The sequence below is a fragment of the Camelus ferus genome, chromosome 8, assembly GCF_009834535.1.
Source record: "Camelus ferus isolate YT-003-E chromosome 8, BCGSAC_Cfer_1.0, whole genome shotgun sequence".
Lineage (NCBI taxonomy): Eukaryota > Metazoa > Chordata > Mammalia > Artiodactyla > Camelidae > Camelus > Camelus ferus.
The window spans coordinates 16738009-16882187 of NC_045703.1; positions in this window are offsets into that span (position 1 = coordinate 16738009).

A 144179-nucleotide genomic window follows, 5' to 3' on the forward strand; every position below is an offset into this window, starting at 1 on the left:
GAATATTTTTGAGGCACTAAAATATACTACATGCTCATAGCACTGAGCTATTTAGGACCAAGAGAGAGAGGAGGGTGAGGGTATCCTTTAGGACCCTCCCTAGCACAGTCCACTCCGTTCTTCACTGATCTCATATTTCATCCCAAGTTACAAAAATTAAAGACAAATGTTTGTTTCTCTGCAGGTGTATGTATTCTCTGCTACACTAAGCTTCTAGAAAACAAGAATATTTTCTTCATTGCTGAGTCTCCTTGCTAGCCTAAATTATACTTTTAATAAAATATTGTGGAACTCAACAAAGAATGAGTTTATGATTACACAGCAGAATCTCAAATCCATTTTAGATGATCGTGGTCATTCTAATCCAACAGAGAAAAGTCAATAATCATATGGTAAACATTGCCTAAACAGAAACTGGTGCAATTTAAGTTATGAGAAAAGATCACAGAGCAATGAAGGCAATGAAGTCTTTGGGGATAATCATAACAAATGTAGCTTCTAGAGCAGGCAGAGATCCTTCATATTCTAACCCATCATAAATCAACTGTGCGACCTTGGGAAAAGTGTCTCTCTTCTCACTTGAAAAATGTGAACAATAAAGTGCACTGTGTAGGGTTTTAAGGGTTAAATGAGATGATATATAAAAAGCGCAGAGTATATAGTTGCAACAAATAGTAAGTAGTGAAAACTGAGTGTTGTCAGATGGGTGAGATTCTATGGGAGAAATTGAGCCAGCATAGTGAATTTTAAGAATAGCTGTAGTGGGAGTAGAAATACAATCATAAAAATACTATCATAGAACAAATGGGTTAGATTATAAATAATCTTGATACAGTAATTTTTTATTTTATTCTATTAAGAGCTAAGATTGCATACCAAGTAGTAACAGATATTAAGATATAAGTTTTGTAAAAGATTAATTAGACAATGTGCAACTTGATACACTTAAGAAAAAGAGTGATTGAAGGCAAGATGTAGGATGTGCTAGGAAATTCCTGCAGTAAGCATGGAGCAAATGATGAAAGTCTCATGAAGTTTGGAGACTGCATGATTGAAAATGAAGTTATACCTATTTGTATTCAAAAGCATTGCTGAGGAAGATACAGGATGGCTTAATGAACTTTGGCAAAGCTAGTCTCTGCTCAGACACCACGGAGCTCCCTGTCTGAATGTGGTCATCACACATTGTGCTAACATATACTAACCATTACCACAGCTCCATGCTGTCTCCTGAAACCGAAAGGCTGTTTAAGGAAAGTGCCGTTTCCTCTGCGTGATGTTCCTGTATGTGGAGTCATGATGTCCATATCTGACAGTGGAAATCTGACCAACCACTCACATATTCTCTTAATAAGACAGAACTTGCTGGAGAAAGGAAAAGTCACAACATATTTTGCAGAGTTTGTAGAACAAATATGGAAAGTCAATAACTACATGGAGGCATTTGTGGTGGAATGAAAGAGAAGTGTACCAACAAACAGAAAAAGGATCCATAAATGGAAAACACAAAGACAAACTCACCTAAATACCAGTCATGCTAAACCAACATTATTCCCTTTTCTTAAAATCATTATATCAAGGAAATGCTATTGGCCTAACGCATCTGTGTTTTGGCAAGAATTGTATCAATGTGTATAACATTTCTAGTACATGAAAGTATCAGTATAGCTAGATAAAGGTACAAGAATAGAAGGAAATATAGATTGTAGATATAGATACATACATAGGTCTATTGAACCTTAAGGGTGTAGCCTTCATTTTTTTCAATGGAGGTACAGGAAATTGAACCCAAGACCTTGTGCATGCTAAGCACGTGCTCTACCACTGAGCTATACCCACCATCCTGGGATGTCGTCTTCATGATTGAAGATGAAGGTATAGCTATCAAGGTTGGGACCTCCAATTTCTGTAGCTTGAATTCCAACTTCTAGAAAGGGAGGGAGAGACATTCTCACCCTACCCTACCTCCTGCCACAGTTCCCAATCATCACCTAGTCCACCTAACCCAGGCATCAAAACAGACCCATGGAAAACTGACGCTTTGTATTCTTATGCACATTCAGAAAGTAGAGTTGAGAGGGATACCCCTGTGTGTGTGCGTGCACTCACATGCAAGTGTCTGGTGTTAGAAGGTGGGAGGTCTAAAAAAAGACAGAAAAATGTTGAAAAACTGTGAATGATGCTGACTCTATGAAATGTTACTTTTCATCACATGCTACAATTCCCTATCTCTGCCACCACAAATGTCCTTCCATAAAGACCAAATTACTTATTGATTGGTGTTTCTCTTTGAGCTATAGGATAAATTGACTTCGTATCAGTCTATTTTTATTTGACAGACACTCAATGTTTCTTTTCACTCTTCTCTGTCCATTATTTTTCAAGGTCCACCTCTTCGAAGATATCTTCAATACACAGACAAAGCAATCACTCTTTCTTTCCTCATCAAAACTCTGCACTAAATTTTAGAACCTGTATTGTTTTAAATTATGTGCATGCCAAGCAAGTGTAAAGTTTCTTAAAATACAAACCATACTTATTTCCTTCTATTTCTTTAGCACGTGTCTGACACATAGTTGGCAACACCATATTACTTACATACATAATGACATTACTACAAATCTAGCAGTTTAAAACAATGCACATATAAAAATCTCATGGTTTCTGTGGGTCAGGAGCCCAGACACAACTAGGTCCTCACAAATTTGCAATCATGACCTCAGCAAGGGCTGGGTTTGGTTTTAACTGGGGAAAGATTTACTTCCAAGCTCACATGAGTGGTGGTGATATTCAGTTCCCTGTAGGCTGTTGGACTGAAAGCTTCAGGTTTCTTTCTGGCTATAAACGAGAGGCCACTCTCAGTTTCTTGACATGTGAATCTTCGCAACATGGCCACTTGCTTCCTCAAAGCCAACAAGGGGCAGAGTTCTTTGAAAGGCAGTTGTTATGATCTTAAGTAGGTAATCACAGGGGACATTTCATAACTTCTGTCATATTCCATTGGTTAGAAACAAGTTATAGGTCCCACCCCCATCAAACAAGGGGCATGAGTGCCAAGAGGTGGGGCTAACTTAAGGCGATTTTAGAATGTGTTCACCATAACCACAGAAGTTTTTATTATTCATTTTATTTTTTGATGGAGTGTGGATGAGTGATGTAGGTGGGTGCTGACAAGAATAGAGCGAAGCATCTCCAGGAGTTGGAAACTTCAGTTTTACTGTCTTTTTGTTACTCTCTTCTTTTGATTCTTCTTTAATGAGACCGTCTTTGGCTTTCTATGCATCTGTTGCTCTGCCTCGCTCTCTTTTCCAGATATAAGGCAAAAATCTAAAAGATAATGTTCAGGGGAGGGTATAGCTCAGTGGTGGAGAACATGCTTAGCATGCATGAGGTCCTGGGTTCCATCTCCAGCAATTCCATTAAATAAATAAACCTAATTACTCTCCCACCAAAAAAATAAATAAATAAATAAATAACATAAAATAAAAGAGAGAGAGAGAGAAAGAAAAAAACAACTAAAGATAATGTTCAAGAGTCTATAGATAATTATAAGGATAAAATAGTAATTTAATAAGAATGCAACATCTTAAATATCGTGTGATTACAGCTATAAACCTAAGTAATCAGTCATAGGGAAAGATAGAAGAATATAAAAAAAAAATCTATAGTAGATGTTTCTGCAGTATGGGGTCATGGGTGATTTTTGACATTTGCTAGTTTTTTTTCCCTTTTCTATTATATGTATGTATAATTCTTATAACAGGAAAATAAAAGATAAAATTTATTTATGAATAAAAATTTTTTGATTTTTAACTTTGTTGTTTTTGTTTTTTAATATTCCATGCTAGCTGTTAGTATTAGTCTCATGAGAGTAAGGTAAAAATAAACCAGGATGTCTTGTCTTTCCTAGTAGCACCTTTTATTTGATGTGATCATATACAACACTTATAAAATAAAAGAATTTCTAATGCATTCATGATGGATATTGCTTTTGAACATAAGGCTGTACTTCTGAGAATTATTATTCTAGGGTCGCTGGCTTTCTGAGGATACAAATAATTCTTTCAGACTTCAAGCAAAATGAAATGCAACACATAACTTGGGGCCAATGAACTAATTGATAACTCTATTTGAGAGTTAAATTAAAAAAATAAAGTTACTCAAAAACATCTTGTTATCCGAAAGGTGGAAAATCTTAAGAGTGTTTCAGATCTTGAGAAGTTTTCTAAATTCTCTGTGGAAACACACTGAATGCTACAATTACTTCTCTGAAGTGGGAGAATTCTATCTGGTAATAGAAATGTCAATTACAGGCACACTGTCAGTCATTCTATAGAAGCCTTCAAACTCTGGAACATGCCTATAGAATTTACTATGATTTCAGGCAACAAGAAATAAAGCTGTGAGAGTCATGCTACCCTCAGAATGGGTGTAGGAAACCAATGCCATGACAAGAAATATACATTCCTCTTTGAAGCCCTTGGAAAAGATCAAAAGTGACAAATGAAATGAATTCCACGTGGACAATTGCTCACCAATTTATTAAATTTAAATAAGATGTGCTTTGTTATAATAGCGAATATAACTGCCACTGTATTCCTGCTCTGAATTTAGTAGGTGACAAAGGAAACTAAGTTCTAGTGTAGATCTTCCCTATTTTTAAAATTAGTGAAAGATACACTCATATCCTGATATCCCAATTTCGTTGACATCAAAATGTCCTTAAAGCTTGAGAGTTTGGATCTTTAATAGAAATCTTGATGTGAATTTTCTTGGTGTATTCTGTACCATTTTGACATTGAAGATTCATAACATCACAGTGTGAAATAATACAAAATATATGTAAATATATTTATAATTATTATTTAATATATTTATTATCATTTGAATATTTTATATATAAATATAAATTAATATATATAATAAATGTAAAATGTATATATCTGTCTCTGGTTCCTAATACAGAGCTCCTACAATCCTTGTAAATTTGGGTGCTGGGTTAATCCTTTGTTCTAACATTTAGTCTTCAACCCAATTCCCGTCACAGAGCTTCTAAGACACAATTTGTAACATCCTGATTGACAGGAACATCTGACACCAAACTCCTAAATTCCATAGAATTTCCTGGATGACTAGGATGTCTTTTGTTCTAATGAGGTGACTCTTGGTGGATGGGAGCCGGTCACCAGAAAGACCAAGCCAACGTTAGAAACTTGGGGCTTTCTGTCTCACCCTCTGTCCTCCAGGAAGGGGAGAGGGGCTGGAGGCTGAGCTAATGCCTATGTGATGAAGCCTCCATAAAAATCCAAACAGTGCAGGACTTGGAGAGCTTCCAGGTTGGTGAATACATCCACGTGCTGGGGGAGTGGTACAACTCAAAAAAAGCTCCTGCATTCAAGACCCTTCTAGACCTTGGCCCATGTACTGCTTTACCTGACTGTCCACCTATATTCTTTATCATACACTTTATTATATAATAAACGTGTAAACGTGCTTCCCTGAGTTCTGTGAACTCTTCTAGCAAATAATCAAATCTAAGGAGCTGGGTTATAAGAATGTCTGATTTGTGGCCAAGTTGTATAGAAGCTTTGGGTAACTTGGAGACGTACTATTTTCAATTGGCATCTAAAGTGGGGGAAAGTCTCATGGGACTGAGCTTTTAAATTGTGGGGTCTGAACTGTAAGAATTGAATTGTAGGGCATCTTGCTGGGGTTGCTGACAATTACTTAATTTGGGGAAAAACCCCACATTTGATGATCAGAAGTGTCAAGAAGTGAAATGTTTTGTGTGGGTAACAGAAAAGAGATACAAAGGAGTGTTTTTCCTATTTACTGCAGTCATTATTCTAGTTTAGAATTTGTTCTTCAATATGTGTTGTGAACTATATTCAGCACTGAGTCAACCAGTATTTCACTGATTCAGGACATTAAACAAAAATCAGAACCATTTTACCATTTTTAAGAACCAGGAAGAATACCTAGGAACTTTGAGATCTCTAGGGGCCCAAGAAAGGAAAAAAAATATATATGCCTATGATATATAATACATATAATACATAAATTATGCATAATATGTATAATTTATACAATTGTACATATAAATGTATAATGAGCACATGTGTATATACATATACATATATGCATATGCTTTAAAATGCAAAAACTGCAAAACTAAAATTAATAAAAAATTAGCTAACCATCTGCTAAATGATTAGTTAACATTTTGTCAGTTACAATAATTGGTTAGTATTTATCAAAATTTAATTAAACTTGGAAAGAATTCCACTGACTACATTAAAAAAAATTCAGTGATGACAGTGATGTCTGTTTTCCCTTCTGATGTATCCCAGTCTTCCTGAAATAACGTGTGGCACAGAGTAGAAAGTCAATACAAATTCTGAGTGAATGAACGAATGAATTTGTAGCAATAGCTTTTCTTGCTTACACGATCCCTATTCACAGTGATTTCTGAGCAGTCATAGGCAGCGATATACTAAAGGGATAATTTGGAGCCTAACAATTTCCAAAGCAACGTATGAAAAAAAGATCTCAAAATTTTCTAGGGAGAAAATCTTGAATATGATAAAGCTACCTCGAATACTGATATACTTAGAGCTGACGTTCCCTTTCCAGGGTCCCGAGCAGGCAGTGAGGTACTATGATAGCAGGGCCCATTAGTTGTGAAGGGATCAGGTCTCCAGCCCTTCTCAGGATGCAAAGGAAACCAGATTTATAATTATATTACCCCACTGAAAGATGATGCTTCATAATTTTTTTTGTATAATGCTAAATGCAGAATTTAAAGTGATCTAATCAATAATTACTGGGTACCTATGATGTGTCCAACACGGCATAAGCACTGGGCATTACACAAAAATGGATTAAGGCATATCTCCCATCTTCAGAGCATTTGCTTTCAATTTAAGAAGACAAGAAATGTATATACAAAAGCTGTTCTGCCACTGCTTTGCTTTCTTTAAGGGGGCTACACAGACAAACCTTTAAAGGACATCATGATAAAGATGTAACTAATTATCACCACCTCAAGCTATATTTAAAGACATGAAATTGCATAAATCTAGCTAATAAGTAGTAATATCTCACCACACTTTAGTTATTGTGTGAATTTCCATTGTGCCTGATTGATCCTGGATTGTGAGCAACTTGCCTTCAGTGGACATAGAAAAGTCAAAAAATACGCCAACGAAACTTCTTCCCCACCTTATCCAGATCTCCACTGAGACAGACAGGAACTAAAAATGGGCCCTGGCCAAGAAATTAATGGAGTTCTTAACAAAGGCAATTGCAAATTTTGGGTGGCTCTTTAAGTAGTAGCCATTAAGAGATATTTGGCTTGGCAATGGGCCTCTGTATTTACTCCCCCACAGGACTGAGGAAGCACAATGTACAGGTGCAAGGAGATGTGCATTAAAAAAAGTAAAGGGACTAAAATGTCTGTGCTTAATCACATGGCATACAAACTCCATTCTGGGAAGAGAGATGGTTTTTCAAGAATGAATCAGTTCGAAAACCAGGTCATGAGTTAAAGGTCATGAATATTGCCAAAGACTCAACTTTGTTTGACCAGTCTAGTGAAGAATTCATGGCAACAAACTATGTCATGGAGAAAATTGAGCCCTGAGAAGTTGCACTTGAAGCCAGGAAATTTCCATAAAAGGATATTTCAAGAGCACTCTATTTAAGGAAGCCTTTTCCTTGAGCACTAGGAGAAATCACAAATATGGGTTTTTATTTGTCCTCCTGTGTTGTAATTCCCTTTAGTCACCCCAACCCTAAGTTCTGGTGTGCCCCTACAGATTTGTGTGTTGGGTTCACAGCCCTCCAGCGTGCTCTGCTCTCATAGCCGCTGGCTCCCCTGTGGAGGATGTAGGCTTCCATAAACAGAAGTTTTCCAAAAGCTCTAGAGAGTAAATAACCTCTCGCAGGGTGGAGGGCAGCCCATAGAGGAGGTGGGATGGCTGCAGGTTCGTATCGTCAATTCTGAGAAGGCATCCAGTGGAAAATTTAGGAGTGATACTGTTTTAGCTTCCTGGTTCCCAATATATAATAAACAAATGCTATTTTTCCTGATGGCACAAATATTTGATACTTATTAAAGTCAGCATGTCTTGGGCAAAATTGTTTCAGAACAATCACCATCTAGAATGAGAAGGAAGCCTGTCCCCTGCAATCCCATTGCCTAATATGTCCCCCTCGGCATCTTACTAGCAACTCAAATTTAACATAACCAGGAATGAATTAACTTGCTTTTTCCATGTCTTCTGTCTCAAGCCTCAGCTGCTGGAGATCCATTTCCTCATGTGCAAAATGAGAGGTCTGAAAGAAGAGGCTCCCCATGGGCCCTCCCAGCTCCGAAGCTCTAACCTGCAGGGCATTTCTCCTCCGTTCACTGCTGATGGCTTTACAGTTCTCCAGAACTTAATGCCTCTGAATGATTTAAGATCATTAATTTCTTACTGTGTTAATAGCATCATTTTCACTTTTTAAAATCTAACCAAATACAGCAAACTGAGCACTGTTGGAAATGACTGTGAGGCCAGAACCCGAAGTTAAGAGAAGATCAAAAAGAGATTTGCCACCGCAGGCCATGTTCAGACCTCCAGGCATCACCGCCCTGCCTACATCCGCAGAGAATGGCAAAGGCTCCCCAGGCATCTATACGGCAAAAAAGAAGCATCCTTTCCAAACTTTCCACTCCACCTCACGCTTCGTAGGCTATGTCTAATTTCACTAGACAGAGCAGTTTCTCTGATGAAAACTGTTTTCAGAGCCCTGAGTTCAGAAGACTAGGACAATGGTCTCACAGGTGTAGAGCCCCGGGTTTTGTATCAGATGCACAGCAGGCTGGGCCACCTAAGGACAGGCTCAGGACAGGCTGAATGAAGAAACCACGTGGCTCTCAACCTGCTTGACGGTAGGGAAGGTCTTGCCACGATCCCCACTCCGGCTGGCTCTGTGATCACAGGGGACCCACGGGTTTTATCTGAACATCAGAGTTTGAAATAAACCCTGAATACAGGTCTAATGGGATACTGACAAGAGCTCCAGAATTCTAACATGTTTCCTTTTCAAACACTTACTTCGGGGATAGGCAGCGAAGTAAATATCAGCAGTTTTTTATGTCCAATGTTTACTCTTTCCAAGCTGGAGTGTCTCTTTACCACAAGAACATTTCCTCCTTGTCTCTCTAGTTAACACACAGGATATCAAAATGGGTTGCAGGTTCTTTGAGGTAGCTGTCAATTTGCCATTTTGGAGGCTGTTTGCCCAAATGCTAAAGAAATGTTACTTTTTTTTTTAAAGAAGCATCACTTACAATTCTTCCTGCATGTTTATCATTGAAATCTAACTTCCCCGAAGTTAGCATTGCATGGAATACAAACTATCCCTGACATATTGTCTTGCAATAAGTGTTAACTGTCAAGAAAAGGAACTACATAAGGAAGCTTTTGAAGATATACTAACACTGACAGTTTTTAGACTTGCGAAAAAAAGAAAGGAATAGAACTACCTCATAGTGACTTGACTGAGACTTTGTTTTCACGGGCAGCTCATTTGGAGTCAAATGAAAAGAAGTGCTCTTGGTACATACGGAACAAGAATAAAAGGGATGACTTGCACATTTTGAATTTGTGTGTATTTTGAATGCTAATCCATGGGTCTTTTCTTGTCTTGCTCTCCACAGTGGTGCCAGATCTGCACAGCACAGTGTGTGAACACTGTGGTTCCTCCCTGGACCATCCTTGCTTAGCTGCTATCTCCCTGTCTCACCCTTCAGGTGTGTATATTCATGTACCGCTCAACCATTCAAAGACCCTCAAGGATCAAAAAACATCTTCTCTTTTGCTAATGTTCCTTATTTCATCTGTTATCCTTACTTTATCCTTTAAAGAAAATTTTGATTTTCCTCATTTCCTAACTCTTAGGCTGCAACATATTGTTCTCATCTTCTTCTCATATTTTGTTAATGATTTTTATTTAATATTTGAAATACATCATTCAAATTATTGTGATAGATGCACAGCTTATTTCTTTAAAACATTTCATGGAATGTTTTAAATGGAAACATTTTGTGTTTCCTTGAGTAAAACAAATTCCAGCCCATTTTTTTCTCCAAATAGCCTTGAGTTTCCTATTTCATATTTTATTTATGTTTCTTCTTATAGAAAACTATGCTATGTGAAGTAATTTTCTCCAGAAGAAATCTTTTATTCCAAAAAAGAGAGACTTATAAGAGCCCTGAAATTTTATGATCCTGTTTTTATGTTAGACATATCTAAGATCACATTGTCATTGATAGAAAGAATATGTTTTATTACTGTTTTGAGTTCACAATGTTCAGATGATTGATTTTAGTTATTAGTACAGTCAGAATCTAAGAGCAGTGCATTAATTTGCTGGGCAATGAACTGATAACACAAAGCCTTGTTTTATCTGTTTCATCTGTTTCTCCTCATCCCACCTTGTAACCACACATGTTTGCCTCCACATCTCTGTATTTATAGTACTGAACACTTACCTCCATTATAGCACATATTACACTGTGGTCTTTCTGCCTAATTTTGAGCTCCTCCAAGATAACGCCCATGTGCCATCCATTTTTGAACACTCAGTATTCAAATGTTTGTTTTTGAACTGAATTAGATTTACTGCTTTATTTTTGTATCCTCATAACTTTAGCTGATCATATCCTGCCACTCCTTCTGATGTTCAGAAGCATTCCGTAGCTTATTTATTTTGGAAGATTCTGAAGCAGTCTAGATGGATTGCATTAGAATAAACCCCATTCTGTGGTTCTGTGGTACCAGAGTCAGTTCTCGTGGTGTTAGATATTCTGCAGGAGCTTGCAGATTCCAGCCATAGACTCGCAGTGGATTCATATATTAATTCAGTTTTTCAGTGTCAAACACATCCCTGAACGGAAATGTGAAATTACTTTGAGCAAAACATTTAAGTTGCCATTGAGACTTTATCAAACACCCTGGGAAGTAATTTGAAGCAATTACATTTTCCCCAGAGCTATCGACAGGTGAATTCTTCAAAGCCACTCTTGCTATGATGTAACTTAGATATAAAGTTTCCTAGGTATTTACATAATATGAGTGTGTGTGTGTGCGTGTGCACGTGTGTATAAAATCTCTTCTTCCTTTGCCTAAATGTATCCATTTCAAAATCCTTGTTACCAGTTGATGTGCTCTGGCTTAGCCATTCCCGTTTTCAAGTGCATCTAAAACTCTTTCATCAGAATTGAATTACTCCTGTGGAACTCTCCTGAATTTACAAACAGACTCCACTTCCCCAGAGCGCTAAATCTAGACTCTTTAACAAAAAATATTCCTTCAGGAGATGACCGCTTTCTTCTCCTGACAGATGTTTTCTCTCTTAATACCATTCTCTTTTCATGACCGAGTGTGGCATTCATCTCTAGAATCACTTAAAATCTCCAGAACATAACCGCTCAGCTATAAATACCATTCAATTTAATAATGATAATGATAATAATAATTGTTATTATTATTATTATTACAAAGTGTTAAGCTTTATACTGGGCACTACAGAAGTAGTAGGAAGGAAAAGATACAATTTCTATTTTCTGAGAGACTACGATCTTCTTGGGAAGGAAAAAAAACAATGAAAGTTAAACTGGGTGGTTTTATCTGAAAAATGGTCTACTGTATCTAAATATATCTGGGGACATTTTGTGCAAGATAGTCTAGGTTTTGCTGCGGTAACAAACAACTCCAAAATATGAGTGCCTTTTATCAGTTAATGTTTATTTCTTGCCTACCCAGCATGTCTAATGCGTTGGAGGCAGGCTCTGCTACTTACTCTTACTGGGTCCCAGACTGATGGAGGCTCCACCTGGACATACGCTTCCAAAATCACCAAGGCAGGAAAAGAGATACGGAAATCAATCACATGGTGGTTCTGAAAGCCCAAAAATGATACACAGTGTTTCTCTGACTAAATTAAGAGGTAATGCTATGCCTGATGATTATATGATGAGCAAAAATAGAGGAAATGTGAGAGAAAAAAAATGAGGGAAGCAGCCAAGGAAAAAGGGAAACTTCATAATGAGTTAAACAAGGACATCTGCTCAGATGCCAAAGTCGCCGGGATGCCAGACATTGCCAAAGGCTTCAGGTGAGTATGGGCTCAGCTAAACGTGTTCAGGCTTTCATGTTTAGTCAGTTTGTGTAATCTAAGCTGCCTTTATATAATCACAATTCATTTTTATAAGGCATGATGGTTGCTGTCCATCAGGTACTTTCTTGATACCAAGGACACATTAAGGTAAGTGAGCACAGTACCACTTACATTAAAAATGTGACAATTTGTGTAGAGTGATAATTTTCTGGAAATGTGCCAGAGCTAAACTTTAAATCATGCTTTTCAAAGTGACTGAAACCTAACAGGAAGTTTCATTTATAAATTGTTTACTACACAAGCAAAAGCACAGTGAAAATTCCAAGCACGCTACCTTCTCTTAGGGGCAGAGAGAACTGGAAGGTCACTCGAGAGATTTCGTCCCTGCTTCAGCCCAGAGGGGAAGGACTTACTGCCGCTTGCTTCCTGACTGCAGAGGTGCTGGGACTTGTAGACTTTCCTGAGCCTCAGAAGAAGTGGAGGATTGGATATCAGACAGCATGATTCTATGATGCACAAATATTATGAGCTTAGCATGGAGAGAGCTTGCTGATAAGAGGCGGTATCCAAAGTGAGAGCAGGATAAATTCTGCTTATTCTTAGAGAAAGCTCTGCATTCGGGTGGTTTTAAAATATAGCTAAAGTGGAATTCCATAATCTTTTTTTCTTTTTTTAATTTTAGTATAGTCATTTACAATGTGTCAGTTTCTGGTGTACAGCACAATGTCTCAGTCGTATATATACATACATATATTCATTTTCATATTATTTTTCTTTAAAGGTTATTACAAGGTATTTAATATAGTTCCCTGTGTTATATAGAAGAATTTGATTTTACCTATTTTTATATGTAGTGGTTAACCTTCTTTTGATTTCAGAATATACTCTATGCCTTAGTTTCTTATTTATTAAATGAGAGATTTAAAATAAATGCTCACAAAATTCGCTACCAAAAACACTATAATTGGGCTGTGAAAAACAGTTTCATAGACATGATTATACAGCTCTACAATTATTTTTATAACAGCTCAGTCTCTCAAGCAGAGCTCCCAAATGCAAGGAGAATGGACTGATGGAGTGCCTTGCCATAACGAGAGCCCTGAATATATGTATCGATCAATGCATAACCAACTAACATGAGGATGCTGGTGAGTTTTTGTTGCTTGGTGGAGGTTTGCAATATAAACAGACTGCATTTACAGAATTTTAGGGCACAGTGAATTTTAAGTATAATCCAGTCCAATTCTGTCACTCTAAAATAAGGAACCTAAGGAGTTGGGAAATTGGGGGATTCTCCTAAGGTTATACAAGATACTTACCCAGGGTGCAGCCTGAGGACAAGGGTCTTCCTTGATGTCCTGAAGATGAGACCACAGATGACCTTTCTCCCTTCTGTCACTGCCATCAGTGTCACCACTAGTAGTTCTCTCTGGGCACCCAGTAGCTCTCACACTTTCTCTTTTTAATCTTTAGATCCAATCAAAAGGTACTTTAGAAAGTATTCATCTTCCACAACATCAATAAAGATGGTTATTTTCCATCTCATCCACATACTGAGAGATGAGTATTAAAACAGCACACTCCTTTGTTAAACAGCCCTATTATACATGATCATAGCTGAAAGTGGATTTGTTTCCATTTACATTTATATATTGTTCTTGGTCCTGCCCTATGTAGTTACTGAAAACAATGTTCATTTCTTTTCCAGTTGTTAGACCTTTCAGTATATAAAGATAGTGAGTATATTTTCCCTTCCCTGTCAAATGTTTTGTTCTAGGCTAAACATCCTAAATTCTTTTCAAAATGCCTTATATGGCATATTTTTAGAGGTCTCCATTATTCAAATCAAATTGTTCTAATCATGCTTCTTTTTGTCAAAATCTCTTTGATCACGTTGTGCTCAGAACCAAGCATCATGCTCCCCTGTCTTCTGACCTGTGGGGCATGCAATGACATGACCTTTCCTCTTCTGAAAACAGGGCTGCATTTGTGTCAATTAATACACTCCAGGTTTGTGTTCATTTTTTGGATAGTTTTGTTCCATTGTCAGCTCAGGAAAAATGTTATTATTATAGATCTCCTCCACTCTCTTCTTACAAAATTGCTTTGTAAGTTTTTTTAAAGTTATTGTTTTTGCTTTTTTTTTTTTTCACCCTTTTTGAGAAAAAGAATTCTGAACAAAAGAATTGGATTGGCATATCTGATTAACATCCATCTCGATTAGAAGGATTGCAGCCCTTGAGTCAGGAACTCAAATATAATCTAACCAGCAGTGGTTGGGAAGATAAGGTCATTTTCTCAGAACGTGTATGGAGGGAGAGGAGTCAGGGAGGAGAAGCTTTTTCTTTTAAGGCAACTATGCGCATAACAAACACGTTTGCCCAGCCATTGTGTAGTCTCTCCAGATCACAGCTTCCTGTTCTCTGATGCCTACTCCACCTCTGACTCACCATGATGGGAAATAAGCTCACACTAGGATTCACAACCACCATGCTTTTCTTCATTGTAACCATACCCATTTGACCACAGTTGACTGGTCAAGCTGCACGTGTCCAACACCAGTGGTCCAATCAGTATCCTTTCCCTAAGAATCTTGAATTTCATCTCCTCCTAGGTGGCTGGACCTATAAAATATAAAATTGAGACCTAATGATGGCTGTAGTTTTTATTTCAGTATGAGGACTGAGAAACAGAGAAAGCTGGTGGATCAAAGGACAGAATGAAGGAGATGCAAAGAAAAAAGTAAGGATAGAGGGCAGAGAGAAAATCCTGAAGTCATTTCAGTTCCTGGTGCAGTCCCTGTCTGTGAAACTGGCCACATTCTCGGCCCCGGATGAGATAATCATATAGTCTTATAACACACTTTCCCCCTTTTTTTTCTAGAACTGAGTCAAGTTGACTTCTGTTATTGCAACCAAAGCAGAGGTAAACAAAATAGAGATTTCCCTGTTTTTGTTCAGTTTCATATGCCTTTCTGAAGCTTATTACACGTATCATTCCACTGTTTTGCATTTACTTTTAGTTATTTCCTTTTTTCCATTTCTTATACATATCTTTTAAAAAGTTTCATCTCAGAAGAAGGGCTTTTGTACCAGCATTCTTCTTCCTATTTTATTATTCTTTAGAATTATTTGTTAATAAATAGTCAGTTCAATTCTATTTTTTTTTAACATCCCAATTCTAATTAATCAGTACCACTTTATTTTTCTCTAGTTATGAAGTCAATCTCATTTTTGGAACTTTGGGAAGACTGATTTCTTATCGTCTACAATGCAAATGATTCCATGTAACATTTCTAGGGTCCTGTAAGCTCTAAGATGATGATATAGGTCCAATATATCACTGTCAATAAACAGTTTCTTTCTTTTCTATGAAGAGAACCTATTTCCTTCACTGCTTCCTGTCTGTAGGTGAATACGTTCCTGTATCATATTTAAATAACACAGATTTAGGTAAATGAAATTATCAACTTAGAGCTAAATTATACAAAGGAACAGGACATCTCTAATGTCATGATGTCAATTGAAAAATAAGATTCAATATTCATTTATTTGACAAAAGATACAAAATTAGTATATATGCCTCTGACAAATGTTTGTAACTGTACATTGAACTATTGAACAGAAATGTCTAAAAAAGTGAAAGATATAAAGAAAGGAAGAAAGGAAGAAAAAAATAAAGAGAAAAGAAAGGACTCACACATTTATTTTTTAAACCTCTTTTGTCACTCGCTACCCTGTAAAAGTCATTCTTATGGAGTAATCTTCTCCTATAATTGAATGAACACTTAACAAGCTCATGACTTTGCTGTTGTCTTTTAGGTAATGAATGTGCATATTGTCATTTGGTTGCAAACGCAATCCCAGTCCAGAAATTAAAATGTTCAAGCCAATCTGTTAATCAACCCTTCAATCTTCTTTCAAAGGCTGATCACAGTGCAATCATCTCTCTACTGTGGCCCTAAACAAGATCAATTTTCTTTCTTTCCAGCCCTCTCAGTACCCCAACTATGAGAATCATATTTCATGCTTGCTAATGTGTCACCTAGGAACTCCTATCACAAGGTTTAAAATGAAGGGGACACACACACACACTCTCAGAGTCACCTTTACCTGCTCTTGGAGTAAAGACTCACAACTCAGCAATAACTCCCTCCAGGGAAATCTTCTAACCATCTCCCTATCCAGGATAACTGGATACATTCCACATCCTATTTTTGCCTGTAAAACCCAAGAGCCATAGAAATGTTACATGTGAAAGTAACAATTACAGTGTTACAGTCAATTTGGTCTCTGCTATCAATTTTATTGCTACAGATGTCAAAATAGAAGAGGAACAATGCTTCTTGTCATTTGATTGTGCCAATAGCTTTAACTAATTTTAAAAATAAAAAGAATCAAAATATTATTTTCGAAAACATTTTCTTAATAAAACTCTTGGTTCAAAGCACAGGTAAAATATGTTGAGCTAATTCTCTGATTGCTAAATAGGTGTATTCCTAAAGCCTGGTACTGACCCCCGCTCTTCACAGGCCACCTGTCTCTTTGGTAAACTAACCCTACTTTTAACCTACCATTGTCTAACGGCAGAGAGCATCTTAGTCTACACATCAGACTTAATTTTCTTTCTGTGTATAAGCTCAGCTATAGTCTTCATTTGATCAAATCCTGAAAAAAATCACCTTAACAATAATCTTTTTTTAAGATAAAAATAATGATGACACCTATGATTTATATGATACTTCACATTGGCTTTTTTTATTGAAGTATAGTCAGTTTACAATGTGGTGTTAATTTCTGGTGTACAGCATAATAGTTCAGTCATACAAGATACATATATACAGTATAAATTCATACTGTATAATGCAGGGAACTATATTCAATATCTCATAGTAACTTATGGTAAAAAGAATATGAAAATGAATATATGTATGATCATGTATGACTGAAGCTTTGTGCTGTATGCCAGAAATCTTCACAACATTGTAAACTGATCATACTGCAATAAAAATATACAAAAAAAAGATAGCCTAGAAACTGACTTACACAAATATACTCAATTTATTTTGACAAAGATACAATTCAATAGAGAAAGCATAGCCTTTTTCAACAAATAGTGCTAAAATTATTAGATGTCTATATGCAAAATAATTTAGACATAGAACTTATCCTTTTTACAAAAATTAACTCAAAATGTATCATAGACTTAATTCTAAAATGCAAAAAATACTTCTTGATGGAAATCTAAGAGAAAGTCTATGCAATCGTGGGTAAATTGATAAATACATTAGAACATCCATACAATAAAATATTCAATTATAGCAATAAATAAACAATAAATGAGCTATGAAGTCTTGCAAGTACCTGGATTAATATGAAATGAATAATTATTAGTGAAGGAAGCCATTCTGAAGATGCTATATATTGTATGATTCCATTTATATGGGATTCCAGGAAAGGATAAACTATAGACACAGTAAATGGATTAAGTGGTTGCCAGGGATTTGAAGAGACGGGAGAGTGGAACTGACAGAGCACAGGAGATATTTTTAGGATTATCGGACTACTGCATATGACACCATAATGCTGGCTATGTCACTGTGCATTTATCAAAACCCATGGAGTGTTACAGCACACAGAGTGAAACTTGATGTATTCAAGTTAAAAAAAAAAAATCATTGGGATCAGGATCCCAGGATGAAATACAGACTATAACACAGTAATCTAACTATATTACCAATGTGCACAATAAACTTGCTGGAGGCGGTAGGGAAAGAGTTGCTGATTTAGCTTTGAAATGAGTCGAGACTAAATGACCAAAGGCAAAAGAAACTACAGGTAAGATTTATACCCTGGTTAATAAACTTGTTTCTCTCAAGAGTGTGGATTAAAATTTTTCTACTGCTATGCATCTATACTGAAACTGAAAAATTAAGTAAATGGATGAAGATCATGGGAGTCAGATTTCTCTCTGTTAGAGTGGGAGGTTACAGATACACAAGGGGAGAAAGCTTGAATGGTTCCTGAGGTAATGGACTCGATATGAAGACATTAATATGAACTCCTTTTAAGCTTAATATAAATACAGATAGATACATATAGAAATATTTATAGATGTGTGTATGTAGCACAAGTGCCTGATACTAAGCTTTTGATTGCTGAGGTATCAATTTCAAAGACATCCATCTCGAATACACTGCCAACTACACAACTAAATAAAGAACCAGGTGTCCCCACCCAAAGTTCCCCTTTTAGAAAGCCCTGGGTGACCCAAACAACTGACCACCTGAGTGACCCTTCTTTTCCCTTCCTGCATTTTAATTCTGACTTTTACATTTGAAATTTCCCAATAGAGAGTGAACTCATGAAACCCTAGGCACCTCACTCTTAACCTCAGTGAAGGAAGAACCCCACATCCATTCTCTCTCTCTCTTAGCTACCTCACTGTCCCTGCTGTGCGGTCGCAGGCATGCCACGTGCCCACCAGGATCTGCGATCTTTGTGTTTTCCAGGTTCCCTGATGCTTGCTGTTCAGCTGCCTGCACTTGCAATCATAATAACCACAAGGGCCGTCCAACCACAGCATTGGCTCTGGTCGGGAATAAGTCTGCATCTTTCTGTCACAAGTAGCATGAGCCCGGGGGGGTGCCCTCAGGCATTCCTAAGCCATACCATCACTGTCAATATGCTCTCACCAGCACAAAGAATCAAGTATTAATAAAACGTATTCCAAATCATTTGGGATATTAAAACCACATTGTGAAAAACATAGGCATAATTATGGTTCTGTTCATTGGTGAGTAACTTATTTCACTGTTAAATAGGAAATATGCTGCTTTTAGATGTATCAGTAAAGACAAAGTTCTTATTTACCAAATGCCAGTATGTAAAATGGAGCTGTTTCAAAGGGCACTTACATACTATTTATCTGCAACTAGCATAGATATTCTGTACTGTCAGACTTAACCTATATTAACTGACTAAAAAGTGTGCGTATTTAACAGAAGGCTTTAGAAAATTCTAACTGCTAACTCTCTGACAGGTTGAAAAAATTTAACTTTAGCTGTTTACAGAAAAAAATAATTTCTATTATTTAGTATTCCATCTACATATAAATGTATAATATATTTATTTCAATTTATACATTTACTTTGATGTCTTCTCTCTACATTTATCTTTGCAAAGCACTGTATCATTCTATACTCATAAATATCAAAAAGTAAAGTCACAAATTACATTAAAATATATGTTATATGTTTAAGAAATAAAGCATGCTGTATTTGAAGTTTTCATCAATATTTTAATGACCAACCCCAGAGATTGATAGTTAATGCCAGAAATACAGAGCCTTATATCTTAACTATACCCTGCTGCCAAAGAAATTCTCTGGAAGATTGTGGGAAAGGAAATTTAAGATACATGAAGAGTTTTAAAGATTTTTTTAGTCAACTTCTAGAGTTCTTGGTGAGCTTGGAAATTCTTTGGGAGACAGAATGCTATGTCTCTCCAGTTGTCTGCACCCTCCATGAAAACATAGGTGCTTGAAAGCAGAAACTGATTTTGCATATCACTAGATTCCTAGAAACTAACTCAGTCTGGCAATAATATTTGTGAATAATTAAGTGACTATGAGCCTTCAGGTTCTGGCCATAGGAGACTTCCCCTTCATTCCTAAGAAGCCAAACATAAGCTGAACTAAGCAGAAGCATATACAAAGTTATAAAAGAACTTTCTGCAGGCACTATACAACAGTTGACACTGGGCTGATTCCTGAAAGAAGGAAAACCTACTAGGTGAGCCCCATGTTTATACCAGTGATCTGCAGAGGGAGCCAGGAAGAAACAAGTTGGAAGAAGCAATCTTCTTCAGGCTGGAAGAAACAGGTTAACTTCAATACTGCTAAGGCAGAAAAGATGAGGGAGGAGATAAAATACCAGAGAGAAGGTATTTGCAGAATAAAACAACTGAAAAACTGTGGAATATTCCCATCAGGTCTTCGGCCAACTCCTAGGTTGTACATGCAAAGACTGAGACTATCGGAGATGAGAAAAGAGAAAGAGATGTTCAGGCTCAGCCAGAGTAGAGGGACCTCGATGCACCTTGGTCTTGGTCATTGAGTTGAGATCACAGGAAATATGTGCCTCAGATGTAAAGCATAGGAAGAAGGACCATGCCCTAGACAAAAGGGAGAAACTAAACAGACTTACCCTAATCAATCCTAAATCCATGCCTCAGTCAGGTTAGGAAGATCAGCAGGTAATATAACTGCAAGAAAGAACAAAACTCACCACTTTTTGGAGGACATAACATAAGGTAGAAATTCTACTCTATATTATCCTCATACACTTGATACATGAAAATCTACTAGATATGTTGAGAATCAGGGAAATTTGACTGATAAAGAATTAAAGCAGCCAATAGATGTTAAATCCCAAGGTGATTCTGATAATGGGGTTAGCAACAAGAACTTAACTGCATTTAGTATGTGAAAGGAAATAGAATTGAGTGGATAAATAGGGTGAAGCAGTTTTTAAATTTTTAGTTTTGATGCATGGTAACTTAGTTTCAACATGATCGAGAGCATGTACAGCAACAAGAAGCGTGTTTACTTTTTCATTTATTTATATTAAGATCGTAAAATGAAGCTTGAATGACTTTACAGACATTCCTGTACTTGTATGAATGTGCATATGGAAGTAAGATAGGGAATGCCTCATGTCCTTTTTATGGGCTTAAAAATGTAGATTCTTTGTCTTTATTTAAAAAAAAACATATTCTGTTTACTTCTTTGAGGTAAATTTGTATTGCTATGCCTAATTTATACATGCATCTTTACCTTAGCAGCACCTTATAAATTATAACAAACTGTGAGAAGAGACATTTACAGCATCGATGACAGGTCTCCAGCAGGAGACCTCTGACCTTTCGTGTAGGCTCCAAAGCCTGATTACACAACAGTGGAATGAATGGTAGTAGCTTTGGATGAAAAAAGAATCTCAAGTTAAAGTCCCCCAGGACAGATCTAACGACAAAAGCTTTTAAAGTTAGTAATCTAGACAATCGTATAATTTCTCATCTTTAATTTGTAGCCATGGCCTTGGCAAATTTACAAGAGAAACAGAAAAAAAAAATCAAATTTTGGCATAATTCAGCTTATTAGATCTCACTTTTCCTTAACAGTAATATGCTGGATTCAATTTTCATTTATTCTTTGTCTTCAAAATACTGGCACACAGAGACCTCATCCAGCGATAAGAACAAGGCAAAAAAGGTATGACTAATGGATAAGATTCTTAACACATCCAATTTCCTCTCCCTGTCTCCCTCTTCTCCTTGCTGCACCAGCCATCTGAGCACAAGAATTGTTATATTTAATAATTGCAGTTTAGGAAAAACGATGGTGGTGGTGCTGTCATGTTCTTAAAATCTTGAACTCATGAGTTATTTAGAAATTAAAAAAAAAATAACTTGAATACTTGAGGGAATTTAGGTTGTTGGGAAAGGAATAATATTAAGGAGACTGCCGAGGTGAAGTGTGTCATTTACATCATTTACTGAGATCCTTTTAACTTTCTAAACTGAAAGCCGTATAGATAAGCCCTTATTTATCCACTCAGAGAGATAATGCTGACATGAATGCATCTGCAACAATCCACAGGTGACAAAGCAGTGAGTAGACATGAGCCTCAGTCAGCAGGTCCTTTCTACAGCAGTATATTTAGTTCCAATTTAGTTGGAAAACAATTAACTTTCAAAAATAAGGAACTAAATTTCATTCTACCCTACTGGCCTCAATCAGTAAATTAATTGAGCTATCAACTGCTGGAATCTATTCTAAACTATATTTAAAAATTAAAATACAATATAAGAACATACAAGTCTTTCCCTTCCTTGGTCAGGTTTATTCCTAAGTACTTCTTACTTTGTGATTTTAAAAGGGATTGGTTTTTGCTTCCCTTTTCTGATAGTTCATTGTTAGGGTAAAGAAATGCAACAGATTTCTGTCACATCATCTTTGTTATACTGGACAGAAAGAAAATTTCTGCTCTGGAGAGAGACACTATCTTCCAAGGCAGTTTACTATACAAACTTCCTTGAAAATATTGTTCAGAACAAAAGTCAGTTAGTGCCTTTATTTTCAAAACATGCAGAAACATAAGAGACCTATGGACAACTGTTTCTTAACGTGGCCTGAAGAGTTCAGCTAGATGAATGCAATTAATGACATGGCCAAGGCTATGATGCCAATGGATGATTATTAGTTAGTACCAGGGACACCTATATCTTAACAAGGGATTCCCAGACCTCTAATGGAATAGAATAAATCTCTGGTGCTGGAAATCCTGAACTAAAGTGGTAAGGGGAAAGAGAGGAAGAGGCTTTGGTCAATGTACTTTGATCTGGAAGATGTAAATATTCACCTTCTCAGTCAAAAACTACTAAGAAGTTATGCCTTCGACTAGAAAGCTGATTGTACGAAAATATCCCATTGATATCCAGGAAGCAAAATAGTTTCCCGAGTGTTATTCATTTTAGATGAATGATTAATATGGCGATTAATTTGTAGATAGTCCGATAGCAGTTTTCTTCAAATCGTGAATACCTATACTGAACATTTTTATTTCATTGCCCAGTATATATTCATTTGCAAGTGCTCAGATATTGGCTCTGTGTCGCTTACCTGCTGTTGTGTTCTCCATTTTACTTAATATTTACAAATAGTTCTTTTACGATACAAACATTTTTCTAGTTTATTTGTAAATAGTGCATTTACATGTAATGATTGTTTTAATCAAAATCAAATCACAGTGGCAATGATTTCACACCATTAAAAACAATCACTGGAATAAAAGATACAATTTGCACGCTAGTTGAAGTAAATTCCTAGATATTCTCATTACAGTGTGATCTTAAACAAGTGGTGTTAAGTCAGTAACTAAATATCAAAGAGATTGAAAGGAATCAGGATTTTGTTTTTAGAGACTGAGTGATATTACCATATTCTATGAATAATGATCTGCCAAAAAAAAAGCAACATTTGAAATATTCCATTAAAGGGTCATGTTTCCAAAATTTATCATTAATACTTTTTTTTACCTCATTTTTCTGTCATATGCCATAAACTCTTAAAAGTGACTAATATGCACATTGAGACTATAAAAGGAAGAAAAAATAAAAATATACTACTCATTGGCCTGTACACACTTAATGCGTGTTATATTTGGCAAATCAATATTTTAACGCATTATCTCATTTGATCTTTCAAGTAAATCTTTAAAATTGATTTAGTTTATGATAAAGGAAACTCAGAATCAGAAAACTGCTGCTTCTTTCTCAAGGCAATGCAGCTAGTGTGTCAGAGAGCTTGGATCCAAATGTTTGCTTTTCTAGATGATCAAGCTTGAGCAGGTAACAGTTTTTCTAATTTATAAGGTCACAAAAAAGAAACCAGAACTTTTATTGCACTAAATTTCCTGGGCTCTGTTTGATAACCTCTTATTTTCAAATCCTTGTTTTGTTGTTGTTGTTGTTGTTGTTGTTGTTGTTGTTGTTGTTGTTGTTAACAGACAAAAAAAAGTGTAGGCATGTATTTGCGAGAAGATATAAAGTAGAAGAGAAAGTTTCTTTCCCTTGTTTTCTGCATTGAAATTCAGAGCAGAGCCTGGCACTTCAGGTTAAAGTCTGCTATCTCCTGCTGAGGTTAATTGGATACTCTGTATCTGGTTCTCAGAATACATCAATTAGAAACAATTAAGACAGCATTAACAGAGATTAGAAATAGCTACCTATTCTGGGACAGTTCCTATGTAAAAATGCCCTTACTTGTAATTCCACATCAGTGGATGATAGATGAATGTATAACTGAGTATGGTAGCACTTCCAAGTTCAAAAAGCCCACATGGATCTTGGATGGTTGGCCAAGTTAGAGGGCTTCTATTTTTAATATAAAGGAGTAAGAATAATGAGTTTTTATGCCAAAAAGAGCCTGGTCTATAATCAATGAAAACAAAACCACACAGACTTTGTCATCATGAGGTCGTATGAAGACAATAATACCCATAGATAAATGTCTGCTGAGCAGGGGCAGGATAATGGCTCACTCCTTCTTTACCATCAGAATGGAAATGAGCAAAAATTGTTCTATCCAGGGAGAGAAAAAGGCTCTTAGCCAGACCCCAGAGGTTCTTTAAACTGAGACCCTCATATCACTTCAGGTGGACTGCAAGAATCCAGCAAGAGATCGGAAATCCCATTTCTCACCTATCTCTTGGGACTAGACAATACACAGTGTTTGTAAGAAGTAGTCTAAATTTATTTTTCTCCATGATATGAGAGAGAGAGAGAGAGAGAAAGAAAAAGAGACAGAGAGAGAGGTAAACAGAGAGAGAGACTGCAGAGGGCAGGGGTCTCTCAATAACACATTAAACTCTTGACCTGACACAGTAAGTGTCAAAATGACCTGTGGTGGAGAGACTGCAGCATTCAGATTTTGAGGTGTATAATAATCACACTCCTCATTTCACAGGATATTCTCATCACAAGTCCATGCACCATTCCTCTATTTGTTGTGTTTTATTTTCTCCCCCTCACTACCAAGCCCTATCCCCTCTATACCTATAAGAACCCATCTAGTATCTTGAAGTTTCCTTAAAAATGCATATATCTTTATATATAAGTAGCATGGTTTTGTTTTGAATGGTATTATGCTATAAATCTCACTCCATTTCTTTTTTTGCTTACAACTAGAAATCTGGTCATGCTGCTGTGTGCACACTTAGTGTGTTGATGTGTTGATTCTAACTCTTGCAGAGCATACTGTAGGATGCAGTGGTCACATTTTACTTATCCCTTCCTCACATCAAAGACACCTAGTTTGCCTCTACACCAACCTGAACAAGGAGTATCTATTCTTGTTTCTGTCCCTTACAACATGATTGTGAATTAACTGTTTTATATATCCAGGAGTTCTACCGTAGATTACAAAAATTCTTAATTCTGTTAAATATTGCCAGGTTGACTTCCAAAAGGTCATTTTCAAAAAAAAAAAAAAAAAGTGATTTGTACCAGTTCACATTCCACAAGCTGGGCGTGTGAATTTTCTCCCCTAAAGTTCTTGTCAACAATTTTTATTGTCCACCTTCTAATTTTTATGATTCTGATGGATGTGCACATTATCTCATTTCAGTTTGAATTTCTCAAATTTACTAGTGAGTTTTAGCATCTTCATACACTTGTTATCTATAAGTTTCCCCATCCATGAATTGCTTACTGAAATATTCTTACCTTTTGACCATTTTTCTATTAGAAATCCTTCCTTATTTTTGGTTTTAGAAGAATTCCATCATAAAATGAATATTTACATTCCATTTTGGTTTTAAAAAATACAAATATCTTTTACAAAATAGTCATTTACCCAGTAATTTTGTCTATTCAGTCATTCACTGACCTGCAAGCTTTCATCTTAATATAACAAGTCAACTTTTTACTTTATGATTTGTGGTTTTTGGATTTTTTTTTAAATTTCTTCCCATTCTCAAGTTATAAAGATACTCTCAAAATTGTTCTTCCATTAGCCTTATACTTTTACTTTTTACACTTAAGCTTCTTATATATGGTACATGGTAAGGACTTCAGTTTGATTTTCTTCATATCTGAGCCAATTCCCCAAACTGTGTTCATTTTTAGTAGTATGGGTTTTACCATCAATCAGTTTCCTACATTTGTGTAGTTCTCCCTCTGAGCTCACTATTCTGCCAACTTAAAAAAAAAAAAATGTTTTCATTTTTGCCCCAATTCATTCTGTGCTATCACAGATTTTTAAGTAGATTGTTTTATCTGGTTGAGCAATTCCTCATTCTTTGCTTTCTTTTTTTTTTTTTAATTGACTTCTCTATTTGTTGTACAGTATTGTTCCTTATAACTTCAGAATATATTTCTCAAGTTTCTAAATTACCTAGTTGGGATTTCAATTGAGATTGTTTTATAGTTTTGAGTGAGTGTGGACATCCTTATATTAAGTGAGCCCATCAGTGATAATGGTACATTTCTCCAACTATTCTGATTGTATGTCTTTCAGTAAATGTTTTCATACAAGTATAAAGGTTTTCTTGCTTTTATTACATTAACTATTCATTTACCACTTGTATAGAGGAATACCACAGCCAAGCTTCACAAGATTCTGCCTTAGGATGCATTCTCTAAGATGCATTAACATCCATGTTGCCCTACAGTACGTAATTCTGAGAAAGCATTTGAATATATTTGAATTATGATATTTACTAACTTTACTTTTTTCCCTGTGAAGAAAGAATTAGAGAGAGAATTTCTTAGAAAAGCAAAGTAGTTTGCTTGTGAAGGAGTTTTGCCAGGGAATCCAGGCTTTAGAGGAAGCTGAACTCCAAATTAAACAAAAGAAAAAAAGAAAGAAAATTAAAGAAAAAAAAATCCCCACAAAATAACCAAAGATTAGAATTTAGTCAATTGATGGTGGAGAATTAGTAATGTTCTTCACATATATATAATATTTGTGACAGCTTTACTACATTTTGACATCAGCAATATGAAAGTCATAAAGTTGTTTATTAGGAAGTCAGTAATTTTCAGAAATGTCTCAAAGTTTACTTTATTCTGGGGACTACAACTACATAGGATTAACCAGGCTTCTTGGTTTATTTTGGTTTAAAAAGATCCTTTTTCAGCCTATGAATGTGGTATGTGATGTGCACCCTGACTGACTTATGATAGAGGCAAGGTGACGTGTCAGATTTGCCTCCATACAGAAAGCCACAAAATCAGTTAACTGACAATTTTAAACAAGTCATCCTTAATTACAGACTTTTCTTAAACCTGAGCATTCTTTTTTTTATTTCCAAAGTAGCAACAGTTTTATTTTTTTCTGATTATAAAATGATCTATTTTTCAGAACTCTTCTTAGTTACCCTGAAATAGATGATCTGGACCTCTTCACTGAATCACTCATAATATAAAGACTAATGATACTTAATTTCTTTGCTCATTTAGTATCTTCTAAGACTCCATACAAGATCATATTCACATGTGAGAATAGGGTGAGAAATTATTCTCAGAGAAAACGCATCTGTGTTTTGAAATAAACAACCAGTCTTTGTGTCATCCTGTATCATCAATCATATTGTCTGCATGGGTCATCCCAACTCCAAGGAGTTCTCCCACTGATGGTTTACTTCTCTGTTGAAATTTTTTCATTATTCATAAACCCAACCTCAGGCTGTCCCCTTCCATCTCTTCTGCATTGCTAGAGTAGAATCAATCATGAAACTATAAATTTTCCTCACATTAACCAATGGGATCCATATGCTTATCAAGATGATCAAGGTCCAACAGTTCAGGCACAATTATTGACACAGAATCTTCTTTGATCTTAAGTCCCAAAGGCAATTGGATGTCTCTATTTAGACTAATAACATTTTATTACATTTCTCAATGGCTAAATTCAGAGCAAATGCAAAGTTCTTAATTTTGTATCTGCATAGATTAGATATAGAAATCAATATGTACTTAAAACTGGAAATTCTCAGAAGTTTTCTGGTTTTCTTCATTTGTGGGAATGTAAATCTGTATGTTGTATATGTAAGTAATACTCAATTATACAGTTCACTAATTATTTTGTGGCTTTAAGAGATCTCCTCAACTGGGAACCAGTAACTCAACCTAGCTTTAAATATGGGGTAGTAATAATAACAACTTCTATTTATTGCCCTGTGGTACAAATTTTGAGTAATTTTTCCATCTTAATATCAAAACATTATCAGGTAGATGCCTTCACTGTCATTTTAAAGCTGACGCAGGTAAAATTAAGTAAGTTGAAGATTTTGCCTAAATTCATAAAGCTAGTATGTGGTTTAGTCAGAACTTGAAACAAAGTTCTTGATTTTAAACAGCATGATCTTGAACAAGACTTTGGAAATTTCATTGGCTCAAAAAGCGTTTAGAATTTAGATATTGCGTTAATTGTCAGGTCACAGTTCTGACAAAAGTTTGCCAAATTAAATTCACTAAACTTTTGAGATGGGGAAAACTATGGTTAAAAGGGAAATTTCACATCTTCCGAAATTACAGTTCAAGTTATTCTATAGTCCTGTAGAGTTCTATGGCAGCTGCATGTTCAAGAAATTTTGTGATTTAGTAATCCAAATAGATATTTCAGATGGGAAAATGTCTATCAGTTATGAGCAGGTCATAGATCTGTCTGCATATATGTATTTAGTCTTTTATTAAACTTCCATTTGATTCTAATGACAAAGGACAGAACAAGTACCCACCCTTTTAAGCAAGTGCTCTAATTCACTATCATTTCCCAAAATCCCTGGGCCAGAAGAGTAAGTGAGTGGGTATCTGATGGAGGGCATCTGTCAAACCCAGGCAATAGTATACACAGGAGGGCAGAGATTGTGGTAGCCCATCCCAGCAGCCTGTGCTTCCAATATGATGTTAAGTCAGCGACTTCCAGTCACCACTTCTGACCTAGCAGGGTTTGCATGGCTGCAAAATGGAGATTATTACATAGAGCTGAAAAGAAAAGGAGCCTCAAGATGTCCATTCTTTTGTGAGGCAGAGGGCAATTTTAGGATTCCTATTGGTCATTTGGTTCACATATCCAGCTCACCCCAACCAATCACTCAACTCTGCTAATGCAAAATTTAGACCAACATTTACATCTACTTAGTAAAGATCTTTATGGAGAGGGAGGAGACTCTAAATGCTTCTACCAATTTATCCAATGGTGTGATGATCAATTCTAGGAAGTCACAAAATAGGAAGGATCAAATCTGACAAAACCAGAAGAGGATTCTCCCAGGGTTTCCCTCCTCCTCATGGCTCTACCACTGACTCAACTGAAAACTACTTCAAGGCAGGTAATGAGTCCTTGTAATCTTTAGGTTCCAACTTGCATCAATCACTGTGTTACTCTTATTGCCTTTACCTTGAGATAAGCCAAAAAACCTATGATATTCATGTAAGTTACATACCAACAAATAAATTCAACACCTACAACCACCCAAAGTCAGAACATAAATTTACTGATACCACTAAAACAGTTACACTCTTTTCTAGCTCATAATGGAGGGAATGGAGATTGTGCCATTGATGTCATTGGAGCCAGCAGATGAGGTGAGCCACATCATCAATATGGATTCCTCTGTGGACCATTAACGTGTCTTTAGGCACATCAGAACTCAGCTTTCAAAAGAGTGCGTTCACATTTTGCATAGTCATTTAGTTCTTTCTCGAGTTTATATTCAAGGAAAACTGAATGCTGTTGATTTTATAATGACTGTTTAGAGCTACACCTGCCCCCAAAGGTAAAAAATATACAGTGATCATTTATTCGATAAATATTTACTGAGTGAGACACAGAAGTGCACAAGTTAGACACAGGCTTTCCTTTAATGAAGTATATGGTCTGTTTGTGTTGAGGGAGAGAGGGGCTTAGCTTATAGTATAACTAAATAAAAAAGCAATATCATTTAAGATATTACGATGAAGTGCTATGAGATGGTGTGCTAGGGAGTGCACAGGGCTACTTTAGGTATGGAAAGAAAACCCCTGTAAAAACTGATTGACCAGAGGAGATGTCCATGGGAGGACCTAGTGGCCGACCTAGAGCAGAGCATTCCGGGCAGAGAGCCAAGTCCTAGAAGATCCCGGTGCAGGAAGGGAGCTTGGTTGGTGTGACGAAGACAACAACAGAAGGCCAGGTGGCTGGAGCGATGAGCTGTGGTGATCAGCTGAAATCGAGTTGGTGGGAAGGTCAACAATGGCTGTGATGTGAGAGGAGATGAGAAATGATGACTCGCATTTCCCGAGCACACACACCCAGGAGCTGGTCACAGCGTCAGGCGCTTTGCATCCCGTGTGCAACAGCTGACTCTGAGGCGGGCTGCATCTCTCTGCTTCTGCTGCACTTCCCAGCTGTACAGCGTATTATTCTCAGCAAACATCCCCTTCATCATGACTGCACTGGGAGTGGGCGGCAGTGTTCGTAATGTCAGCCTTTATGAAAAAGAACTTATCACAAAAAGGCACAGAGTGCTGGGTCTGGGAAGTTCCTGCTTTAAGCAGTCGGGCAGGAGGGAATCAAGGAAACTGGGCTCTTTCTGCTTCCTGCTAAGGTTCAGATAAAACCGAAAGCCCAGGGCTCTAACCCCTTGCATTCTGATCCTGCCCCAAGAATGCAGGAGTCCTAGAGAATCTGGCTTCTTTTTGATGGCAGACCAGGACACGGGCAACACAAATCTCTGTTCAGAAATGAAGCATCACAGCATTCAAGTTCAAGGTGCAAACAATCTGCCAGATGAGCTGCATGAGCCAAAATGTTTCTTTGGTTAGTATTTGGGGTGGGAGATGGGAACCAAATTGTTAGTGCAAACACTGAAGTGTTACAGAAAACATCTTCCTGAATAAGATTTTCTTCCTCCTGCCCAAGTTTGTAAGACAGTGTCAGAGCTAGAGGCAGACTTTTATTGCATAAACATTTCCCCTAACCAATGCCTCATGTGTATAGCACAAAACACGCTTCAAACAGCACACATGGTGGAGTAAAACAAAAAGGAAAACAATATATTCTTTATTTCTACAGGTATATTTTACTCTCTGTTACCTGCTGTTTGCATAAAAACTAAACAATTTGAAGAGAATCTTTTCTTATTTTGAAAAGAATATCCCAGGACACATTTTATGTGTTTGCCACCTAAATGTCTGATTTCCTCTTTTTAGTTTTTTCTAATAAGGTAATCACGCTGCTGGAATCAAATGACTGTCATGCAAACCAGAACACAAGCACAATGCCGAGATTCAACAGAAGCAGGGGGAGAGCTTTTGCAGGTATCTCCTCCTCAGTACAAATGCTGGGAGCCTATAATTCAAGAAGCTGGAGAAGGGGCTGCCCAAAGCAAAAAATATAAATATGCTCAAGTACTGAAGGGACATGGCTGGAAACTTCATGAGCTCTATCCCTGCTGAACTCAGCTCACATCCTTTGTATACTGTCCTCATCGGGGACCCCTCGACCCGTCACACTGTTACTGAATTCATCACAGTGGAGCTACCCACTAGTTTCCAGGGTAGTTGTTTTTCATCCAACATAAAACTTTACGAATTATAAAATGCAGGCAGAATTCACAGTTATTAGTCAGTATAACTCTTCTAAGTTATAAAGTACTTTATAATTACTTTTTGTTCATTATGAGATTATTTTTTAAAATAAAAGAACAAAGGCAAAATAACCTGGATGACATTTGACGAATACCAAAAGTGTGAAACTGTCTGGAGTATTTTAACATTTAGGAGAAGGTAATTACCTAGGAATTTGTAATGTTAAGGATTAAATCTGTTAGACATTTATCTTCTGACCCTCAAGAATCTATAAGCTACTTACTTTTTATTCTGATTATAATATATTATAAATTAGTATTCTTTGAATTGGAAATGCTGCAAAGGGAAAAGTCAAATCATAGATTTGACTTCTTATCCTCCTACAGTAAATTCTCAATAATGTGCTACAATAAAGGTAGCAAAGCACATTACATATTAGTGTACTAGCTGGGGAAACAGAAGTGGAAACTGCAGTCTTTCATCTACAGGAACCCTTCAATAAAAACAGAGCAACTGAAAAAAAAAAAAAAAGCCAAAAACCAAAGGATCATGTCTACAGTGACACTACGCTCGGGGGAAAAAAAAGAAAAAAGAAGCTATAAGTTAATTTTAATTTTGATCATTAAAGTGAACCAGTAGATAATAACAAATAAAGAGGGAACTCTAGGTCTTTTAAGGGGACTAGACTACCCTAAAAATAACCATTGAAACAAAAAATGCAACCTTTCTTTTAAAAAAGCAGAAACAGCCAGAGAAAGCAAACAGAATAGAAAACTTAGGGAAAGAGGAAAGACTACTTATATAATATGTACCTTAAAAAGGCTAATACATACGTGCATTTATGTATGTACATGTATATACGTATGTGCCAATATTAAAAGTGAAAGGAGAAACCACAGCATGTTTGAGTGGTTACCTATAGAGGGACTCAGGGAATAGATTAGGAGGGGCACAAGTAACAGCTATGCTTCATGGATTATTAATTGTGGTTTTTTTTTGAATTGACTATAAAACCATTTATGGATACATATAAAACACAATTACATTTGAAAAGATATCCCTAAAAGTATAAAATGAAATGAATCAACCCCAATATAACTCTAGTGTGTAGCATAACCACTCAGAAATTACCTTTTCCAAGTGCCTTTAAAACAGAATAATCTGGTAAGTCATCTCTAGAGAGATATACCCTAAGGACAAAAAGAAGTATTAAAAATTACCTGTTTCAATTATCATGTTATTGCCTGTAACACTGGCATTGTTTTTCTAAGAAAATCACTTTATGTAGTATGGAATAAAGTACATGAGTTTGTGATATTTAAATTCACTCATTTCCAGAGTGGCTGTCAGGATTCTTGTGGGAGAAAGGAGAAACAGATGTAAAATAGAAAGAATTAAGTAAAAATTGTATGGTGTACATTTTAATTAAAATTATCAATAAAAAAATTCTAGTGTACATTTTAAAGTTATCAAAGAATAAATATTCTTTAACATTGTATCTTTAAAAATACATTCATTTGCAGCATATGGATCAACCTGAAGATTGTCATTCTAAGTGAAGTGGGCCAGAAAGAGAAAGAAAAATGCCATATGACATCATTTATATGAGGGATCTAAAAAATAATAACAATAATAATAAGGACACAAATGAAATAATTATTATTTTGATGTCTTGAATATATATAAGCACATTCGACTGTCCTTTATGACTGGATTACCTCATTCTGTTGATTCTTATTTTGTAGTTGGCTTTATTCCTTTGATAACTATGTAAGTTTAAAAAAGCTAGAGATCTAATCTGTTCTTAGAAACAATAATTGGTACGTATATGAAAACTAAAAAAAGTGCAGTATAGTGCATATATATATGTATTTACATGCAATATAATGTGTATGTACAGTCGAACTGTAATAATGCTACATAATAAACCTGAATACAAACATTCAGTTCCCTTCCTCTGTCCACTGAAGAGACCTGGAAATAGTAATGAGCTGATAACAATGAGCACCCCTAGTGTGCAGATTAATCAGATTTTTCAGCCCTTTCCCACTGAAAGAAACAAGGGCTCTTTGGAGTAAGGGCTAATTCCAGCACTGAGACATAAAATACGCTACGTGAGTTTGTTATACCGAACAACAAGGAGTCCATCAAAGTCTGCTCGGTCTCCGTCTGAAGGACGCAAAGACAATTTGAAATTTCCCATTGGCCAAAGTTGGGACACTTTGATTAATAGTAATAATTGCAGTGTATTGAAAATACCAAATATGTTTAAGCATATTAGTTTTTCACGATACCAGAAACAGAAAACAAAAAGATTCTTGTTGGTAGATGTTACTAAACTAATTTATTATTTTGAAAACTGATAAGTGAACAAATTAAGCATTTATGCTGGCTTACCTGTACTAATTACACCAATTGTAAACAAATATTAAAGAGATATTTCTCTTTATAGAAATATTTCAGTCAATAAATGCAAAGAGTTGATTTTAGAATGTCACCTTTTCAAAGCCACTAATAAATTAATTGATCCAGAAACTGAGCATCAAGAATTGCTGACATTACAAAAATGGAGATAGTCAGACATCATTTGTTTCGTATTGAAAGATCAAACCACCATTTTTTGAAAAATTTTTGCCAGCAGTGTTGAACCTAAACAATGTGGAACCTATCAGATCCAAGCACCAATTTACAAGAAATACAGAGGACAGAAAAACACAAAATATGAAACCATAGGAATGCAGTCAGCAAAATCTAGACCTTGCAAAGCTCTACGGAACAAATGAGAAAGTTTCTGTAATAACAGATTGCAAGGCAAAATGATTATAGGACAACTGACAGATGGGTGTGAAATGAGAAATACAGCCAACTCAGGTATCAGTTGCAGATGAAATTGGGCTTAAGTTGACAGATCATTTGGGCTTGAGAAGATCAGGGTAGGTTTGGGAAGCACTTATATCTTTGAAAACTGGATAGATGGAGAGAAAATGGAGAGGGAATTCCGGATAGGGCTGAACATTGTGCAAAAAAACAGGGATGTGAAAAAGTAAATGGCTTGTTTCAGATTTATTCGTTAAGGGATGGGGGATGGTAAGGATGTCAGCAAAACAGAAGTGGGATGGGTCCAAAGCATTAGATTTGGGTACGGATAACTACAGAAGTCTTAGTGATCTTAAAAACATGGAAAGGAAACATTCCACCCTCAAAATAGGTTTGCTTTTTTTTTTTTTTTTTTCTTTTTGCAACACAACCAAATCAAACTTGAGGGCAAGTATGAGACAGAATGTTCTCTGCCACAGTTTTGAGAAGCCAGTTCCCTTTCCTTTGTAACTTTAAATACAACCAGAGGGAAATGCCATTCTCTCAGATCTTGTTCTCAGGGCATTTCAGAAGCCTTCTAGACAGAATCCTGTCTTTCTTTCTGGAGCCTCAGAGCTGCAGAGCCTGTGAAGTATTCAAAGCCCCTTCTGTCCCCCAGCTCCCCCGAATGAGGGGCTCAGTGTGGCTCACCTGCTTACTTGTTTTCACCCTCCTGGGAGAGAGAGTAAGCCTTAAAGAACAATTAAACATGTAGAACTTAGTCATTCCTCCAGGAAAATGAGAAGCTGCAGGTAGTGCTCTGACTAACCAAGAAATGTTCTGAAGACTGCAAACATCTCTGAGGGTGGGGGAAGTTATCAACAGGAATGGGAGCCTTATTCACGTCTCCTTTGTTCAGGTTTTATGTAACAACTAGAAGCATCCCCACAAAATTGTAGATGCATCTCGGGCAAATTATATTTTCAGTGAACACCATGAAAGTCATATTTGGGGCTATTTGGAAATCAGAAAGCTTCAACTTGTTTTGGGAATTAAAAGACATGTTTATCAGAAATTGCAAGAATTGTGCCTGAGTAGGTGAGAACTTACTGAGCAGGCACTGGTTAAGCCGGTCTTTATAAAAGACAACAAAACAAGAAGAATATTAACATGAGCATTTCCTATGTACTAGGACTTTGCGTTTACTGTCTCGCTTAAAGGTCGTGACACCTACTCTTTAAGGAAGGGAAGGTGAGGTTTAAAGAGGCTTAACTAACTTGCCCCAGTACACCAACGCTCATCAGTGGCAGAAACACAATTCAAACGTAAGTGGTCTTACCCCAGACTTCACACTCTTCCCCACTAAACCCCACTACCTTCTTGCCTGTTGATAGTTCTGGAATGAGCTGGAAAGTTCCTCATTCCCTGAATTTCTTGTCGTTTTTGCTTTCAGCATTCTTTTATCAAGTGGTATTAATGACCACCTGCTTGGAATACCTGGATGGAGTCCAGAAACTGATCACCATACAAGGTCATGGAAGCAACCATCAGAGGTGACAAGGAGTTCTTTCTGGAGAAGCCAGAGGGTGGGGGTGGACAGCTCCTTCCTCGGGACCTGTTCGGCACATGGAGAGCACCCTCTGAAGGCCTCCATCGGGCATCTGGTGTAGACCTTTAAAGTACCAGGAAGGAACTTCTGAGGCTGCACCAGAGTTAGATAACTTGGGGACAGGGACCCTAGAGAAGGCTAGTATTACAGAGTCCATGGGCTTTAGCAGAGGATCCTGAATGTTGACTAATGCTTAAGAGAACAGCATTAGTCCCGAACAAACCATTTTATCTTCCCTCCCTCAAAACAGACATTTAGTGATAAAACAGACACAATGCTGTTCCCTGCTCTTGATGCAGAAATCTTTAGATATCATCTTACTTTAATTAGAAACAATGGAAATACAACAATAGTGAAAAAAATTTAAAGGGACTCATAGGAGGACATTTAATTATTTTTTTTAGCATATTTGTGGTGTTAATATTTAAATATAAAACTCGGGAAAAAAGGCAGTGGTGGGAAAGACTGTTGATTCTTTCCACATGTTCATATTTATTGAGTATCTCCTGGTTGCCTGCTTTTATAATTTGCATCATAGAAGATAGGAAAACAGTAGATTCACAGACAACTCTGACTTAAAAGAATTGAAACTGCATATATAACTATTTAGGAGAAATAGTTACATATTGTCCAGACTCTCCATTTTGGTGATTTGGACATTGCACAGAGTCTGACATCAGAGTCAAATAGCATAAAGTAAGCAAAACAAAACAACAACCTACGGAATGGGAGAAAACATTTGCAAATGATGCGACTGACAAAGGCTTAATTTCCAGAATATAGAAACAGCTCATGCAAATTTTATAGCAAAAGAATGGTCTCCCCCAAAATAGCATAAGGACCATATTGTAATTTCTACTATTTCTTCATAAACGTTTAGTTTCCTTCCTTCAGTGAGTGAATTCCAGGCTAACTACCCTGAAAGCCATGACTCACCTTTCCTTGGGTCATGCCCTAGTGTTTTTAAGTCACTGAAGGTGTTAGATCTGTGGGCACGTTGTTAAATCAGATACAGGATTGATTTCTGTTCCTGCTGCTCTGCGCCTGGAGCCCTTGTAGATTACCCCGACTATTCAGCGCGAGGAGTCTTTCTATCTTGTTAGACTTACTTTGCAGTGAAGAAACTTGACATCCTGATGACTCTTTTTGCACTTCTTCCTCCAAGTTCTCTCTTGAAACTTAATGAACCTGTAATTAAAGCAGCTGCATTTAATTAAGGCTAAAACACTTTAGCCTTTAAGGCTAAAACATTACCATTGAATTGAGCAGCTCTTATTGTTCAGAGAGACACCCTAAGTAGCACTGAATATTTAAAAGTAATGTTAATAAAGGTGTCTGAGTGATCACAAACTTAGTCCCAAGATTGGTCATAAATGCGAATTGAACAGGCAGCTGTTATACTGCAGTGACAGAGGGGCCAACACGTCCTTGGTGGCCCCATCGATGCTTGCTCTCATATAGAAATCAACCAAGGGTATTTCTTTTTCTTTTTTTTTTTCCCTCTTGTATTGAGTTTATATGTTTATTCCTACCAAAAATGTAAAAAATTATGACATGTCTACAACATTTAATACTAACTAGAGATTCTTTCTTCAAAGGCATATTTAAGATTCAGGAACTATAAAGTGAAAATGAAAGGAGAGAACTTAAGAGAAATGGACACCTAACGTGAGTAGAAAGAGGATTCTCCAAGGGTCTCAACTGGATTGGAGGCCAATGTAAATTTTGGCTAATTCAGGGATATGCTTGGGGCTAACTGTAGTAAAACAGAAAGTAACATAAATTCTGAATAATTTTATCTTATCGCAGGACTTGATTATTTATCTGCATACTCTAGTGAGCAACTTATGCCCCAATGTATGTAGTTTTTGACAGTAGTTTTCCAAAATTTTACTCATTTATTCAACAAACACTTAAACGTATCTAAAAATACCATATGGTATCATTTATATGTGGGACCTAAAAAACAAAACAAAATGAACTTCTTTACAAAACAGAAACAGACCCACAGACATAGAAAACAAACATATGGTTACCGGGGGGGGGGGGGGGGGGAAGAAATGAGAAGGGATAAATTGGGAATTTGAGATTTGCAGATTCTAACTACTATATATAAAATAGAGAAACAAAAATACTCTTCAGTATAGCACAGGGAACTATATTCAATATAGAAAAGAAATACATGTATGTATATGGATGACTGAAACATTATGCTGTACACCAGAAATTGATGCAACATTGTAAGCTGACTATACTGCAATTAAAAAAAGAATTAAAAAAAAAAGAGGATGAGACCAACAAGGGATGGGTAAAGATTACTGACTTTTTAATGGTTATTTTAATCTGAATTTTTTGTAAACTTACTCTGTATGTAAAAACAACTGACACATAAAACATGTTATATGCTAATTCTGTAACAGTGAACTGAGAACTAAACTTAGCATGAAGACAAGAACATAAAATAAAGTAAAATTAAAATGCATTATCCAATATTCTAAGTGCTGGGGTAACCACTCTGAACAAGATGGACAAAATTCACTCAGGAGATTTGCATCCAGCTTTAAAATATGTCCTCTAAATTGAATCTCACTGCACTGTTTCTTACAGTGTAGATCTATCATAGGTCTAGCCAAAATCCATGGGGCAGTTTTGCTTACAGATTACAAGTGGTCCCTTTCTATGGGCTATTTTCTCAAGTAGTGAAATAAATGAAACATTTTATCATGTACAAGTATATCTTTGCTCTGAATGAACAAATATATTCATTTCCCCATCCCCGGATATCTTCTTCTCTTATTGAGAAAGTAAATCCCATTCTCTCTGCATATGCCACTCCCTCAAAATAAAGGTTTAATGACTTTAAGTGAGGAATATTTTCTCATTCTGGACTCTAGAAATTAAATATAAACATCCATGTACTTCCTCTCACTTTTCATCTACTGTCCCATGATGTATCCAAAGCTCACTGGTTTGTTGAAATGTCCTGAACTGAGGCACAGCAGTCAGCGTGAATAACTGGGAGGTAAGGAAGAACCAGCAGAGTGGATCTTCAGAGTAGGATGAGGTAGGACCCTTGGTTCCATCCACAGAAGTTAAAATGAAATGCTAAGCAGGCAAGTGTTCCTATCCAGGGAAGTCTATCAACAAGGACTGGAGGCCAACTTCAAGTTCTGTATCTCCACTTCCTAGGCATACGCCCTTGTGCGATTTGCTTCAGATCTCTAAGTCTTAGTTTCCTGACCTGTGAAGTGGACATGGCATATATAATCACTTGTTATGGTTGTCAGGGGAAGCACTGTCCTATCCTTTCATTACCAATTTTGGTTGATCCCTAGTAGCCCTGTGAGAAGGCAGTCTTGAACATTTCAACACATTTTCCTTTGCTCATCAATATACAAAGAACAATAGCATGCCATTGAACGTAGGGAAAGCCTGATATATACTGTCATATTAACCCTGAGCAGAGCCACTGCATTAAAAAAAAAAAAAGGAAAGGAAGTGGCCAGGGCTTATCTCTCTTCTGCAATTCTGGTCACTAAGGAAGGCTTTTATCTTGCTGTCCCAGAGAGCAAACCAGGCCTTCGGAAGGTCTGCCTGGCTCTCTACCCTCTTTCCTTTCCCTCTAGAACTAGCCATCCTTTAGGACATTATAGATTTGATGAAGCCATGTGGATTCTTCATGTATAGAGTCATCTCTGTATGTTAACTCTCTGGACAAATGTCTCAAGCTTTGGCTTTGGGGAAAGAGAGAAGGCTCCTTTTTTATGAAACCATAGCCACAGTCTCCAATCCAACTTTACACAAAACAGGACTGATGCTGTACTTTGCTTTCATCTGGCACGATGCATCGATTCCTCAACTTGTTAAAGAACACAGAGGACTAACGGTTCCCAAATTTCCATCAGAGAAGAGAACAGAGAATGCATGTAGATGAGTTCAAAGACAAGAATCTAGTCCCTACCAGAACTGGTGAGAGGAGGTGGGACACCAATGCTGGAACTCTTGCAAAGGCAGAAGGCCAGGAAGGGAAAGGCTTGTTACTTGCATGGAGCTGCAAGCTGTGGTCTTGGCACCAGAAACAAGAGAAGATCCTAGCTCTTGGAACTTGGGATGAAAGGGAAGAGCAGAATTAGCTGTAAGATTGAGGTGTTGGATGAAAGCCTATTGGAGGAAAGGCAACACTAGGCCCAGATCCTGAAAAAGCACGAAACACTGAATGTTGTAGTGAGGGATTATTTGACACTCACTGTAGACATTTAGAGGACAGGAAATGACTGTAAATTTGACCGGAAATTAATTAATACTTCTCCAAATTGATTCCAATTTAAAATCCCTCTTACTCTTTTAAAATAATCTAGAGAGATTTTTAATTTAATTCAGTAACTTTATTTCAGTAGCCATTATATATCTTACACAAAATATTCCTTTGGCTGGGTCAGTGGTCTGATGTCACATATCTCTAGCGGCCAACCATGAGATGCCGAAGCAGTGGGATACAGATGCAGGGAATCTGACAAAGAGTGTTGCGTAGGGAGAAGGGGAGGGCTGCAGGTCACACAGGGCAGCTGCTAGGCAGCCAGCAGCCGAGGCCTCTTCAGGATGTGGTTTCTTAAGATCTAGAAATCCAGGTTTTGAGAGTTTTTTTTTTTAAAGTAGAGCATTAAATAATGTTTAATACTGGCAACTAAATCTCATTTAGAAAATTTATGTTAGTGGGAATATCTATGGTTTCAGAGTGAAGCCCTGAGTTTATTATAGGACTGAGGAAACATTATTTTTTCATTCGTGGTTCACTAGTCGATTAGGATAGAGATTAATATAACTTGGCTTGCCCTTTTCTCTCAGATAGAATTTTACCTAAATGGCTTCATCAGCTTTGTAATTAACACAAATGGATATACCACTTAATCAAGTAGTTTGAAATATACTGTGTACCTTAAATTATGATTTGATATTACAATTGTAACTAAAAAAGGGGGAGAAGTAGGAATGGGAGGGTGAACAGAGGAAGCAGATTTGATGATAAAAGAAAAGAATGAGAGGCAAGAAGAGAATAAAAAGGCAGAGCAGACAAGAGGTTCGGGAAAGAAACACATCATGGGAGGGTGAAGCCATTCACCCTGTGAGAAAGCACACAGAGAAGAGTTACAGGAGTCCTGAATTGACGTCAGTTAAAACTTTCACTTTGCTATGTACCTCATTTATTCACTCTCCAATAAATTCAAGTTAATAAAAATATGTTGACTGTCTTTGGATGCCCACCAGTGTCTCACTAAAACAGATGCAGCAGTGACGAGAAGCAGGCCCACGGACTCACGGAGCTTACATTTTCATGGGGAAACAGAAGATGTGCAGACCAAGAAATGAATGTCTAATACGTCAACTGGTAGCAAATGCTATAGAAGGAGAATACTAGGGCAGGACAGGGAGGGCTCATAGCTAGGAGATTGCCTCTTGGGTGGGTGGTCAAGGAAGACCTCTGATAGGTTCACATTTTAGCAGAAATCTTAACGAGGTAAAGGAGCTGTCCATGAAGTTAACATTATATACTTTAAACCACCTCCACGAGGGCAGAATTTGCATCCATGTGTTCACCTCTGACTCCTCATTGCTCAGCACGCAATGATGCAATCTGGGAAGAATAACCAAAATGGCCTTACATGGCAGGTATCAGCCCCTGGACAGCCAGAACAGGTGACACAGTGTACTCTCCCCAACCTGGAAGAGTCCAAGGCCGTTGTTTTAGTCTGCTAGGTGCCATAGCTAAATACCACAGCCTGGGTGGCTCAAAGGACATTTACTTTCTCAGTTCTGGGAGCTAAAAGTCCAAGATCAAGGTGTTGTCAGGGTTGGTTTCTAGTGAGATCTCTTTCTGGCTTGTAGACAGTGACCTTCTCACTGCCATCACTTGGCCTTTCCTCATGTGCATGCAGAGAGAGACGTCTCTGGTACCGCGTCTTATAAGGACATTTGCCCTACCAGATGAGGATCCCATCTTTATGACCTCATTCAACCTCAAATGAAGTTTTTACCTGCCTAAAAAAACCTGTCTCCAAATACAGTCACATTGCAGTTTAGGGCTTTGATATATTGACATTGCGGGACCACAGTTTAGTTCATAGCAGCCATTGTATCCTGGGACATTTATTCAGTTTTTTCAATCACAATCAGTAGCTACTGACATGACTCATTTAGACAGAAAGGAGTGTGTTGACTGGATGTCAAGGTCAAAGCTGCCTTTGCTTGAGCCTAGTACCTGCTATGGTTGGGCAGTGCATAACCTGTGTCATCATAATTCATGGCCTTATTCCAGAACCTCGGAGACTTGATGGAAATGTTGAAGAACCAGACTTTGGAAGGCCCAAAATCAGAGAAGTTCCAGAGACTTCAAAAGCTGGAACCAATAGAATTTCTTCAGGGTGCCATCTTGAATGAACTCCAGTCATTTCAGTCTTTGTAGTTCTCCAATCAAAATAAGTTTGGAGGAGAGTTTGATTGCTCTCAAGTCAAGCATATCTCTCTTTGTAAAGAGAGGTCAAGAAACTTGATAAACAGCTCTACTGAGTCTCTCTTCAATGGTTCTGGGATGATGCCCAAAGTTAAATCATAGTGCTATTCCCAGAAACAGGAGGAATGTCCCCTTGGCAGGCAGAGTTATAACAGCTAAGAATTCTGTTCCAGAAGAAGATGAGCCCTGGGGCCCGTGTTTGGGGATTGGAGTTCAAACTCTGCCCTGTGTTTGCTGGCTCTGTGACTTTGGCCAAGTTACTGAACTGATCTATACGTCAGATTCCTCACCTGTAAATAAAAAAGAATTCTAAGAATTATCTCATAAAAATGTTAATTTAACTCATAAAAAATACTTAGAGCAGTACCCGACCCTCTGTAAGTACTCAAAAAACATTAGTTAATAATATTATTTCATTGGGAACTTAAGGTCCTTATTCATGACCTAGTATATATTCTGCTTTTAGAAAGTAATTTCTAAACCATTTTATCACATGATTATTATTAAACATAAATCATTCAGTTTGATTCCAATTTAATTTGACTGAATTTCTCCCTCTCTCTTTCTCTCATTCTCTCTCACACACACACGCTCTCACACACACACACTCACACACGCACACTCACACACACACACAAACACACTCACACACACATTCACACACTCACACACACACTCACACAAACACACTCACACACAGTCACACAAACACACTCACACACACAAACACACTCACACACACACAAGTGTGCCCATGAAGTGATGTAGGTCTCCTAAGTTTCTTCTTAAGTCTAGCATTGCAAAATATGCTTATGAAACTGCTTTTGATAAAATCATAGTTGTGAAGATTCAAACTTGCTCAAAGGCCTGAGATCAAAGCAAATGATAAATGCAGTGTTTAAGAGGCTAGGAAGAGGCAGCCACAGAGTGAAGGTGAGTGTTAGTAACAGTTGTATAAAAATTATTCTTATTCAACATCAGGCAGAGGGAATAAATACATAGTTAATGAAATTTTTACATGATACACAATTAGGAGGCACTGCAAACGCTGGAAAAGGCTAAGAACCAGTAGAAATGAAGCTTTAAAAGGGAAACTAAAGCAAAGAAATTCAACTAAACAACAACAGAATGGCACGATGAAATGAAATGAAATTGAGACAGTAGACTCCTAAATTATAACACTTATTACAGTGCACTTTGCAAAATTGTTTACATAATCATCTCCACTTCTCAGCCAAAAGCATTATGAAACATTGACTCATTTAATTAAAAAAAAAATATTGAGCATCGACTGTTTACCAGATACAGTGTTACTCATTGAGATGTACCAGTGAACGGGTCGCTTCCTAGCAAGTGATGCACAGATTCAATTCATCCTAACGTGTAACATACAGGCCTGGAAAATAGAATAAGAAAGGAACCAGAGGCCATTTTTCAAGTGACAGCTAACTAAAAAAGGAATACTAATAGTCAAATGTATCTAAAAGGAAAACTAATAATAAGGCGTATTGATTAAAACCAGATCCTGCTTTCAGTCTTTGGCTACATTCACATTTCATCCTCAAAGGTACATTGATTACACTGCCCTGTGTTACAGCTGATGAAACTATAGGTGAGTAGCTCCCAGATTACTATAGGAAGTAGTGATACTGAGATTCAAACCAGATCTGTCTGATTTGGTACTTTTAAGTCCTTATAGATAATTTTTATTTCTAGGAGGTAGGAGGTAGAAGAGGAGCTTTATTTAAATCTGTGAATCTCATACATTTTTTACTGAGCACATAGATGATTCTCATACTTGGCTTCTTGATTCTTAGAGCTGAAAAAAATCTGTAAAAAAACCTTCAGCTGGGCATCAGCATTAGTGATTGTTTCCTTGTGAATACTTCTTATCAGAATTTGAGTTAGAATATATCAAACATGCTCACTACTTCTTTATTCTGAGCTAAACTCACTTTTGTGAAATATTTATATCCATTTTCTTAGTTGATCCTTTTAACTACTCTGTAATGTAGTTGCTGGATAAGGGAAAGGAAAAGTTTTTTTTTTTTCTTTTAATCTTTTCCTTCTTTATAATTTACAAATGGAGATTTAAGAATGATTTAAGTTTATCCCCCAATTTTTGTAATCACTATCCTCACTCATCCCAGCTTCCCTGATACATTTCCCTAACCTTGTCTGTGCCAAAAATTCACGCCTTCCAGAAAGGTTTGTTTTACCTTCTTGTGACTTGCTCATATTTATTTGTAAAAGGCAAAGAACTACTTCAAAGATGTTGTAAGACTTACCCTAAAGTGTGTATATGAGAATGTGAAGCTAAGTTCTGAAGTACTCCATAAACGCTGAGGAGAACAAATAAGAATAGAACTCAGGAAACCAGTCTGAAATCAATGAACAGAAATGCTCCGGAAATCAATATCAGCAAAGGAGACAAATGGCTGAAATCTGAGGACAAATTAGAATTGCACCCACAATGTAATACAATACCCAAAGTGGCAGTAATTTTTAAGGCTCTGTATAAAGAAACATTTGATCCTAGGTTAGGAAAGTAATAGCCTCTTCCTTCAAAGCTCTGGGGAGACCGCATCTGCTGACAGTGTCTGAGACAATACAACCCTATCAAGAGTGCAACAGACGGCAACAGACGTGATTGGGGAGAAGAAACATTAATTTCCAAGTTAAGCTAAGGAGCTTAATGTGTGTAGACTGAGGATGTGATGACAAAGAGAACAATGATTCTGAACAATAATGCTACCTCTCCACAGAAAAATAGACATTATTTAGTCTAATGTATACGGGGTCAGAGAAACAAACCAGCTGTCCACTGAAGGCTAAAAAGAAACTAAATAAGTTAGATCCATTTCCCTAAAAATAGTGGTCCAAATATTCTAGAAATGAAAAATGTACCTTAATTTTTAAATGAGTCTAGTGGCAAAGATTTTCATTGATTCACTCATTCAGTGAACTTTTATTGGATAAGTGCTATGTGTTAGGCATTATATTAGGGGCTGGGTTAGAAAAATGAGTAAGACTTTACACTAAAAAACTCATTTTTAATTCAAAATGCAGTTGTAAACAAATGCGTTAGAAAAAGGTGATATGTGTCTTCAAATGCACTTACCTGTATTGTGCTGAAGTAGGCACTTAGAGGTAGGGCACAGTTCTAGATGGAGTGGGGAAAAAAGAAAGAATATTGTAAAACAAATTTCATGTTTTCTTTCACTTGGCTTTATAACATGACGTTCTCTTGTTATTATATATTTTTTCACAAACATTTTAATGGCTGTAAAATATGTCCTAGGGTGAACGGGCCCCCACCCCACTGGCAGAACAGGTATGGAAGAGGCATAGTGCTAGACCGGGCACTGACAGCAAGCCACCACTCTGTGTGTGGGTGTCTCCAGAGTGTCAGCCCCACCAGGGAGGAGCATTGTTCCTGTCGCTGAGAAGTTTAGCTCCAGCTTTGAACTTTGCTCACCCAATCCATGTCTTGACTTCCATTGGGTTGGAAGAGAGTCAAGACTTGCCTCTGTATCATGCACTAGGGCACCTGACAGCTTCAATTGCCGAGCTTGGGGGCAGTGGCTCACCTGTGAGAAGGCTGTGCTCAGAGAAGCCGAGTAGGCATGGCAGGTGGGTGCCTTCTCCCGGGGCTTCATAGTGAGCCCACTGTTCTCTGCCCACACATCCCTGGCACGGGTGTCATCATCCCACCATTTCCTTCAGACCCGGAGGGGTCATGTACGTATGTTCATGTACAACTGAAGCACTGTGCTGTACACCAGAAATTGACACAACATTGTAAACTGACCATACTTCAATAAAAAAAAATGTAAACAGTAAAAAAATAAAAGAGGAGGAAAATTAAAAAATAAATTAATTAAAAAATAAACTTAAAAAATAAAGCCTATTGGTTGCCATGATCCTTTCCACACAAATTCTGAAAAGGAAGGGGTCATTAACAAGTTAACACTGTTAAATATATTAATTATCTCTTTAACAGTAATAGTAAGTAACACATGTGGCAGGCTGTGTGGTCTATCCTGCATGCACTAATTCATTTCATCTTTAGAATAACTTAAGAAGGAAACGTGATTATTATTTCCCATTTTACAGATGAGGAAATGTAAGGGCTGAGATTAGTTAAGATTTCTAAGGATCACTCAACAGGGCTGGGAAGGAACCAGTAAGGGAATCCAGGTAGTCTAGATACTACAGAGCCTGCCTGCTTTTCCGTGGTGGTTCCTACACATCAGGATTTCACCTGTTTAATCAATCCAGTGACTGGCCAGCTCTCCACGAATGGAGCATGTACACTACTGGAGCCAAAGTCCTCTTTCGATAAAAATTTGTTAAACCAACAACTTCCTGTATTGGAACCCTGTGCTCTCACTAAGAAAGCTCTGACAAGCCCCTCCATGGCCTCAAAGTAGAAATACTCTCTTGCCTTCACTTGCTCTCATTCTCTCCTGTTGGATCAGCCTAGACCAGGTGTCCCAGGCATTTAAAGTGAATGCATGACACGGTGAAAAAAAACTGAGAAGTGGGATGAATCCAGGGAAACTCCTGGATGAGAACTCAAAAGAAGAGTCACAGAAATCAGAGGCAATTCTGACACGAATGTCAGGGAACTGAGATAATAAGACAGGAGCGAACGGAGTTACAGACTAGGAACTGTATAGGAACTAAATCAAAGCATACAGTGGTTAAGTACCATTCCTGAGTTATCTTTTTTTTTTTCTCTTTTTTATTTCCCAGCCTTGACCCAAGGAAGAACTAGTAGCTATAGTTGCAGAACTGTGCACTGGATACAGACAGCCAAAACTTTAGGAGAAACTGCCTCTGTCTGGCCACAGGGCCAGAAAAATTGGAGAATTCAGACTACGGATAAAAAATGTCAACTGCCATTTCAATAACTAAAAGATGTGTCCATTAAGTCATCAGCCACTGCAGCCAACTCCAAGGGGGCACCCTGAGGGAAACTCAGGACAGAGAAAAGCAGGAGATTGGCTATAGATAGTTAAGATGCACATCAGAGGAGTGATTTCACAAGCTCAGACTCTTGTATCTTCTCAAAGAAAAGCACTAGAATCTTTAATTTGAGATGTCTGTCTTTTTGTGATTAGCAGTGATCTTTAGATGCTCAACTACATGCTCTATTTTTTGCAGTAACTCCTCTATATCCTCGCTCCTCCCTTACCTCTTTGGAGCAGTTCCTCAGAGCTCTCTGAGAGGCTGATTCCTGGGCTATAGCGCGCAGTAAGATCATTGAATAAAACATAACTTTCAACATTCAGGTTGTGCATTTTTTTTCCAGTGGACAAGCGTGAATTCCTTTTCTTTTCTTTCTTTCTTTCTTTTTTTTTTTCTTCTCTAGACCTGTTGCAATGTCAAACATTGCAGGAATGTATGGCTGCAGCAGTACTGGAGGTAGTCATGGGTTACAAAATCCCAAAGTCAAACCTGTATCGCTGGCCAGATGAACACAGGAAAGGGGTCATTGTGCCAAAGCGCATATGGTGTGAAATATCCATTATTTTTTCCTTATTTTTTCTCAGCTTTCCCTGAAGGTGATCCCCAGTCAATCAAATGTAACAACAGCCAAGGAGGCTAAAATTATGAAAGAAGCCTAACTTTCAAGCCAGAGGAAATGGGAAAGAGGACCGTTGGTAGCCAGAACTTGTAGGTGAAGTACTGGCGAGGATAGAACCAGGGTAGGGTTCCCACAAGTGAAGGTGGATCAGTTAGGGGGTCCCCAGAGGAAAAGAACCAGACAACTTCCTTGACATAAGAGACGTTATTTTGGGTCTAAGCCATTTTGTGATCTCAGCCTGGCCACAATGTTTGCCCTTGACTGGGCCAGGGACATAACTATATTGGAAATAATAAATCAGTTGTAAAGACTCCCACTTCTGCTTTGAAAGTAAAAATTAGCCTGAAGCACTTTCTTTGGCTATTTTGCAGGATCCAAAACCCCCTAAGCAACCTAAGGATTGATGACGCTGACCTTTGCTGGCCCTCCTGACTTCAATCATCCACTCTGTCAATCTTTGCCCCAATTCTATGCCGACTTCTCCTTTGCTCAAGGCCCTCCATGAATATGCATTCACCACCCAAGTCCCTTCATAAATATGGATGCACCCTTACCTTAAAACTTTCCAGTTTTGCTGCTTGAGGAGACACTGCTTTGGGAAAGACATCTCCCCTCTCCACCCTGTGTTCTCCTTACTTGTTACAAATAATAAATCTTTTCTTCTCTCACTCTTTTGCTTGATTGTGTCTTCTGGTTTAAAATCTGCCAAGAGGCAAACCCAATTTTCAGGTAAAACAAGTCCTGGACTCACCCTCAGTCTGGGCATGTGTGGAAAAGGCCCACAGAAGCACAGGAGAGACTTCGAGGACCACTGCCATGACTGGCTGTAGATGCATCAGACCCAAGCAGCATAGCAAATGCTTTAAAACCTTAAGGGACAGAGGAATCACTGCTGGCAGAAGGCAAGAAGGAACTTGCAGCTGAACCTAAGCAGGTCATTGCTTGGTGAGACCACAGCCCCAGCAGCGTCAGCAGTAAGTCAACGTCCTCCAGAGCGATCTCACAGGATCCCGAGTATCATGACAAGTGAGGCCACGTGTCCAGTCTAAGTAATCCAAAACTACTTGTCATAAAAAGACCAGGGGAATGTGACCTATGAACATGATCACCTCCCAAAGGAAAAGACAGTCAGTACGCAACAACCTTGAGAAGACACACGCGTAGGAATGATCACACAAAGAATTTAAACCTCATATAAGGAGGTTGCCAGTCCATCCTAGCAACCAGCAAAATGTTGAACAGACTGAAAATCAACAACTCTTTTTGGATCCCCAAAAGAGAGAGGAACAGAGGGCAAAGTACTGTCTCCAAGACTGGAGAGTCAGACAGGCAAATACAGGTGATCACAGCTTAAGGCAGCAGAGCCTCTCAAGGGAGAATCTCTGCAGGAATCAGTGCTGGGGTAGGAAAAACTAAACTGTAATTGCTGAATTGACGGAGGCTCAGTGTGGACAACTCTGGGAGTTAAAATGTGCCAGTACCATCTAGCCATAGATGGGCCCATGCCATCCCGTCAGATTCACGTCCAGGAACTCAACCAGATTCCCACAGTAAATACTGTAGAAAAATCCCTTGGGCTTCTGGAAAGCAGAGGGGGAAAGGAATTCTTTTGAAATATACTAGAACACTTTGTTCTTCTTAACAAAGCCTATGCTCAGGGGAAACTAGTTAACCAGAGCCTAACCTGCAGGTATCATCCGAGTCAAACTGACCTGGGAGAAAAGAAGGGAAATCACCAACTCCAGCTTACTCTAGGCTTCCTGTCCTATCTCCTGGGAGTGTAGAGGGAGCTGAGAGGCACTCTTGAAAAGGCACAGACTCTCTGAAAGGCTGGCACTAGTCATAGGACTGACTATAGAACACTTCCCCTCCCCCACACCTCATCACCACATTACTAAAAGCCTATTTACAGCAGTTTCTTTTACCCAGTGCATCTTGTCTAATTATCAAGAAAAAATTACAAAGCACGCCAAAAGGCAAAAATGCAACTTGAAGAGAGAGAGCAAGCATCAGAGCTAGACATGGCATGGCTGTCTGCATGCATGGATCAGATGAGGAATTTTAAACAACTACAATCAATATGCTAAGGTCTTTAATGGATAAAACAGACAACATGCAAGAATTGATAGGTAATGTTGGCAGAGAGATGGAAATCCTAAGAAAGAATCCCCGATTATGCTTGAGATAAAAAACACTGTAACAGAAATGAGGAATGTCTTTGTTGGGCATATTTGTAGATTGGACACAACTGAGGGAAAAAAATCTCTGAGCTACAGGATATATTAATAGGATTCTCAAAAATCAAACAGCAAAGAGAACAGAAACTGAAAACAACACCAACAAAGAACAGAACAAAATATCTAAGGACTGTGGAACAACTATAAAGGTGTAACTTACATGTGATGGGAATATCAGAAGGAGAAGAAAGAAACAAACAGAAGAAATAGAATTTTCTCAAATTAATGTCAGACACCAAACCAAAGTTCCAGAGAGCTCAGAGAACACCAAGACAAATGCCAAAAAACTACACCTAGACATGCCATCTTCAAACGACAGAAATTCAAAGATAAAGAAAAATTCCTGAAAGCAGCCAGAAAAAAAAAACTTGTTTATGGAGGAATAAACATAAGATTACAGTCAGCTTCTCATCAAAAACTATTCAAGCAAGAAGAAAGTGGAATAAAATATTTAAACTATTGAAACACTAGAAGCAGCTCTTACAACAAAGCTCCATGATCAAAGAAAAAACACCATATGTACTCAAGATGAATTGAAGAGACAGCAGTTCTCAGCAGACAAAACTCTAAAAAGAACTAATTGTAAGTTTTAGACATGAAAATACAGTAGCTGAAATAGGAAATTCAATAAATGAGCCCAGTAACAGAATAGTGATGACAGGGGAAAAGTTACTGATTTTGTTGCCTTTGCTTGTCAATGTGTGATTCAATTTTGAAAGAAAATTTTGATCCTAGGTCACTTTGTGTAAATAATACCCTGAGATTGTAAGGTATCCTATTTTATTTTTTTCCATTAAAAAAACTGGGCAAATCAGTATTTTCCTAATGTTATTTATGCTCCCTTTGAAAATGTAGAATGTAACTACATTCTGGGACTAAAATCCTGAAACTATAACCCATAATCATGGGTTTTTTAAATGCCTGGATTCATTAAATCATTCTTAGTGACCCACAGTTTACCTAAAAGAAATAACTCTCCTGAAATTGAACTTAGAAAATAAGTGAATACAAATAAAATTTCACTTACAACTTTTCATTAATTACATTTTACAGGAGATTTTATTTGACAAATGGTACGATGATAAAATGTTTGAAAACACACATGACTAACAAAATATCTTAAACTATTTTGGACTCATGACAGATCTCTTTTAAAACTTTGTGTCTGTTTTCCCTGTGAGAAGACAGAACATATAATGTTATCATTATGGAATACTTAGCAGGTTAGATGTACTGAATGTGACTGTGATCTAAATGCTTTTCTTAATTCTTATGTGAAACTTGAAATACATCATTTGTATTTTTTTTCCTGTCATCTACTGGTCTTGTCACTCAATTTGATTAAAAACTGAAGAGAAGTCCCCAATCTCTACATTCTGATTGTCACAGAAGAAAACCAATTTCTTAACATATTCTCACTTAACCAAATAAAAAGGCACATCTCCCTATTAACATCTCTGGATAGCCACGTTAGCCTTTTAGTAGTCTACACTAGCAGGCTCAAGGAATGAAAGAATATGAATCCTTGGAAACACTTCTTTCCACGAAGATATTCAGCATTTGGATCCTCAGTTTACCAGCATCCCTGAAGTGCAAAGGGCAGCGCAAAAAGGACTCAAGATTTTAAAAACAAACAGAAATTTCAGACTACTCCTATTTCATAGTCCCTGGGGAAACCTAGAATGGAGAAAAAACCAGATCAAAAGTCAGAGCAAGGAGACGTTGGACATGGTCAATTACAGACACTGACACCATCACCAAAATTTCCCCCTCCAAAGGAAACGTATTTTCTTGGTTCTTCATCTTGCTTCCAACATACTCTTCTTTCCCTAAAAACGAACAAAAAACACCAGTTTCTGTTGTCCCTGATATCTATCTTTCTCTTCTTCCTGTCTCTAAGAAATAAAGGAAAAATGGGAAGGACATCTGATTTTCCAGCAAAAGTAGACAATTCTTCAGACCACTGCTGTGAAACAGAAAGTTACTTAGATGTTGCTGTCTCCTTTCTAAGCGGCATTAGGAAAATGAAACAGAGAGTATGAAGTGAGGTATTTTCAGAATTTCTCCTTAATTGTGTTCAGATTCCCAAAGGATTCTGATTTGCCTGAATCCAGTGAGCATGCTTTCTTTGATTCAGGAGATCTGTAGCCACACTTAAAGAAACTCCCCACCATCCTTGCCAAGTATTTTCCCTCCTCTGCCATCAGTTTAGGGACTGGGAGTGTCTTGTCCCCAAAGACTATGTTTTAGGGACATCAAATGTTTCCCTTTGTTTCTTACAGTTACTCCTTTAAAGAATTGCCTTTAGTATAGCATAGTCGGTCTTCTGATTATGGTACTAAGGAATGTTTACCTTTGATATGTGAAGATGTGTGATTACAAACAATGTCTAATAAGACAATTAAATACAGAATTCCCTAATGGAATGGCTATCACATGTATTTACTTCCTACCAATTATATGCAGAGCGATCTAGGCAGCTGTCACAGACCTCTGTTTCTCACTCCTAACTGCAAAGCCATTTCAGATTGTTCATACTCTCCAGAATTTTCTTCTCCCTTTTCCCTATTCTTTTTCCTCTTCCCCTTTATTTTATCCTGTTTCAGAAGAAGCAAGATCATTTCTAATCTGGTTCCCAGGTGTCACCCTGCTGATACTAAGTAAAATTTCCCTTTTGTCTTGTTCAGGAGGATGTGAAATGTATAAAATGAGTTAATGTTTTACCAAAAAGTATATATTATGTAAAATACCATATCTGTTACCAGAAGATTCTCAGATTATATTTTCAAATGTAAATTTAGATTATAAGTAATGCAACTAAAATTAAAAGCTATCGAGCTGATAAAAAAAGGAGTGGAATTAATTATATTGCCCAAATACTAACCAAAAGTTACTTGCAAAATATAATTCAAAGGCAAAGCTATCAACAGAAATTAAAACATATATTGATAAAAAAAGAAAGAAATATGCTATGAAATATGCACTATACATTTCTTAGATCACAAAGAAAACTTTACTTTTTTTTGAAAATCAATATTATAGACTCCCTGTTCACTGACTATAATTCAGTGAAGTAAGAACTCAAAACAAAATGTTGACTAAAATATAATATTTGGAAGCTAACAATTTCAATTTTAAATAATTTATGACCTAAAGTGGATATAAGAAAGAAATTTTAAAATATGAAGGCCTGAAGTGAAACAAAAGTAAAATATATCAAAACTCTTGAGTGTAACAAAGTTATGTATGGAAAAACTTAAATACTAAATGCACTTAATGAACAAGGTTTTCAAATCTAGGAATTAGATTGATAATCAGCAATAAATTATATCCATACAATCACAGTAAGGAAGTAATTATGATTTAAAATTAGGAATTAAAATGTAAATAAATAAAAGCAAGATAGTTCACCGACCCCCCAATAATTTTTAGTGGGTTGAAAAATCTATAATGATAAAACTCCTGGCAAGTCTGATTAAGAAAAATCAATGCATTTTACTTTGTAGGACCTACAGTCTAAGGGAAGTGAATAAAGTGTCTATCTAGTTAGCAAGCCCTTGGTTGACCTGTACTCCTCCTCACTCTGACCACAGACATTGTCCTTGGAGGAACTCAGGAAGTGGTAGAAGAGCAAAGTAATTGCCTTTGTTTCTAATCAGTTTTGTCTGAAGTTTACTGGACATGATTTTACAGCAAGTAATTGTGTTGAAAGATGATTGCTTCTTTAATTCTTTATATGTGTACTTCAGAAGGCGGTCTTGGCATTCGGAGCTGTGACGCATTAAATCACTTCTGGCTCTGAAGTCTTCTACTGGAAAAGCTCATCTCTAAAAAGTGCCCAAATCATTCCACTCTCACTCTTCAAATAATGGATACTGAGACCGAGTGTTAGGGCAGCACAACTCAATGTGTGGTGTGCAACTGTGTCTCCTAGAAAGCTTCTGTCACCCAGCTGCAACACAGGAAGTATGGAACTGGAGGAGATGCTTAGAGCCACTTTTACAGTCATCTTACAGAGTAGTTTTAGGCTGTGGAAACTCATAATGTAACAGAGAAGAACAAACCTGACTCCACATGGGGGCTGTAACCTTTGTGTTGCGTTGCCTGTGCTTAGTCAAGCTGGCTCTGCGCTTTTCTAAAGCAATGTTGCCCACAGCCTGAAATATACATAATAGCCCTTTATCAAAGCTCTGCCTCCCAAACTTGACCTTTAAAGGTGTAACGCTTTTCACTCATATAGACATAAAAGGTTGTAGAGCAGAAAATAACATTTGTCTCATTGGAGCTTTACAAGAACATTGTGACCAGACCTACCTGGGCAGCGGCAGGAACAAAGGGGGGTTCTGGCTGACACCAAGAAGCTGGCAACAATTGGCACACCCCCTCCCTCTTTAGTATAAAAGAAGCTTGACTTCTAAATAGGGAAAGATGGCTCTTTGGACATAGTTCTCTGTCCTCTCTGTCTGCTGGCTTTCTGAATAAAGTTACTATTCCTTACCCCAACACTTTGTCTCTCAGTTTACTGGCCTGTTGTGTGGACAGCAGTATTTGCTTGGACTTGGTAATAATAATTCTTCAAATTGTTGTGGGTGATTAGGTTCTTGTATCCTCACAGAAAGAATTCAGAGATGAGATGCAGAGGTTAAGAAAGTAAAGTGAGGATTTATTAAGGTATAGATTGTACAATCTCAAAGGGAAAGCAGGCAGGCTCGGGAGAGTAGCTGCCCTGTGTTTCTTTGACAAGTTGGTTATGTAGGGTGTAAAATGAATGGGCAGAATATTCACTGGGGAGGGAAAGGTTTGGGGACTATTCCCTGATTTTCATCCTAGCTCCACCTTCCAAAAGAGAGGAGGGATTTTTGTTCTTATTTAGTCTGGATCAGAAGTGTCATGACAAGACTAATCAGCAAGACTAATTTTATTATAATAAAATTAGCTGATTTATTGTAATAAATTTAGCAAAAGGGTACTTTTGGACTCTAGAGATTACTGTCTTTTCCCATCTCTCTTCGTTGGCCTCCAGGGTGCTTGTCATCCTAAAATGAGTGATTTCCTATCAGTCCAGAGGTTCCTGCTTTTCTTTCTCAGCCCAAGGACCCCGTATAGTTTCCTGCGTTTGGTATGTGCCCCTCCTTTTTTGTCCAATTCCTGCCATTTGACCTGCATTCCCCTTTCTCTGCTCATATCTAGCTATCTGCCTGCTATACCAAATGGCTTTGCATTTTATATGTCCTCTTTTTCCATTTTACTTATTCTATTAATTCATTTGCATTACATTTCGCTAAAGCATTGGCCTGCTACTAAATACAAAAAACCAAAACAAAACAAAACAAAACTGGTCCTTCACCACAGATAGTTTGAGAATCCCAGCTTCAGTGCATCTGATGGCTTTTCTAGCAATATTTCTATAGTACTTTTAAGAACCCAGTAGGGGAGCAAATGCCTGGCAGCTACAAAGTTAAACAGCAGTTCCAATTCCAAGTACTTGTAATATAAAGTTTGTTTGGAGTACCTGAAGCTGCCTTTCAAACTCAGCGACACTTCTCAGCCTTCATCCTCCACACATGCCTTCATTCAAACAACAAGCGAGCTGCTGCAGGCATCGTGCTGGACCCACGGAGCTCAGCGGTGAGCAGGCAGGTGTGGCCTTGACCTCAGAGCCTTTCCTTTAGTGGAGATGTTCTTTCTCTACCAGCACTGCCCTTGGTCTGAGTCTCCACTTAGTTTCCAAAATCTGCTCTCAGGGAAGAAGTTGATATTGATCTAAATGTTAAAAATAAGCAAAGTGATACTCTCCTCAACGGTAGCTCATGTTGAATTATTACTTCTAACTATGGGATGAAAGGTTCAGGCATTAGGTTAGTGAGGTTCAGGACGAGGTGGGGAGAGTGCCTTGCTCAGGGGAAATTACAGCACACACGCAGCCCTGATTTATCTGGACTAAGCCCAGAGTCACTCCCTCCTCCCCTGACATGTGTCTCTCGGCAGTCACCTTGAACTCAAGGACCATGGCCCCTGAACCCCTCAGTGGCCTTTCTCCATCAATTAATAGTTAAGTCAGTATTTGGCCTTTCTGAGATCTATTAGGTCATACCCTTAGAACACTTTAAATCAAAACTGCAGCTACAGTATCAAAAACAGCAATCACAAAATTTCTTATTCACTCCTTTTAATTGCAGAGAGAGTCATGTTTGTTTCCAATCATTGTCAGCTTTTTTTTTTTTTCCTCCTTAACTCCCTAGGAAGGACTTTTGCTAATAATATTCCAGGAAATATACCCCTCAGGAGAGCCTTGTTCTTTTGTGGATACTGAAGGACCTCTTAGCAAAGAAAGTAAAGTGGATGACTAAGTACAAAAAATTCATTAAAGTGTTCTCCAAACATGTTTTATGTGGAAAAAAAAAATGATTTGGCTACAGAGAATGATTGGTATGTCAAGAATTTCATTTTGGGCAACAATTTTGTTATTAGAACAAGCCTCAGTTGTCTACACCTTGGTTTTGTTCAGAAGATGTAATGCAAGATAAATTAAAAAAAGAAAAAAAAACCTTGAATGCTGCTGTCTGCCATGTGGCACTTCTATTGTAAGTAAGATAATAACTGTTCTGATATTTTTTTTTTCATTTCCTTGGGTACCTAGTCTCCCTCTCACCGCACAAGATTCCCTTCAGGCTCAGCTGCCTGTTATGGCCGCTGCTCCTCCAGCTGCTCAGGAGAACTGAACAAACAATCAAGCAGTTTGTCTCTTGGGAGGAGAAAATATACTCTTATCTTTAAACTCAAGCTCTTGCATGTCTTACAAGGAGCAACTGAAGTGTTTCTCATAGTCCAGGGTACCTCAAGAATGAAAGTCACTGAACATAGAGGCATCTGACACTGTGACCAATTCCCTGAACAGGTGATTACTTTAAAAGGGGGAAGGCACTTATGGTAGCTATATTCATTCATGCACCCAGCACACTGCTGTCCTTAGCTGGAGAGCCCAGACCTTGATTTCATATGAGGTTCCTACAGCCCGACAAGTGTCACTTCCGTGGTCAGAGTACTCTTGTCTTATAAGAAGTTTTGTAATAGGGAAGAACAAATCTGACTCTGTTGCCGGTGATTAGGTTCTTATCTCATTGCAGAAAGAAATCAGAGAAAAGACTGCTAAGGTTAAGAAAGTAAAGTGGGGATTTATTAAGGGATGGATGGTGCACTCTCAAGGGGAGAGCGGGCAGGCTCAGGTGAGCGGCTGCCCTGAGATTCTTTGGCAAGTTGGTTACACAGAGTGTAAAAGTGAATGAGCAGAATATTCATCGGGGAGGGAAGGATTTGGGGTCATGTTCCTGATTATCATCCTGCTCCACCTTCCCAAAGGGCGGAGGGATTTTTATCCTAATTTAGTCTGGATGGGAAGTGTCATGTCAGTGCCTGAGGGGTACTTCTAATCTGCAAGGCTGATTTTATTGTAATGAGGGCATAATGAGCCAAAAGATACATTTAGACACTGGAGATTCTTGCTTTTCCCCACCTTTTTTGGCCTCCAGGCTACTTGTCACCCCAAAGTGTGTGATTTCCTATTAGCCCAGAGGTTCCAGCTTTTCCTTCTCTGCCCAGGGACCCCTGTTGTTTACATGATGTGTGGTTTCCTGTATTTGGCCTCATGCCCCGCCTTTTTTGTCCAATTCCTGCCACTTGGCCTGTCTCCCCTTTTCTCTGCTCACATTTAGCTATCTGCCTGCTCTAACACCTCCATTATTAGATCTGTTCCTTTAGCTCTAACCCTGTGCTGTTTCCTGTGTGTAGTCACACTGGTTCCGCATCTTTTGTAAAAGAATGTTGCCTAGAGCCTGAAATATACAGGAGAGCCCATTCTCAAGGCTCTGACTTTAAAGATATAACACTTTTCCATTCATATAGAGATAAAAAGTTGCAGAACAGAGAATAACGTTTCTCTTGTTGGAAGATTTACAGGAACATCATGACCTGACCCACTTGGACAGCTACAAGGACAAAGGATTCTGACACCAAGAAGTCTGCACCAACCAACCTCACCCTCTCCCCTTTTTAACATAGAAGGACCTTGAATTCTTACTTGAGTAACATGGTTCTCTAGGACATTAGTCTGCTGTCTTTTTGGTCTGCTGGCTTTCTGAGTAAAGTCATTATTCCTTGCCCTAACACCTATCTCCAGATTTATTGGCTTATCGTGCAGTGAGCAGAGTTTGGACTCGGTAACAGTTTCACAGGAGAAGGAGTTCCTGTTCTCATTGCATTAATTGCCAAGCACCACTTTAAACTATGTCCCAGCATTTGAAATACAAAATTTCCATGACAGAGGAGACTTATCATATGGCCACATGGTATGGTAGTGTGGCCCATTCAAAGGTGAGAAGACCAGGATGTTGGTTATAACTTTGCTTGGGTCTCTCAGGTTTCTCAACTAGAAAGCAGGTTTAGAAAAGACCTCCAGGGGTATTATAGAGATATGAAGAGTAGATATAGAAAAGAGCCCTTCTAAAAGTATGGAGTGTTATTGTTACCAAAGGCAAGTTTGTGTGCCCGACACACTGAGGCCAAACAAACTAAAACATCAGACTTTGGAGAACAGAAAAGTTCATTGCAGGGCCCACCAGAAGCTCTGGGGGCCACATACTCTTGATTATCAAGTAGCTAATTTCTTCCCTTTGGTGGTGGTTTTTAGCATCTGAAAAATTGAGGAAATGTGCATGAGATACTATTATCTGGGTGCTTCAGAGAGGAGCTACAGCAGAAGATATGGGGGAAGGTTCTGACCCTGGAATCCCCATAGGGTCTGCTTGGTTACATCATACATTAGTAGTTCTCAAACTTCAGCACGCATTAGGATTTGTTAAAACACAGACTGTGGGCGCCAATGCTTGGCTTCTAGCTCAGCAGGTACAGAGTAGTGGAGAGTGTGAGGCCCACGCTGCAGGTCTGCACAGCACACTTTGAGAAAAACTGATAAAAATTAATTCATTTGAAACTACATCTAGAGGTCACTTTCAGCATCTCCCCCCGCCCACCTCTGCTTTACACAGGGCAGTTGGGCATGTTTTATGTTTCTATCTTAGTAATATGGGGATTATGAGCAATATTTCATTTGAAAGAGGTTGAAAATGGTCAGTTTTTAAAAAGTATTTATCAAAATGGTAAATCACTGAAATGTACATCTTCCCTAACCTAGCAAAAGTAAGATGGAATTTATAAGTTACCTGAATACTTTGATCAGATGGAAAATCTAAACCAAATATTCAGGGTTCAAAATGTGGAAATTTCCAGATCCCATTTTTCTTCTTTTTTATCCTAGATACTTAGAAATTTCAAATAATCCTTATAGGACTGTTGAAACACTTACAGATTTAAATCTGAAAGAATATATGAGGAGAGAAAGTTCTTAGCCTGGCCATATCATTAATATTGTAATGTAAATCTAAGTGTCAACTTTTCAATATAATTTGTCCTTTCTGGGTTTTTTAGGTAGATATTAAATGATAAAATGAGTTTGTGTTAGACAACTAAAACGCATTATGTAAATCAAACTTATAATCAATTTTTAATTACAATTCATGGAGGAAAAGTGAATATTGAACAATTAAATACCTTCTTTCAAATCCCACCAGTGACCAAAATATGTGAGGAATATTTATTTAGGCTGGGAAATGTATGGTTGGATTTTCTTAGCATTAATTATTAATTTTACTAATTAGTAATTAGCACTGCTTACTAATTTTAAAATTAATTACTAATTTTATTTGTTTAGATTAATATGAGAAATTAAAAGTGAAATGGGATTTCACCAAGATTACAGTGTTTAATATTATTTTCTATTGAAAGAACCTGGATCTCCTGGCAGAAATGATTATTTCCCTATTTGGGGCAAGAAATATACAAGATAAGACTGCGACATCTTTTTTTCTTATTGAAGCATAGTCGGCTTACAATGTTGTGTTAATTTTTGGTGTACAGCATACTGATACAGTTATACATATTATATATATTCCTTTTCATATTCTTTTTCATTTTAGTACATATTGAGCCCAAATACTATTCCAGTATAAATCCACATTCTCTTTTCTCTACCTTATTTCACTCACTGATTCACTTTGAATAGATTTTCTACACAAAGCCTTATGATTATGATTTCCTTGGTAATAATATAATTAACCTAGTAAACATAATGCAGTTGTATTACAGACTAAAACATATTTCCTTGCATGCTAATTAAGGATTCATTTATTATTTCCAGTCAAAACAGAAAGAAGAAAGATTTGGGCTGTCAGACCCCACACCATCTGCATTCCTAATGACAACAGAAATCAAATTGGAACGTTTACATGGACAAATTCCTATTAATGTGTTTTAGCAAGCAACAAGGTTAGTAAATATAACATTAAGATGTATATGTACCTTTGCAGAAGCATTTTATTCCAACATTTATAGAAGGGATTTCACTTGGTTGGAATCATTTGATCAGGGCTCATTACTTACCCTCATTAGATGCTTAGCAAAGCTTACGTGGAGATAATACTTTCTCTAGCATTTTTCAGATGGTCACTGACCCTTAGTGGTCACTCTAATTTTTCTTTTCTTCTCTTGGATCTTCGTAAACAAAGTGAAACTATTCAAACGCACCAGCTAGTATCACCTACCACCTTTTCCTTGACCTTTAGAAATCATACGATCCCTAAAGGAATCCTTTAATCTTTTTCTAGAATTATTACTTTGAATGGTGCATTTAGCTTTTTAGTCAAACTACATGCCTTTTATGGTCAATGATTACTACACACAAGGCAATGTATTCTGTAAGAGCAGGAAATGGATTTATCTTGCTAAAGACTTTATCTACATTCTTTAACCCAATGCCAAACCCACAGAAGGTGCTTGATAAATGATTCTTGAATGATACAGCATAAGCTTTTGTGTAACAGTTAGACTATTAGCCTTTCAGTAAGAGAAACTTCAGTCTAATGAGAATATTTAAAAACTGTTTCTAAAACATATTCCAAGCTTTATGATTTGCATAACAGCTTGTGAATTGCACAAAAGACATCCATTTGTAAACTATTCGATGGTTAAATTGAACTTGAAACAGAAGTTACCAGTTGTTCCACCTGTGTAGCAACTCCATAGTTAACGTAAATTAAAGATAAGGCAGGATTCAGTCACTCATTAAATCTTTCAGAAAATCATCCCACCAATATTTTTGTGAATTTTGATCCAATCTGTTTCTGCCATTTTTGGGTGCTTTTATGTAGCATGAAATTGAAAGTTTTACAAATGACTTAAAGAACCATCAAGAGGCTGCCTTGGAAATTTCAGCATCCATCACTGAGAGTGTATTTAAATGGACAATATGTTTTCTCATATGTAGAGTTAGTTTTTTAAAAAATTGTATTCTTCCTGATTCTGAAAATAGGATCACATATCTATCTTTGTTATACCCATCACTGTAAAACAAATAACTGACACCTATGTTGCAAGTTAATTGGCAAGAATATTCCCTTTACTCTTAAAGTATGCTTTTAATATGGATTTCAATCTTGATCATCAAGGTCTTCTTTGCATGTTGGAAAGTCATAGATTTCGTTATTTAAAAAACAATGTGATGAGGTGCCCAAGTTCTCTAGAAATCCCTTTATATGTATACTATGTTAAAATAGTGAACAAACTCAGAAATATATCTACGATGAGCATGGATATTACTCTTAAAATGTAGCATGGAAAGAGCTCTAGTTTCCAGTTTTGCACGTCAGCTTGAACGTTGCCACTCTGTCCTAGCAAAAAGTGAGAAGCTGAACAAACCAATAAACAAATCATTCTTCTTGGATCCACAGAGGAGGGAAGACACAGGGCAAACCGTTGCCCCAAGATTAGAGAGCTAGACAGATGAATACAGGGAGTAGAGTCTTACTGGAGCAGAGAGTCAAAACAGAAACTGCCTCAGGAACCAGTGCCGCGGTAGGAAAACCTCAACTGTAATCAACAAACTGATGGAGGCTTGCTGAGGACAACTCTGTGATTTAAAAACTGTAGAAGAGGCCTGTCATAGGGGAATTCCACAACATTGTGAGTTTTACCACCAAGAGCTGGACTAGAATACTGCAATAAAAATCATATTAAAAATTTCTAAATATACTTTACGATTTGGATATTGATGGAGGTTTGGTTATATTCACTTTTTCCCCTACACATGAGGCAGTGGAATGAAGATATTTTAACATATGTTTCTGCAGATGTGTGGACATTTATTGTGGGATTAACTCTATGTGTTGTATATTTTTTTCATATAGACTGCAAATTACCTTTCAAAATAACATGATTAATTTTCACTCTTGCTAGTAGTATGCTTTTCTGTCCCTGTTTCTGTTTTCTTAACAAAACTTGACATTTTCAAAATTTAAAATGTTCACCAAGCTTATAGACTGGTAAAATCTAAAATATGATCTCACTTTTTTTCTCTAATACTATTAAGATAAGCTCACTTGATAAGCTCGTTTTCCATCATGTAACTTTTGTGAATGGTGAATGATAGCTTTTCCAGATTTTTCAGTTGGTCTGCTTTTCTTTTCATAGTTCTTGTGTACTCTGCACAGAAATCTTTTTCGGTTAAATGCATTATACATATGTTCTTCTAGTCTGTTATTTGTCTTTTCACTTTGCATGTGGTGTCCTGTTGCATTCAAGTGTTTGATTTGCATGCCATCTGATCTAGCAGTCAACTCCTTTCTGGCTTCAAGTTTATGTGTCTTACTCAAAAAGGCATTTCTCATTTAGATGATTTTTAAAGTCTGTTATATTTTCTTTAATTTTGTTTTCTTTTGTTTTGCATGAGTTTTATATTTTGGGTCCTTAATTTATCTAGAAATATGTTTTGGAAGGGTGGGAGGTAGAGATTTAATCTGTTTTTTTCCCCCGATGAGAACCAATTTTCACAATATTATTTATTAAATTATTTATTTTCTTTGACCCATCTTACAAGCATAATTTACAATGCCACTTAGTTCATAAATTAAATGTTAGATATAAATATCTCTTTCTGAACATTATTTAAAGTTACGGTTTTAACTTGTCTGCATGTGCTAATACAATCTTCTAAAAATTACTATGGCTTAATTTTAAGTATGTTTACATATATGGTAATAAAGATCTCTACAGATTATTCTTTTTAAAATTTTTTTAATGAAGTGTAGTTTATTTACAATGTTAGTTTCAAGTGTACAGCAAAGTGATTCAGTTATACGTATACATACATATATATTTTTTCTTTTCAGATTCTTTTCCATTTATGTTATTATAAGAAATTGAATATAGTTCCCTGTGCTATATAGTAGGTAGATTTTTCCTGTTTTTGTTTTTTAAAATACTGAAATTATTTTAGAATTTTTCCTCCAAATTGATTTGAAAGTTAGTCAAATTTTATAAAAATCTTTCTTGGATCCTAATAAAAATTAAATTCATAATTTTGACATTTAATATTAAATCTATTCATTAAGGATTGATTGATTGATTTGGATACATCACTTAGAAAAGTTTTATGCTTATTATCCGAAGGAACATTTCTTAGGATCATTCCCATGAGTTTAACTGATTTTCTTGCAATAGTAAATGAGATTATTTTCTTTCATTTATGTATAAATTCTGGCATATATTTAAGCATAAGAGTTCTACTTATATATGTGTTGATCTTTATTTGGTCACCTTAACAGATTTTCTTACGAGCTAAAATTTTTAATTGATTTGCTTAGATTATGTAAGTAGAGAATAATAGTTACTTCAAATTTTTATAGGCTTTTTAAAAAAAAATTCTCTTTGCATAGTCATTGCTCCAGTAACTAACAGCAAAGACAGTAGGCACCCTTGTCTTATTCTTGAAGACTTTGGTGAGAATACTTCTATTTTGACCATCACATATGTGGCTTCATGTAGTTTTTTTTGGTTTTACTTTTTAGCAGAGTGAGATATTTACTTTGTGTTCCTAGCTTACTGAAGTTTTTTTGCATATGTAAACTTAACTTTTAGCTGAAACTTTTAATATTAGACCTTCTTGAAATTCTGGAATAAACTCTATAATACCATGATATTGTCTATTATTGTCTCTTTAAAAGCAGACTAGTGGGCATTATCTCCAGAATAAACTTGTCTCGGTTTATAATAAATTGGCATTGCAAGGACCCAGAACCTTAACCCAATCTGTGTGAAGGGTCATAAAGAGATTATGTTCACATCTCTTACTCTCCAGATTTTAATTCTATTAAAACATGATGTTTGTGGCAGAATACTCTCATTGGGCTGGGGAGGTACAGAAGCAAAGGCAGTGAGCCAGTTACTTGAAATAACCAGTTACTTCTATCTAATAGGTCAACTATAATTATACTAATTTTGGAAAGCTAATTTGTAGCTAACTCAGATGTCAATGAGGCTTTTGCCAAAAGATTTTTACCTTTTCATAAGGGACATAAGTAAAACGACGTACTGATTTTTTTCTTCTTTCTGCTCCTGTGCTCCTTGAAGATTCATTTAATCCTTTCATGCAGGTTCAAGCCCTCACCACACTCTAACAGTTCCAAAAGGAAGAATTAGAGACATTCTATACAATTCATGGCAACTCATCAAAAGTCAGCCTCATTGCAAGTTCTTTATACAACAATTACTCTTAAATCCTTTCAGTGGATGAAGGGCTACCCTAAAATAAAGATCCCCAATGCTTTTATTTACTCATTGTCATTCATGCATTCATCCACTGGACACTCAGTTACTGACAGTATTGTACCTCACTGCTGGTGACAGAGCAGGGAATTAGGCAAGATCTTTACCCTCACAACATTTGCATCACAATGGGAGGGGCAAGTGAGGGTGGGCAGAAAGATGATCAATAAGAAAACAAATAAATGATCAAGATTGAGAAATACTGTAAAGAAAACAAATGGGGTAACTCAAAAAAGATGGGGGAAGTCCTATCTGAAAAGTGACATTTGAACTCAGATGTGAATGGCAGGAGGAATTGGCCATGATAAAATCCTCATGCAAGATGATTCCAAGTAGAGGCAAGAGTATCAGCTAGAGACCTAAAGGAGGAACGAACTTGATAGGCTTGAGGAACAGAAATAAGGCAAAGCCTTGTGAACAGAATTTCCTTCCTCCTAGAGTGCTGCCTGTTGCCTTCTGATGGACACCTTGGATGCTATCATTTATTACAAGCTCAGACTGACCCTTGGGTTTGGGGATTGGAATACTAACCACAATTAAATGCAGCCCATCATGTCCTTCGACCACCATCTTAGCATATTCCTCATCATGCTAATTCTGATCAATTGTTTGTCTCTGTCTCCACCACTGTACTGTGAAATCCTCAATCCTTAGTGGAAATGTCTATAATATTCATGTTGTGCTTTGGGCCTCAGTTGGCTGCTGCAGCATTTGGAACACATTATATACTAAAGAAAATCTGACATAATCTATCATTTGATATTACAATCTACTGATATGAATAGCTAATAATACTGGAAAGATGTGAAGGGAGAGTGGGTAGTACCAGAAAATATAACTGAGCCAAATGAAAAGATTATAAACTAAGTAAAGTATCTGCAAAAATTCTTATATTACAAAATCTGTATCCCTTAACTAAGTATACCTGGATTGCAGTAACTATGAGATGTTGACCAAGAGTAATCGAAAATACTGCATTTGCGAAAATGATCATGTGAACACAGTAAGCATTTTGTGAGGCGTTGCTAACTTTATAAGGTACATCTTGGTATACGACATAGTTTGGGGACTCCTTGCAGGGAAATTCTTACAATGTCTAGGGGAAAAAAAGTTTAAAAGATAATAAAATATCTAGAAACATGTCTGGAAAAGAAATGTGATTTACAAAAATAAAATGATTATCTGGAAAAGGGACACCCTCTTTTACCGAGGAAGGGGTAGTGGAGTCGGCCCTTGGCGGACTTCTGTTGGCTAAGTCCTGGTAATTGACTTCAGCTAAAATTTCTCAAAATTGGTCATTCATTTTGTTTATGTATGTGCACATTGACTTGTAGCATTTATTTGAATAAAAGACAAGTGATGTTCTTTAGCCAAAAATCGTTCATTAAAGTTGTATCCTTTCCCAATGATTTTCAGAACTGTCACAACACCATCCTCCATGTGTTCTCTGAAATTTTCTCCAATGGTGCCAGTTGTTGCCATAGTTTGAAACTAGGCTTATTCTGAAACCAAATAATGATGGCTATTTTATTTCAACTAAAATACACAAAATAAAGTGTACACACTGCATAAATCAACATGTCTTTCAAAAACAATTCTGTTTAAGTATCTTAGGCTGGGCGAAAATATTTAGATCATGTCAGAGAACTAGGTATTATATCCAAATCAGTTATGGACAGCATTATATGATCCTAAGAATATACTATCACTCGTCTTTACTTCAAGCCACCATAAAGTACAATATATTTTCATGTTTCAATTCTATTTTGAAGTATAAGAGAAGTCATTAATAAAAGATTAAAATTGCTATTATATTAAATAAGGCACATAAAAATGATAGCTAATGAAGATCTACAGCTTATAATAAGCCAGGCACTTCGACAACAGTTTTGCATGCATTGCTTCATAAACAAACATAATAGATAGAATATATTTGTCATCTCTAAGAGTCACAGATGAGGATACTACAGCCTCAAGTATGTTACTAGCTTGCTCAAAGTCATGGAGCTTATAAATAGATGAGCCAAAATTTCAGTCCAGTGTGTTGGATTTAACAGCTAAAGCAATGTGATTATATGAGATTTCCACTGGCCTCATACTCTTTTATCTACTCTCTCATGTAACACATTGCTCATATTTGCAGGAGAGTTTATATGATTTGAGAGTGTAGGAAGTAGCCAAAAAACAGAGTGCCTCTCTGTGTGTAGCTAACTAATCTCTTCAGAAATCAAGAATGTAGCACCCTCTCGTCACCCAGGCTTACTGGCCCTAATAATAGGAACAGATGGCGTGCCTGGGATGGCACAACAGCACGTAAACCTTCAGGCAGTGAATAAATGAGAACATGGGAGAAAAACAGCATCTCCATCACTTGAACACCAACTCTACTCCTTTTTTTTCTCTGTTTTATCAGTTTATTAGCTATTATGAGTGGTATTTTCTGAAGATTTGGCATTTTGGGGGCATAATCATCTTCATAAAGGAATGTGTGTTGAGACTGAGGTTTGATGAGAGCTTGTTTGATGGACCAAGTGTTTGTTACATGGCCCAGTTTGTTAGACAGTTGGTGAAGTGTACAAAGCATTGGAAGAGATTAAGGAGACAGAATGTAAATCCTTCTTCTCTGGAAATATAGGTAATATATAAATATGATTCTTGGCTAAGGATTAGACATAGTAATCCTTTACATGAATATCCACTTGGGAAATTCATACGCCAACACTAAAATACAAAAACGAAAATCAAAAGGAGCTCTAGGAAGAGCTAGTTCAAGGTCTTGTTTCACTTTTTTTTTTCTTTCCTTTTATATTTTTTTAATGAGGGCCCACAATTCCTCTCCATCCAACAGAAAACAATGAATGTAAAAGAGGTACCCACTTCTAATTGAAGTCAATCATATTGTATACACTATCCCAGCTCCAGTAACTATTTCATTATCTTAAAGGAAACTAAATATGAATAACAGTAAATCATTTCCATTTTGAAAGAACTAATGGCAGTACTTTAATTTTTCATATTTTATCCACCTTTCCTTTCTGCTCAGAACAAATGGTGTTATCCAGTTAATCAGAATCCATCTAATTGTACCTTATTATTATTTAGCAGGCCCTCAGGGCTCTTAAATCTTCTCTGTAAAAAGAGTATCAAAACAAAGAGTCAAATTTCATTAAAGATTCTAAAATCTGCACTCCTTTTTGAAACAGATCTACAAAATAAACAGGGTAGGGGTCAAAGCCAAAATACAGTGGGAAATTTGGCAGAACACCCACCCACCTCTACAGTAATCAACTGACATTGTAGAATAATAGCTAGAGAGAATATGAATGAGATATATTAACTTCCTTTTCATTTGTTTAGCATAAAACTTTCTATTATATGTAACTATATTTCAACTCATTGCTGCATAGTTAAGCAATGCGTTTCTTTTTATTATTTTAATTACGTTTCTGAAATATGCAAGAGTATCATGGGCATGTTAAGATAAAAATGTATTGCCATATGATATGCTATTTCACTTCAAAATTGCTGGTATACAAATGTGAGAAAATTGAAGTTAAGCTCCAAAACCACAGCTCCTTGGACTGAAATAATTTGAGGCTAAATAAAATGCAAAGTTGGAACTATTTGGTTAATAGTTAATTTGGGGATCAAAATTCAAATCCATTGTCTTGCCTTCACTAATGAAATGTATTTCCCTTTATTTAACTTTATAAGGAAATGTCTAATCATCTCAATAAATTAACATGAATTGAATTTAAAGTAAAGCCAAATAATCAAAACTAGAAAAACCTTTCCAGAATTATTTAATCATATATTTTAATAAGAGTGAAGAAAGAGAATACAACATGATAAATGCTTTCAAGAATATTTAGAAAAAAATTAGTAACATTAACTTATCAAAGTATTACTAGTATTACCACTACTAATAAAACTATCTTAAGAATTTCATAAACATGACACATGTCATTCAACAACATTCCTGTTTGGTACTTTAAAAAAAATGAAGCTTTGAAAAATTCTTGTAATCATGACTAGGTCCTTATCTTCAAAATATTCTCTAAGTTAAGTGTAATTCTGATCAAATTCTCATTACATTAGAGTTGTCTTTGTGCTGTATATTTGATGACTTTTGACAAACGTGAAAGTACCCACTATTATAGTACCATACAGAGTAGCTTTACTGTCCTAAAAATATCCTGTCCAACATCTATTCATAACTCCCTCCCTCTACCTGAAACTCGATCAACCGCTGATTTTTTTTTAACTGTATCCTCAATTTTGCCTTTTCTAGAATGTCATTTAGTTGGAATCATACAATATGTAGCTTTTCCAGACTAGTTTCTTTCATTAGCAATATGTATTTGGGATTCTTCCATGTCTTTTTCTAACTTGATGGCTCATTTCTTTTTATCACTGAAAAATAGTCCATTGGGTCTATTTATCTGTTCACTACTGAGGGACAATCTTGCGTGCTTCTATGATTTGGCCATTATGAATAGAGTTGATATAACCATTTGTGTGCAGATTTTTCTGTAGACTAAAGTTTCAGTGCATCTGGGTAAATACCAAGGAGCATGATTACAGGATCATATAGTAAATGTATGTTTAGTTTAGTAAGAAACCATCAAATTATCTTCCAAAATGGCTGTACCATTTTGCATTCCTACCAGAGAGTTAAAATTTCTGTTGCTCTGCATCCTCACCAACATTTAGTGTTACTAGTGTTTTGGGTTTTAGCTTTTTAACTAGGGGTGCAGTGCGTTGTTGTTTTAATTTATAATTCCCTAATAACATATGATGTTAAGCATCTTTTCATCTGCTTATTTTTATACTTGTATATCATCTTCTGTGTTATGTCTGTTCAGATCTTTTGCCTAATTTTTATTACTCTCAGTATTTTTTTTCATCTTTTGTTTCAGCAGCTTGACTATGATATTCTTTAGTTTAGCTGAGCTTCTTGAATTTACAGGTATGTTTCTCACCAAACTTAAGAGTTTGGGACAAATTACTATTTCAACTACTTTTTTCACTCATGCGTTCTCTCTCATTTAATTTGGGGGCTCTAGTTATATATGTTTAAAATTTCTGCAATTGTCTCCCAGGACTCTGAATATTTTAAATTCTTTTCTGTCTCTGCATTAGCTATCTTTGTTCATATGCCTTTAAGTTTATTGGCTTTTTTTTTTATCGTCTGCAATCTGCCATTAGGCCCATACAGATATTTATTTCAGATAAGACATTTTCTGTTCTAGAATTTCCATTTGTTCCTTTGTTTTCACTTCTTACCATTTTAAAATCTGAATTTTTATTTTCTTTTATTGTTTTTATATTTTAACAATTTTTAAATTGAAATATAGTTAATTTACAATGTTCTGTTAGTTTCAGGTGTACAGCAAAGTGATTCAGTTATATATATATATATTTATATATATATTCTTTTTCAGATTCTTTTCCATTATGGGTTATTTTAAGATATTGAATATAGTTCCCTGTGCTATACAGTAGGTCCTTGTTTATTTATTTTATATATGGTAATGTGTATATGTTAATCCCAAGCTCCTAATTTATCCCTTTGGTAACCATAATTTGTTTTCTATGTCTGTGAGTCTATTTTTGTTTTGTAAATAAATTCATTAATATCATTTTTTTTAGATTCCACATATAAGTGATATCATATGATATTTGTCTTTTTCTGTCTGACTTACTTCACTTAATATGGCAATCTCTAGGGCCATCCATGTTGCTGCAATTGACATTATTTCATTCTTTTTATGGTTGAGTAATACTCCAGTGTATATATACCATATGTTATTTATCTATTCATCTGTTGATGAACATTTAAGCTGTTTCCATGTCTTAGCTATTGTAAATGGTCCTCCTATTAACATTGGGGTGCATGTATTTTTTCAAATTAGAGTTTCCTCTGGATATATACCAAGAAGTGGGATTGCTGGATCATATGGTAAGTTTATTTTTAGTTTTTTAGGGAATCTCTATACTGTTCTCCATAGTGGCTGCACCAATTTACTTTCTCACCGAAAGAGTAGGAGGGTTCCTTTTTTCTCCACATCCTTTCCAGCATTTATCCATTTGCAGACTTTTTAATGATGGTCATTCTGACTGGTGTGAAGTGATATCTTGTTGTAGTTTTGATGTACATTTCTCTAATAATTAGCAATATTGAGCATCTTTTCATGTGCCTATTGGCCATCTGGATGTCTTCTTTGGAAAAAAATGTCTCTTTAGGTATTCCACTCAGTTTTTGATTGGGTCATCTGTTTGTTTGAAATTAAGCTGTGAACTGTTTGTATATTTTGGAAATGAGTCCCTTGTCAGTAGCATCATTTACAAATATTTTCTTCCAGTCTGTAGGTTGTCTTTTCCTTTTGTTTATAGCTTTGCTGTGCAAAAACTTCTAAGTTTAATTAGATCCCATTTGTTTATTTTTGTTTTTATTCTCATTACTCTAAGAGATGGGTCCCCAAAAATATTGCTGCAGTTTATGCCAAAGAGTTTTCTGCCCATGTTTTCCTGTAGTAGTTTTATAGTATCTGGTCTTATATTTAGGTCTCTAATCCATTTTGAGTTTGTTTTTGTATGTGGTATTAAAGAATGTTCTAATTTCATTCTTTTACATGTAGTTGCCCAGTTTTTCCATCCCCATATATTAAGGAGTCTGTCTTTTCTCCATTGTATATTCTTTCTTCCTTTGCCATAGATTAATGCACCATAAGTGTGTGGGTTATTTCTGAGATTTCTCTCCATTGATCTATATGACTGTTTATGCATCAGTTCCATGCTGTTTTGATTACTATAGTTTCATAGCATAGTCTGAAGTCAAGGAGCATATTCCTCCAGCTCTGTTCTTTTTTCTCAAGATTGTTTTGGATTTTGGGGTCTTTTGTGTTTCCATACAAATTATAATTTTTTTTTGTTCTATTTCTGTGAAAAATGTCATTGTAATTTGAAAGGAATCACACTGAATCTGTAGATTGCCTTGGACAGTATGGTCATTTTAGCAATATTGATTCTTCCAGTTCAAGAACACAGTTATCTTTCCATCTGTTTGTGTCGTGATACAAGTTTACCTCAGGAAATAAGAAAAAGCTGAAATTAACAACCTAATTTTACACCTAAAGCAATTATAGAAAGAAGAACAAGCAAAACCCAAAGTTAGTAGAAGGAAAGAAATCATAAAAATCAGAGCAGAAATAAATGAAATAAAGACCAAAAAAGAAAAAAAAAATAGAAAAGATCAATGAAACTAAAAGCTAAGAGATAAACAAAACTGATAAAACTTTAACCAGACTCATCAAGAAAAAGAAGGAATAGGGCCCAAATTAATAACATCAGAAATGAAAAAAGAGAACTTACAACTGACACCACAGAAATACAAGGGTCATAAGAGGCTACTGAGAGCAATTATAGGCCAATAAAATGGACAGCCTAGAAGGAATGGACAACTTCTTAGAAAGGTACAATCTCCCAAGACTGAACCAGAAAGAAGTAGAAAATATTAACAGACCAACTACCTGTACTGAAATTGAATCAGTAATTTAAAAACTCCCAATAAACAAAAGTCCAGGACCAGATGGCTTTACAGGTTAATTCTACCGAACAGTTGAGGATAGTTAGCATCTATCCCTCTGGAACTATTTCAAAAAATTACAGAGGAAGGAACACTTTTGAATATATTCTATGAAGTCTCCATCACCCTGATACCAAAACCAGATAAAGATATCACAAAAAGAGAAAATTACAGGCCAATGTCACTGATACACATAAACGCAAAAATCCTCAACAAAATACTATCAAACCAACTCTGATAATATAGTAAAAGGGTCATATATCATGATCAAGTGGAATTTATTCCAAGCGTGTAAAGATTTTTCAATATCACCTTGCCAAACTCCTCCCCCCACCCCCGCAATCCATAGCTGCAGAAAGAGGAACATGCTATAAATAAGGGCCAAATGATTTCCTGAAGAACTTTTTCAGTAAAATAGGAGTAGAAGAGAGAGTTGTGGGATTTCAGCCCTACTCACGAGTTGAGTTATATAGCATGTCACTTTTTTTGGCAAAAGAGAAGCCTGGAAAAGGTAAAGATAAGGATCTACATGAGTAGGTAATGAGTAATTGTTTGGACAGAGAAGAACTTGAAAAAGCTGGCATGTTGGAGTTGGTTTCTAGGATGTTTTAGAAAAAAAGTATGTGGATGGAACTTTTGGAGTGGATTCAGAATGTGAGAATATTATGCACCATGTGAGTGTTCACCAAAAGACTCCCAGCATGGTAGGGACTCTCAACATGCTGGAAGTTTTCAGTCAGCCTCTTTCCAAAGCCTCTTTATTGCTTGGCCAAAGGATGCCATGACCTTGAGGGCAGAGTTGGAAGCTACATAACAACAAATGCTTCCCCACTCCATGGCTCACTGGCTCCAGCCTCTGCTGAGTATTCAATTTTTCAGCACCAGTGAAAAAGATCAAAATGAAAGTTGTTACTCCCTAGGGATCTAGCAAATTATTGGATGGTGGATTGAACCATTAGATCTCTTCCATCATGAAAGGAATAATAATTTTTCCTAACTCTACTAAATATTTACTCTGGATTTGGATTTTCCTTCCATTTCTAATATGTTTCTTCCATCAACCCCATCTCTGGGCTTATTGAATGCCTTATTCACAGCATTGTTTCTGATCAAAGGACTAATTCCATGCAGACAAATTAAGGCAGTAGCCTAACACTCATAGAATTTACTGCCCTACCATATACCTTATCACCCCAAAACACTTGATCTTACAGAGAGTTGAAATTGTCTGAATGGAAATAAGACAGAAAACAACATCTTATAAAATTAAGATGCTGTCCAATGTGAAGTGTGTACTTGGAACAAGACAAGAAATACAGGAAACAGAGTAGAAGTGAATAGAAGTATGTGTTACACCACTCACTCCCATAAATAGTGAATCCCTCACAAGTTAATGTTTCCCATTTATGATTCTGTGCCCTGCTCTCTTGTTCTAGAGTTCTACCAGTAGGTTCTAGAACACACAGATAAGATTTTCCATCAGGGAACTCTAGAATGGTCTCAAGAGTTTGGAGGCTGTTGGTTCCATTTGTCTAGTTCAAGCTCTTCCAGTTGTAGGACAAAGATACAAACTAGAGTGTTTTTATGAAGGGTGATTTTTGTTTAGTTTTTTTTTTTTTTTTTTTTTTTTGTGGAGGTGGAGGGAGGTAATTATATTTATTTTTCTTTATTTTTGAAAGAGGTACTGGAGATTGAACCCAGGACCTTGTGTATGCTAAGCACACACTCTACCACTTGAGCTATATCCTCCCCCCTCAAACTAGGGTGTCGTGGCTTGTAATTATCAAGAGAAAACAAGTTTGCTGGGAGTAAGACTGTAGTATATTTATAACCCAGAGTCTTCCCTAGGGTGCCTCCTAATCTGGTAGTAAAACTTATTGGAAGACTCTAGAAACTTTAGAAAGACTACAGACACATCATAAACGTAGGACCACCAATTAATTCCATGTCTCAGAAATAGTTGCGCTACCACATCATGAAAACAGCCTTAATTGCCTGCAATCTTGGCTGACAGCAAATTAAATAGTGAATGATTCATAAAGACAGAAAGCATAAACACTAGTGATGGCCTTGTGACAACTGTAGAAACATAATGTCTTCATCTGAGTGCCCTAGAAAATATAACTTAAGGAAACCTTGATATACTAATGCTCTGGGGATGGATGCTCAATTCCAGGGATGCAATAGTGAAATGTACAAATATTCTGAGGCAAATTTGTGTGTGCATGTGTGTGTGTGTGTGTGTGTGTGTATTTTAAATTTATTCTACTGGTGATGTGCCCTAATTCGTCTTCTCTTGTTTCTCAAGGATTTAATTATTTGAATATGAAATACTTTACCACTAGTGTCACTCAAAGGCATATGTCTATCTTCTTCAATATTCCATCAAAATATCCTAGATTATACTTTATAGAATATTTTCTTACACCTTGCCGTGGCAGCTTTTGATTTCTTAACATACATTTTTGCTTTATTTTTTAAGACAATTTATTTTGGAAAGAGAACTCTACTTTTTCAACACACTTCATAACATAATGTTTTTTCCTTTTCCAGAATTGTTTAAAGTCATTCACAGAGGAAATTTCACTTTGGAAGAGCATTATCCCAATTTTAAAGCAATCATGGTATGTAGAATTTTACTTCGAAGTTTTAGGTATTTCCATAAATGGATGCGGGGTATAAGGCTGGAGAGAAAACATCTTTGCTGGCAGATATCTGCATAAGAAGGAAGGCAAGAGCAAAACAAGAATGATCCGTTCCCGATTAAAGCCAAAAAATATATATTGTAAGGCAACAGAAGAATGTGGGGACAGGTTTCTATGATTAACTTGTCAAAGGTGAACATTCACTTCCTGAATGCAAGCCGTCCAATAGATTGATTGCACATCTAAATACTCTTCCCACTAGCATTAGGGCAGGACAATCTAATGGTAAGCAAAAAAGGCACACTGAGATGTCCCACTTACTAGCGTCAGCACCAATTTCTGCCCTTGTATGTTTTTTCTTGGCAATGAAATGTTAATCATTGTTGCACAAATTGTTTATTCTGCTTTTCATGTAAATTTGCTAATAATCCATTATCATGACAAATGGTCATATATCATAAAGTGATTTTATTGCAATCTATTTTTTAAAAAGATCTGAGAAATCTTATATTATGAAGTCTTGAGATCTTATTCTGTACATTTACACTAAAATTTTTATTCCTCTATACGCAGTATTTATATTTTCATATGTATCTTAGGACTTGCTTCTCACTTTTTTTAAAAGTGAAATCTATGCTACAAAGTCAGTAGCACCTGCCTGCTTCTCAGATGTCTGAATAATACCCTAATGTGAATAATACGCCATATCCTATCTGCATAACCTTTTTTGATTACTCTATTATTTATTTACGTTTGGGGGGGAGGGGAGTTAATTAGGTTTTTATTTATTTATGGTGGAGGTACTGGGGATTGAACCCAGGACCTCATTATGTTAAGCATGTGCTCTACCACTGAGCTATATCCTCCCCTTTCCCATGATTTTTCTAGATTTTAGATTATGGTTGTGTGGATTATTTTAAACCAGAGATGGAGGCAGAACAGAATAAATCAATAAATTTCCCTTGTCTACATTAGACAGCTTTTAATTAAACAGAAATTTACTGAGACTCTGCCTTTGTTTTCCATTATTTTGAATGTCAAAGGTAATACATTTTATTATTGGCTGTCTTTTTGCATATAATAAATGGAAGAACCTAGTCAAGAGAAAAAAATTAAGGAAAAACAGACATTCCATTTATTAATCCTCTAAAGTAAATCAATGTCAAGCCTTCTCTCTTGTGAGTTTCAGTACATAATATATAGCATATTTGTATCATTTATTATCAACCCAAGACAGTTTTGGGAGCGAAAAGAAATGCTTTAATAATTACCCTAGGAAAACCAGGACTATCCCAGGCAAAACAAGAAATATTGTTCCCCTTAAACTGTATTATTCCTTTCAAAACCTTATTTTTTTAATGAAATATTGAAAGCAAAGGGAAAAGTTCTGGAAAAATTACATGCTCTTTTTCTTTTCCTTACTTTTTCACTTTTTGTGAGTTTGCAACAAAAATTCTTAACATTCTGCTGTTGCCAATGGACCACTTCTTATAAGGTTTTTAAATGCATTAAATGCATAGAATTATAAATAAAATGTATTACTTTGAGATGGAGGCATTAAAACATTAGGAGATGAATTTGTGGTATAATAATATATATGCTGCTTTATTAATGCATTAAATTGCAAGACACAGTAGTTTACTATAACTCTGAAGTAGTTATAAGTGTAACAGTATTTTGAGTTTTATGTCATAAAAATACTTATAATTTCTGTTAGTAACAAAAATCGTAGATACTGCTAATATTATTGAAATATGTTGCCTAGATAATAAAGGAATAACCCTAAATTTCAATTAAATAGTAGTAAAAATAAGGATGCATTTCTTCCCTTCCAAATTCAAGGACCTCTTAAATTATTTCACACAAATTAAGGACACTTGGCTTAGAAAGCCAAAATAGTAAAAGAAACAATATTGCCAAGTAGCTCCTAATCATTATGGCCTTATAAATTAACTTTCTTCTAACTTGTACCTTTGCTTTTCAAAATCACAGAAAAAAAATGCAAAAATTATGCAGATATGAATTTTCTGTAATATTTTACTAAGATATTGGACTTAGAGAAGTGTTCAAGACCTACATGATTCCGGAAATTAATCATCAAAGTTGCCCAAATAACTTACTTGTGACTTCTTCTTCTGAGAGCTTGTACCCCTCATTTACCACACTACGATATAATAGATGTTACTTTTCTTTATTCTTTTTCTTCCCTTAATGAGCTATGGCTATTATACAAACAGTTAATAATAAAACTCAGATCTATTTTAATCAGTGCTTCAAGTGTTTTACAACACGGCATATTTTTCTGAATTTAAATGACACATTAAACTTTGTGCTTTGTGAAACTGCATCATTTATGTCAAATGGTGATGAACAACAACAGATCAATTTTGGCAAAGTTTGCATTTCAAATAAAAGTACCTGGCATTTCTAGTAGGATTTCTTTAAGGTCAGAGCTGCTCTCCCTTATTTTCAGAAATGTTTTCAGTGCCATTAACGGATGAAGAAAATTCTGTTCACCTAATCAATTTCCTTAGTATGTTTTCAAATCGATCCTAATTAAATGTCTTCAATCCATCATCTTTTTAAGTAGTAAAATGATAAAATTTCTCTTGAATGATTCTTTACACAGTACAATAAACAGAGAAGCAATTCACTGTGTACCCTTTGCCTAAATATACATGAAGAATGGGGTAAGAGGACTGTGGGCTAAAGCAAATATATGAATGAAAAATAAACAAGGTTATTTCCTCAGTGAAAAGCATGTGATAGTGTCTGATTTAAAGCATCCTCTCTCAAATTACTTTTAATACAGATTATGTAACTAGAAAAGGTAAAAGACAAAGAAAAAAAAGCAATAATAATTCTCTAAAAAAATTTCTCAAAACAAAAAAATTTTTTCTAAAAGCCAATGGAACAAATTGAAAAGCCCACTTTTGGCCAAAGTGCCCCACATTGTTAGAAATGTGAGCTTTTTAACAGAAAGTAGAATATGTCTTTTTAATTGTCACCTGCCTGTTAGTGGGTTTGGGAAATAAGGGTTCAATCAACAGGTTATTCTTGAGGTTATATCTTTTTTGGGTGTGGGTTGGGTTTTTTTGAGGATTTAAAAGACTGGATAAAGAAGATGTGGTATATTTATACAATGGAATACTACTCAGCCATAAAAACCGACAACATAATGCCATTTGCAGCAACATGGATGCTCCTGGAGAATGTCATTTAAGTGAAGTAAGCCAGAAAGAGAAAGAAAAATACCATATGAGATCGCTCATATGTGGAATCTAAAAAACAAAAACAAAAACAAACAAACAAACAAACAAACAAAAACAAAGCGTAAATACAGGACAGAAATAGACTCATAGACAGAGAATACAGACTTGTGGTTGCCGGGGGGTGGAGGGTGGGAAGGGATAGACTGGGATCTCAAAATTGTAGACTAGATAAACAAGATTACACTGTATAGCACAGGAAATATACACAAAATATTATGTTAACTCACGGAGAAAAAAATGTGACTGACTGAAAAATTGTGCTGAACACTGGAATTTGACACAACATTGTAAAGTGATTATAAATCAATAAAAAATGTTAAAAAAAAAATAAAAGGCTGCTCAACCTTTGCTGCCCCTGATCAGAAGCCCTCTTTCCCTGCTCAGTCTAGAGACCTGACTGCATGGCCAACACAACTGCAGGAAGGTCAGAGCAATGACTGGAGCTCAGGGACCTCAGGAGCTGGAGGTCCAAACAGCAACAAGATACATTTTTCATCTCTGCCTCTGCTTCTCTTTGTCATATTTCTCCCCTGAAACTGGCACCTTCCTGAAGGTCTGGAAACCCAGACCTTGGCACTTCCCACAGTTCATAACTCACAGAGTACATTTTATATGCTAAATGTAAAAGATCATTTAATATTATCTTTTGGCACAGTTCTGGCCCAAAAATTTCCAAGGAAGGGCTCAGGTTAACCTAGCTTTGGTCAGGAGCCAACTGCTCTGCAAATCAACTCTAATTACCTAGACAAAACACTATAAATGGCATTCCCATTGGAAAGACATGTTTGGAATGTAAAAAGAAGCAATTGCCCCAAATAAGAAGCTGCTCTTTAAAAAGTGAGCGGTACCTAAAAAGATAAAATAATACTTGCCCTCTGTAAAATATGCAATGTAAAAATGATGACTATAGTGGGCAATTTAGGATTTTTTAAAAAGCAGGTTATATTATATACTATCAAAAACTGAAAGAAGGGATTAGGAAATGAGATTCCACTGATTTTTTTTTTTGTCTACATAATGAAATAAATAAAAGTAATTTAATTACCAAAATAATGTAGGTAAGACTAAAAATATAAAACTAAGGTGAGAGAGTTTTAATAAACAAAGTTCCATTTCTAACCTTTCTTGCTTACAATAGACACAACTACAATAAAATAAAAAATAAGCGTCAAAAATAAAATGATGGGCAGAGATTTATCAAACACATATCAACATAAAGAAAGCAGAAGTAGGAAAATTATTTTAGACAAAGTAGAATTCAAGAGAAACTAAATTCAATAGTTTAATGGATTTTAAGAGTGCTTGGATGCTATGAAAAGGTAGAATTTATCATATGATATTTAAGAAAGATTACAAACCAAATAAAAATGATTCAAATTATGTACAGTAAGAACTCTAAGAAAGCAAATGAGATATTAATAGAAACAGTTTTGTGAGAGATTTAGTGATACCTCAACTTTGCATTATATACACACGGTGAGGATATTAAGAATGTAAATAATATTGTAAACTTGGAAATTTGTTATCTTAGAAAACTAAAATTATTCTTTCAAGTAGTCACAGTATGAAAAGAATGGATGGTATATTAGCTAAGAAATGAAAGTAAGCACTACCACTGTATAGCTAACAACGATTATGAAGACGTTAAATGGTAGTGATCTACCCCAAGCACAAGCTTGAAAGAAGGATACAACTATTCTGGAAAAAAATATGGTCATAATGTAAAACTTATTTTATCAGACACACCCCTAGGTGAGACCACAGCTCAGAAGGAGTCAACTGAAGTGGGCACCCAATGGAATCTATTTCAAGGATAGCGATGGTGGAGCTTTGGAGTCCTGTCCTCAGATTATAACATACTCTAAACTGTAGACATTCTCTGGCCCAATAGATTACTCATTTATTATCACCTGCGGTCACCTGGTATTAAGTGCCCATTGATGACAAGACTTTGAAAGATTTGGGACCCATTTCTATAAAACAACATGATGAGTATGAGGACTGTGAGATGGACCCACAGCCTCTAATTGTACTGGAATGCTCCAGAAATAAAATGGGAAACTCAGAAGGTTCTAATTTTTTAAAATTCAGGGAGATTCAGAAAATCAGGGATTCTATGACTGTGCTAAACAAATTTCTTATCACTTGCAGCCACAGGGCTGAAAGTGCAAAGAATAGAATTTAACATACAATCCCATGGCTTAACAGTTTACATCAGTTGAATTGCACCTTTGCCAAATCTCTTATATAATGTTAAAAATGAACAGGGCATCAAGAATTAGAGTCAGGAAAGATACGCACGGTTTAAAGGAGTAGATCTCAAGTGGAAGTACAGCCTGACCCAGAGGGCTTCCATAAGCATGTGGATGTGCTTTTACGTGGGGATGCTTCTGGCATTTATCACTTGGGTATGAGTAATTTTAAGTGATTTTAAGGGCCCTAAAAATGTGGGAAAACCCTGCACGAAGAAAAATTCTCACTTAAATGTCCTTAGCACTCTTACTGAAAAGCACTAACTTTGAGTAATAAGCACTCTCCAGTCTAAGCCTCGTTTGCCAACAGACCCATCCCCTGGCCTCCTGGCAAATGTGGTTTTCCCAGTCTTGCCTGAAGACACAGGAACAACCCTACCAAAACATTTACTTGAAAAAGTGAAACAGGATTAAGTCTACTTGTATTATCAGGAAAAGATATTAGCAGCAGTTTAGAACCTAATAGAACAGGTAATCTGGGACCTGGAATGGGTCCTTCATGGTCACAAGCATCCCCGGCTCCAACCACATTTTTATTCCCCATCTTTAGTTACTGTCATATTGTCCTACCTAATTCCTGTCATCAAGAGAAGAGGATGAAGTAGGGTGAACCCCTCATGAAGGAAAGACTTGCAACTTCTTTATGTCTCTCATTGGCAGGACTTGATTTTATGATAAGCCCAGGTGCAAAGGGGGTTGGGAAAGGCACTGTTTCACTTAGGGCACACAGATGCTCATGTAAAAAGTGGGTTCTTAGATTAATGTTGAGGGGGAGAATGAATATCAATTGGTAGTATGCAGTGAACAATTTCTGCTACACAAAAGCAATCCAGTATTCTCCATGCCCCTTCCCAAGTTATCCTTGCTCATAGACTCTGAGATGTAAAGTTTTATGCACAAAGCAAAATTCAGTATGTTGCTAATCTGTATCAGTTAGAACTTGGAGAAAATGTGTGAGAATGGGTTCCAAGTGTGCTAAATAGAGAAAAACATTTTATACCTGACTGAATTTACTGAGATTGATATATTTACCAGAAATTTTGGATTCAATATGCTCATTGAGGTAGATAGACATAGTTTTAACCTCCTCTATTGCTTTACTGAAATATGTACTTCACAGTGTACTAGAGTAAAGAAGTTTGAGATGCAAGAAATTCCTTTTTATATCAGAGATAAAGGAATCCAAAAGTTTATGAAGAAAATAAGTTATGTAAATATATTATGTAAAATTTACTGTGGTTTGGAAATGAAGAATACTGATTTATATCCAAATTGGTACCAGTTATAATCCAGAAGATATCTTTTTGCCATAATACTAAAAAAAACCACATTGGATCTGGAAGAGTTCTAAATCTTTGAAAAGTATTGTAGTGGCTGCTGTGTTGCATGACAGGAATATTGACAGAATTGCTAATATTAAAATGGGCTCCTTAATTGCAAAGATAATGAAAAAACCCTGGACTGGCAGAGGCCAAGCTGTACTCCCTGACAGAACTGGGTGTGCTTACTGTAATACACAGCAGAGTGGTAATTAGAATGGTACCATCTACAGAGATTATTGAAGTCATTATTAAACATGAAATATGCACAGGTCCAAGTGGATGCAAAGTCAGCTAAGGTCTATGTACTTTGCATAAGCAAATATATTCTAAGTCTGATGACGATGTAGCATCAATACCATAACAACAGAGTCACAGCCTCTTGCCTAATCCCAGATCTGAATCAGTTCAAGACTGAGAGTCCCTTGAATTTAGTATGGGAAAGAAGACTTGCAATAGTAAGAGAAGGAAGACTTGCAATAATATCCTGGACTATATGGTGAGGTTTTCTCCTAGCCTTTTTCAATGTGACTTCTTTCCTGACAGTGCGGTAACTGTGAAATGGGAAAAAGGGAATTCCTGTGTTATTCCAAGATGCTTAGTCTCTATGGTTACTGCTCAGAGTGGAGCCTCATGAGTTCTGTGGTCCACCTATTCAGCTATGTGAATTATGAGTATGAGAAACATCTACCAAACTCATTTTTTTCCAAAGCAATAAGATGTTTAGAAGGTAGTAGATCAGAATGCTGTACTTCTGGGACAGCATCCACATTTAGGCAAGAAAAAGAAGGTGGCAAAAGAAAATGTCAAATATTTTCTTTATGAGACTGTCCCAGGTTTATTCAGGAAGTGAAGTCCTCTCCAGGACTTCTGATTCACATTAGCCCAAACTGTGTCACATAGTCACAGCTGTAGAAAGGCTAGAGATTTCAGTACAATATAGCCAGTTTCTAGCAGAAAACAGCAGGGCTGAAGCAGATTTGAAGGGTATTCAGGCAGCAAATCTTCGTACCTCAGGTGGATAATGGAGTTTGGTCAAATTCCATCTCATTTGGGACCCGATGGGACTCTATGCCCATCTTGTGATAACCTTAGTTTATAAGATTGCAGAATAAACAGATAAACTTAGGAAATAGCATTCATTAATGCAGTGAAAACTATTATGGTAGAGGTAGCTAAGAAAAGCCTCTTGAGCTCCCAATCCTTACCAAACTAATGAACCCAAAACAATACCATGTCTCTGGGGGAATCATCACCAAAGACTGAAAAAAGCAAGAGCGATGATTCCTAACATACCACCATTTAACCTGACTGTTCCGTGGAAACAGAAGACTCTTGGAAATGATATTTGATTAGCATAAGTTTAATCAGGTGGTGAATGTAATTGCAGCTGCTCTTCCAGATGGAGACTCTTTCCTGGAGCGGATCACCCCAGATCCAAATACCTGGGTTGTATTTATCGATCTGGCTTTTTTTTTTTTTCCAATTCTATCTCCATTATCAGGAAACCTCAAAAGTTATTTTCTTTCACATGGACAGCTGCACAAATCCAGCATCCCACATCACAACTGAGCCACAATTTAGTCTACAGGAACCTTAATTATCTCACCACATCCAAGACATCCTGGACCTCCTTAAGTGATAACACTTTGTTCAGATAACATGATGAAACAGAAAACGGAACTCAAGATGTCTTTCTAAGACACATGTTGGAAAGCAGGGAATAATGGCACTTGCCACTTAAGTAAAGCTAATGGCCCAGGACCCCAAGACATGTCAGGAGATCCCCTTTAGATTAGCCTGTGCTCTCTAAAAAGCAGGGCCAGATACATGCAGGTAGTTTATTTGGAAAGTGATCCCAAGAAGCAGAAGTGAGGGAATGGGGAGAGTAAAACACGAAAAGAGGGAGGACCAATTTATTGAGTCTTGTCAATTCCACCTGGACCTTCTATATATATATAGAATGCTGTACTTCTGGGCACAGCATCCACATTTAGGCAAGAAAAAGAAGGTGGCAAAAGAAAATGTCAAATATTTTCTTTACTATGTATCATTGAAGTATAGTCAGTTTACAATGTTGTGTCAGTTTCTGGTGTACAGCATAATCCTTCAGTCATACATGAATATACTGAATGACAGAGAATGCACTTCCAAACTGTCCACTTAAGGGAAGGCAAGAGGATGACTGATTTATTCATCAGCTCCATCTGACATTGGTCACAGTTTGAATTCTGAACTGTGAATGCATGAAACTTGAATGGATTTCCATGGAGCCCCATGCCGCATCATGAGAGTTGCCCCCAGACAGGAAGTAAGAAATATATAGTAACGAAGGACTTCCTGTGGAGCTGTATAAAGTATGCCTCAAATATGTTTGATTGAGCATATACCCGACATTGTCCAGCCCTAACTAGTTACAGGCTGTTTGTAGGGTATTAATTCCTTTGCACTTTCTGACTGCACGTGCATAAATGCCGAGTGAGGTTCTGCAGGTTTCCCAAACCTACACATCAGAAGAGCCCGGGGTCAAGAAGCAAGGTCTGGGCCATGCAGCTGAGTCAAGGGAGTGTTTGCTGCAACTGGTTACCAGAGCAGTATCAGGAGCAATAGGTGGACTGAGACAATGTGAAGTGATTTAATTAAAGTTTTAGATATACATTCCAGAAAGCATTCCCCTTGTGCACTCCAAGGCAAAATAAGAGACATAATATTTGGTGAAACTCTTTGGATTTTCACGATAGCAAAAAATACACTTGGATGCGCTCTTGCAACCCAAGTACTGAATGACCCAGAGGCTGGCAGTTTTGACTGGGTCCTGAATAAAAGAAGTCTCTCTGATTGACTGGTATGACTAAACCACAGACGAAATGTTCCTGAAATATCTCTGGCAGATTGTGATGCTGAATAATGACTCTTACAAACCTCAGCAGGAAATTTATAGCAGATGTCTCTAAAGTTTGAAAGGAAATAAGTTCCTCTTGAGAGGCAGCCTTTGCGTTGCTTCTGAGCGCCAATCAAAATGGAATGCCGAACTCTAGGAGTAAAGGTAACCATGAGCCTGAGCTGCCTTCCATGAACTGAGTATTATCTGATCAAGCTATAAAATTTGGGGTCAACAGCAGCATACCAGGTGGACTTTGTGTATATGAGACTGACCCTAGGTATATACACAAGTGAGTTCCATCAACAAGTGTCTCCTATAAATGTTGGCCTGTACTCCCACTGCCATACCTACCTCAACCCTCAGCTTAATCTCATGGAGTTCTCTATCACCAGATGATTCAGAAGAAAATATTTTGAGCCTTCTCCCATATTCCTCAGCAGTATACATTGACACTGGATAGAAGTAGGATTTTTAGAGAAACAGTCCTACTCACATGACCCTGAAGGGCATTGAAGTTAGGAAATATTCCTGATACATAGAAATTTCAGCAGTTATCCATGCGATTCATTGATTCCTGGATAATGGCTACTAGTTCCTGGATAATGGAAGTAGAGCCAATCAATAACATAGAATGAACAAGATTAGAGGATTGGAGACAAGGATGTTTGGGAACAGGTTCTATAGTGTGGGCCTTAAATTTAAGAATAATTTTATCCAGTGTGTTTACTAAAAAATGTCCCCACTGCAAATAAAGCCCTCTTAATCAAGTGGGTGTGGCGATCTGCCCTGTGGATATTAATCTGCCTCATCATGCAGCCAACTCAATGATTGTTCATTAAGCTTATTAGCAAGGAGTGCATGTTGGCAGGAACAGATGTTATGCAGGGGCTCAATGACATGGATTTTGCCCTTTCCAAGACTCACCTGGCTACTGGTAGGGCTAAATGTTCAGTTTGCCAGTTGCTGTGTCTGACCTTGATCCTCTGATAAGTAACAAACCCTAAGGGCATACGTCAGCCAGCTAGTGGAAGATTAATTATACTAGATACATTTTTTTTCCATAAATGAAGTAGTAATTTGTCCTCACTGGAACAGACACTTCAAATGGATTTGGATATTCTTTTCTCAGCTTGCCAGTCTTCTGACAGTATACCATCTGTGAGTTTTATTCAATTTCATATCAAACATCATAATATCCCACACAACATTTTTATGACCTGGGAACTTATTTTTCAGCAAAACAAGTAACTAACCTTTAATACATGTATTTTTTCTTCTTCCATTGCTTTGTATTTTCTCTCTGGGGAACATCTTTGCTATCTCTTTAAGAGATATTTCCTAGAATTCAATATGTTGTTCAACCAAATATACAGATATGATAAAGGCACAGAGCTTGTTAAAATATATGTTAAATTTCCTTGGCCCATTGAAAATTTATCTTTACAAAGGTAGTGAACTGTATAATGATAAGATTGTAGGATGTCTCAGAAAAGTCATAGCTATCTCGAAACACCAGGGTAATGCAAATTCTCTGCTGGGATTCCGATACATAGGCATGAATCTCCTCGGGGTCATAAGCATCTTTTGAAAATCACTTCTCTAAGACGGTTTCTGTGGTAATGTAATGGAGAGAGCTATAGAGCAATTAAGATGCCATTAAATACATGATTTTTTTACAGGTGACACATCAAAGACTATTAATATCAACTCATAGTTTCAATGTCATTTCTTAAAGAGGCACAAAACTTAGCATGGCACCATTGGTTTAGAACTCTTGCAAACATACATGGCTGTATGACAAGCTATAAAACACCCTTGTTAACAGAAATCTATTATTTTATTTTCAGAAAATATTTATTAACCATAACTACTAAAAAGGAAAAATAATTTTTTTCTCATGTCCGTTATTTTTAAACTCACAAGACACATGTTCTCTCCTTTCTCTCTCTCTGGAGAGTTGGGGGACATGATAAATCAAAAAAAGGTAAAAATAACTTGTGACATCTCCTGGTGAAACATGTCAATTTAATTGCACAGCCTAGTCCTCCTATCAATCTTCTCATAGCAAAAACAAACAAACAAACAAACAAACAAAAAACCTTATAATTATTCATGTATTCTTTTGTAATGACTTCACACTTTTATCATGATGGCATGCTTTCCATGTGTTTTAACTATGTCTTAGCTTTGTATACTATTTTTAAAACAACCAGATGCATCTGAAGCATCTATAAATAAAAACAGAGTGAGAATATTCATCTTTATGAGCTAAACAACTGAGTTTTATTTCTGCTCCATCACTGTTCTTCACGATGCCCGGCATCCAGTTGATCCAGTCAATTCGACACACATTTACCTAACCAAGTGTCTGGTACTCTCCAAGTCATCATCAGATTGTTCTGTTAGTTTATTATGTTAATAGACAAAAAGAGAACTTTTTTTTTTCACTTTATTGCTTTATCCAATAAGTGCTCTCAGATTGATTACTGATTCACTAAATAAATGATTCTATTTCTTTCCCCAGGACATCCACAGAGCACCAAAAAAAAAAAAAAAACAGACCACTTTCTGAAAGGAGTCAGAGCTGGAGGTGGCTGGTTGACGTGGAAGAGGAGTAGCTGGGAAGTGGGAGGAAAACCAGATAATCTCCCCATTCATTTATAAAACCCCAGGGTAATGCACAATCATGTCAAACGGGGGTTTCAATCTACTGCTTTGAGGTTGGGAAAATGTTGAATCTTTTGGATAATTGCAATGTGTCTTAACATAGAATGTAATAAATCTCAGTCCACCAACTAATGCAAATGAAAGAACAGCACACACATAAAGGCCTAATACATCCACATGCATCAGTTTATGGAGCAAAAATCACTGGACTCAAATTCTACCCATTGACGTTTAAGGTCGGTGTCACTAGATCAGACCCTTTGATAGTAACCTTAAAAATGATCTGACTACTCTGTCATTAGACTCAAGTGTTATTGACATTTTGGGCCAAACAGTTCTTTGCTGTGAGGAGGCTGTCTCATGCATTGTAGGAAGTTTAGCACCAACCTTGGCCTCTGCCCATCAGAGACCAGTAGCGTATCCCTCCTTCCCCAGTTTTGACAATCAAAAATGCCTCCAAACATCACCAGATGTCCCCAGGGGCAAAATGGCTATGTAGAAGAGAGAGAATAGGAGGGGCTGGGAATGAGCTCGATGGCTTCTAGGCTGGGGCATTATTATTATCTGACACATAGATTTCCTTTTACCTGTTTAAAACTTTTGTTAAATAATCTCTTGTTAAGTGACAAGTACTTGGGTTTGAAGAGAAGATAGCAACCTATGTGTTCTGGAGCACAGAGAATAAGTTACATATTAAGAGAGAAATGTAGTGCCTTAGCAGTCATCTAGGTGTCGAGGTGGCTTATGCTTTGAATGTAGACCATTCTCTGGCCTCCAGTGGGGTATAGAGATCAGTCATTATTGTATTAGCCCCTTGGAAGGATTTGTGATGATACTGACCTTGAATAACAGACAACTCTTGACTTCTTGGAAGAGATAGTAAAAGAGTTTTGTTTGTTTGTTTGTTTTTCCTGAAGGAATCCTTCCTGGTAACCAGAAGAAAATTGTTTTAACATTTATAACTTTCTCTAATTCATTATGCACAGGCTTATCTAGATCATTGTTTTTAAGCATCTCAGTAAATTGTACTTTGAAATTGCAGTAATAAGTTTGAGGAAAAAATTAAACAAATAAAATTCCATGAAAATGAAAAAGAGCATTATCCCCACAGAAGAGGAAATCTGCTCTCCGTCTCAGCTACATCACACAATGGCAATGACGATCTCCATCAAGAGAACTTCCTTACACTCTGGTGAGATGGTAGTCATGGTTATAAGCAATGCACAACTAAGACCCTGCCTTTTATTAATACTTTCCATCATTTGCTCCTGTAACTCCACCAATTAACTGACTTGGTAGGAGTGTATTGTTTTAAAATTCATCGGTAGCATAATCAATTTTCTACCAATTAAAAATCATTTTTTTCTTTTTCAAATAAATCACAATATGACCATGACTTTTATTTTTATATTTTCAAGACTCCCATTTGTCATTCATCAGTGGTGGCATTGAATCTTGTCCTCTTTGTTTGAATGCAACTTGAACTAGATTAATTCTGGGATTCATTTCAGTTTTAAAAATCCTTACTTGGCCCATAAGACACTGTATGATGTGGCTCAGCTTGTCTCTTGACTGCATCTGATGTCACTCCCCAGTTGGTTCACAATGCTCTAGTCTCCCAGGTGGGCCACCAACCCCTAAAGAGATCAAGCCATCCCTTACCTGAGGCCCTTGTCCAGGGTCTTCTATTGAACACTCTTTCTTTTTCTACTCGCATTTGCTAGTTCCTACATATCCATCAGACTTCACCCAAAGCACCCTCCTCAGCGAGACCTTCACAATAGTCTTTACTTAAGCAGGCCCCATCCTACTCTCCATCATAAAACCCTGTCTATTACTTTTGTACCATGTATCCTAATACGGCTATGCCCCTCCTTAGTTAATTTTGTCTCACTGGATTGTAAGTTCCATCAAGACAAGAAAATTTTTATGCTACTTTATCCTTTATATTCTTACCAGAAGGCAGGTTTTAGTATAGAGTATCAATATATTTTTGATTGAATAAGTGATTGAAGGAATCATTGAATTCTTTTAAGTCACTTTGTCAAGCTTTTGAAAAATATTGCTAAACGTATTCCTTCTATCATGCATGTCTGCCACTCTCAGACCTAGATTGGATGTTTTAAAATAACCCACATTATAGGGAAAGGATTTTAAAATTGTCTCTCTATCTTATAATATCCAATGAGCCAATGTCAAATCAAAAGCTAGCTATTTCCTCATTCATTTTCCATTTATCATGTTCCCAGTTAATAATAATTGCTACTACTTATAGATTATTTACTCCCTGCTAAAAGCTTTAGTCTTCATTTGATCATCAAAATACTACAAAAAAAAAAAAAAGATATGGGTTACTATTATTATTTCTAATTTACAGGCAAGGAAATTTGGTTTTAAAAAGACAAAGTAATGGGTTAAACTGTAAAAAAATTGATAAACAGAAGACCTCAATTAAATAGAGTTAGGGGCCCAGAAAGGGCATCTCTTACACCCTGCAAGTATGGAAAAGCCCAAAAGGAAGAAGAAAGACTCCTCTTCTTTCCAGGCAAGGACACAGCCAATGAAAAGTCATGGACTCTGTTTCCTGTCAACTTCCCACTTTCTTTTCCCCACTATAAAAATGTTCCCTTCCCTTTGCCCTGTGGGGACATGCAGGAATCTCATGATGGTTTCAGAACTCAAACTGCAGTTTTCTAATAATCCTGAATAAACCCATCTTTGTAGGAAAAATATCTGGCAGTCTATTTGTTTCAGGTCAACAAAAGGTACACAGATCTCTGGGCAGAAATTTCAATCCAGATAGTCTAAGTGAAAAATTCTTATTTTTAAAGTTTATTATAAAAGTAAAGCTATTTGTGAGAAAGTACTTCATAAACTGTAAAAAGCTGCCTAAACCATAAAAATTACAACTTTAAGTTTTGAGGGTTTGTGTGTGTGTGTGTGAGCAATCCCATTTCCTTTCAGAATGTAAGTTTATTGATATTTATACTACTGATTTTGTTAAGGAAAAAGCATGCATGGTATATAAAGGACTTTGAGAAGAATTTCAGAGAAGAAAACTTTTGTGTGTATGTGCAATTAATCCTGAGTTTCTCAAAATTATTTCATAATAGAAAACTTTTTCCATAACATTGATTTCTATATCATTAGTGGACTGCAAAATACATAGGTAACTCATCTGGACCTGTAGGGTGTTCCCTGGACAGAACCCCCTACATCTTTCACTTGCCTTTTATTTGTGGAAAAGCTTTGTCCTCCTAGGCCTCACCTGAGTTCCAAAGAACAAATTTAATCGGAGAGGGGAAAAAATTCAGACACAAAGGAAAACAGTCAAGCAAGACCAAATAATAATAATTCAGCCACTAAATAAAGTTACAGACTTTTAGTTCCTCCTCAGGGGTACAGATAATATTCTGAGCCATATCCTTGAGTTGTTTTACAGACACTGAAATCTCCACCAGGTGGAAGTTAGCTGTATGCTGCCCACAAGCACATAGATCCCCCTACTGGCTGGAACCAGATGGTCAATAATGTTGACTTCCAATTACCTCAATACCAAACATTCAGAAGAATATCCAGTTGATCAGACACTCTGCCACCCCCTCCCTTACCTGTCTTTAAAAACAATTCTCTGAAATACTTTGAGGGGTTTGGATCTTTTGAGCATTAGTTACCCATACTCCTTGCTTGGCCTTGTAATAAATGCTGCACTTTTCTTCACTCCAACCTTGTGTCAGCAGATCGGCTTTGTTGCATGAGGATGAACAGATCCAAATTTGGTTTGATAACACACTTGTTGACCCAAGCATTTCCCCATGCTTTAAAAAAACTTTAATAAACATTGCTTTCAATAGGTGCATACCTTCTCATCAAATGGATATAATGTGATTTGCATAATCATTCCACTTTACTGAATAGAATTTTTTCCCAAGTTTCAGGTTTTGTAAATGATGCTAAAAGAAAAAAGTTTGAGCAGTTTTCCTCTGTATGGGGCATAAATTCTCCTAATAGTTTTCCAGCTCAATTTGTTTTGACTGTTTCATAGCAGCAGAAGACAGTACTCACTGCATTATGTCCTCACTTGTCAGTGCTTAAAAACTTAAAAACAAATAATTTTGATTATTTGATAGCCTTCGAAAGTATAAACTTACTATTTTTTAAATTCCAGGTTTTTTTAATTTTGAAAAGCAACTTTTCTTTTTACTTTTTCAGCTTTATTGAGATATAATTGACAAAATTGTAAGGTATTTAGTTTGCAATGCAATGATTTGATGTATGTATACATTATAAAAGGATTTCCCTCACTGAGTTAATTAATACATCTATCACTGCACATATTTACTTTTTTCTTTTTGGTTAGAACACTTAAGTTTTACTCTTTTGGCAAATTTCAATTATACAATGTAGTGTTATCAACTATAGTCACCATGCTGTACATTCGACCCTCAGATCTTATTCAATTTATAGCTTATACAGTTTTGCCAGTTTCTCTCTATTTCTCCCACAACATAGCCCTTGGCAACCACTTTTCTACTCTATTACTATAAGTTTGACTTTTTTTTCATTCCACATGTAAATGATACAATGTATTATTTGTCTTTTTTTAATCTGGCTTATTTCACTTAGGAGAAAGCCCTCCAGGTTCATGGAAGGCAAATGTCACAAATTACAGGATTTTCTTTTCTTTTAAGGCTAAGTAACATTGCATTCTACATATAGTCACATTTTTTATTCATTCATACATCCATGGACATCTAGGTTGCTTCCATATGTTGACTATTATAAATTATACTGCAATTAACATGGGAGTACAGACTTTTTTTCAAGATAATGCTTTCACTGCATTTGGATATATACTCAAAGGTGGGATTGTTGGATCATACGGTAGTTCATTTTTTAACTTCTTGGGAAACTCCATACTGTTTTCCATAGTGACTCTACTAATTAACATTCCCAACAAAAGTGTTCAAGAGTTCCTTTTCTTCACATTCTTACCAGCATTTTTTTTTTTTATCTTTTGGCTTTTTGGTAATAGACATCCTAACAGGTTTGAGGTGACATCCCTTTACAGTTTTGATTTGCATTTCCCTGATGAGTGATGTTGGGTATCTTTTCCTGTACCTGCTGTTCATTTGCATGTCCTTTTGGGAAAATGCCTATTCAGAAACTTTGCCCATTTTTTAATCAGTTGTTTTGGGTTTTCTTGCTATTGAGTTGTATGAGTTCTTACAAATTGATTTGCAATATTTTATCTTATTTGGTAAGTTTCTTTCCATTTCACTAATACTGTTCTTCACTTTGTAGAAGATTTTTAGTTTGATATAGTCCTACTTGTTTATTTATACATTTGTTGTATTTGCTTTGGTGTTAGATCCAAAAAAATCACTGCCAAGACCAATGTCAATGAGCTTATTCTTTTTTTTTTTTCTTCCAGGAGTTTAATGGTTTAAGATCTTATGTTCAAGTCTTTAATCCATTTTGAGTTGACTTTTGTGTATAGTGAAAGTGCAGGTCCAATTTTATGCTTTAACCTATGATTATCCAGTTTTCCTAGCACCATCTGTTTTTGAGACTATTCATTGTCCATTGTATATCCATGACTCCTCTGTCAAACATTTGCCAATAAGCATGGCTGACCTCTTAATTCTGTTTCATTTGTCTATGTGCCTACTTTTATGACAATATTAGTCTTTTTATTACAATAGCTTTGTAATATTCAGAATATAGTTTGAAATCAGAAAGTATGAGGCTTCCAGCTTTATTCTTTCTTCTCAAGATCACTTTGGCTATTCAGGTCTTTTATGGTCCATATAAATTTTAGGAATTTTTTTTTTCTACTACTGTAAAAAGTGTCATTAGAATTTTTATAGAAATTGCATTCAATTCATAGATTGATTTGGGTAGTATGGATATTTTAATAATATTAATTATTTCAACTCATGAACATAGAATATCTCTTCATTTATTTGTATCATCTTCAATTTCCTTTTTTAATGTCATATAGTTTTCAGTGCATTGTTCGTTCTTCTCTTTAGGTGAATTTATTCCCATTTTATTGTTTTTGAAGCTACTGTAAATGAAATTTTCTTAATTTCTCTTTTTGATAGTTCATTTTAGTGTACAGAAGTCAACTCATTTTTGTATGTTGATTTTATTTTATTCTGAGATTTTATTATGAATTCATTTATTAGCTCTAATAGTTTTTTTAGTGGAATCTTTAGGATTTTCTATATTTAATATGTCATCAACTTTACTTTACCTTTCTGGTTTGGATGCCTTCTATTTCTTTTTCTTGCCTAATTACTCTAGCCAGGACTTCCAGTACTATGTTGGATAAAAGTGGCAAGGATGATCATCCTTGTCTTGTTCCTGATCTTAGAGCCCTTGAGTATAATGCTGAATGTAAGCTATCACATTATAGCCTTTATTATGTTGAGATGTTTGCATGAAAGTTTTCCACTTATAAATACAGTTGAAATTTTCTAGTTTTATATATTTAAATTTCCCTTTGTGTAAATAGTCCACTTGTTTTTCCCACTTGTTTATTGCGATTGTAGTTTTCTCATTTATTCATATGAGCTTTATATGGATTAATAAATTTAGCCTCTTTTTAGTCACATAAATTTGTACTTACTGTTTTGTAAAATATTCCTTGTCTATTAATTTTTATTCTGTGTTTTAATTTATAAAATATGTGTGTATTAATTTGATCTATATTTCTCATTACTTTTTTTTTCATTGCTCTTGTAAATTTGACCCCATGGTTACCATTAATTTGTCTTTTCTGGTGCAGTTTTTAAATCTTATCAGTTAGTTTTTCAGTAGTTATGAAGTTAGTATAAAAAAGAAATAAAATAAAAGCAGGAAGATTCTAAAAGGAAAAGCAATAATTCTAATTACTTATTAGTTTCCTTATATGTGCCAAACACTATTCTGGAGCTGAGGTTATGGAACAGAATCTGATATTATCTGTCCCCAGGCAACTTAAATTCTAAAGGAAAAAAAAAATAACAAAGAACAGCATACTATCAAAGTGGGTTAAGTTCATTACTAAATTTAGTGTAGTTTTATTGCAATCTTTAGTTGAATATTTTTATATTATACTTTGAAACATGCTATTTAATAAGATCCCTGGGTATTTTTGTATACAGATAACTCTCTTTTCTCACAGTAGTTATATTCTATAAATTCATAACAAACACTGAATTAGCAAATACTAAATTATTGCTCCCAGGGGAAATACAGGGTAAGTTTCCTGAAAGTCTCTGATCACAACACTTTTGTCGACCAATCAATACATAACCTTGTTTTATATGTCTCTGTTTAAAGATACTTTATTTAATATGCATTATTGATTCATTAATATTGGATTCATACCTAACAGCAATATAACCTATACCTGAATAAATCATATTTAACATATATATTTCCTCCATAAGGCACTTCACAGCCTTCTTGCACTCAGGAACAGTAGAAAAGATTTCTGCATTATGCTTCAGAACCATTGTAAACTGTGAACTCACGGTCAAACAAAGAAAAGCATAAGAATTTAAAAAAAAATGGCACTAAATGGATAACAAGAAGGGCACATTTACAATTGAGAACTGAAACAAAAAGATAGAGTATCAGCTTATTGAACCTCAGCTGAGAATGTGCATGTTGTATGACTCAAATTTTTTGCCACTCTGTGCATATGCACAAATGATCATAAAAACGTGGCATTTACTGATTTGGGATTACAGAAATATCTTATTGAATAGATGAATTTACAAATACCAAATCTGTGAATATTGAGGATTGATTGACTATTCACTTTTTGTCCAGTCATTTTATTGAATACTCACATTAATTACTCATTAACATTTTCCAACTGATAATCTGATTTTCTATGTATCTTATCATGTATAGTAGAAATAATATTTTTTTCTCATTTTTTCCATTGACATTTGAAATGAAGTTTGTTCTCTTATTTAAGGGAGTCAATTTCATCACTATTATTTCAATCTTGTCAACACTTTTTTTTAACTCTGTTATCTTTTTTAGGCAACCTCAATATAAGGTCTGTGTTTCTTTCAGTTATTGATTTTGTCTCTGCAAATAAAATCATAATATGACAGTATAGTTTGCTTTTCCTTTTACCCAAAGTAGTGTTCTCTGGAGGAGAAGGACAGCTAGCATTCTGGCAAGAATTGTTCAGTTTTACGCATGACTTGACCTCCATATTGAGGCCCCAGACTCAAGCAGAAATCCCAGAGAATATCACACGTTTAAAAGAAAAACAGTGACTGTACTCCAGTACCATTGTCAGCATTGACGATGTAAAAGTAAAATGCACGTGTGAGGAAGTTACCTACACAGCTGTGCGGAAGGCGGCCGGCTGGAGCTGAGATGGCGGGGCCAAGGTTGCCCTCAGGTTAGCAGGAGGGAGCTCATCGGCTGTGGCATGTGTTACTGAAACTTCAAGTCATTTGCATTCTCATCTTTGTTACCACTTACTCCCATGATTATCTTTGTCTATTATCCTCATGCTCAAGGCCAAGGCCTCACTCACAGCCAATTAAAGAACTCCATAGCCTTTTCTCTTACTTTCAATAAACAGAAATAAGTTTTGTCAGGGAGGGGGAGACTTACCCTTTCACCCCTCTTGAGTTCTTGTGGATGGACTAATAATACAATGAACACAAGACACTTTAACAGGAGAAAAAGAAACTAATTTAATTGGTGACATGGAGGTCTTATATAAACGGGGCCAAGAAGTGGCCACAGCAGGCAGACTTTATACTTTTTAGACAAAGAAACAATAAATTTGTGAGGAATTAACAGAACAAAGAAATTAGGTTTTGGGTGCTTAATTAGTGAAGACTCCAAGCTGTTTGCGTTTGAGATAGTAAATTAAAGAATTAAAGTAGCAAGGTTTATTTAAACAGGTTTCTCAACCCAAATTCGCCATCTCTAGTGATAAGGGTTTCTTAAAATCTCCAGACACAGAGAGGGCACCTTTCATATGAGAGATTTATATTCTGCTTTCAGAGAGACAGACAGGAGGGTCAGATTGTCCCTCTTGCACTGATTCTTTCATAAATAATTTAAATTCAAAATAATCAATCCACAGTTAAAGTGTATTTTGGAGAGGCATGCCCTGGACTCCAACACTCCATTGTACTGTTTTCTTAAACAGAAAATATTGTACTTCTTAAGGCAAGTTTAAAAGAACTGAGAAATAATTTTTTAATAAATTAGTATGTTGAGGTTCAATATCTTGATGACCAGGAATAAGTTATATGGGATGATTTAGACGTTAAAATTTTTTAAAGATTTAAAAATTATTCATTTGGTCATTTTATATCTCTGAATGTTACCATGACATTTCTGGAAGATGCATTTTTAGACAAATTCTCCACTAGGGCTGCTGTGAATGTACAGGGGATTTACTTAGCATATTCTTTTAAAATGTGGCTTCCCCATTGTTTGGAAACCTGAAATTTGAAGTTTTGCCTCATTGCCTCCATAGAGTACTTTCTCAAATTTTTTTTCATTTATCTTTCAAGTATAAAGACTTCCAAATAACTTCAGAACTCAGACAAACTCTGTGCATATGCAGGGAAAAATGAATGACAGGTTATGAATTAAATAATATTTTCCATTGCATCAAGCAAAGTTATACCAGTTATCTAAAAACCTTTTTTACCTATAGCTAGAGTTAATTATCCAAGCCATATCATATGCCTAAATGAAGTTTGCAGGGTAAAGTTAGCAGAATGATATTTTTTATGATTTGAGTTTTCAGCTCAAAAGACCATTCAGTGCTCAAATCATTGATTAAGTGCTATTATTTTTATTTCTTCCAGGAACAAATACACAAACGTTGTGTACACACCCATACACACACACATTGAATTATCCAGAATCAGCAGTCTCAAAATACCTTCCTTATCTCCATATAAGGCTGTCTGATTCTTTTCCTATAAGACGATTCTCAGATCATCTATTTCCATTTCTTTCTTTCTCTCTCCTCCAACTCACATCAGCTAGAAATGTGTTGCTCTTCCCACCACCATGACAACATCCTTGTGTTCTCTGCTGATGCTGATGGGGTGGCTCAGCCTTCACTGAATCACCATTGTAGCTGCTCAGTCAACTGTCCTCTCATTCTTTACACCTCATTCTCACTTAATCAAGTGAATATCCCTTCTGCTACCTACAAAACTGGTCTCCTTTCAACAAGCTTTCTACTTTTAAATGCAACAATGCTTCAATTGAAATGTCTGCTCCCCACATCTTTACCAATTCATAACGCTCATTTCTTCTCCAGCTCAGGTGCCAATTTATCATTTCCAAGCATTCTTCCATTCATGACTCTTTCTGACTAACTTTGTTCCTCCAGTCAACACCTGGTCAACATATTTGAGTTTAATTGGAAATATTTCTGTTTGCATTTATTAATATTTAGAGCTCTAACAAGTCATCGGTTATTTCAACTTTTTGTATTACTAATCTAATTGCACAGTAATTTGAGGGAAGATACCAAGCTTTCTACTATTTTGTGTTTCTTATAACATATATTACAAAATATTGCACATATAATATTCTCAATAAATGTTGACTAAATGAATGGTGTGTTAAAACATCCAATGATTAATCTGTAAATGTTCCATTCTTTTAAAAATGCGATTTGAGATGACCCTTGAAAGTGAAATCCCAGGTGGGCATTTGGGTGTGTGTGTTTCTTTAAGAAGATCTGTGTGTAGGTATACTTATTTTAGTAGCATATTATAATTAATTTTAGCAAGATTCATAACACTTTTGCATCAGAACTACAGTTAGTTCAAGAAGACAAAAATAATTTATCAATAATTTCACTATAAGAATAAGAACTGAAGAAAATGGAACAACTATTTATAAATACTTTACACAATCTAAGCTATGGCTTGTTTTGAAAGTTCATTTATTTCTTCCATTCAATCTTTCCAAGATTTTTTTTGATTAATAAATTTAATAAACATTAGTTGAGAAATGACTTAAACTCTCTGACGCTGTTCCCTCATCTGTAAGATAGGCAATGAGGTTTACACAATGATTAACACAGAGTTCTGCCCTCAAAATATTCATCATCTAGTGGGAAAGTGGGTTATGAGGTAGGAATTTGCATACTTTTTGATCCATAAATTACACATATTGGAATTTACCTAAAGGAAATCATCTTAGATGCATGCAAATCTTTTTACTTTATACTGCAAACATCCATTTAAACTTCACTTGAATACTACTCAGAATAGCTTGACAATTCAGAGTAATAACTAAGTATTAACTAAGCCATAATTTGTAGAATAAAGCTATCTCTTAGATTTAATGTATTTTACTACATTCATTCTAAAAGGCATTAAGCATTTTGATCAAACCTGTGGCTTTAATTTCTAGGCTCATCCCCAAGCAATGCAGTCTACTCCAAAGTGCATAAAAGCCCATTTCATACTCACCAAAGATGCAAACTTCTGCCTCTGTTTGGAAATTCATCATCTGAAAATGTTTCTTTCATTCAGTTTCTCATTTGATAAGTAAAATCTAATATATAGAATAAAATGCCTAATGTGAGTAATGAAATAAAAATAAAATAAAATAAAATAAATTTCCCTTTTTATCGGTTATTGCCAGACATAATCCAAAATACTTTGCCCTTCCCCAGGCTGTTATCAATATATACTATTGGGAGCTAATCTATTTTAAGCTATTGGGATACTTAAAACTTCATTTCACAAAATACTAGAAGCATGACATGGATGTTTAATCTCCACCACCAAACTGATTTGCTTTTTACCACATTTTACCTTATCTTCCTTGTTTAATTCAGTATTATTACTACACTAGTATAAAGCCCAGTACTTTCAGGGACTCACGGTGAACACTGCAGATATTTACTAGAAAGCATATCTTTTCAAAATTGAAAAGAAGAGGAGGCCTTGTAATAAAAGGCATGCTATCTACTGTACAAGAAATACAATGGCTTATGCATTATGTGGACATAATGAGAAAACAGGAATAATTTCAGGTTCAGGGTAGGGAGAGCTATTCTCATCCAAGAGTTAGCTGACTCTACAGTATAATCTTTGCTGGTCTAAGATAGGCGCCCTTCATAACCCATGGCAAAATATTCTGAAACTCTATTCATTTTTTATTGTGTTCTGTTGTAACATCATAATTCAAAGGACATGTTTTGATATTAAAAGCAAAATAAGTCAAACGAAATTGAAAAAAGAATCGATAAATTTTAATAAGAAAAGATATTTAAATTCTGAAGTCAAAAACTTTGACTTATATAAGTGGGTAATTAAATCAGGCGATTTCAAACAAAACATTGAAGAAAATATATTAAAATACCCAAGTTCCATAACAATCAGGAAATGTAAATTGATATGGGAGCACAAAACATGAAAGTGGAAAAGTAAAAACCACTCTATCCAGTGCTGGTAAGGATGCAAGAAATCAGCGTCTCTTGATGACTAGAAAGATTGTAACCTGTTATAAACAAACATAGGAGCAACTTGGCAATACTTTAAAATAGACTTAAAATATAGGCTTTGACCTATAAATCTTACCTATAGTAAGTTATCTTGAAATAATCAATGTGAACCCATTTAGTTAGCCTCAAAGATGTTCATTATGGTTCTATTTATAATAGTGAAAAGTGCCCAAAGAGAATTGAATGGCTTAATGAACAATATAAATTCATACAATACTATGACACATAGTCATTCAATATGTTGTTGTAGATTATGTAGTGATATGAAAATCTTCAAGATATATTTTAAGTGAAAAATACACATTATAGAGCTCCAAATAAAAAGAACTTTGAAGTTATTACTCCTCTCCTTACAATAAGAAAATGCTAAACAAATTGAAAATCAGTGTCTTTGCTTGTACTTATCAGGGAACTGAGGTCACAAGTCACACTGGCAACTTAAATTTGGAGATTTGGGTGCATCTAGAGGGATACAGGAATGGAGATCTGAAAGAGACGCTTCAAGAATCATAAACTGATTGGAACACTTAAATGGTAATTTTAATGATTTTCTAGAGGCTAAATGTTGATTAGCTTGATACTGAGAAACTCTAAGGGCCATAGTCATAGGGGACCTCACCATACTTTTGTGACTTTTCCTCAAGGAACTCCACCAGGTCCTCATTTAGACTATGATAAGATCCTCTCTTGGCTCTGACATAGGAAGAGGGGAAAATAACCATTGTGAAATGGGCCAAAAATCTTTTCCATAATGAAGGTTCACTCTGCAGACTAATGGACTTTGCCAGAGCTCAGTTCTGAAACTCTGTCCCACCAAGAAGAGGGAATCCCCCTTCATCCCAGCCCCTAAAGACTCCCTATCTCACGTAAGAGGGGAACCAAAGAATAGTCAACAGAGATTAGGGCTTCAAGGAGATAGACTGAGAACATTATAGCCAGGGAAAGGAGCAAGGAGAGGAGGCAAAATCTACATCACTAGACTTGTGAAGGTCACAGTCCCAAGACATAGGCCCACCAAATCCTGCAATTTAGTCAGATTATAGAACACTGTCTCTTCTACCTACCCTACCACCATATTAACAGGGTTCCAATATAATATTGTATTACAACCCAAGAGGTTACAAGACATAGATTTTCTGAGCAGGAGTACTTAGGTAAGCCAAAAGTCAAGAAAGGAAACAAAAGCAAAGACAGCTGAGTTATTTTAAGCCAATTAAACCTATAGCTGCATCAAACATTGAACAGTCACCCAACTCCTAGCAGATCAACATCAGTTCTCACACTAAATGCCTATTACCCCAGTTTCTGTTACCCTAAACAATAGGTCCTGCTTTCAACAAAATAATTATAAGTCATGTTGAAAGGCAAGAAAAAACACTTTGAAGAGGAAATACAATCATCAGAACTAGACTCAGATACGATGCAGATGTTGGAATAATCAAAGAAATTAAAATAACTGACACTCTAAGGATAAAGTAGAAAATATAAAAAAAAAACCTGATGAATAATTTAAGTAGAGGTACAAACTCTAAGTCAAAAGGAAATACTAGAAATCAAAACACAGTAACAGGAATGAAGAAAGCTCTAAATGGGCTCATCAGTAAATTTGATGGTTGAGGAAAGAATCCGTGAACTTGAAGACAGGGCAATAGAAAGTTCTCAAACTGAAATGCAAATGGAAAAAAAAAGAATGAAAAATACAAGTTAAAGATCACTAGCCACAGAATGATTCTGGATTTGTGAATGTTGATGAGTTAAGAACAGTTATTTCTAAATTGGTACTGGTCTTAGTGACTTTCCTATCTTCTTCATGCATATCTGCAGCTTCTTCAAGGCACATATATGCTTTTGACCATAACAAAGAAACAAATCGTTAAGGAGAATTTCATTATTACAATTGTTCACTGGTAATTGAATTAATTATGAAATTTAATATTATTTTTGTAAATGATACTAATTTGGCTATAGAAGCTGAGTGTATGGAGACACACACACACAATGATATGTACAAGAGTTTTTGTTTTTGAAAAAGAGAGGGAGGAAGGTCTTGTGGAGGAGGGGCTATCAAAGAGAGAGAAGAAGAGGGGAATGGAGCTTCTGATCCTCCTGTGGCCTCTTGGACAGTGTTTGATCTCCTATGAGCAAGAAATGAGGGGTGAGAGGGTGTTGAAACTGTTCAGTTTGTGAAACTATATACATGCTCAGCTATTTTTAGGGTTTATGTCACGAAATGCAGCATGAGCTGGAGAGGAGCCCTCTCAGTCATGGAACATAACCCAGGTTTGGCTGAGAACTGGAAACCTGACAAGCACTTGTAGTCTGCAGCCCCCAAAAGGGAGAGTCAAGGCTATTTCAAGCAACTCCTTTTGCCACAAATAGGAATACGCAGCACATGGAACTGTAGAAGAGTGTTTGCTGTGGCGTTTCATCAGTAAGAGGGCAGCCTACCTGGGTTCAAAACTTGGCTTTGCCACTTAATGGCTATGAAATCGGGGACCCCATTGTGCTTCAGATTTCTCACCTGTCAGATAATACCCATGGTATGTGGTGGTTGTGACGATACAATTAAGTAACCTATACTAAGCCTAGTATAATGCCTCACACATAATAACTGCTCAATAAATTATCATCTACCGTGACTCTAGCTGACACAGTGGCCTTGCATACAGAAGTTCTAGCCCTCTCAGGGCATCATAAAGTGGCTCAGGGACAGTAAGGCTGAGGTCCTGCCTTGTAATGAGAAACCGCAAGCCAGTAGATATTTGGGTTACCTTTTAAGAGGAAGAAAAAAATCATTGACCACGAAGAACTCAAGGTTGAATAATTCAAAAAACTGTCTAAATTTTTAGTTCAAAAGTATTGTTAAATTCCAGTGTTTTCACTTCTCCTTCCCCATAATGATTATCCTTCAAGATGGAATGTACAGTGTACGAATGAAAATTAGCTGTAAATCTGGATGTTGTCAGCAGAAGGAGCACCAGAATGGAGGCCAGGAAATGTGGATTCTAGCCTTCCTTCTGGAGTCATCCTTGGGGTGAGTCATTTTATAACTCTAGGGCTCAGTTACTTTGGCCGAAAAATAAGGTTACCGGAACATATCTACTCGTAAAATGTACGGTGTTACACTGTGAAAACCTCCGGCCTGGCTTTCAGAAGGAGCAGGTCTGAATCTCAGGTTTACACTTTTTCTGGCTGTGTGATCTTGAGGAGATCACTTCACTCTTGGTAATTTTCCCTCCATGGATGCACTGCAATTCTCTGTTTGTACACAGAGTACTATGAATTTCTGAATAAATAAAATGCCTTTAGATTATTTGTTGCCCAATTAAAGCATAAAGGTAGTCAAACAGTCATAGAGCAGATTTTTTATCTTTGGTTTGACTGAATTTACCAGAGTGGATAAAACTACTTTAACTCATTTGCTTCAGTTCCTATACTAAAGATGAGAAATTTCTTAAGTTGAATGTGACTTTTGAGATGGTCTACATCAACCCAACTATTTTACATATTAGAAAACTAACCTCAGAAGGCAAGGTCGAGGATTCGGGGGAAATCATATTCCTTTTCATCTTAGTTCTATCTAATATGGTTAAGTCCATCTCTTCAAGGCCCATCTATGTTATGTATTACAAACGAACTCTTCCAAAGAACTCAGTTACTAATTTGAAAAAGATACTCAGGCTCTTGGTGAATGGCTTAGAAAAATGTACGTGTTTCACATATAATTTACTTCTTATTCCTATAGCTCAGAAGAAGTCTGACTTATTTACAAAAACCTCATTAAGCTGATGTGAAAGGACAGATTCTCCTTTTCACAGATCAAAAACGTAGACACAGATAATTGTAGCTATCTATATACAAGATACAGTCAGTGAGAGAAGCATTTTCACAGAATCTATCACTAATATGAAGAAAAAAAAACAAAAGAAATTATTCTTGAATAAGTAATCACACATCATTCTAATAGCAGCTTCTTCAAGTAGTCAGCCTTTCCTGTCAAAAACCTTTAATTTAGCGCAAGACTATCCAGGGTCTTTCCCATCTTCACTGAAGTCAGGACTTGACTATATCTGACGATGAAAGAATCAGGATTACCCTTTGATAAACAGACAATGCAGTAGAAAGAGTTTACAAAACGTACTATTTTTATCTGAGAAGTGTGACTCAGATGCAAGGTTAGGATAAGTAGTGTCCCAGGAGGTGGTGTGTTTCTGCTGGTGTGAGAATTACCTGCATTTTTAAGGTAATAGAAGCACTGAGCTTCTAATGACTTCTCTCTCCTTTGAAAAGAGCATCCCCCCAAATTCTGAGGTTTCTGTAGCCTTACTCTCCCAACCATTGGATCATCTCTCTGTCCCACCATTCCATCTATTCCCTTTCTCCTGCAGGAGCAGCAGGTCTACATTTCTGACGGTGGAGGAATGGGAGGCCCACAGTGAGCTGTGTGACATGCTGGAGTGACAAAATAGTGGAATGATCCCAGGGACCCTGGAGTCACGGCAGGGCTATTTACTGCTTGGCAACCCAGACGGCTGTCGAGAGTTCTGCTCAATGCAGATGGCGAGTAGGACTGTTGAAAATCAAAATTGCTTTGCTATAATTTTTTAAATTGTTTTCAACAAAAAAAATTAATTAATCTGCCCATTTATTTGTTCGATTGATTGATAAAACAGCTTTCTGGCCAAGCACTAAAGTGGCAATTACAGTCAAGTAAAGGGGCAGAGAAACACAAAGCTTAGGACATAAAAACACCCACAACTTCTCCTGGAGGATAATTATCTGCTTTTCTGAATTGATATTCAAGTGAGTATCTCTCATCATTGTTGCTACTCAGAGTTTAGAAACTGAAATGATGGTATAGTCTTTGAAAGCGCACTGAAAATAATGTTATATTACTTAAAAACTATTATTTATCAACAGCAAACATCCAGTCCAGATACCGTATTTACTGTCCCATACTTGGGGCCTTAGGAAAAGTGAATAAAATGATTGTATTCTCATTAGTGCTACATAGAGATTCACAAGCTCTTGCATTAATTTCAGATATGCTGTGGGGAGCCAAATGTAAAATATAAAGCATTTTTAAATCAGAAGTACATGTCCAGTTTATGTCACAATAAAAGTCACACCTGCTGCTATGAGAAATGGCTACATGATGACATCTTAACAGTTTTCATATACCTGTAAACCACCATAAAAACTGAAAGTAAGAGCTCACTGTTGACATTTTGGATATGACATTTTAAGGATAAACCACCTTAAAATGAAAGACTGCAGTATGAGGGTGATATTCTTTTCCCAGTCATAAATGTGGGCATGTTTTCTTCTTTCTTGTTAGCAGGATAACAAAATGAGGAAAACAATACACGCTTTGAGTAGTTATCAATACTGAGCAGGCCAGCAATACAGGGAGACATTTTATCTCAAACATGAGCTGGATCCGAACAGAATACTCCATTAACAAAGATGACTTCTTTAAAAAATTGGACACACATTTAGGAAAGGAAGCAAATGAACATAAAGTAAGGTCAGATTTTTGATGTCCTTTCTTCCTCTTTCTTTCTTGCAATCTTCCTTTTTTCTTTTATTTCCTTTCAATTTTTTAAAATTTATTTCATCAGGATTCAGTTTCTTCTTCAGTCAGTTTCAGTACTTTGAGTGTCTTTCTAGGAATTTGTCCCTTTCCTTTGGGTTGTCTAATAGTTTAGCATACAATTGTTCTAGTATTCCTTTTGTAATTTTTAAAAATATTAATTTCTGTAAGGTCAGTAGTAATATTTTATCTCTGATTCTTGATTTCACTGACTTGAATCCTTTCTTTTATTCTTGGTCTTTCTAGCTAGAAGTTTGTCAATTTTATTGATCTTTCTTTCAAAGAACCAACTTGTGGTTTCATTGATTTTTCTCTATTGTTTCCCTATTTTATTTATTCCCACTCTAGTCTTCACTTTTCCTTCTTTCTTTGTGTTTTAGTCTCAGTTTTCTTCTATTTTTCTAATGTCTGATGGTAGAAGTTTGTTGAATTGACATCTTTGTTTTTTTTAATTTAAGCATTCATAGCTACAAATTTCCCTATAAGCACTATTTTATCTGAATTTCACAAATTTCAGTATGTTGTGTTTACATTTATCTCAAAATATTTTTTTAATTTCCCTTGTAATTTTTTTTCTTTGACTCATTGATTATTTAGGAGTGTGCTGTTTCATCTCCACATATTTGTGAATTTCCTAAATTTCCTTCTATTATTGAATTCCAATTGTATGCCATTATGGTCAGAGAACATACTTTGTATTACTTCAACCCTTTTACATTTATTCAGAGATGGTCTATTCTGGAGAACGTTCCACGTGCACTTGATAAGAAAGTGTTTTCTGCTGTTAGATAGAATGCTCCATACATAACTTCTAGGTCTAGTTCACGTACAGTAGTGTTCAAGACTTCTACTTCTTTATGGATCTTTTGTCTAATGGTTATCCCGTATTGAAAACAGGGTATTGGAGTCTCCATTTATTATTGTTGAATGGTCTATTTCCCTCTTCAGTTCTGTCAGTTTTGCTTCATTTACCTTGGGCTCTGATGTTAGGTGCATGTAGGTTTTAGTTATTTTCCTTCTTGATGTCTTGACCCATTTCACTGTTGCAAAATGTCCCTCTTTGTCTCTAGTAACAATTTTTGTCTTAGAGTATAATTTGTCTCCTATTAGTATAACCACTCCAGCTCCTTTTAATTTTACTTTGCAAATATAAAGTATATCTTTTTTCATTCTTTTCTAAACATATTTGTGTCTTTGAATCTAAAATACGTCTCTTGTACACAGCATAAAGTTAGACCGTTTTTATTAAAACCTATTATGCCAATTTCTTTCTTTTAGTTGGAATTCTTCATCCATTTACACTTAATGTAATTACTAATGAGATAAGATTTATGCTTGACAATTTGTTATTTCTTTCTCTCTTGTTCTTCTATCTCTCCAATACCAACTTCTTTGGGGTTAGGTAAGTATTTTCTAGTGCACAATTTTATTTCCTTGTTGTTTCTTTTACTATATATTTTGTAGTTATTTTCTTAGTGATTGGCCTGGAAATTAAAATTAATGTTTTAACTTATAAAAATCTAGTTTAGATCAATACCAACTTGATTACACTATTATACAAAAACTTTGTTTCTAGACAATCCATTTTCTACCCCTTTATGCTTCTTTCTACAAATTATTTTATATATTATATTACTAGCAACACAGGTTTATAATTACTGCTTTCTGCAGTTGTATTTTAAATTAGTTATGAAAGAAAACTCCTAAACAAAAATACATTTACACTTTTTTTTTATATGTAGTTACCATTACTAGTGCTCTTTATTTTATAATTTGGATTTGAGCTACTATCTAGTATCTTTTCATTTGATGCTGAAGGATTCCCTTTATGATTTCTTATAGGGAAGGTCTGCTAGCAATGAATGCTCTCAGTATGGTTTATCTTTGAATGTCTTAATTTCTCCTTTATTTTGAAAGGTGATTTTGCTGGAGATAGAATTATTGTTTAAGATTTTTGTTTCAGCACTTTGAATATATTCTCATAGCTGCTCTGGCTTCCATTGTTTCTGATGAAAAATTGAGTATTGCACCTGATGAGTTGCTTCTTTCGTAATACTCTCAACATTCTCTCTTAATCTTTGATTTTTGACAGTTTGATTACGATGTGTCTAAGGATGGGTCTCCTTTGACTTCTTGGGTACGTCAATGAATGTTTTTCATCAAATTTGAGAATGTTTTTTTTACCCACAGTTTCTCCAAATGTTCTTTCTGCTCTTTTCTCTAGCTTCTCTACATCTGAGAGGTCATTATACGTATGTTAATTGCTTGATGGTGTTCCACAGGTCTTTGAGGCTCTGTTTATTTTACTTCATTCTTTTGCTTTTATGTTCCTAAGACTGGATAATCGCAATAGGTTTACCTTCAAGCTTGCTGATTGTTTCTTCTGCTTGCTGAAATCTGCTGTTAAGCCTCTCTGGTGAATTTTTTATTTCAGTTATTGCACTTTTCAGCTCCAGACTTTCTACTTGATTCTTTTTGCTTTTTAATACCTTCTGCCTCTTTACTGATCTTCTCTAGTAAGTGAGACATCATTCTCAAACTTCTCATTAATTCTTTAGTCATGCTTTCCTTTAGTTATTTAAGCATTTTTAAAATAGCTGATTTAAAGTTTTTATCCAGTAAATTCAACATTGTGCTTCCATGGGGACCATTCTATTAAATTTTTCTAGTGTATGGGCCATAGTTTTGTATTTCTTTGCGTATCTCATAGCTTTTATTGAAACCTGGGTGTTTTAAATAACATAATGTGACCACTTATTAGATCAGATTCTTCCCTGTCCCTTATCTTTGCTGTTGTGGCTGTTTGTTGTGGTTGTTTGCTATTGACTTTTCTGAACTAATCTGTAAATAGGTCTTCTTTGTCATGTCACTCAAATTTCTGCTCAGTTATCTTAATAGTCAGCTACTGATAGAACAGAAATTTCCTTAAATGCATGGAAATACTAAGTTTCCCAATCTTTTCTAAGGAGCTGTGAGTGTATTTGGTGCTAAGATTAATTCAACACTCATCCAAGTGATTTACAATCCTATCTTTACCTTTACTTCCTGCTTACATAGAGCTTCAAGGTTAGCTGCTATGGTCTAAATTTTTGTCTACCCCTTAAATTCACATGTTGAAGTCCTAACTTCCAAAGTGATGTTATTAGGATGCGGGGCTTTTACATGGTGATTAGGTCATAAGGATAGAGCCCTTGTGGATGGGATTAGTGCCCTCATAAAAGAAGCCTGAGAGAGATCCCCTCCCCTCCCACCATATGAGGACACAGCAAGTAGGTATGGTCTACGAGGAAGAAAGCCTTCATCAGAAAAAACCTGATGCCGTGATCTTGGACTTCCCAGCTTCCGGAACTGTGAGAAATGAATGTTTATTGTTTCTAAGCCATTCAGTTTATGATATTTTTGTTATAACAGCCCAACCAAACTAAGACAAGTGTGTAGGTCCTTCTCAGTTTTTTCCTTAACATAGTCACAGCCCTGGGCATGCGAACAACCCTATGCATGCATGGAGCTCTCTAGAGTCCCAGGAATATGTCAGCATCATAGACAGCTCATTCTCCAGATTTCCCTAAGTGTTTTGGTTAGCCTATGTTGCTGTTGCTCCAACTTTTAACCACCATCTTAGGTAATCAGAATATTTAACAATTGCCTCTGATTGTTTTTGGATGTCCCCAGAGAAAAGGCTATTTTCACTAGGTGATCGGTAAAAACAGCTCTGCCAGCAGGAACCATCAGACAGAACGATGACAATTCTCTGAGAATGGGTCTCTGGAGGAGCTCCAGCCCCATTGTGCACTTTCAAATACTGCCAGGCTCCTGGCTTTCACCATGATTATGGGCCATTGATTTTTAAAGCTACCACCAGGCTTGGCAAGAGGGTAAAGGAACAGGGAAAGGTAAAATGCCACAACACTTACTTCTTTTACTGCAACTTGGCTGTTTTTACAGATTCTGTCAAATCTTTGGTTAATTTCTAGAGTTCTGGAAAAAAATTCTGACAATATTTGCATTGTTCTTATTTTATGGAGGAGAGAATATTCAGAGGCCCTCATTCCACTATATTTGCTGACATCTTTTTAATTAGTTTAAATTTATTTTGTTTTGTAATCTTTTTATGCACAACATCACATTACACAAACGTCACTTTACTCCATTGCTGGAATCTACTCTACAACTAAATACTAAGAATAATAATTACCACAGTAGCTAATACTTACCAAGGTCTAGTATGTACCATTTATAGTTGTAAATCTTTTATATATGAGTCTGTTAAAACAGCAATTCAACAGGTTGAGATATTCTCAGTACCCCCTTTTACAAACGTAGAAACTGAAACATAGGTGACTTGCTCATCACTACATAATAAGTGGTAGTCAGGAATGGAAACCAAGAACTTGAGCCTTTACTCTCAAGTACATCTTCTTATGCATGCCACACTAAAACTGAACATTGAAGCTTGATAAAAAAAAAATCTAAAGTTATCTGGTTTCCTTATATAGATTGACTTTCTAAAAGACTCTAAAGGGAGAGAAAACATTTATTTTTTTTACTTAGAGGTTGATTTAGACAGCTACTCTCAGGTATATCTGTAAAAGGAGATTTCCAGACTACCTTTAACAAAGCAATGCGTCAGTAGGATGAAAATGCACTGAGTGAGGGCATCCCTGGTTACTGGGACAGTGTGCTGTACCACTCCATCTGCTAATGCATCAATATTTGGAAGTAGCTACAGAAGAAGGCAAATACAGCCCCTCACTTTGGATGTTGCTGATTGATTCCTCTTAGATTTTTTATTTGACTTTTTTAATAACCTAGGAGACATAATCTATTCTTTCAGATGATGAAATAGAGACTCTAATAGGTTAGGTAAATTCTTGAGTATAAATCACTTGTTCTTACCATGTGTCAGGGAATGTTCTCTGAACCTTACATTCATTGACATTTTTTCCCCCTAAACAATCCTGTGAAATAGGTATTATTATTATTGTTATTCCCATTTTACAGATGAGAAAACAAGTGGGAAGAAGTTAAGCAACCTGTCCAAGGTCAAGTAGTAGAGTGGAGATTTGAACCCTAGAGATTCTAGGTATAGAGACAGAATTTTTACCACTACAGTAAACTATATAGGATTGAAAGGCCACCTTTTTGGGGACCAGAAAATGCTACATATAAAATATCAGAATATTAAATTATGAAATAAAAATTACAATCCAACAAAATTAGTTTCATGTCAATATATTTTTTTAATCCTGTCTGGATTGAGTTATGTACTTTATGTGAAAATTAAGAAAACACTATATAAAGACTTCAGAGCCCTCTCAGCTCCTCCATTACCCTGGGATGATTTCTACAAAGGACTTGAGTTTTGATCATTTTCCATAATCTAGGAACAAAATTTTCCATGTGTAAGAGAGAAGAAACTCAGGCTTGCAGCAGGTAGCAGACTTCCCCAAGGTCACCTGGAAAAGCTGGGAACAAAACTGAATTGCCTAGTAAGTTCCCCACCTAGTCCTTCCCACACGTTCCTGCCACAGTAATTCACTTCATAAACAGAGCTCTGATGCCCCGCAGAGTATTGCCTCTGCTGAGCTGACTTATGCCAAATGCCAGCACTTCCTCGCAGCACAGACATATACAAACCAAATGCACGCCACTGATGAAATCATCTTTAATTAAGGATCGAGTTCCAAAAACAAAAGGATACTAGATTCATTTTCAGTCAACCAGTATGTCGGAGGATGCTGTTCTCCTTCTGGGGACCCCATTTCCTTAAGTGGAGACCTCCTGTCTGTCATTTCACCTCTGTTAATGTTTTGGTTTTAAATTTAGAGCAGTTTCCCACTTCCCAGATTGGTACTCTATATACCTGAGACATCCTAGTCTCCTTTTGTGGCCATTTTGATCTTTCATTGAAATTGTGAACTATTTCAAACTCACCAGAAGTTCTGATATCCTTTTGGTCTATGGGAAAGCCTATCTTTAGAAGCCTTTCATCATGAATTCTACCAAACTCTGATCTCAATCCCATCTCCATTTAACCCTTAGGTTCTGGGTTAACCAAGCATTAAGCAATATTTTATCTATGCTGATTTCATCAGTGATTTTAATCATTTTATGTAGGTTTCTTTAAAATTCTATTTTGATTCACTGATGCCTTGGCATATGACTTCTTTGAAAAGAATGTCCTTCTTACCATGGTTTACCCAGAAAAGCAGTCAGCCTTTACATTTCAACAGAGAAGTTGCTTCTTCTGTGGATACAGTCCTGACCTTCCAGTCTCTGTCCTCACTGGACTTTGCATGCCACATCATAATTGGACTTATCACATTGCTGTTTAGCTGCATCTCCCAAAACCACATGAGATTTCCTCTGAGGGAAAGGACTGAGATGCTCTTGGCACATATCCACAGGGTCTGATAAACACCAAGAGCCCAATATCTACTTTAGGATTAATAAGTGAGTGAAATCAATTTAAAAAACATCGATTTGGAATAATGGAGTTGTTGCCAAGTCTGACTTTGTAAAAACTCCAAGTTATCGAATATAAGACAGCAACTATATTTAAGTAAACAGTTCTATTAGCTCCTAATATAGTAAATACTTTAAGATAAAACTAAAATCTAATAAGCCAGTAATATATGGGCAAATTAACTTCTAACAAGTCACAATTCACATGCTTTGTAAATTCCCACATCACTGATGCAAAATTTGTTTTACATACAAAAATAAATTGCTGATCTCTAATGGGAGGTACACAGAGACAGATGTATTGATTTCCTGGACATGTAGCTTTAAAAGCTATTCATTTGACTTGCTTTCCAAAACCTTAATGATTGTTTAGGAAGTTATTTTTTTTTTTTAAGAGGTGTTATTTATTTTGACATACAGGATCATATCCTAGAAGAGAAATTCCATGTAAAGGGAATTTTGTTACAATTCTTTTTCATGATTCTATATGTTCCAGTGCTGTGTTCTGTATGATGAGAACATTTATAAAATGAAGAAAAGCAAAACGTTAGATGTAATCACATTTGACTCCATAAAAATTTTTTAAATTTTTTATTATCAGCTACAAATCTATTTAAAGTGTCTAGCTCTTTAGAGAATCACTACCAGTAAGGGATTAAAGAAAAAGAAAGAAAGAAGAAAAACAAAGGCAAGATGTAAAATAATCTATTGTTGTCATTAATTTAAGGCTTGTCAGGTCACTAGCAAAGTTGTCCAAGCCATGCAAAGAGTTTAAACCGCACAAGTACAACTGTCTTGTTCTGAAATAAAGTGTCACCCCATATGAAATTAATTTGCTCTTTTGAGGTGTCTGAATATTGTTATTCAGGGCACTGAGAGAAGAATAAACATACTTAAAGCTGCATGGAAGAGATAATTTACTTCACCTAGGTGAATATTTTATTTTAAAGAATAGCTTTTTCATCTTTTAACTTAAAACCCAATTTAGTGATTACGTCTTCTGCTTTACTTTTTTTTTTTTCAGTAGTGTTATTATCAGCACAGGAAAAAAAAACCACATAGCATTATCACATTCTGTTTATATGTTCAAAATAACCTATCAGAATACCGCTGAGCATATTTTTAAAAGGAAAATACAAAATCACCTGTACGGGGAGAAAGAGGTTAGATTTTTTTCTTCCTTGGAAAAAGTAAAAGCTTATGTAATATGCTTTTAAAATTATATATCAACAGCCACAAACCAATCTGATTTTCTTAGTACCTTTGGTCATTTAGTATATTTTTTTGTCTTCTTGTGTTTACTGTGTCCTCATTGCACTTATATTTTAATCTATAATTATAATCAGGGTTGTTTACTTTTATATTATATATATGTCTACAAGCTGTTGCAATAGGGACAGATTAATAAGTCAAATGAATAAAATGTGATGATTACTTTTGCTGTTTTTACTGATCTTATTTCCTGCACTTACAACTATTGTTATTACTAGTATTAATAATAATTGCTTTCTTTCTCACTACAAAGTAATAATAATATGAATGCTGTATCCTATTTTAAGAATCCAGAAACATAGCTGAAATAAATGAGCATTTCAAATATTGTGATGAATAGTTCCTCAAAGTCTAAAAGCTCCTCGGAAATAAGAACGAGTTATGTGTCAATTTTGAAACAATCATTGTCAGTTTTTTTTCCTTATCCTCCAGAATTTTTTAATATAAATCCAAATCCTCCTCTTCGTTTGCTGTTATGAGGTCATAGATCTTATCTTCACACACAAGGACTATGGCAGTAATACACATATTTGTAACTTAATACACATAATTAAACTCTGCTCCAGTTCCACTATTTTCCATGGAATCTTTCCTCTGTAAAACCTCATTACGCATTTTTATAACTCTAGCAATTTATTTGTATAACTCTACTAAGAGTTTAGCCTATGTGTGCTTATTTGCATATGCTTATATCACTCTAGATGTTATTAGAACTTGGGGCAAAGGGCATGAGAAGTCTCTCACATCTCTGATTTGACAACTTTCTTAAAATAGCTCCCATGAATATATTCTACTTATGTATTTATCATTTTGTAACAGAGCTATGGCTTCTCTCCAAATAATTAGCACACTTTCACGACTTTAATTGTTTTGTGTTCTCCCTCTGCCTCACCTAGAAGGCAGAAGCAGTACCTAATGTTTCCTTAATAACTAAGCAACCCCCTAGCCCTACCTGGGAGCTGAGGAAGCTCAGCTGCCCACAGGGAGGTGTTTATCTGACTTGCTAGGAGGGTTTCCGTAAGCACAGCGGCTTCACTTCTACTGCATCAGAAATGCTACCATTTGGGCTGGCGGACGTGGTGAGCAGTGGAACAATTGAAATAGTTGGTGACAATCATTGGTTGCTGCCCTAAGGGGACCTTCAGCTGGACAACAGCTGAAGGGGAGAGGAGTTGTGACAACTGATTCTCTCCAATGTCAGCCATTATTTTTGCGACTACCCTCCAAACGATGACTGTATTAAAAAAAAAAAAAAACATACTTATCAAATCTATATTCCAAACCATAAAAAAAGCTGTATCTTTCCTCCTTCACAATTCAAATGCTTCTGTAATGTAAACACTAGTTTATACATTCATATGCATAAAAATAATCTTAGTAAAGTTCTGCAGCACAGTAAGCTGTATCGAATAGTATGTTTTTTCTTAATTTCCATCCTTGAGAATGGTAACTGTGGGGGGAGTGGTAGAGGGCATGCTTAACATGCACAAGGTCCTGGGTTCAATCCCCAGTACCTCCTCTAAAAATGAATAAATAAATAAACCTAGTTACCTGGAAAAAGGAAAAAAATGAAAAGTTTAAAATTTACAAAAATAATAATAATAATTTTTTAAAAAGAAAGAAAATGGTAATTGTTCATCAACTGAAGTTGAAAAGAACAGACATATGGTTCAGACCTGAGAAGTTCTCAGAGGGCAACCACACATACAGTGAGGGGATGGCAGCTTTGAAACCTCACATTGCAAAGGAGGTTTGTTGCAAGTCAACACTTAACGTGACCATACAGAGTCACAGAACAGTGACATCCAAACATTTACCCACTTGGTAAGATGAATCTGAGGCATTTTCTCTGGATTATTTAAGCTGCAGATAGTCATGGTAGAAAGGGGCTTAGGACTGAAAATAGGAATTAATTGACAGTCAGCCTATAAATTTATCGAACACTCAGACTTCCTTACCCATCACACAAGCTGAATTCTAACAGCCAGGAATTAAGGACTTAGGCAGAATATCAAATATTTCTCTATTGGAGGAATCAAATAAGAACAGAGAAAAGGTCTCCATGTATCTGATCTTGTCTGTGTAAATGGAATCTTGTTTGTCACACGGCTTCACTCAAGTGCCTGATCCTCTACTTAGCAACTCTCTTTTAAACATAAGGAACACTAAGAGTAACCACTATCTGAGGACAGCTTTTAACTCAAGAAAAAGTCTAAAATAATAAAAGAACAAATAAAAGCAATGGAGGGAACAAAAGAAAACTGTGATTAGTGTCCTCAGGGGGGAGTGAGAATGATACCCCATCCACAAAATAAGAGCAAGTTGCTATGTGTGTTAGTTTTCTATTGCTGTGTAATAAATTACCACAAACCTGTGGCTTTAAACACACACACACACACACACACACACACACACACACACACACACACACACACACACATTTATTATTTCACAGCATCTCTGCTCAGGAGCTCAAAGGCTGCAGTCAGCATCATTTTAGGCTCAAACTCCTCTTCCAAGCCAACTTTTTGTTGAAAGAGTTCACTTCTTTTTTTGGTGACAGGACTGAGATTCTATTTTTTGCTAACCAGAGACCAGAACTACTCTCATTTTCTAGAGACCACCCAACAGTTCCTTGCCAGGGTGGCCTCCAAAAACATGAATGTTACTTGCCTACAAGACAGCAGGAGTACAGCTCTCTGACATCCTCTATCACTATCCTTTGAGCGCCCTTGTGAAAAACTCAACTAATTATCTCAAGCCCACCTACTACCATCTCCCTTTCAGTTAACTCATAGTCTACTGATTGGTGACTTTAATTACATGTACAACATCCTTTCTTTCACATAATATTATATAATCAAGGGAACAATATACCATCATATTTATAGGTTTCCCCACACTCAAGAGCCATGAGAGGCCAAGAATCTTGGAGACCATCTTAGAAATCTGTCTACCACACTTCAGGAAAAAAATCAGAAAACAGAAAATAATTATTTATAACATAAAATATAATTGCTGAAAAAATTGCAATAGAAATTTTTAAAGATAATGATAAATAAAATGTGCAGAGAAAGAAACAGAAACAGAGATGAGAAAAAGAAAGAGAAAACAAAAACCATGAGCAAAAATGAAGAGACTTAGGGAAAGTACCTAGAAAATTCAACATTGAACAGATTGAAGTTCTATAGGGAATAGAAAAAATTCAGAGGACGAGAGAGTTAAAGAAAGAAATCCAGAGGATTTTCCTGAAATAAAGAATATACATTTCTAATAGAAAGGTCCTACAGTACCCAGCAAAAGAGTAGAAAGGGATCCACACCAGAGCACATCATTATAAGATTTTAGTATAGGACATAGAAAGAAAATCCTAAAATCTCTAAAGATTTAAAAGAAACAAGTTATGAATAAAGAAACAAAACTCATATTTCTCACAAGCAACACCAAATGTTAAAAGACACACTGGAGTAAGTACTTTAAAATTCTGAGGGAAAATGTTTTTCAAGCTAAAACTCCATCCAGACAAACTCTCATTGCATGTCAGGCTAGAAGAGCTTCAAGGAATTTTCATGTCTGCCAGGGTTCTGAACACACACCTCTGATGAAACCTGTCTTGAGAGGTCCTGAAAAACATTTTTCAGCAAATTCATGAATAACTGAAGAAAGGAAAAGATGAAATTCAGGAAATATGAAATCAAATCAGTAAGTCAATGAAGGGCGATCTCAAGGTGAAGGGTTTGGAACTGCTAGAAACAGGTTAGCTCTTGTCTTGAAGGGGCACCTGAGAAATTAAAAGCTCTTTTCAGAGTCACCTACTCTTTCAAATAAAAACAGTTGTTGCAGGAAAAAAAAAAAAGCTAATGGAGAGCTACAAAGAGAAAAATATAGATTAAAGACATTGAGACAGCAAATTAGGCCTGCAAAAAGTAGGGCAATTATACAATACAAAAATCACATGTGGTGCATTACTTTGACTCTGGAGGAGCTGTATTTGCATAAATATAATGATGAAAGCAATGATTATTAATTTAATTTTAGTGTTTGGAAGGATAAAGTTGGGGAAAATGAGGGAGGGGTGGGGAGATTTGTAAGAGCTAAATCAATCTTTATTATAGAAAGTCAAAAGGTGGAATCTAAAAATCATCAACCAAGAAATATTCTTAGAAGCATATTATTTAGAAAAATATCAGATGAAATAGCTCAGTCAAAACTCTGCGTGAGGAATGAGACCAGAATGGGAACAGGTCTTTCTTGTTATTAGCCTTCTGTTACTATTTGATTTATTTTAATAATGTGCTTATATTTTAGACTTTTTAACCACTGAAGCATCTCCTGCAGCTGTTTGTTGCATCGTAATTGAATTTGAGGTATTCTTTTACAAAAAACAGTTGCGATGTTTTGTTAAATAAACACAGAAAGCTAAACTTCCAACATGTAGAACTTTAGTTTACCCTTACCAGCAACCTAACAAATTGAAACTTCTTGATTTCTAGTTTTTCTAGTGTTTATTTATGGTCTGTATATATTTTTATTAATTGTTTTAAGGAAAATTTAGATTTGTAGCACTTTGGAAGTACTAGAACATTTTAACTTATTTGATACTAGTTATTCTTCAATAACTCTATAATGAAGACAGAATAAATGTTCATTAATATTTGTATTAATTATTAATATTAAATATTCATTCTATTTTATAGATCAAGAAGCTGAAGTTCATAAGTTAATTAAATACATGGAACTATGTTTTTTTTAGAACCAATATTCTAACATTAGTATAGTGCATTTCTCATCACAACATGCTTTTTCCTGGATATATTTTGACTTTGGAATTTCTAGATCAAGTCTCATTTTGATAGTCAAGGTATTGTGTTTGTTTTCTGACATTTTTAAAATTTCAAATACAACACTGTATATCCACCACTGTCATTGTGAAAGGCAATTTCCTCATTTTTTATATAATTTTAGGTAGGAAATATGCTTGGATATATATGTATACCTACTAATTATGCATTTGTAATTTTGCTTCTACTTTGTTGAAAAAAGTATGTGAATCCATATTTACTCTAGAGAGTTCTTCAGTGTATTAGAATGTATACCATGCCTCTTAAAAGAAATGCAAACACCAAAAGAATCCACATGGGAAAATCCGGAAAATAGGAAGCCAACATTAGCTGATTGACCTTTCCTTCAGCCCTCCCATGGTCCAATTCAGAGCACTCCCATACCTCTCACCCTGTCTTCAGGATATTCCAGGAGACTGGTACTGAAAGTTATTGGTTCTGCCTTCAGAGAGCTGGAAGATTTGAGGTTTCCTTTGGATTCACTTTATCTTCTCAAACTCAGCCAGGAGTTAAGAAAGGAGAGAGATGAAAAGTAGACTTCAGCAGTGGAAAGAAAAGATGATGACTTCAGCAAAAAGGAAAAGTAGTTCACTCATTCTCAGCAAAGTCAGTGTGAATTTGGAGTGGTCAGAAAATCATCTTAGCATCACACAGGGCAACCAAGCAGCAAGCACATCGTGATTCCAAGATGGATCCCAGAAGAACAATTCCATTTATTACACAATAACATTAGGGAGGCAGAACATGGAGAAAATCTGTACAGGAAGCTCCCCCACATTCTTAGGTTCTGTAAACTAGGTTTCAGATGAAAATATATATCCAAAAGTTGGCATCATAGAGGAAGTGGGCTTGCCAACTTCACAAACAGATGAGTTAATGTTGTTTTACTTTCATTAAATGTACTTAATGTAACTCTGGCAACAATTCCTGTCCAGTGTCTTAGGTATTTCCAGAAGTGTTGAGAAAAGTGAAATATACCAACACAATCATGCTCTATGAAGCTAGTTACTCAGAAGGTAATTGCAAATACCAACAACAAGTTGTAATGACACAAATGTTACCTGGAACACTTTATTAATCTGCCTTTTTGACAATCACTTATTGAGGAGTTAATAAATATTAGTCAAGCATAATTCCTGCTCTCAAGAAGTTGTCCAGTGAAAATGGAAACATCCTAAAGTTTAAAAAAATCAATACATTTGGATGAAGCATGAAAGAGAGTGGTATTTGGTGTTTGTACAACTGAGCAGGGTACCTGTTTAAGGGTAAGAACATGCAAGTCATCCTAGTATAAGTGGCCTTGAGCAGAATTTTGAAGGTGAAGTAAAATATAGCTTGATTCAAAATTCAGTAGAAGAGAACAGAATGGATAACTGTTAGGACTGTGTTAAGTGAGCGTAACAGAAAGTCAACTAGTATAGCTTAATTTTTTTCCATAATAAATACTCCTTGAGTAGGAAACTTAAGGTTGATGCATCTGCTCAAGGAGTTGGTGAAGAATCCAGGCTCCTTTTAGCTTCTTTCTTTTCCAACCATAATGGGTAGCTTTTGTTCTCTTGGGCATAAGATGGCTGTTCTAACTTCAGGTATCATGTCTCCATTTTAGTCAGAAAGAAGGGGAGAAAAGTGAAGGAAAAATGAAACGTGCCCCTCCATCTGTCCATTTCTACTAGAAAAATGGCTCTTCCAGAAATCCTATCCAGTAGAATTCAGCTGTTTTATTATGGACCAAAACTTGATCACATGGCCACCCTTAAAGGCAAGGGAGTATAGGGAGGGTGAATATTTTTAACTTGGCACATATTTTTAACTCTTCCAAAACAAAAATTAGGTTACGTAGTAAGAAGGAGAAAATAAATATTGTGTAGGAAACTACCACCAAGATTTCTCCTTCTGAGAAGATGGAGTATGTATATTTTGCCCAACTCCATTACTAAGTATTACTAAAGATCTTGGACATTATATATAAGACAAACACAAGAAAGATTCTTAAAGGTGAAGAGAAGGCAGACTGGCTATGGACTTTTGAGGAACCTTTGGTGGTGGGTTCTCTAGATTTGATTTTTATTTATCAATTTGTATATTGATGGGCATTTGTGTTGCTTCCATTTACTGATTATTGTAAATAATGTTGCAATAAACATAGGGGTACATATTTCTTTTCTAATAGTGTCTTTGTTTTCTTGGGATAAATATCCAGGAGTGGAATTGCTGGACCATATGGTTGGTCAATTTTTAATTTTCTGAGAAATCTTCATACTTATTCCACAGTAATTGCATCAACTTACATCCTACCAAAGTGTGTGAGGGTTCCCTTTTCTCCACATCCTCAATGACACTTATTATTTATTTTTTGATACAAATAACAAATATTTGATGATAGCCATTCTTACAAGTGTGAGGTGATATTTCACTTTCGTTTTGATTTGCATTTACATGATGACTAGTGATGTTAAGCATCTTTCCGTGTGCCTACTGGCCATCTGTATGTCTTTTTGGAAAAATATCTATCCTGATCATCTACCTATCTTTAAATTGGATGGTTTACTTTTCTGATGTTGAGTTGTATGAATTCTTTGTATATTTTGGATACTAACCTGTTCTCATATATACTGTTTGCAAATACCTTCCCCTATTCAGTAGGTGGCCTTGTTGTTTTGCTGATAGTTTCCTTCACTGTGCAAGAGCTTTTTAGTTTTATGTATTCTGATTCATTTGTTTTTGTTTCTGTTTCTGTTTCCTGAGGAGACATATCCAAAAAGTACATTACTAAGACCAACTTCAGCAGTAGTACTGCCTATGTTTTCTTCTAGGGTTTTTATGGTTTCACATCTTACATTTAAATCTTCAATTCATTTTGAATTTATTTTTGTGTAGCATATGAGAGAGCAGTCTAGTTTGATTTTTTCACATGTAGCTGTCCAGTTTTCCCAGTACCAATTATAGAGGAGGCTGTCTTGTCCCCATTCTACTCTTGAATTATTTGCCATAGATTAATTGACCATATAATTGTTGGTTCATTCCTGGTCTCTTTAATATGTTCTGTTGATCTATATGTTTGTTTTTGTGCCAGCACCATACTATTTTAATTACTGTAGCTTTGAAGTATAGTTTAAAATCAGAGCATATGGTACCTGAAGCTTTGTTCATCTTTCTCAAAATAGTTTTGGGTAATTGGGCTCTTTTGTGTTTCTATACAAATTTTAGAATTATTTGTTCTAGTTCTGTGAAAAATGTCACTGGTATTTTGATAGGGATTGCACTGAATCTGTAGACTGCCGTGAGTAGTATGTTTGTTTTAACTATAGTAATTCTTCCAATTCATGAACACAGTATATATTCATATTTGTTTGTATTGTCTTCCATCTCTTTCATTGGTATCTTAGTTTTCCAAGTACAGGTCTTTTACCTCCTTAGTTGAATTTGTTCCCATGTATATTATTATTTTTTATGTAATTGTTCTCTTAATTTCTATTTCGAATAATGTGTTGTTAGTGTATAGAAATGCAACAGATTTCTGTGTATTAATTTTATATTCTGCAACTCTTCCAAATTAATTGATGAGCCCTAGTGGTTTTTTTGGTGACAACTTTAGAATATTCTGTGCATAGTATCATGTCATTTGCAAATGATGACAGTTTTAATTCTTCCTTTCCAATCTGAAGTTACTTTTATTTCTTTTTCTTGTCTGATTTTTGTGGCTAGGACTTCCAATACTAGGTTGAAAAAAAGTGGCAAGAGTGAGCATCCTTGTCTTTTTCTTAATCTTAGAGGAATGGCTTTCAGCATTTCACCATTGAGTAAAATGTTAGCTGTGGGCTCATCATACATGACTTTTATTATGCTGAAGTATGTTTCTTCTATACTGGGGCAGGGAAGCCAGAGGTCCTGGGACTGCTGCCTTTCCACTGGTGATTGAGGTCTGATTGTCTTTAAATATTTGAAAGGAAGTAATATAAATGAGGGGGAAAATACTAGAAGAGATGCACTTACAATAACATGGTAGAGAAACACTGGTTCAAAACCAGGAAGAGTTCCTAAAGGCTATATCATCTCAATTATTGGACATACTTCCTTTGAGAAATGACCACTCCATTATACAAGAGTTAATAAGGACCTGGGTGAGCATTAGCCAAGGTTGTTAAGAGATTCCTTAAGGACTGAGATATTAAGTTAGATGGCATCTAAAGGCCATTCCAATTTTTTTCTATAACTCTGTGAGTTTAAAGAAAAATTACTGGTATGTTTTCGCCAATCCAACTGTATGATTTTATTTAATCCTATTTGCCAATGATAAATCATATTTGGTCCAAATTAGGACTAAAATCTGTAACTTTTCAATTTAGAAATATTGAGTCACCCAAGATTCAACTCTATTGCCTGGATTTCCTAAAACAGTGTCCCAAATAACTCAACTGATAAGTTTCACCTTTAAATGGGGCCATATTTTTAATCCAAGACTTATTGATAACTAAGGTTCTGGCACATATTTCCTGACAACTATGGCCTATTTCTATTTAGAAATGTATATTTCTCTTCGATATTATGTTTTAGGCACAAAAACATTCAAAAAAGCATGGTTGTTTCTACAAAGACAGCTCATTTTTAAAAATATAAAAATGGTAATAGTATCTAAATGTGCCAAACAGAATGTATGTCTCTTCAGACAATTCTTAAAGGAAAATTTATGTCACAAATTGTAAAAGAAAAGACAACTCCATTTTTATATGGCTTATGTTTTACAGCCAAAAAGTACTTGCCTTTACTTTAAAGATCAGGTGTTTTGTGAAACGTAATTATACTTGTAATTATGAATAGCAATATAACCTAAGTATTAACAATTATAGTAGCAAGAAAAAATGTAAGTCTGTAACATTCACTACCCAATACCTGGCACCACACAGGGCAACAATAAATGCTATACAAACCCTAGTAAAGTGAATAATGCAAAATCTCACACTCATGAATTGTGTGATAATGTTGCACAGAGTTCCAGTTTCACACCATTGAATCTAATTTCCACATGTGGACTCTGGAACAAGCAAGTTCAAAGTCCAGAGCCTCTGAGTGAACATTACTGCTTATGCCTTTATGATAAAGAAATGTTAAATCATGTCTCAAGATGCACAATATGAAGAGATAATTGTGGAGATAAGTAGCTTTAGAAGTTATCTCTTAATATTTTTAAGAGGGAAACGTTCAAGAAAAAAAGACTGAAGTAGGTGGCATTTAACTTTTAAAAAATCATGATTTTTGACATTTTATCACTGAGAGACTCTGAAACTTCGGCTAATCACTCTCTGGTAAAGAAGTTATATAACTTTATAAAGCCCTCGAAAAACATTCTCTCAGATTTGTGAAATATTTGGTGGAGTATTTGGGGAAATACATGTGTAAACCAGTATTTTCCTCTTCAAAGTCTTTGAAGTGTAAGAAGAAAATATTCCTATTTGGTATAAGCAGAAGATTTAAGAGATACATGAGAAAAACAATATATGCTCATGAAACTCTTTTAAAAGAAAAGCTCTCCTGAGAAGCATGTGACTGCAGAATTTCTTCCAGCCACTTACTTAGGAAAATTGCTTCATGCACTGCTGACAAATTGATTATGTAAAGATGGAGGTAGACAAAAAAGAATGCTCTATTGCTTTTTATAGAATTCACTAAAATAACTGAATTCAGAGATGAGAAACTTTCAAACTCAAGTCAATCTTGCTTGATGACAAAGACCTAGTTTGGAGGGGAAGAAACATGGTATTATTATCTAGTACTAACCACCCAGGCGATTTGGGGAGAAGACACAATATCCCAGTGACCAGGACTACTCAGGTGCAATTCATAAGGATTATTGCTGCCGAGTGTCCTTACTGTGTCGGATGCTTTACTCAGCTTCCTTTTTCTAATCTGGTAAACCTGGGCATATTACTAAACTTCAGCCTTCAATTTCCTCACTGAAGCAAGGTCAATGATAGTTGTGTAGTTGTGAAGATTAAATGGGATAAGAAACTTAGCACTTTGCACAGGGGCCTGGCACTAATAACTATTTCATAAGTGTTTGCCTGGTATTATTAACTTTTGAGTCATATCCTAAAGGCAGGTGTTATTTAAGGATAGTGATCACAGTGAGCCAAAGGAATAAGTTAGAAGCCAGAGTCATGACACTTTTTTATAAATTTTGCAAATGGGCTGACACGTTTTGTTTGGTAGACAGTACAGTATTTGGCTCAAAGAATGTTTTCCTTCTCAGATTTAGAATTATTTCTCAATGTATAAAAATAGATTTCACAATCCAATTTCAAGTTCCAGCTTTTATTTAAAAATGTGAAATATCTGGTAATATTAGGCCCACCAACCCAAATGGCAACCATCAGGGTAAAGCTGGAGCTGTACTGTAGCAAAGGTTCTCAAGTTTGCCATGATTTCCACTCATACTATTATCTCCACAACAATGAAAACACAGTAAATATAATTTATTATTATGCTTGCAAAATTGTCAACCAATACTATTATTATTCTTAGATTTTTTTTCATAGATTTTTTCATAGGCTTTTTGCAAACCTGATGATGCCGTCCTCTTGATTAAAGTACATAGACTCCTCCTTTTGTTTGAACTACCCAGGTAAGTAAAATAAAAGTTGTTTTCAAGTGTGTACCATTTGTTTAGATGTCATATATCGCCTCACTCTTGACATAGTTTCCCTTTAAATGTAAAATAACAAAGCATTCATACATACATTCACCCATATATATTTGAACTAATGGGATACTGTGCTTAGTGAAGCCTAAAGAGAAAATGCTAATGAATCTCAAAATATCATGCTGTTCAAACGAGCTCAAGTTAGATAAATATTGTAAGTGAATTGTTTTTGTTTTGTTTTTTTGTTTGTTTTTATTGAGATATAATAGACATATACCATTATGTAAGTTTAAGGTGATAAATTTATGTATTGAAATATAATTACCACAATAGCATTAACTAACACCTCCATCACATTGCATAATTATTATTTATTTTTTGTAGTGAGAAAACTTAATGACTATTCTCTTAGAAGCATTTAATGATATAATACAGTATAGTTAACTATAATCACAATGCTATGCATTAGATCCCCAAACTTACACATCTTTTAAATGCAAATTGGTACCTTTTGACCAACATCTCTCCAATTCCCCCATCCCTAGCTCCTGATAACCACTATTCTAGTCTCTGTTTCTGTTATTTCAGCTTTTTTCATTTCCATATATTAGTGGTATCACACAGTATTTGTCTGATTAGCTTCAAATTAATTAATCCCTTGAAGATGCCCTCAGGATCCATCCATGTCACAAATGGTAGGATTCCTTCCTTTCTCATGACTAAATAATATTCCACTGTATATATAAACACAATCTTCTTTATCCATTCACCCATTGACGGGCACTTAAATTGTTTCTATGTTTTGGCTATTGTGAATAATGCTGCAATAAACATGGACGTGCAGATATCTTTTCTATATTCTATTTTCACTTCCTTTGGATATAGAGTCAGAAGTGGAAATGCTAGAACATATGGTCATTCTATTCTTAATTGTTTTAGGAAGATCCATATTGTTTTCCAAAATGATTAAGCCAATTTGCATTTCTACTTCTTCTTTTTTCTAGTTCCTTGAATTGTAAATTGGGGTTCTTTATGTAAGATCTTTCTATTGTCTTAATATATGCATTTATCACTTTTAAACTTCCATTTAAGAACTACTTTAGCAGAATCCCATAGGTTTTGGTATATTGTGTTTGCATCTTCATTTACTTTCAGATATTTTTTATTTCCTTTTTTATTTCTTCTTTGACTGGTTGTTCAGGAGCATGCTGTTTAATTCCCATGTGTTTGTAAGCTTTCCAGCTTTTCTTCTGTTGATTTCTAGTTTCAAACCATTGTGGTCAGAAAGAATACTTAGTGTGATTTTAATCATTAAATTTACTGAGACTTGTTTTGTGGCCTATAATATAATCTATCACGCAGAATGTTCTGTGTGGACTTGAGAAGATATGTACTCTGCTGCTATTGGATGAAATGTATGGTCTAAAGTATGGTTCAAATTGAATGTTTCCTTGTTTTTCTGTCAGGATTATCTATCCATTGCTTCTAAGTGAGATACTGAAGCTCCCTACTATTCTTGTGTTTTTTCCTATATCTCCTTTCAGATCTGTTAGTATTTGCTTAATATACATTAGGTGCATATGTGTTCACAGTTGTTATATCTTCTTAATGATTTGATCCCTTTATCATTATATAATGACTTCTTGTCACTTGTTACTTTTTTCAGCTTAAAATCTGCCTTGTTTGCTATAAGTACAGTTATTCCACTTTTTTTGGTTTCCAATTGCATGGAATAAATCTTTCCTCATTTCACTTTGAGCTTATGTATGACCTTAAAGCTGGAGTGAGTCTCTTGTAAGTAGCATATATTTGAGTCTTGTTTTTCTTATTTCATCCAACCACTCTGTGCCTTTTGATTGAAGAATTCAATTCATTTACATTTCAAGTAACTATTTATATGTAAGAACTTAATATATGTAATCTTACAAATTGCCTTTTGGTTGTTTTATAGTTCTATTTTTCCCTTTTTCCTGTCTTTTGTTGCCCACATGTGGAATGGTGATTTTCTGTTGTAATATGCTCTGATTCCCTTCTATGCTTTGTGAATCTTTCATAGGTTTTTGTCTTATGGTTACCACAAGGCATACATAAAACTTTTTTTTACATATAACAGTCTATTTTTTGCTTATAGAAACTTAACTTTGATCACATACAAAAACATGGCCCTATTACATCCTCTTTTATGTTTTTAATGACACAGTTTACCTCTTTTATATTGTGTATTTATTAGCAAATTATAGCAGCTGTAGTTAATTTTAATAGTCTTTGCTTTTCATCTTTATACTATGGTTAAGAGGTTAACATGGCATCCTATTACAGATTACAGTTTTCTGTATAATGCAGTGTATTATACTTTCATATGTTTTAATGTTACTAATTACTATCTTTTTTTGGTCAGTTTGAAGAACTTGTTTTAGAATTTCTCGTAAGACAGTTCTAGTGGTAATGAACCTCTCCCAACCAATAAGGTTTTTGCTAAGAAATCTTCTGATAAACCAGTGAAATTTCCTTTGTAGTTTACAAAATGTTATTCTGCTGTTTTTGGATTTTGTGTCATCAAATTTTGACACTTTCATTATAATGTGTCTTAGCAATCATTTTGTTTTGAAATAATGAGATAATCCATTACTTTGTGAACTTGGTTGTCCAAATCTCTTCTGAGGTTTAGGAAGGTTTCATTTATCATTTCTTTAAATAAACATTCTTCACCTTCTCCCTCTCTTCTACTTCTGGAATCCCAATGATTCTGATATTAGTTCCTTCGTTGTACTTTTTGTCTTTGTTCTCCCCTAACTGAATTATTTCAAATTTCCTGTTCTCTAACTCACTGATTCTTTCTGCCACCTGGCTGTTCTGCTGTTGATGCTCTCTGTTGTATTCTTTATTTCATTCATTGAATTCTTCAACTCCAGAATTTCTGTTTGGTGACTTACTATTATTTCTATCTCCTTATCAAATTTCTTATTTTCTTCTTATATTGTTTTCCTGATTTTGCTGAACTGTCTTTCTTGTAGATAATTGAGTTTTCTTGTAGATACATGGGTTTCCTCAAAATATCTATTTTTAATTTTTATTGGATAAATTACAGATCTCCATGTCATTTGGTTTGGTTGCTTGGAGGATTATTGTAATCTTTTGGTGATGTCCTGTTTCCCTGATTTTTCACATTCCTTGGAGTTTTGTACCGATGTTTTCACCTTTGAAGTAGCAGTTACTCTAATCCTTACCAGCTGTCTTCAGGTAAGAGGGTTACTTTTCAGTAGTTCTGCTATATATCTTGTGGCTCTCTTCTTCAGCCTTGTATGGATATACCTGCTCCATGCTTCTTGCTCCCTCTTGTGGAATAAATTTTAAGCATGTATGTTTTCTCTTGACCTTACAATGCACCAGGCTGGCTGCTGGAAACTTCTATTTTGTTTTCCCAAAGGTGGCACTTCAACTCAAGTTTGTGGGCAAGTTTCTCCTTTGCCTATAGACTTTGGCATGTTCTCTGCACACATTCCCTGTCTACCTGAGCTCACTCCCACTGCCACCCTCAGGAGTACACACAAGGAGCTGATCCTTCTCGTCATTTCTATTTTCATAGAATTTCTTTTCCCTTCTTCTCACTTTCAGTCTCTATGTGTCCGAGGATTTTGTGTTTTTTAAATCCAATCAGTCACCGAATGTCTTTTGGTTCAAGCATATAGTCCATTGACATTTAAAGTCACATTTGAAGTGATTATAGGTTTGTACTTATTACCATTTTCTTACTTGTTTTCTGGTTGTTTTCCTAGTTCTTCTTTGTTCTTTAATTCTTCTTTTAGTTTCTTCCCTTGTGGTTTGAAGATTTTTATTTAGTGGTATGCTTATGTTCCTTCCTCTCCAGGTCTTCTGTACCTATTGTTGATTTTTGATTTGTAGTTACCATGAAGTTCATGTATGTTGACCAATAACCATATCTACTTGTTTTAAACTGGTGTTCATTTAACTTCAAGCACATTGACAAGATCTACATTTTTACTCCTGTCTCCTACATTTTGTTTTTGACGTCATATTTTGCACCTTCATGTTTACCCCTTCATTATTTATTGTAGTTATAATTCATTTTACAATTTTTAGCTTTTAATCTTACTACTAACTTTTTCATTTGTTTCTCACCCTTTAGTATATATTTGTCTTTCCTAGAAGGATTTTTCCTTCCCTGTGGATTCTTACTGCTCATTATAGCTTTTTCTTTTCCATTTAGAGAAGAGCCTTTAACTTTTTTTTATGATATGTTTAGTATTGATGAACTCTTTTAGCTTTTGCTTGTCTGAGAAATTCTTTTTCTCTTTTTCAATTCTAAACGATAATTTTGGTGAGTAGAGTATCCTAGGATGCAAATTTTTCCTTTTCATCACTTTAATTATATAATGCCACTCCCTTCTGACCAGCAAAGTTTCTGCAGAAAAATCAGCTGATAACTTTATGGGGTTCCCTTTGAATATGACTCTCGGTTTTTCTCTTACTACCTTTAGAATTCTTTTATCTTTAACTTTTTCCATTTTAATTATATGTCTTGTTGTCAGTTTGTTTGGTTCATCTTTTTAGGGATTCTCTATGCTTCCTTTACCTAGGTATATGTTTTAGTCTGCAGATTTGGGAAGTTTTCAGCCATAATTTCATCAAATACATTTCCCATCTCTCTCTCTTCTCCTTCTGGAACCCCTATACTGCAAATGTTGGTATACTTTATGTTTCCCAGAGTTCCCTTAAACTGATTTTATGTTTTTAATTTGTTTTTATTTTTGCTGTTCTGATTGGGTAATTTCCATTATTCTATCTCCCAGATCATTTATGTGTTTTCTTGTAACACCTAATCTGCTATTAATTCATTCCCGTTTGTTTTCATTTCAATTATAGAACTCTTCAGTTCTGACTGCTTATCTTTTATATTCTCTATTTCCTTGTTAAAATTCTCACTGTGTTCATCTATCCTTTCCCTTAATTCAGTTAGCATTCTTATTACTAATGTTTTGGACTCTTTATCTGGTAAATTACTTATTTCTATTTCATTAGTTGTTTTTTCAAGAGTTTTTTCTTGTTCTTTCATTTAAAACAAATTCTTGTATCTTCTCATTTTGTTTAACTTTCTCTGTATGAAATTAGGTGATACAGTTATCTATTCTGGTCTTGAAGTGGTGTTCCTGTGTGGGAGCATCCCTATATACTCTGTGTGTACCCAGTGGCTTTGGTAAGAGAGCTAGATCTGATGTAAGCATGAATTATGGTTATAGTGCTTGCAGCTATCTCCTTGGTGGGAGGTATGGTTGGAGATGGAGGGGTTAGAGCCAGAGCCAGGTGTGTGCCCAAGCTTCTCTACTCAGTGGCCAACACCACCATATCAGGGACAGGGTTGGGTCCCAAGTTTCTGGAACAGAATCCCTAAGGGTCAGGTCTGAGCTGGCTCTGTTCCTTCTAGGTATGTGCTTTCCCCTGTTCAAGCACCGGCACCCTCACCCCAGAGGCCAGCATTACTGGAGCAAGAGTGCTTTGAACAGGAGCTTGGCATTGGTCAGGGTGCAGGCTGTGGCAGTCCCAGCAACAGTCACAGTCCCAGATCACTCCCAGTCTATTTCCTTCATAAGCATCAGTGATGGCCGCCCTCCTTGCATTCAGTTGCCACACCAGGTTTGAGCAGCTCCGTCCCTCACAACCACATGCTCTTCTCAGCCTTGGCGGTCCTTGCACTAGTGTGGAGCTGCACTGCAGTGCAGGAGGGACTGGAGCAGGTGCTCCCTCAGGCGACGGCTTGTGTTGGGGTAGTCAAGGGAAACTGATGAGAGTTCAGGCAGTTTCAATATGCTTCCTCCACTCCATCTCTGGAGCAAATATGCATGTACTCTTCATGGGTGGAATCCAGGTTTCTTACATCCTCGCTGTCAATCCCACTGGTTTTCAAACCAGCCAAGGGGACCAGTCCTCTCAGTGTCAGACCCCAGGCCTGTATCTCCCAATATGTGTTCCACACCACTTACTCCCCAGGGAGGATCTCTGAGCTCACATAATCCCCCTCCTCTTCTGTGTCTCCTCCCAGGGACACAGGTCCCAACCTGACTGCGGTCTCTTCCTTGCCTGCAGAATTCCACGTGGATGTTTCTTACAGCTTTGGTTGTGTAAGTTTCCCTCTGCCCATCTCCAGTTAGTTTTCAGTAAGAATTGCTCCACATGTAGATGATTTTTTCATGGATTCTTGGTGAAGAGGTGAGCTTTGCATTCTCCTACTCTGCTGTTTTCTCTCCTTCAATCCACAGTCTTCTTAATCTAATTCATTCTCCAAACTCCAAGACACTCTCCTAAATTCTCCAGTGATTTATACATGTGATAAGCATGTTGTGTTCTTATTGCTGTTGGTGGTGGTGGTGATAGTGGTTATGGGTGGTGGTGCCACTGAAGATGGTATTTAAATTTTGTTTTTGTTTTATTCACAGTTGTATTCCTGAAGAACCTCTTAAACTCCTAGCTTCAGATTTTTCAACCTGCATCAATGACTTTTACAATATTCAACACTTTGGCCTCCCTGTTATCTACCCTCAACAGTCCAGAACCATTGTATCTTCAGAGAATGCAGTAGATCTTCAATGCATTTATTATTTACAAGCACTTTTTACAGAGACCAACACATCAAAAGCATTCAATTAATACTGTTTTTTTTTCCCCGTTCAAAGTCTTTGAGTGGCTTCAAATTACCTTAGCAGCCTTCCATATTTTTCTAATTTTTATATAAATTTGTCAATAAAGAAATGGGTTCTTAATTCCCTAAACAAATCTAACAGCTATTGTCCCTTTTGTCCTGTTCCTCCCTTTCTTGTCTCCAGCCGAGAAACCACTGGTGGTTTCTTTGGCATTAAGTTTCACAAGGATTTTCCTCTAAGAGTCTGCACAGTGTGTTGGAACTGAGTGTAAGGTCTGAAGTCCACAAGATTTGTAATAAAGTTCTATTAACTGGAGAACCAGGTAAGTCAGGTGTCTCTACAGTACAGTAGTGTCTACTTCACAGGGTTGTTTTGCATATCAAGTGAGATGACTGTGAAAGCACATTGTATATGATCAGCTGGTATTCAAATGTTAGCAAGAGGCAGCAGGTCCCTAAGGTGAAGTACAACATAACACAGAAAGCTTCAAAAGCTTGAGAAGTACTGCAGAAGAAAAGGACAAAGAATTCTAATTTTAGAATATACACAAAGCAAAACTTTCTTCTGGGTAAAATAAATGGCATTTCAAAAATAAAAATAATTCCTCTTCTCTTTTCATGCAAAGTAAGAAATGTAAAAACAGGTCAAAATTTGCCTTGAGAAGACCAAGGGGTTGAAATAAAATTATGCCAGCTCATCAGCTTCCTTCCCAGCTGGCTTAGCAATAATGAGAGAGTGGATCGGTGACAAAAAACTCTACCAGTTCTATTAGTCCAAGGTTTTGTTATGAGTTATCCCATAGAGAAACCACAGTACTAACAGCTAGAAGATTCAGGGCAAATCACTTATTCTCTTGGGACCTTGGTTTCCGTATGCGTGAGGACAGGGTGGGACTCAATGATCCATGATATTTCTTCAAGATCTAAATTGCTATTTCTTTGAAACCAAGGTTTTACAAGTTAGAGCAGGAAGTCAGTGTCTATACTATGGCAGTCACATCTCTAGTATGCACATTCAACAGTTAAAGCTTCAAATAATTTAACATAAGAGTTGGAATAAAATTTTCTATTTGAATAACCAATGTTGTTCCAAAAAAACCCCAAGTGACTTCTTTCAGAAAAGCAAAGGATACGTTAAAGATTTACAGTGATGAATTTATCACTAGACTATAAACATTAATTTTCAAAAATAAACACATAAATCGAATTTAACTTATATTTCTAAACTACTAAACTCCATTTTGAATTAGAATTATTTTCAAAATTCCTTTTCTGGAATTATCATTTGATGAGTCTTTATGTCTAAGCCATTTAAATTACCATGTTTTCTTTTTACATGATAAATGAGATGATTAAAGAAGAAAAATAATATTTTCATAAAACACCTTAGAACATATACTCTTACAAATACCAAACATCATTGTCATAATGATTCCTAGCTCAAATCTATCCATGTAATCTCTGTAAAAATGAAGACTCTCATGTTTTTGAATTTTGATATTTATTTATGGTTTCTGAGTAGAGATGTATTTTAATTTCAAAGAGAAATGCTGGTGTGTGAATTTTTTAAGTCATTGCAAAGTGAGAATACACAGCATTTAATATAAAAGGAAGTTGTTCTCTGAAGTTAATAAAGTTTTGTAGCTTTTTTTTTCCACTTATTTATGAGAAACTACCCAGAGTTCCTTCAGAAAACCACATTATCTTTCAAATGCCCTTTTATAATTAAAATATAAATAGGACTTATGTAGAAGACACTCTTGTATCCTAAAAGCAAACAATAATGTTCGCCTCACCCTGCACTGGATTGCCAGTAGACGATGTATGTATTCAGAGCACAAGGAAATCCAGAAGTGCAATATCTATATAACTCATATGTTATAAATATGAATTTAGTATTTAATATTTTCAAAGTGGGAAAAATATTCCTCTGTTGCCCTCCCTTGCAGCTGTGTTGGTCTCCAGTATTGACTGTGCATATACGTGTGTGCTGAAAAGGGAAATGAGACAGAAATAGATTCTGCACCAGCTTCCAGGAAACTGCTGACCTTATTCTCAACCATCCTTCCTTTAAGCATTCTTGTTTCTTGTCTCATTCATTTCCTTCCATTTCTCCCTTGAAATATGAAAACTATAGTTTCATACAAGAAAATTGTAGTCACCTAGAAGCAGCAAAAACTTTTCTCAGTAATCTGTGAAGATTATTTGTATTTTTCATGAATAAAAGAAGGGAAGATGATAGTGATTTTTTTTCACCTGATCTCATGATGTTTATAGAACTCTTGGGTGAAGACAATCCAGTCCCAACAATGTTTTTGAAAGGCACCGAGACAATCTGTTTATTTTTTTTTAATTATACATTTGCATTTTGAAGCGATTTTTGACTATCTGGTTTCTGCCTATATTTCCCTTAAAAATCAGACTGTCTCCGTCTTCAAAGACTATTCCAATTTACACAGTGATCATGTATTGCATGATTACTCTTCCTCTGTACCAAGGGGCAGAGCCGAGGAGATTAAAATGTATTACTTAGAGGAATTTAGTAAAAAAAAAAAAAAAAAAAGGAATTTTTTTATATTACTTAAGCACATGGTAAAAATTCAGTAGGGACCTTGGCAGCAGGGGAACACTAATAAATTTTGAACATCTGCGAGGGCAAACAGTGGGCATAGCTTTCCTCACGTAACATTTGCAACCTTGTAAAATGGTTATTTTGCCCCATATTTTTTATCTGAGGAAATTGTGGCTCAGTAATAATAAATTGCTCAACAGTAAGTTGCACAGTCAGTAGTAAAACAGGATTGTAATTCATATTTCTGCATCTCCAAAATTTGTGTTTGTTCACAATACCACTGGTTCCCAGCCTTCACATTTCTACCACTCAAGTTTAAAAAAAAAAAAAAGAGAGAGAAGCAGCGATATAAGATTGCCAGACTTTCCCTTTACTGAGTCAAACATCAAATAAGCAATTTTCTTCCTTGTTGATGCTGAAAAATTACAGAAAAGCAGCAGAGAGGGAAAAACACAAGAAACTCAAATTTCATTTTCTCCAAAAGAGATAAATATCTTCTCATATAATCTGCAGATGCCAAATTAAGTATAACTGCTGACGTTAAGCAGAAAGTGAAAAGAAGAATGGAAAGACATGAGGAAGAAGTAAAATAAAACTCAGAAAATACTGGGAACAACTCACTTCCTGTAGGTGAGAGGCTCTCCCTGAAGTAGCACACTGCCTGGTTACAACATATGTAAGAGCTGGGGTTAGCAGAACTGTTGACAGAAGCCCTTTGTCACGCTAATTAGTTCAGGGGAAAAAATGGGGGACCTGCATAAAAATTGCATGGTTTGGCCAGGGCCATATTTATAGGATCATGTTTGTCATCTCTGTGGCAACAAAAAAAGTAGTCTTTAGAATGTAAATCTTAAATTCTGCAGTTTGTCCCTTCCCTTTAATGCTACAAAATGTTTACTTCTTACTATCCAATCCCTTGTGATTCCAATGTCTTGTCATAGGAAATAATTCTTTATACTACAATTCTCCTGTTTAAATCACTGTGTGGCTTCTGTCTCCTGATTGGACCCCGGGAAACAGTGAGTGGCGGTACAAATGGGCCCAGATTGGTTATGAATACATAGTTGTCGAGACTGGTTAATAGATGCATGTGGGTTTATTACACTCTTTGACTTTTGTGTATATTCATAATTCTCCATAGTAAAAGGACAGCTAAAGCCAGCTTTAAAATTATGTCTGCCATGAGACATGAATATCCATACTAAGTCAGAGAAAAGGAGACCAAAGAGTTTTGCTCAGGTTTTGCCAACAGGTCAATTTTGTGACTAACTTACTAAAAAAAAAAAAGTTTACTTTTTAGAACTTTTTATATATCAGAATTGCAGAAAAGATACAGTGGACCTAAATGCACATACATAGTCATTGAATTATTCAGGGACCTAGCAGGAAACAAAATGCACACTTAAATTAGGATCTTTCAACAAGGGCTTAATAAAGAAAATATTTTCACAGGTGTGGGCACTGTGGAGATATTATCAACAGAGCTGTTACCACCCTAGGACCCAAACTATGAGGATAAGGAGCTATTATTAGAACCTGAAGAAGAAAGTTCTATAAAGAAGGCTACTTTGAAAAATCGTTGAGTGCAAAAGCCTGAGGCAACCCCTCAAGAGGTCTCCACCCTCCTTTGGGTCTCCTGCTGCACCTTACTGGGAACCAGGTGGCAGGGGACCTGTTGGTCCAATAGAGGTCAAGGTGGGATGGGGTGGAGAGCACATAGCGAGAGGTCAAGGAGAAACTATGACAGAGGGACAAAGACAGACACTCAAAAATATAGTAACATTGGGTTATAGAGGAAAGGGTGAGGAAAGAGGAAAAACAAGACATGCAAGCTGTATCATAGTACGGAGTAGCAAACTAATAGATTTGTGTATAAAGAACAGTAGAAGGTGAGGACGATTATGTAAACTTACAAAGATAATCACTAGAACGAAAACAAAACCCTTGTCAAAGATCAAAAATATGCATTGCCAAGAGAAAAAAATAAAAGAAAACATATTGCCAAGTGGTCTTTCACAGATGCTGCAGCCGCCTGGACACCTACCAGCAATATATGAGGACCTAGCCTCCCACGGCCTTACAGAGCTATATAACTTTTGAAGTTTACTAGGCTGATAAGTAAAAAATGATATCTTCATGTAGCTGACCCCATTTTCTCTTTCCTGATTTAAGATTCAAGCTGTATCGTATACCAAACATCTACATGTAGTTGGCTCTATTATTGAACTTCCTATTTCGTTGCACTGCTTTTTTTATTCATTTGTCAGCATAATCTTAACATAATTATATAAGACTTTTGCTATGTTTTCATGTCTGCTAGAACTAGCCTTCTCCAACTATATTTTGGAGAACTTGGCAAGCTATTTCATTTTGTTTATCTTCTTATATTAACATCAGCTTGTCCAGTTAAAAAAAAGATGCCTGTTGGGGAATTTATTGGCATTGTATTTAATTACAGATTAATTTAGAGGAAAAACAACATATTATGAAGGCTATGTCTTCAGAACATTGTTGCGAATTTATCCTACAGATGTGGTACACATATATGAAATGCTCTAAGTACAAAACTATTCACTGTGACATTGTTCTAGCATGCCAAAAACAGCATAATCAAAGTCAAAATACAAATGACACAACAGGAGAAATGTTGACAACTTCTGGCACAGATAAAGGGTTAACCTCCCTAATATATAATGAGATTTCTATAAATTGCAAAAAAACAAAAATCCCCATAAACCAATAGGAAAATGGGTAAAAACATGAAATGTTTGTTCTTTAATAGAAAAGTGGTTAAACAAACCACAGGTCACTTTTTTTTTTATGGTGGAATACTATGCAGCAGTCTAAAGGAATTATTGATACATGCAGTGACTTGGATGGATCTGAAGGGGATAAAGCTGAGTGAAAAAGCTGAGTGAAAAAGCTTAGATCAAAGAGTATATATGTAAATTTCCATACAGGTAATATTTTCAAAATGAAATTTTAGGTATGGAGAACAGATTAATGACTGCCAGATTTCATGAATTTTACACAAATACAATTAAAATTGATGAATCTAAATATGCTGTGTAGATTGTGCCAAAGTCAGTTTCCTGGTTTTGACATTGTATTATAGCTAAGCAATATGTCACCCCTGGGGAAACAGGGAGAATGGTACAAGGGACCCTCCTATACATTGTTTTTCTACCTTCAGTGCATTAATAATTATTTACATATTATGATTTCTATATAAATATGAAATATATTTTATACATATTTATATATTTATCAAATTAAAAGTTTGCAAAATGGCAATGTGTGAATTGTGTGTATAATATGCTGTTGTTTTGTGGATAAAGGGGGAAGGAGGGAAAACATATATTTGTTTTTGCTTTTGTATGCACAAAAGAACTCCAAAAGTATACTAATGACAGAGTTACCTAAATATTTGTAGGTAAGAGGAACCAGAGCAAATAAGAGACAGATGTAGAAAGGCATATCTTTTTTTTTTCCCTAACATTTTGAATCATGTTACTCTCTTTCTTATTTTTAAGAAATCATTATTATTCTAGGCATAAAAATAATTGTAATGACTATGAACTATCTCCATCACTAATAAAAGGACACTTAATACTAAAAAATTTAAATGACATAAATTTGGGTATAGGGCAGGTATTCAAATTTAATTACTGCTACTTTATGAAACTTTTACTTCTTCATTGTTACTTCTCTTATTTTCTGTAGATTTAAGGAAACTTGACCACTGGTCAGTGCTGGTCTTGAAAATGACACTCAGAAAATATTGCATGAGTACACATCAGTTATACTCAGGTGCCAAAATAAATCTCTTTTTGATTTGCATTCCTGTGGTTTCAGCATATAGAAAGCATTGTTCTTTTGGACTTTAGAAACAGAAAAAAACAAAGCAATCCTTTAAATAACCTCCACAAGTTTAAATAGAATATGCCTTTCTGTGCTTTCTTGTTCCTTGGGAAATAGGCTGTGTGGTACTATTTGTACATTTCCCAAAAAAGACAACAAAGAACAAGAGAAATGTAAATTTCAAAACTCAAAAGAATTTTTGGAAACAGTCAAGAGCAAATGAGGGGGCTTCAATTAAAAAATGCACAGGCAGCATCTAAGCACAATTTATTAACGCAGCACATAAAAGTAAAATGCCGGCCGCCTCAGATACTAATGGAAATCAATAAATGTCAATGTGCATCATGGTGCTGTGATGGAAGTCTCTGCTTTTTTATTTATCTGCTACAATAGAGAAAAGTGAAAGTTGGTAACTTGAGCCAATAAAATATTAAAGATACTATGAGGTTATTCACATTCAAAACTGAAATATTCTAAGTTAAAGGGCCATTTCTCTATGTATCTAAACTTTCTGTATCAAAGCTAATTTTAATACTAACTGTCTAGACATTTACTTTTTCCATTGCTTCTTTCAATATCTTTACAAAGCAGGGATCAGTTTAGCCAATATTTATACAAGAAAGGCGCAGAGTTTAAGAAACTATGAAAGCAAATTTAAGAGCTCTAAATTAATGATTTTTTAAGTACACATGGGAACACACAAATGTGCTAGCGGTTGGACAATCTAGCATTACTGGGGAAAGTCAAATGTCTTGAATTTCAGTGACAGCAATGCAGTGAGGCCAGAGAATTTGCAGGAAGGGTGACATGTTTCTTTTTGTACACACTTTGCTTCCACTGAGACCATTGTCATTACTAACAGGTCTTCCAAGTTTCAGAACTGTCCAAACAAGTGTTCAAAAAATGAGAATAGCTGACCCCTCTGGCTGGGGCGCTCTCCCTCCATCCCCGTCTGGCCCATGCCCTCACTCCCCTGTAGTTTCTGCTCCAATGCCCCCTTTTTAGAGAGGCCTTGGCACTCTTAACTTAAAGAGCACATCACTGTGTACAACTCACGCTTTTCGTTCACACTTATCACCACTGCCTGTTTTATATTTACTTGGTTATTTGTCTCAGTCCCCCTCAGGAATTGGACAGTTTGATCCATTTCTGTGTATCCAGTATCTGGAAAAGCAATGACTCAGTACATCTTTCTACTTAAACTTCACAATGATTCAGTAAGCAAACGATGCTAAAAATAATTGAGTTCCCCCAATACCAGTTTAATCAGGGGAAAAGTTTGTGACTCAAACCCACATCTCTGAGTTCTAAATTCTGTTTTTTCTGCCATATCACATAGCTTCTCATTTTGGTATTGTGAGGTACTTTAAATCTGGAAATGTCCACCAAGTCTTGGTGGAAATGGGACAAAGTGAAGAGTAAATGGTACAGTTAAAAAGAACATGTGGGATTGCTGGATCATACGGTAAGTATAGTTTTAGTCTTTTGAGGAATCTCCATAGTGTTTTCCATAATGGCTGCAGCAAACTATACTTCCACCAACAGTGTAGGAGGGTTCCCTTTTCTCCACAGTCTCTCCGGCATTTATTGTTTGTTGACTTTTGAATGATGGCCATTCTGACTGATGTGAGGTGATACCTCATTGTAGTTTTGATTTGCATCCCACTCCTGGGGATATATCCAGAGGGAACCTTAATTCTAAAAGATACATGCACCCCAATGTTCATAGCAGCACTATTTACAATAGCAAAGGCATGGAAACAACCTAAATGTCCATCGATAAATGACTTGATAAAGAAGCTGTGGTATATTTATACAATGGAATACTACTCAGCCATAAAAAGAATAAAATAATGCTATTTTCAACAATATGGATGGATCTGGAAATTGTCATTCTAAGTGAAGTAAGCCAGAAAGAGAAAGAAAAATACCATATGATATCACTTATATGTGGAATCTAAAAAAAAAGACAAACAAACTTATTTACAAAACAGAAACAGACTCACAGACATAGAAAACAAACTTATGGTTACCAGAGAGGGAAGGGGTGGGAAGGGATAAATTGGGAGTTTGAGATTTGCAGATACTAATATACGTAATATAGATAAACAAGTTCATACTGTATAGCACAGGGAACTATATTCAGCATCTTGTAGTAACTTATGGTGAAAAAGAATATTAAAATGAATATATATATGTTCATGTATGACTGAAACATTATGCTGTACCCCAGAAATTGACACACTGTAAACTGACTATACTTCAATAAAAAAAATATGTAAACAACAACAACAACAACAACAAAAAAGGACATGTGGTAGTTTACTGTATGGGAATCATACCACAAAAAGGTATTAAAAAAAAAAAGAACATGTGCTTTTTTTTATTAGTTTGTTATATAATCCTCCTTCATGTGCATAAGTAAAAGCCTTTGTTTTCAGAAACACAAACATATTTAGGCATATTTATAATCAGGAATGGTAAGAAACAAAAAAACTGTCACTTTTCAGAATAACCCTAGATGATAAGGCAAAGACATTGATAAATCTATGAAACGAACTACAACCACTTACGAATTCAGTGAACAATTATAGAATATCTTTTATAGTTTGGAACCTATGCTAAGGCTGTGGAGTTAAAAAGATGAATAAATAATAATCTATATCCTTAAAAGAGTTAAATCCACTTAAAGATATAGACATAGAAGTAAAAATACAATGTAATGGAATGAGAGGCTTTTGTAAGTTGTGATGGAGCAAAGGGAATCAGTAACCAGTTCCGCCTAGGAGCCCATGCAGAAGCACTGCAGTTTGAGTTGCATCTTGGAAGATGAGTAGACATTCTCAGGTTTATCAGCGATAGAGGGAGCAGCACGTATATATGGAGCTGGGGCACGGCACGTGTCTTCCAAGGACCAGGACATTCAGTATGTCTGGGCATCAGGTACACCAGGAAGTCCAGCTGGAGATGGGACTGTCAATGAATATGGCAATACCATCTAAACGTTCTTGAGAGGATTTAATGAGATGATGCATATAAAACCAACAGGAGAGCACCTTGCTAAGTGCTGAATAATTACTGCCCCCTGTCTTGGAATGGAGGATTCAGAATTTTTATATATCCATAATTCCAAAAGGGAAAAAAATGCCTTGGTACAAAAATAAATTTATTGTTTTTCAAATAAAATTATATTTTTACAGTAATTTTTAAGTGGATTTTTTCATCTTTTTTTATCTTTTTACTTTTTTTTTAATTTTTAAAAATTTTTGTTGGGGAGGTAATTAGGTTTATTTATTTATTTTTAGAGGATATACTGGGGATTGAACCCAGGACCTTGTATATGCTATACCACTTGAGCTATACATCCTGCCTCAAATAAAATTCTTTATCAGAGTACCCGTGTAGGAGAAATGGTACACATATTATTTACACAGAGCAGTATTCAAAACCAGAGACTCCAGCCGGCATTCTCATCGGATGTTTTCAGTGAGAACCAGTAGATGTGACAGGGAGCGTAAGGAATAATGAAGCAATCCTGTATTTAATTAGAACCAACCGTGATATGAACTTCCCTTGCTTAGATAGCTTGTTGATTTTCACAGAGAAGAGGGTGTGAGTTTGGCTTCTTTTTCCATTACTCATGACTTCCATCCTTAGGGAAATGACAAGATAATTTAATTCTCAAACACTCATTTGGGAGTGTCAATGATAAATGATTGGAAATATTGCTGCTCCCATAACTGCTTTTCCGATTGGTCCTTGCCTCTGTACTTGCTTCTCCTTCTCTGCTCAGCCCCAAGAAATGAACTTGATACTGGAGTGATAAAGCTTGTCACAATAAACACAATCTTCTGCCACCATCTTTCTCTTTCTCCCCTTGTCTATTGTTTCTCCCTAAAAAGTCTTCAGTTTGATGCTTGCGTGGCACCTTCATCCTTCTGTATAATTGAGAGCCAAAAGTAATTAATTCCATTTTTTGTGCCAGTCAGCTCAAGACAATTGTAATTTTCCTTGTCATTGCATCTTCCAATCACCTAATAAGCAGCTCCAATGCTGGGCTATTGAATTACACAATAAAGAAACATCTCCCATTATTTTACCATTTGTTCACAGACTGTATTGTGGGTCCCTGAGAGCAAGAAGAAGAGAAATATTCACTCACTCAGTGAATGCAATCAACGCAAACCACAAATCTGAATTAATTATTCAGGCCACCAAAGCCTGACGTTGTTTTTGTTGTTACTGTTGTTGTAGGAATGCCTAAGTTACTTGAAAAAAATTATTGTAATCTTCCATGGAAGCTTGGCCTTTGTTGACATAAATGTGCCTAACACAAATGCCTTCTTCGTATTCTAATGGAAACATTGCTTAAGTTATTTTGCGAATGAGTAAAGGAAGACACTTGGGAGAGTGATGTTTGTTACCCAGATCTGAAAGGATGTAAGGGTGTTATTACATAGAACAGGAAATCAGAAAGCACCATCTTTTGAACCAGTGAGGTCTTATACTCATAGGATTTTACTGTCTCTACTCTGAACCCTATGAACCCCCGACCTGTATGAGTGCCACCAGGATGCCCACCAGGCTCTTCCTCACCACAATTCCCATTGAATGTCTGGGACTCCAAGAGGGGCACAGAACAGCCAAGAGCCAGGACAATGCCTTCCTTCTGGGGGTACTGCCCTCCCACCTCTCCGGACTGCTTTAGGTTTCCTGTATACAGACATACATCCAGATCAGCATACACACAAACGATCCTTTGCATACGTGTAAATACATACAGATGATCATATGTACAGATGACCATTTAGTTCATCAGAACCTCATCCCTTCAGAAAAGTCTTCCTTCACTACCCTGTGCAAAAGTACAGTAAGCATTTCTAGAAAGACAATCTGATCCTGTGAGGGACAAATGTATGGAAATTAGTATTTAAATCATTGAATGACAGTGAAACTGCAATTGTGCAGAAAGCATAGAAAATGTGGTTGTCCATTTAACATTGCTTTTCGGTGCTCACTGAGAGGCATTTGGCTCTTGTCATGTGTGGCCTTTATTATGTTGACGTATGTTCTCTCTATGCCCACTTTTTTGAGAGTTTTTATCACAAATGGATTTTATAGCTCTTTTGTGTCCCTTCTTTCGCTTTCCTCCCTTGTGAGTTGATGGCTGCCTTTAGTGTTGTGTTTGGGCTCCTTTCCTCTTGTCGCGTGTGTATCTATCATATAGTTGTGGTTGGTGGTTATGATGAGGTTTACATATAACAATCTATATATATGTGATTATTTTAAGTTGATGATCTCTTAAGTTCAAAAACATTCTAACTACCCTTCATTTTTACTCTCCCCATGTTTAATGTTTTAGACATCATATTTTAGACTTTTTGTGTGTGTGTATCTCTTTGTTTATTGTGGCTATAGGCAATTTCACTATTTTGTCATATAACCTTCCCACGAGCTTCCTGAGTGGTTGATCTACCAACTTTACTGTGTGTTGGCCTTTACCAATGAGATGTTTTTGTGATTTTTATATTTCTAGTTGTGGTCTTTCCAGCTTAGGGAAGCTCCTTTAACGTTTCTTGTAAAGCCAGCTTAGCGGTGCTGAACTCTGTAGATTTAGCTTGTCTGTAAAGCTATTTATCTCTCCTTCACATCTGAATGATAGCCTTGCTGGATGGAATATTCTCGTTCGTAGGCTCTTTCCTTTCATCACTTTGAGTATTTTGTGGCACTTCATCCCAGCGTGCAGAATTTCTTCTTAAAAGTCAGCTGATTGTCTTATGGGAGTTCCCTTGTGCATAACGAGTGCTTTTCTTTTGATGCTTTTAATATTCTCTCTTGATCTTTGATTTTTTTCCATTTTAATTATAATGTGTCTTGGTGTGAACTCTTGGGGTTCCTCTTGCATGGGACTCTCTGTGCTTCCCAGACCTGGATGTCTATTTCATTTCTCAAGCTAGAGATGTTTTCAGTTATTATTTCTTCAAATGAATTCTCCACCTCTTTCTCTCTCTTTTCTCCTACTGGGACCCTGAGAATGTGAGTGCTATTATACTTGATGTTGTCCCAAAAGTCTCTTAAACTATCTTTATTGTTTTAAATTTTTTTTTTCCAGCTTGGGTGATTTCCACTACTTTGTCTTCCAGTTCACTGATCACTTCCTCTGTATCATCTAATAATCTGTTGATTCGTTCTAGTGTATATTTAATTTCAGTTAATGTATTCTTCAGCTCCGTTTGGTTCTTCTTTATAGTTTCTAAATCTCTGTTAAACTTCTCACTGTGTCATCCATTCTTCCTTAAGGTCACTAAGCCTCTTTATGACCACCACCCTAAACTCTTTATTGGGTAGATTGCTTATCTCCACTTTTCTTTGTTCTTCTTCTG